Raw genomic sequence first — 116,579 nt, 5'->3', positions numbered from 1 at the left:
AAAAGAACATTTTGAGCAACTTAAAAGTTTTTAAGAGCTATTGTCTGTAAGGATCAGGCAGGTTGTGATTGTTGACATTTTTAATTTTCTTTATTTATGCAAATGTTGTTCCTTATCATGAATGTAATGTTTGTGCAAAATTTGAGCTTTGTCTGCCTTACCGTTTTTGGGAAATTAAATTTTTAAATTTAGGAGGCGTGGCACATTTTTGCGTGTTTTTCAAATTTGCAGATTTTAAAGTTCTTATTGCTTTAAGCGCCCCTATAATGACTTAGATTTTTAAATTCTATACTATTATATGGTCTTCTTACATACTATTACAGCTGTCAAATCGGTGTCACTACGAGGGTGACGGCTACAAACTCCGTTTAAAAATGACCGAAAATGTATTTTTTTACTATATTCAATGCCAATTTTCTCAAAGCGCCTTCAGGATGAAACCAACGTTTTTGCATAAATTCCTAGCTACACTTGCATACATCAAAAATATGTAATAAAATTGGTGTCCCTATAAGGGCGCCAGAAGATATTGGAACTTATATGTGTTAAATTTCACAAAAATGAAAATGTTTAAAATCCAACTTCTACTCTAGCACTCATAGCAGAGATCTGAAACTAATTAAGTTTGATAACCAACATGTTCGTCTAACATATGAACTAAAAAAATCGGTGTCACTCCTATTACTTTCGGAAATATAATCATTCATATTTAGTATCTTATGGAGTTATTTAAAAAAACACTTTTCTAATTGGAATGGCTATTTGCACGGTTTGTTTTAAACTTTAATATAAAATTACAGTAGTGACACCTAAAATAATGTTTCTAATGCTTTTTATATATAAAAAAAAAGCTTCATAAAAAGCATCAGAAACACAGTAAATCGATATAGGTACAGATGGAAGTATTGTGTACTGTGCATTATAGACTAAAATAGTCGTACTAATATTCATATTTTTTCAACCATACTAATTTTTTATCTGTTATTTATATTAAAAATGCAACTATTTATAACATAATGTCTTAAATAGTGATGAACACAATGTATTATATAGCGAGCACTCAGAGCACTCAGAATCTGAAGCATAATTTCAGGATGACGTAGACTAAAACAAAGAAAACATAAAAATCAAATCACCCATTTTCAGAAATACGGTCATCTCTTATCGATATCTATTAATTTTGTAGCACTAAAGCTTGGGAAAACATGGTATCCAGGAGAAATAGTAGAAGTTGACCATTTGCTAATCTAAATACAACTAGCCCCCTCATAGCAGAGATCTGAAACTAATTAAGTTTGATAACGAACACGTTTGTCTAACATTTGAACTAATAAAATTAGTGTCACTCCTACTACTTTTAGAAATATAATCATTCGAAGTTAGTATGTTGTGATACTTTTTTTTTTCATTTATTATTTATTATTTTTAAATTTATTTTCTTTGTTTATTTGCGTATTTTGTTAATTTAATCTTATCACACCCAGATAGTGTTTTGACCATATTTATTTTTAATTTATTACAAAGAAGCAACGTTTAACATAAACAGCTTTGGGAAGTAAGAGCGTCTTTATCTTGAATAGAAAATGCTCGTTTTGATATAGGTACAGGTGGATCTATTGTGCATAATATGTTTAGATTATCATACCAATACTCGCTTTTTTCCGGTCAAATAAATTTATTTATTCCAATCCTTCTTGTCATGCATTTGACGTTTACTTGCAAACGGTCAACTTCTACTATTTCTCCGGGATACCATGTTTTCCCAAGCTTTAGTGCTACAAAATTACCAGATATCAATAAAAAATGACCGTCTTTGTGAAACTGGATGATTTGATTTTTTATGTTTTCTTTGTTTTAGTCTACGTCATCCTGAAATTATGGTTCAGATTCTGAATGCTCGCTATATAATACATTATGTTCATGACTATTTACGACATTATGTTATAAATAGTTGCATTTTTAATATAAATAACAGATAAAAAAATAATATGGTTGAAAAAATATGAATATTAGTACGACTATTTTAGCCTATAATGCACATTACACAATACGTCCACCTGTACCTATATCGATTTACTGTGTTTCTAATGCTTTTTATAAAGCTTTTTTCATAAAAAGCATTAGAAACATATTATTTTAGGTGTCACTACTGTAATTTTATATTAAACTTTAAAACAAACCGTGCAAAAAGCCATTCGAATTAAAAAAGTCTTTTTTTAAATAACTCCATAACATACTAGTTTCGAATGATTATATTTCCGAAAGTAATAGGAGTGACACCGATTTTTTTAGTTCATATGTTAGACGAACATGTTGGTTATCAAACTTAATTAGTTTCAGATCTCTGCGATGAGGGCGAGAGTAGTAAGATTTTAAACATTTGCATTTTTGTGAAATTTATCACATAAAAGTTCCAATATCTTCTGGTGCCCTTATAGTAACACCAATTTTATTACATATTTTTGATGTATGCAAGTGTAGCTAGGAATTTGTGCAAAAACGTTGGTGTTATAATGAAGGCGCTTTCAGAAAATTGACATTGAATGTAGTAAAAAAAATCCTTTTCGGTCATTTTTAAACGGAGTTTGGGGCCGTCGCCCTCGTAGTGACATCGATTTGACAGCTGTAATAGTATCTAAAAAGACTATATAATAGTATAGAATTTAAAAATCCATGTCATTATAGGGGCACTTAAAGCAACAAGAACTTTAAAATCCGCAAATTTGAAAAACACGCGAAAATGTGCCACGCCCACTAAATTTAAAAATTTAATTTCGCTAAAACGGTAAGGCAGACAAAGCTCATATTTTTCACAAACATTACATTCATGATAAGGAACAACATATGTGAAAATAAGAAAAATTAAAAATGTCAACAATCACAAATGACGTAAACTGCCTGATTCTTACAGACAGTGGCTCTTAAGAACCCTTCACAATCATGACACTATCTAAAAATGCTTCCTTTCAGATTGAGCGTAGAATCTGACTTATTCTATTGATTTCATAATTTTTAATTCCCAGTAAGCATGTACGTTCTTCTTAAGACACTTCAGACAAATAATTCATAGAAACTTGATATTCATATCAGTTGCTTTTTAACCTGCTAATTATCTCATGAAGTGGGGTAAAATGTGTCACGAATAAAAGACCATTTCTAGTTTAAAACTAGTTTTAGTTGTAAAATACATAATGCATTTTACATAAAGTGCGTTAAATGCACCAGCAATATACCCTCTTGTCCATATATCATGTAAACTTTTGCCTTTACAAAAATCTTAAACATATCATGTAGTGATATGTAGTTGAAACGCAGAAAAGCATCGAGTATATTGTTTTCCGATCCGCTTCTCGTTTCACGTACAAAAATTCCAAAACGTTCCCTTAAAATTAAGAGCCGCTAATGTGACTAAATTCAGTCAGTAACATGCCTGGCAAGAAATGAGAAAGTTTTGCGCAAAATTTATTAAGCTGCAATCTTTCTAAAGATTTCAAAAACCTTCCCAACAAAAAACAGATTCTGTAATAATTTAGGAATTTTGAAAAAATGTACTTATGTAACTAGGCACCGCTTTGATTTACCAGGAAAGCTTTCAAAACATCTTAACAAACATAGTCAAAGCTTACACAAAATTTCAGTTTAGTAGCGAATACCTAATTCCTCTGAAATTCTTGCACAATTACACTATCCAAAGCCTGCATTTCGCTCAACCAGTGTACACTGGCGACAGTTGAGCGAAAGGTGAAACACTGTGAAAAACGCTAATTACATTTTTAAGGATGGTAATTAAAACATTTTCAACAAAAGTGAGAAGTTTATTAATGCAGGTGGTAACAATTCAGAAACACCTCTGAGGAAAATTAGTTAATTTTTTTCGGGAAACAGGTGGAAATTCGTAAAAACTTTGGTCGAAAATGATCAGTTAGAATTATCTTACACTGAATGAAACAGAATGCGTGTGTATGTATGTCCAGTTTGGACTGGATCTTCAATACATTGGCTGTGACGAAAAATTTTGAAATAGAGTGTGAAAGTTTAGATTCCAGTTTCAAAACCTAAAATATATATATATATATATATATATATATATATATATATATATATATATATATATATATATATATATATATATATATATATATATATATATATATATATATGTATATATATATATATATATATAAATGAATTGCGGTATGCTTTAGTAACTATCAACTTAGTTTTTCTTGTTAGAAACTTAAGAAATTTTTGAGATCAAACCCATAATCTACCCGTTTCTAGCGAAACGCTCTAACCAACTGCAATATTTTGCCTTATTTCTGGAATTGCACAAATTAAAACAATGCTTAATAAAAAACTGAAAACATAGTTTTTTTTATCAAAAAGCGCAACTATGTTAGCTGTCTGTTTATTTTTCGCCTAAAGCGGTGGAAAAAACATACGACGTTTGATACATAATTAAAGTTATAGAGTTTTCATAAAAGCTCATTTGATAAATTATATAAAATATAATTTGGAGGATTATGAGTAGGGGGATGTGGGGCAAAGTAAAATGATTAAGATGATTGAATTTTTTTGAAAATGAACAAAATGGATTTTTTTTTTTTTGAAAATTACAGTACAAAGAGGAAATAACAGAAGTATTTTTTTAATATATTACTTATTTTGAAACATTATTTTTTAATTTTCGGCAGTTTTTTTAGCCTTAAAAAATGGAAAATTTTCACTTTTTTTATGAGGCAAAGTGAAAAAGGAAATATTTTTCTAATGAAATATTTTCTATTTAATTATAAAAAATATTTTTGATCAAATGAGTCTGTAAATAAAATTTTGAGTGAATAATTGAATAGAAAATGGAACAATATATAAACGAATAATTTAATTAATTAATAAATTAATGTATGAAGGAAAACAAATGAGTGATTAAAAAAGGGAATGAATAAAAAAATAAGTGAATGTATGAATAAATAAGTGAATTACTAAATGAAGGAATGTAAATGAATTAATTAATAAATGAATACGTAAGAGTTTTAGTAAATGATTGAGTGAATAAACGAAAAAAGCTATGTCACTTAACCCCATCCACTTTGCCCCGTATGTACTGGACTACTTGAGCAAAATATTTAAAATTCCATAAGCTTAATATAAACTAAACAAATACTGCACCGCATATTAGAAAGTCTCAATTCAAATTTAAAGTGTTAATAACAAGAACTTTATTGTTTCATAACATGAAAATAATTTTTGACTTACAACAAATATTAGAATGGGTGTATCAATTTTTGAAAATTGCTTGTATTATTATAAATTTCAATCTTCGGCGGTGTTTTTTTCCTGACTGGAATAGACTACACGTGCAACTATGTCGTTAAAATATTTCCAGATGGGGTGGCGCTAAATACAGAGTAAATATTTCACCTTTTCACTTTGCCCTATATTCTCCAACTTGTGTTTGTAACTTGTTTTAAAGTAATTTGAATAATTTAAACCACTGCCATTCTGCTGTATGAGTTTTCCGAAACAGATTTACGTGTATGGTAAGACGCATTTTGAATTTCTACTCCTTCTCTCTGACAAAAAATTTGAATTCTGAAACTTTGAATTCAAAATATGTGTTTCGCAATCACGAGTTGCGACAGAACCCTACTCATTGGTTACTACCCCACTTGCTTGTTTCCTTAAACGGTTCTTGCCCCTCCTCTTGGGCATTTACGTGTGTATAGTTGTGTATGTGTAGACTTGTCTGCGTAGACCTGTGTGTATGCACGTTGGCATGTGTTTATTGTGTGTAAAGACGCGTGTATGTATGTGTGTGTGTATTTGCGTGCGTGTATCTAGGACATGGACGCCACCGACCAGGAGCAGCGGAGTCACGCCTGCAGAGGACGGTGGGGTTGTAAAAGGAACCGAACATCAAATACGGTCAAATGAAAATTATTAGCAATCGTGTTTGCTAAAAAAGGTTGGTAATTCCATAAACAGGATGTAAACTGAATTACATCAATCTTTCTCACCTCAACAGAAATGTCGGTTAGTGGATAGTTTTTGTGTTCTTCTAAAAACCAATAGTTCATCGGTAATTTATTTCAGTAATTTTTTTTTAAACTTTTATGTTTAAGAGAAGAACTGGAAAAGAACCCAATCCCATTTTTTGCTTAAATTGATTTTTTTTTTTTTTTTGGTTACATCACTTTTATTCGGGCAAGTCGATTTTCTGTTATAAATAGCTACAAAATGAAAATTTTCTCAATATTTCCAACACATACAACAATAAAAAGTAAGCGTTACCTTTGAACACAGTGCCCTGCAGTGATTGCCCATTTTGGATGAATAAGGGTTGCACCACAATTGAATCGCCACTGTTTTGTTTTTACATCTAAAACATATATGGCTACCTGCAATAAAAGCAAAATTGACAGTTTATTTGGTCGCTCCAGCTTGTTCAAAAAATACATAAATAAATAAATAAATAAAATTAAAATAAGGAAAACAAAACGAAACAAAAATGAAACATCCAGCACACAACATCTAGCATACAGCCTCTGGCAATAGGGTAACGGCACAAATAACAGACAATGATCCGGTAACAGACAGTCGTAAGTTTGGACTTAAATAATTAGAATTTTAGGCGATTAAAACGGATGTTGCTGCTACCCATGAATACGGTGCAACTATCTAGTGTTATTAAAGTGAATTTTATGAGTCAGTTGGTATTTACAAGGGAAGGTGATGAGCAGACACCACGAGGTCTGCCGGTGTTTCACGTTCATTACAATTTAATAAGGTTTTAGATATAAAAAATATGAACTTCTGCTCATTTTGAAGATAAAATGGGAATTATGTCCATTACCCATCCTTTGCTCATCTTATCTGCAACTTGGTATCATCAGAATTGTCGGTGTCTGATACTGGGGGTCGGTCCTTTTGTCTCAAATAAAAATAGAATTAACTAATTCACAGGATCCAGAAGCAGCCAAAAGTTAGACGAGATGTAGTTGCATCAGAGAAAAATAATTTTTAAAGTCGAAATACATTTAAAGGCTCAGCAAATTGAGTTAACCCGAGGGTAATGTCTGAAGCATGTCTGTTACTGGTGCTCTTACCCTAATTCATATTTTGACTTCTTGAACTCAAGTTATGTTTTTCGCAACCACTAACTACGATAGGGCACTGATCGTTGGATTTCTTGTTTCTACCAAATGGCTCCTATCGTAAGCATCGTTGAGAAACACATAATTTGAATTTAAGATGACAAAATTTAAATTAATGCCTCAGGCTGGATTCGAGATGTTGTGTGCTGCATATTGCTTCGTCTAAAGAAAATTGTAAAATGGTCGGATATAAATGAAGTCGATTTCGGGGACATGGACGAGGACGAGGACGAGAAGATGGAGGAGTCCAATGCCGCTGCAGCCACCTTAGAGCGTGGAGGCCAGTGGACTTCAGAAATGATAGGACTTGAACTACGGTCAAATGAAAACAACAAGTAATCGTGATTACTTAAAAAAAAAAAAAAAAGTGCAACTGGAACTTGTGCACGAAGGATTCCAAGATTGCTCATTCTGGGCGAAAAGGATTTGCTTAAGATCAAATTTGGCAGCCAAAATGAATTTTTCAACCGATGTCTTTTTATTGTTATTGGTGATATATTTTTTCGAGGTTTCAACAGAACGGATGCAATAACTTATGACAGTTTAAATTTCATAAGAAAACAAAAACAATACATTTCTCTATTAATTTAAATTATCTGTTCTTTATTTTTACCATATTTTTACTGGTGCAAGAAAGTATCTGAAAGCTGAGTATTTCAGAAGAATTACTTCTATCGAACGTACGTGGATGTGCACCGTCATTCATTTCAGCTATTAAAAACATCGATCGTTTAAAATGCGAATAAGGAAGTAGTGAGGATTCTAAAATTACAAATCAGATTTTGCTTACTGGTAAAAGACAGAAAGTGTTTCAAAAGATGGACCAGTACGTAACCAAAAAAAAAAAAAAACTTTGCTTTTTAATTTCACTAAGATAAGTCTGTTATCGAAGACAAGCATTAGATCGCGGATGCAAAAGCTGCGCATTTAAGAATCTTAAATCAGAGAGATTTCATAAATTTGAAACCCCTGAGGTACCTGGAATTATTTCTCCACAGCTAAAATGTCTGCAAGTTTAACGACAAGCATGAAGAAAAGGCCAAATTACGCAACAGTTGGAAAAGTGAAGCAGCGCACTCCAAATGGCCGGTCTAGCTGACACAAGAGAATAACATAACAACAACAACAACAACAATAATAATAATATTCTTATAGTTACTATTATTACTATTATTTTTGTATCATTATGAAAATTAATCTCATTACTATAATAATTATTATTATTATTATTCTTACCTTTATTCTTCTTACTTTTTTTTATTATTATTTTTATTACTATTACCTATTTTTTATTTTTATTATTTTATTATTATTATTATTATTATTATTATTATTGTTATTATTTTTAGTTTTAGTTTTATTAATATTTTAGTTATTATTTTTATTTTTGATAGTTTTATTATTATTATTATTATTATTATTATTATTATTATTATTATTTTGTACCAACCATCATCTTTACTTACCAGCCAAGGAAAATCTTGTACTTCTGCTTCAAAACCTCCGATAACTCGACCTCTTACTGGTTTCCCACATGCTGTATAAGGAGAAAATTGAAAAAATACGATTCCAATACACAATTTTTACCATTTTTTATGCACGTTCAAAAAACTTAAGATTGAAAAATATCAATCTCAGATCATCAACATTTGTCAGCATGAATCTTAATCTCTAAAATGTCCCCACAATTGAATAGTCTTTTCTTTGTGTCACAGTTTACTTTGAGACTTTAAAAAACATATTTGTTTACTTTATGATATTAAAATTTTTTTTTTACTTGTTCACGTGTTTCTTTTAGAGGGGCACATCTGAACCGGAACGTACAAACATGATTGAAAACTGAAGAACAAGCGTCACATTTTAAGGAAAAACTCTCTAATATGAAACATATGCGCATGCACCTATTACATTCAAGAATTTATTATCCATACTACGTCAGTTTAATATGTGCAGTAATTTGTGTCATAGAAAAAAAAATCCGAATATATTAACGTTGACTGTCAATTTTAAAGTTTCCCAGTCTGTTCTAATCACTGGATGGACACACACACACACACACAAAAAAAAAAAAAACTTATAAGACTACACTATAAAAATACTTTTTTAAAATTATGTTAAGATTATTCTAATTAGGTATTGCCTTTAAGGTTTATACAGAGAATGATAATGTATTTTAAAATGTTTTTCAACTTGAGCAATTATTCTTTGTATTTTTATTTGCTGTAAGTAGTCCGCACTTCATTGTAGACCAACTATTTAGTTACAAAATATTTTCAAAATAAAAACTAAAAAAAAATAAACATTTAAAAATAATATTAAGAAACACATTTATAATATGATTATAGAAAAAAAGAAATTATAAATATGTACACACTTTTTTTACCACTTACAATACGTTGCACTAATATTGAGATTACGGATAGGATATGAGAACCATTTACATGTGCCCCAAGACGTTGTGTTCACAAGTGTCACAACATTTTATCTTAGAAAATATTTGCAAAAAAAAAGAAAAATATTAATTTAACAAAAAAAATTAAACAAAGTCGAAAATTTATTGGCATGTTCATATAATGGTGTTCAATACATAAGTTTAGCTTAACAGTTAGTTTAAACTATGTTTTCACGAGTAAGAGGCTGATAAAATTACACATGGCGCCTGCTCAAAAAAAAAAAAAAAAAAAAAGAAATTTGGACCACAGAAACAAAAAAGGTATCTTTGCTCTAAAATTTTTGCCAAGAAGCAGGACTGGTACGGCCATTACTCGAGAATTTTTCGAGATTTTTTGCTTGAAGTTACCTAAGTAAAACATCCTCTGTTCACAAGTTTGCCGTGTACACATGTGCAGTGTGCACACCTTTCTCCTACCTAGAAATACGAATGGGTCCAGTGAGTTCCATCCTGATTTTTGAGAGAATTCTTTCTACAGTTTAGTTATTACAGAATTAGTCTACTGGCACCGCACATCTTCTTCAAAGACTGAGTCAAAACTAAATGGAGGGGGGGGGGGGGAGGCACTGCAAAAATGTAAAGTTTTAGTTTCTCTTTTGAAAAGTGATTTCTGGAACTGTGCTGGTTGAAGTTTTGCATTTGGAATTAAATTCAACTGCTTAACTAGGAAGGAAGAGGAAAAACTAAATAAATGACCCTTTTTAATGCTTCAACAAATACAAAAAAAAAAAAGGAAAAAATTCTCTGTTTTTATTATTAAGTCCATTTTTGTAGTATAAATAATATTTACCCTGCTATCAGTCTAATGACTACACGTTTAAATAAGGCCTCAAATGGGATCATTTTTGGAAAAGTAAGGACTTTTATTTCGCTTAGTAGGCTGCTATTCGATTTTTTGAATAAAAAAGCTATGAGATGGGCCACGCAAGCAACCTCTATCTTTCTAGTGTTAAGTAGCGGAAAGGTATTGCACTGCTGCTCCGTTTTTAAGAAAGTAAATTCGAATGTGAAACTTTTCGTTCTTTCTTTCTAATGGGGCTGCGTTAGGCTATTTAGCCTTTAGCAGACCTAGTGCGTTCCCCCGATACGGCATCCTGTCTTTCATGTGCCACCATTAAAGCGCGAATGGTAATTGCACGGGTAATTTTGACGCACAGTTTCCACCAGATGGAGGTACCTGGGCTCTCTTTGATACAAACCCGCACTAGGGATTTAATTTGGACTAGGGAATCACAAGGGATTTAATTTGACCTAGGGAGTTCAAAGCCAAACGAATAACCAAGGGATCTTTTACATTTTGCATAATCATACGGCATGGTCGCTGACGATTTTTTGCATCTCGAAAACACACCGACTGGCTACCTCGGGTCAGAACACGGGATCACAGCGCAGAAGGCCAATGCCTAACCACCATGCCACCCAGTCGACTTGAATGTGAAACGTATTTCCATAGTTTAGAAGCCCGGTTGCTCAGTGTCCAGCTATCAGATTGGGCAAGGTCGACTCAAATTCGGTGGTTCGATGAAAGATCACTAAGCGTGCTTGGGAACCGCGATCGGTTGATTACCCAGTCAGATCATCTGTCTTGCTTTTCAGAATCATCGACTTCGTAAACTGAGTTGGACACAGTAGGCTCCCCCCCCCTCCCCGATCTGTTGCGCCACAAAGCTTAACTAAGCTTGGTTCAATAATTTAGAAGAAAGGGGACACATCGTATCTGAAGTTTAGCTATCGTTAGCGAGTACAGAAATAATACGAATGAAAATGCCCAGTATACAGACTTTTATGGGCTTATTCTAACGCGACTTAAATAAAACTAACAGTGTCCGACAAATCCGTGGCCCCAGGCCACACGAATGACTGAGCAAGTAGAGTAGTATAGTATCTAAGCGACTAGTTTTTCTGGACTAAAGTCTCTCGGAAGTAATATTCTTTTAAATTTTCTTATGAAAATGTTACTTGTCACGGGGCCTAAAGTAATTTTCTGACTCTAAGATTTTACAATTATTTTATCAATCTCTGCTTATGAATGGCCAATAATTGTCATTGAGTATTGAATTTAAGTTAATTTTCAGAACAAATAAGACAAATTATTGAAAAATATAAGTTATTTATACGAACGTTTTTAAAGATCTCTGATACATATTTCTTGAGTAGCAACTAACAAGTACTTTATTGTGGTTGTACAGTACTGAAACATATAAATTGAATTTTACTTGAGTTTTTAAAGTAATTTTGACTGCAGGTGGGACACCTAAACCATAGTGCAAGGTTCCTTCAACAAATTGAGTTTTTTAAAACAATGATTGCAAATTTTATAGTTATTTCTCAAGTACAAAATGTCGCCAAACTTGGCAACGAAAATTATTCGCTAAAAATGATTCGAACTTGGAGAAATTTAGCCAATTTACCACCAAGCCCTGAAAATTTGTTTTAAAAACTACATTAAAAAAAGAAAGTAAAATGTGTTCTGTAATAAAACTGGCATTGAAACATTATTATTATTTGCAATGAATTTGTGCTTAAAAAAAAAAAGCAAATTTTGTTTTATTACTCGGAATTCGTGTAACGTCACATCAATTATTCCTAAAAACTTTACACAATTATTTTGCAGAATAGTGACTTTGATTTTAAGGCAAAACCCGTGTTCATCACCTTTTTTCTAAAAACTTAAATGAAATCCAAAAAAAAAATTGCACCAAGTATAACTTACTCATATTTAACTAGGAAAAAAAATTTCAGCTCTTCAGTTTATAACAAAGTCTATCAAGAAAGCAAAATTTTGCTTTAAAAAACTGGTAGTTTCTTTATGGACACCCTCTACATACATTTGAGTGTGTGTGTGTGGGTGGGTGGGTGTTTGACTGTAGCATATTTGGAAATTCATGCCTTTTTTTGATTTATTGTGCAAAGTATAAAGTATTTAATTACAATTTTTAAAATAGTGGCAAACATATGATAATAACTATATTATTTCAAAGTAGCAATGTTCTTAATATGTAGATAAAATACAATTACAAAATATACTTACTGCATCGTTTTGAATCCGTCTCACGTGCAATCTAAAAATGTATACATATGTATCTTTTTAAAAAGTAAATAATTTATTTGTAATGAAACAAAATCAAGTTACTGTTTAAATCATAAATAGAATAAGAAATATTCATATTTCACAAATAGAATAAAAGAAAAATACAATTGAATAAACGCATTGTTTCATTGTTTCAATTACTCACTCACAGCTAATTCACAACTAACTTACTAACTATAAGAATTCTGAGCAACCTGCGTACTAGATGAGAATACTGCTATATTCCGGTAAATTTTATAGTTATTTCTCCAGTAATGTCGCCAAAATTGGCAGCGAAAATAAGTCGCTAGGTATGATTCCAGCTTGGAGATATATCGTCAATTTATCGCCAAGCCCTGGAAACTTGTTTTGAAAAATACAGTACAAAAAAGAAAGAAAAATTTGTAAACTTTTTTTGGAGGGGCTAATGAATTTGTACTTAAAAAACACAAATTTTGATTATTATTATTTTTTTTTCATGGGACAAAGTAAAATCAAATGTTTTTCTAATGAAATGTCTTACATTCTGTTTTGATTAGGAGACCGAGTAAGTTAAAAAATGCATGAATACATGAAAAGAAAAAGATGCCATAAGCAAATAAATAAAATAATAATTAAATTAATTTATTTGAAAAAAATGAGTGAACGAAATAGGGAATGAATAAGGAAAAAAGTGAATAAATTTATAATTAAGGGAATTATTGAATGAATTAAAATTAATTATGCAATTAATAACTGAATACGTGAATGATTTAATGAGGGATTGAATAAGGTAAAAAAAATGAGCTACATTTTTCTTTACGCCGCGCATGCATTTCAAAAATACAAACTCTGCATTACCTTTGTTTGTAGAACATCAAAAAATAAAGACAACAAATTTAGTAAACAGCTGAAAAGGTAATAATATACAAACTAAAATACATTAATTATTTAAACATATTTTTTTCAAACAATATAAACATAAATTTATTTCAAATATTTTTTGCTTGGATCTTCGTTAAAAAAAAAAAAAAAAAAAAAAAAAATTAAAATATAGTAAATTAATTTATTAAACAACTCAGAAAGTAATACTATCTGAACTAAAATATTTGAGTTAAGGAAACATAATTATTTAAGCTGCTGCATTAGTTTTTAAAAACACTTTACCTGTAGAAGGATGAATAAAAGTGCAAAACAAAAGCATTTTTTGTGATTCATTACAATAGCAGTGGTAAAAGAAATGAAATTTTGCATATTGCAGATAATACTTGGTTAATACTCGTGATGAAATGGAAAAGTGCATCTTTTATATAGTATACATAATAGAGTGTTGAAATAATTGAATCGGTAAATTTTGATGTTTTAGTTGTTGAGATTTCTCTTTCCCTTCAAATTTAAAAACGAAGAATTTAAAAATAAAACTGTTTTCACTTTACCTTGTTTCAGAGTAATTGAATTTTTCGCAATCTAGAGAGGCAGTCAGGTGTTTTCTATGCGTTCATAGAAGTTTAACTTCCTCATAAATTTCAGGTGATTATTTTTTTTTCATTCTAAATATCACATAAAAAGAGTACTAGTGACCAAGAGCTGCACTGCATGTTTAAATCAACATTAGTGAGTATTTTTTCAAACATGACGAATGTGTTTTATGCTAAGTAGAAAAAGTGAAATCAAATGCAGAGATATGAAGTTAAAAAACAGAGGGTTTGCGTCCAAATATTCGTAAGGAAATTTGAATTTTTGATGACATTGAAAGTTGTGTTTACTTTGAAGGTAACTTCTGGAAGTAACATCATCTAGTCTAGCGGTTCTCAACCAGAGTGCAAGCCTCCCAAGTAGGAGTAGAAATTTTTCAACGGGAGTGTGAATGTATACAAGAGACAAAAAAAGCTATCATTATTTTAGTTTAATAGTTCCAAAAGTAATAATTAACACTGCCATTTTTTAAAACGTATGGATGGGAGGAACACGCTAACCTCACCTAGATCCCAGATTACCTCAATAAAATAAAAGATAAAAAAATTTATTTATTTCATTGCTCTTTAGTTTTCATGCGTTCTAATAATAATATGTGAAAAGCCAAGTTTTACGTAGCAATGCTAAATTGGGTGTAATGTATATTTGTATTAAACTCATATGATGAAGAAAAGAAAAGACGGGTGATGGATCTCACGTGAGCATTCTAGGGGGGGGGGGGAGTTAGAAACCCTAATCTATGTTGGTCGCTTGATGAATATTTTTTTTTCATGAAACTGTATAATATTGAGTAAGTTACCACGCTGTAGTCAGGGCTAAGGCAGAAATACATGAAATACATCACCAGCTCAGTCAATTCCAGCCGAGGACTGCACTTTCGTGCCTATTAGCACTCATCAGCCCGGCATCTGAGTGACTGAGCTGGAGGCGGAAAACCTCTTTCGGAAGCCAAGAGTGTCAAACAAACTGGTAGCTAATACAGAATTAGCACAGGGCGATAACGTACTGAATAAAGCTTGATATTTGTGCATAATTTTTTAAAAATTACAACATTGTTAACTTTACACTTTTGATAGTGTATCAGTTTAACCCTTGGTTGCAATATTCTCAAAAATAGAGACTTACATTTAACTCTCATTTTATCTTTAAATTCAAATTCAGTTTCTTCTATGGGGTAAATGCATTATTTAAAAGCAAACTGTTTCCTCAAATAAAACTTCCTCGGACAATTTCAGTATTTTTTTAATTTTTATATTTGGTAATAACGTCATTACTACTAGCTCTTAAAAAGGGTCTAGGAACTCCCCTCCTCTTCTTTTTCTTCACCATATGAAGTTCTGGAAAATCTTGAGAATTCTTGTATTTAGTTTTATAACTTAGAAAAAGTAAAGAAATGAAAAGTTAATCTCTACAGTACAAGTTCAAAATTTCTCACTTTGAAATCTTGTGTTATGATCTTTTGAACTATAGTTTGCTTTACTCAACATGAGCAGTTTCGTTTTCGTACATTCTGTTGTTTATAAAAGTCCTTTGACAATATTACTGTCTAAACTATTTACCAAGCAACGTTTTTTTAACTTTTCCGGTTAGTAACAGTCATGTTATTTTTTGTGACCAATTCAATATTCCTCTTTATAAGAAAATCCTTACAATTTCAACCATCAAGAAGTCACTAAAAATAATGAAAAACACTTTGCTTTTAGGTTTTCAGGTTAAATCCAAGGACACAGATCTAATACATAGATTTCAGCCTTTGTAGCTGAAATTGAAGTATCAACTTCTCTGATGCTGTCTTTCTTTTCTTTTATTTTCTTTGGCAATTATGATTACGGTTATAATTTACCAGCAGATTTGAACTTTATATATATAAAAACCCATTATATTTTGTTCATGGTACCAACATTTGCCCAAATTTCTGTATTAACTTTTTGAAAACATTTTATAAGTTTTTTTTTTTTACTGAATTTACCATTTTTTACGGAAACTATCTAACAGTTGCAATGTTTCGATGTTTGTCTTTCTTGAAGCTCTGTCCATGCTGATTGAAAAATCAGTTTGCAAAACTAATATCCACACTTGAATTTATTAGCGCAGTAAAAATATTAGGCAAGAGAGATTCCATTACGTTTGAATAAATTACAAAACGCAATGAAATTACTGAAATACATCCAGAAAATGTATTACTAATGACGTTTTTCTTTCTTCCTTTCTTTAAAGACTACGCGTTATGTGCAAGTGCAGACCCATTTATTACTGAACTGTCATTTTACGTTAAAATTTATGCAAATATAGCTGGTAAAGAAACACAACCTTTTACAAGACAAAAACTAAATGATTTCGAGACCATGTTATTGAAAAATCTTTGTAGTTACATTTTGACTAGACTCTTCAATTTGTTACTACTTTTATCACTCCTAATACATCAAATCTACAGAAATACCATATATGTGGTTTCTCAAAGAATTTTTTAATGAGAACGCTATGATTTTCTTAAAATTTTATCGAGCTTTAAAAGTAAGGAACCATTTTTATGAGGAGTTCCAGGTTTTCAGTGAAAAAATAAATAAAAAAAGTTTACGTTCAGCATATTTTTATTTTTTATTTTTTGATGATCACAAAAACGAGGATATATTTGTTTGGTGAATTTTCTAACTTTTGCCTGTATTAGTTCAAAGGGAGAACCAAATAGTTCAGTTGGTAGGACGTCCAGCTTTCATTCTAAGGTCCCGGGATCAATTTCCTGATAAGTCGGTCTGTGATCACAGCATTTTTAAGGCAAACATTTTCTCGTGTAATACCTATAGCGTATAATTTAAAGTAGCAGGAAGGCTACTCAATTATATCAGTGAATGCAAGTTGAATAATATGCGAAGTTCTTTACTGAAGAACTCAGATACGATTCTGAATTCTGACTATGCAAAGTGCGATGATTTTAATATTTCTATTTCTTCTTTTTTTTTTTTTTTTTGTTTAATCAATGGGAAAACATTTGGACATGGGGATCATACTAGTGAACCCTAAACTCTGTTTTTTTTTCGAAAAATGAGTAATTTTTTAAATCAACCTCCAAATAACAATGATAGACTTTGATGATTTTAAAAACTATTTTTTGTCTCCCAACTTGCTCCAAATAGTCATTGTGTTAACCTTTGCATCTCTCTCACTCCTAATAGAATGCTGATGGCTAACATAATACTCTCTTTCTGGGGATAGTCGAAAAGTGAAAGAAACCAAAAGGTGGGACTTGATGGGTAATTATGGTGGTTATGCTTGGACTCAGGGGGTCTTTCACGTAGGTATCAGTAAGAATCGTGTCAAAAGCATTATGGATTTCTTCTTCTTTTTTTTTTTTGCATGCTATAATCAGGTACACTTTTAAATGAATATCTGTACGGACCATTTGACTTAGGGTGAAATGCAGCTTCTCTTTAGTGAGGGTCTACAAGGGCAGAAGACTGACTTAACTTCAATGCCCATCAGTGGTAGGCTGTCAAGAGTTCTGGTTTGTAGATGTCTTGCAGTGGTCCTCGTCATCTTAAATCGGCCATAGTTTGATTCAGCAGTGAACATTTAAAGTATTTGAAGGTTTTTAACGGGGAGATGAATTTTCTCCTTGTTTATGTTCCCTTCCTGCAAATCCTGCTCATCTTCTTGCTTGTATTGGAGGCAACTGTGCGATAAGCAGGATCTCATTTTCGAGGATCTAGCACGTCGGGACCTTTTATACCTGGTTTAGGCTCTCCCACACCAGGGCTATTGGTAACAACAACACACTGTTAAATGGATTTAAAGTTGATGATTTTTTCCGAAAATCGCAAAGCATCCCACACACGACAGTAACTTTAAAAATGTTAAGTTTATTATTTGCTCTATTTTACAACTTAACACTAAAAATAAATAGTAAAAAACTCCATTCCAAAAATTGCTGCTGTGTGAAAACAATCGACTCGGGAATTTTCGCTATAGTTGAGAAGTCTAAAACTGACACTGAAACGCTTATCCAAACAAGTTACAACCCCATTTCATTCAAAAATAATTATTGAAAAAATTATTATTTTTTTGCTTATTAAAAAACATAATTAAATAACTTTATCTAGATTAACAAGTTTTTTACTTTCATCCCTACATTACTCATAACCAGGGTCTTTCAAGCGGCACGTTTTATGTTGTTTGGGTGACGGTCTGTCTAATCTACAGTTTATTATTCAATCAATGATATTAAATCACCATGACAAGTTGGCTCGATCGTGCAGCATGTGCAAAAATTAAACTTTATTGTCTAATGTACTAAATGAGTGTTCGTTTGTGTTAGAAATGCTGCCTTGCGTCCATTTTACGACAGATGTAATAGTCCTTCACAGTCGTATATGGGACAGGCTCACCGGGTGACTTTGAATCCACAAAGAGCTACTCTTAGGTGCAAATTGTGTGCTGGTGCCGTCATTGGTCATCACTTTCTTGAATAAGAAGTTGATAAGGACATTTCCATCAACAGTCAGCGCTGAAGAACGATGACAACTGATTTCTTATGCCCAAACTAAAACATATGGACGTAAACAACATGTAGTTCCAGCAAGACGGTGCTACATGCCACACAGAGGGTCTCATTGAGTCACATTATGCATGATTGATATGAGGAAATGGTTATCTCTTGCAGAGGTGACGTAAACTGGTCACAAAGTTTGTACAATTTGACCAAGATATACGTTTTCTTGTGGGTTTTCGAGAAGTCACAGGTCGGTACAAATAAGTCGTAGTCGACCACTGCCCTTAAAGGCAACATAATCGAGGTCATCGCTCATTTTTTTCCCCAGATCTATGCAGCAGAATTATTGTAAATTGCATCAGTCGGATCCGTACTACTGAAAGAATCCATGGTAGAAATTAGTGTAATATGCCATGCAAAATGTTATGCACTGGTCTTCTAAATAAAAAAGGAATTTTGTGAATACCACACACAGCTTATTTTTTCCAATTTCAATATTTACCGGTTCTTATTGAAAGACTCTTTACATGCGTAAATAGTCGGAAAAATAGTCTAATTGTCCCACGTGTAATGATTAATTCGCAAAATTTTATTTAGTCACATTCGAGGAAAAAAAGGTGGCAACCTTCTGAATGGTTTTATTCATGTTAATTTAAATGAGATCGAGCAAACGATAATTTTCCGGTATAAAATTCTGTTGTATTAGGCTTAAAAATGCTATTAAATTTTTCCTAGTGATTTTACACCCTTCGTAATGGTTTTGAAATTCAATGGAGTTAAATAAATTTCAGGGGTATTTTTCGTGGGCTTTTGAATGGCACTAAATTTGAACTGATCGGATAATTATTTCTGGCAGAAAAAGCCATTTAATGCTATTTTCGGGCCCTAAAATTAAAATTCGAACGTTTCTTTTTTTTTTCTTTTTTTTTAGACGTTTGAATCCTCCCCCCCCCCCCCCCCCTTTACGTTCCTTCTCGGGTGGCCGAGTACCTCCCTGCCAAATTTGGTCAAGATCTAACGAAAAATGTGGATTTCTATAGGGAACATACCTACAAGGTGATCAGCGAATAAGCCCTGATTTCAAAATTAAATATCTCTACAACAAAGATCCATAGAATTATGTGGTAAACTGTGCCTTTATTAGCAAAACTGTAAAAATCGTGCACAAAAGTTTGGAAAATTTAGTTACGAAAATCGTCAACAGATGGTGCTGAAATCCCAATACCTATCAAAGCCTTTAAAAAGTGCTTCGAAGTATTAAACGATCTGTACGACAGTTGGGTACTGAAAAAAGGCTAGCGTACAAAGTGCAATAATGTATTCCATTGAAGAAAAAATGTGTTTTTGGTTCTGGAATTTTGCCGATTACAACACAGTCCTACGGCAATACGTCGCAGTTTTCAAAACCATTTCAATGTTCTACTGAACGTTACGTTAAACCTTTTGAACAATTTGTCAGCAATCAACCAGCGTTGGAGGATTGACCAGGTATCGACTGGTTTTACTGACACAGGAATAGATTCACCTCCGTATTCTCCCAATATGACTCTTTATGACTTCTTTCTGTGAGGTGCATTGAAAGACAGAGTCTGTGGAAATAATCCCGCTACTCTCGATGAACTTGAATCGTTGATGTTACATGTGATTCCATTCCCGTTGAGACATTGCAAGACGTCATATCAAATTTCATTTTTCGTTTGCGCCACGTCATTGCTTCAAACGGTGAACACTTTGAAAAAAAAAAAAGAATTCTAATTGCAAAGATTGCTTCATTTTATTGTTCTTTTTTTTTCGGACTCCTTTCAGGAAAAGAATTTTCAGTGCAGAGCGCCATCTGTTGTCGATTTTTGTAATTAAATTTTCTTAACTTTTGTGTAACATTTTTTGTTTTGCTAATAATTGTGCAGTTTACCGCATAATTCTATCGATCTTTGTTATTGAGATATTTAACTTTGAAATCAGGGCTTTTTCGCTGATCACCCTGTATACGTTCATAGAGAAAAACTACCTTCTTTCACATCTCAAGGATTCGCGTCTGTCTTTGATTAGTACAATTCTCTTAAAATCTCCATGAAAGAAAAGTCAAGTTTTACATTTTTACTTACTGTGTAGGTATCGCATGTTTAAGAAACCTATTAAGTGATGATCTGGCATTGAAATTACAATATTGTGGCTGTGTTTACAGAGCAAAAATTTAAGAAATGTTTAAAAAAGACTATTCTTCAATCGGTATGGTGTTTGCATAAGTCAGTATGAAAAATAATGCTGACTTGTTATATTAAGTTATTTTATTTGCAGATCCACTACAAGAAAACTCTGCATCCACAAGACATCGAAAATCAACAGTTTTTCAATACTATAGTGCGTTACAAAAACTTTTCATTCGCTTCATTTACAATACAGCCTTTACAACCTTTTCTTATTACTAATAATAAGAAACAAAATAAATTGAATGCAATTCAAGAAAAAAACTTCAAAACTTTCTTATTGTTCCCTCAAACGTTTGATGCAGCGTATATATCCTCAAAAAAGCGCTTCTTGTTGGGGGATAAGTGTCTTCTGTTTAAATTTTCATTCATTTCTATTCTTCTTGCGTATTCTAAGCTTTCTTTGGGTCGCTTTACGAACTTCATTTAACGGTACGTATCTGTGAATCCAGCTTAGGAAATCAGAAATCTTAGTAAAAAATGCTTTACTAGTGATTCCACATTGTAGATCTCCACGCGAAAGTAATCCAGTTATGTAACAAAGTCTTCCATCGCTGTACATCAGAGGTCCTCCAGAATCACCCTGAAAAGGTAATAAATTGCATGAGACATTCAACTGTAAACACGATTCAGAAACGTTCCTGAAAAATAATAGGCCGCTGATGTGCCTAATTTCTGCCAGTAACACATCTTGCAAAAACCAGGAATGTTTTCCGTTTGAAGTCAGTAACCTTTCTGAAAGTATCCTTTAAACATTTTAAAGAATTAGGAAACCTCCACTGTTAAAGCTAGTCAAAACTAGGTAGGCTTAATGTAATTGATCAGAACCTTCCGGATTTACCAAGAAAGCTCCTGAAGCATGAAAACAACCATGGCACAAGCCAAGGGAGAATTGCAAGAAGGGACCAAACATATATCCTGTCTGCAGTTCTTGACTTGCAAAGCTGCAGCTACCCAGTCATTTATTCTCTCTCATTGGGAGCTTAGCCAATCGGGACAGGCGGTAAACAATCTGAAGCTGATGTGAAATCCCGAAACGTTCCACTGAAATAACCAGTAACTTTTCGGAGTGTTCTTAGTGTTTTATCATAAAATATATTCGCAAAAAATACAGCACCATACTATTTCAATGTTTTCGGTTGCACACTCCCATCGACTTGAGTTCAATATGCTAGGCACTGGCCTAAGGAACCAGCCCAAAAAGGCAAGGTTTCAAGCATTTGGAAACAAGATCTAAATTCACACAGTAGCTAGATATGTATGCAGGATTTAACTTGCGATTTGATATTTGGGTGGTACTTCATTGATTAACCCTCTCCAATGTATCATGTCAGTAAAGTAACTAGTGACAAAGTAACCGAAATTACGTCTGGAGTTTTTCCTTTACTTATTTATGTAAAGATCCTGAATGTAAATCATAAATATTTAGCTTGGAAATTGTAAATTGCTTTTTGGAAAAATTTTTGAATCGTTTGCGAAAGAAAAAACTTTTGTATTTTGAAAATACTTTTTTTTTTCTATTCGAAGAAAAGTCCTACAGAGAAAACTATTTTCTTAATTCTTAATTATTTCCCGTTTTCAGGAATAACTCATAACAGTAGAAAATTGAACTGTGTGTTCATTTTTTTAAAGTCTATTACTTGAGGTAACAAAAATGTACGTTGCTGTCTTGTGCCAGATAGGATGTCAATTTGGAGTGCGCTGCGTCACTTCTCCAACTATACCGTAATTTGTTGTGAAGTCCGACTTCCACACTACACACATGCCATGAAAACTTCTTAATAGGGTAGGCAACCATTCATAGCATAACAACACATTCACACACAAAAAAGGACAAGAACAAGAGAGAAAGTACAACCATGCCTGAGCAGGGATTCGAGCACGGGACCGCCCTATCGAAATCAGTTTCTCTGATCAGACAAGGCGCCCTACAGTAATAGCATATAAAAGAAAAAAAAATCAAAAATGAGAAAAGAAAAAAAAAGAAAATTGAGCATTTCCTTATTTTTTAGCCTAGTGAGGGAGAAATATGTGAGAAAAAATATTTTTTAAAAACCGTTTCTTATACCTTTTGCAAAATTTTGATCCATAAATTTGCGATAGTCTGAGTTTGTAAGCATTTTTTCTAATTGTAACCGAAATTGTACATCCAATAAACAAAAGAAATTGATTTCCGATTTTTTAAACTATCGGCAGTAATAGTTAGAAGCAGCAATCCTAACTCGTAATGCGTTATTTTTCTCTTGATTTACTAATACTAACTACTCTCTTTTTCAGGGAAAAATACATTATTAACACATACATATTTTTGAATTAAAACGAATTTTTCCAAGCTTCGTACTTACGATTACTTCCTACTAACACCTTAATCTATTTTCAGCCACAAATATTAAAAAAAAAAAAAAAAACATGTATGGATTGTTTCAAATAATTTTTTTTTATATCAATCATTTTTTTCCTTTGACGCTCATTTGAAAGACTCGAATTAACCTACTGTTTGAAGCAAAATTTGGCATTTCTACTATTTTAATATTCTTAAAATTCGTACAGCCATCACCACCATTATTAACACGTTTTTACTCGTAAGAGATCTGTGAAAAAGACATTATTTCTCATATATATACTTTAACTCCAAATATATATCATCTTCACTCATTTTGTTTCATCTAAGACGCGTTTTATACTCGATTCTAGAGTATAAGTTGAGGCAGTCAGAGGCAGAGTACAGTAGACCCTCGTTTTACGCGGGGGTTACGTTCCACGGAAATGCCGCGTAAATCGAAACCGCCTTAATTGAGACCTAAAACTAGTGTTAAAATTGGGGTTTGGTTCCGTAGATAAAAAAAATGCCTCATTCCAGTGATGACTAATTGTATAATAAGTTTAATGTGTATTTATATCGGATTTCATGCAAAACATGCATAAAGAAAACATAAATTCATTTTGGGAAGAGGAGCTGGCTATGATAATCTTTTGACAGTCATTAAGAATTTTTCTCTGCAATTCTTTGCTGAGCATTAACGCATCCATGATCACTTGCATCATTTCCATGATAGAATCTTCCTTCACTAACAAATCAGAAAGATCATTTCTATTGTCTAAGAATGGCTCAAAATTTTCAATGTGAACGTTTTTGGTTGTGCGTCACGGACGTCGGTGCTGACTCGTTCGCTTTGGCTTCCTTTATCACTCCTAAAAGCTCTTGTTCCAATGAGTTCTAAACTGTGCGAGTTTTATAACTTTACTGCTGGAAAGAGCTCTGGAACCAATCGCAAAAAATTTCTCCAGTGGCCCAAGCTTGATTTTTATCACGCCAAAATGCAGTTGATTACGCGTAATCTGCAATCTTTAGAAGTTTGGATTTTGAAAGGGGGGGGGGGATTTTATCTGTTTGCATTGCGCATTCACGTAAAACCAAAACTCATCCACGTAAAATAAAATAAAGGTGTCAAATCTTAAACCGCGTATAAGCGAAACCGCGTAAAATAAACCCGCGTAAGACGAGAGTCTATTGTAATTATATGTGCCTGCTGTTTATATGAAAAAAATATATAGGTTGCTTAAAAGCATTTTTTTAAAAGTCTTACACTCATGATCCGTCACCGTTTAAAGACTCATTTTAGCCCTTTTAGACAAAAGGCTTCGAAATTCCATTTCTGATTGCCTAAGAGGTATACGTGTGCGAATTTATTAATCCTCAATGGATGAACATAGGAAAGAGAAAAAAGAATGTATTTTTAAGTGCTTTTTGGCGTTTTCCCCCCAGTGTGCAGCAAGTGTCCACCACATAGTGCGGTTTGATTTGTCATAGCCCTGGCTTAAGGCGGTAACTTACTACTAAATACCCAAGCTTTGCCTTCAATTACGAGTCGAGTCGCGCTATGCTGCGAACAGTTGCTGATAAGAAACATTTTCTTTATATGCCAGTTTGTTGTCACTCTGAGCTTCAATAATATGACATCTTCCTCCATCTCGGTTATTCACAATTCCAGACTGAAGACTTCTATTAGGAACGAAACTGCAGTCGATGCGATAATCGAGTTATTTGGCGTAATGCGTGTAGTTCTGTCTTAGCCCAGGCTCAAGGGAGATAACTTAATGCTTTCTATAGTTATAGGTCTAAATTCATGGATAATTCACAAAATAAGTGCGAGGGACACTACAGAACTATTCAAAACGTTATTCGGGAGGTTCAACCATTGCTGATCAAATGTTAATTGTATTGAAGAATCTTCGAAGTAGACTTTTGCTCATTGCATACAAAAACTCATCAGTTGCAAGTAAATCACATTTGTTTTTGATAGTTGAATGGGTGGTGGTAAAAACGTTGTATGTAGGTTTTCAACAAAAACTTTTATCGTCGGAAAAACGATTATTATAGTCCAGAAAATGAATCACCTGCATCTTTAGTTCTTTTACACGGTCAGAAAATGTGCTAATTGGCATTGACTTTGTAAAGTGTTCATAAATAATGGCAGATCAATTTATGGGTCAAACTTGCCTTAGAAATTCCTTGAAATAGGAAGTGAGTAGGTAATTGAATGGGAAACCGTTGTATGTTGCTCTCAGTGGCCTGTTTAGTATATAGCACTAAGTAGATTCGTTTTATGGCTGTAGTGAAAAATAGTTGTTTTCAACATACAACGTTTTCCCCTCCACCCATTCCATTGTTCTGAATGATGTTTAAAATAACTTAGTGTACAGCGTACCATATAACTGGTTGAACTTGAAACTAGTTCATTAAAATGACAGTTAGCGAATCTCTATTTGATAATATATGCTTGTGAAGTAATCATCTATTGAAGATAAAGTTATATTCCTATGGTAAGGCTTCCAGGGGGAGAAGGTTCTAAAGTTTGTTCATTGATTGCAGCCATTTGTCCCACTAAAAACAATTTTTTCGCCGAATCTTCAGTATTTTTTTTTCTTGCTTTACCTCACTTGTAAATATGCCAGCTGTGCATGAGCATTCTTAGCACCTTGCTGTGTTTTGTATTATATGTTACTCAGAAGTTGTAATTATACGTGAAAAATGCTTTAATATTAAGTTTATGTTCAATATCATTCTGCTCCGTAAGAAAAACCATCTTGCCTCGTATTTGGGGAATGATAATTAGTTTTTTTTTTCCAAAAACGACTCAATTTGACCGAAAATTTTAAATTTATTTGTATTCTAATTACATTGTCTCAGTATTTTAGATTCATTTCAAGATTCTGAGATGAAACTGCATCGGGTGCCTTTTTTTACGCTTGTGAAAAGAAAAAAAGACTGGTCAGGTCATCATATTGCCCCTTATCGGCCTACTTAAATTTTCAACAAATGCAAATCTATGCAAAAAAAAAAAGAATAAATAACCAGATTTTTCAGTTGTGGATTTTATAAGTGAACTAGAAAATTGCCTGTCAAGATATGACGGGTGAAAATTGCTTCTACATTAAACTAAACAATTGCCAGTTTGCTGTTAGTTTGATAGTTGAAATTTTAACCTTAACTTCAGAAAATTAACCCTAAACTCCTGTAGATAGCATTCATTGTTGACCATTTTTTCGTTTCTTCATTCCCCTGAAATGACACAATCTTACCAGTGAAACAGTTCAGTTACCGGATCCAATTCAGCCTTGTCACAATGAAGACTTTCCCTGCAGTTTAAACATTTCCAAAACATACTATCAAAATATTATGCAGTAGATGGAGTTTCATTCTGTGCACGATAGGAGAGTTGGTGGATCATTGACTATTATTTTTATTTATTTAATAATTTATTTTTTTTAAATTACGCCCACCATCGTTCTTTCAAACATAAGGCGTCTTGCTGTCCAGTATAACAATGAAGTGGCTACAAAGGGAGTTAGGGCCCGGAAGTCATCACAATTATGAATATCATAAAGAGAGGAGCAACTATAAAGATGCTCCCCTGTGAATTTGGAGCATAAATGTATCACTATAATAATAATAATAATAATAATAATAATAATAATAATAATAATAATAATAAATAAGGTTTAAAAAATCAATTTGATGCATGATTTTAAAGTGTTAAAACATACTTACGGATATTGGGATCGGTTCTTCCCCATCCAGCCGTAATAGCAAAATTCTTGGGATAGTCCATACGTTCGCCTTCAGTGACACACACAAGATTGACAGCTTTGGTGCACTTGACTGGTTTTTTCAGCCGTAGAAGAGCCAAATCGTAGCTGGACCGTTTTGGATTATATTTGGGGTATGGGATGACTCTAGAGACACCTATCTCAGGAGACTCGCCTTGACTCCTCGAGAAAGCTAGTGATGTTTCGTTTGCTCTATAAAAGCATGGCACTGCTTTGAAATTTTTGTCATAACATTTACCTTTATTGAAAATTCCTTTATCTGGGAAGCTAAAATAAGAGATGGAAATTAAAGGATATCATTTTTTAACAACCAACTAATAAGTTGAGCACTTTGTGCTAAAAAAAAAGTCATGATGAGGGTCAATTTTAATTATATTTTTTTTTACCTTTTTATTTTTCTAAATATAGTGCAAAAATAATATAGTATTTGAAATTATATGAAACGATAAAAGAAACAGTCAACAAAAAGAAAAAAATCATTTATGCGTTGAGAAAGAAGTTCAACTGTAATATTAAAAAGTATAGCCAAAAAAAAAAAAAAAAAAAGCAAAACTTCTGCGAAACAATAAATAAATAATGTAGCATTAGAATAGTTCTGTTAAATGCTATTTTAACTTAAATAATGTTAAATATCAGATGATATATTTCATTTTCAACATAGTACTAGCCTGTTACAATAGAGGAGGGAGGCCCAATGCGGGGAGGCTTTTGTATACCCGCCCCCATGGCGATACATACGTATGTCGCGTTTACCCGAACACTCCCATGTTCAATCAGTCCCGGCGAAGCAACAGTGAAGCGGCATGCCGCAACCAGGCTTAAAATAAAAAGAAAAAAGACATTTCTTTAAAAAAAAAATGAAGTTTTGTTACTTGTGATTAGTCGAAGACCAGCTTATTTTTGATTGTCAATGATATTACGTTATTCTGACACCATCCACCTATAAACTACGATGGTCATTTTGTTTGTTTCTTTTTTAAATTTAAGGATATAATTATTGAGCTTATATAAAAATGGCTGTATGTGAGGTTGACAAACATGTGCACCAACATCATAAAAATGCCAAATAGAGACGGAGATATGTGTATTGTAACAGTGTACCCCAGGTAGTAATGTGTCTCACCTTACTCTATGCTTTTGTTCAAGATTTTTTAATTCTTAAAACAAAAATTCAATTGAGTTACGCACTACTTTACGAAAGTTTTACATGTCAATTCGATGAATGTTTTAATTTGGGTTTTAGTGCTTTTCAATGTTATTTATTAGTCCCCTGGCTTAAAGAGTTATTAACTCTTTAAGCCAGAGGTCTTCATGCTGGATAAAAATATTCTGGATCACCTTCGCATTTACAATTTTCTTGGTCTTCTTCGCCGCACCATGTTCGTCAGTGAGTAGAAATAAAAATGTTTGTCTTAATATGTTTATCAATTAAAAAAATTAACAATTATAATTATACAAATGTTTGTCTAAATTAAAACTATTGTAAAGTACTGCTGTAAATTTTTGTACTATATAAAGTTTATCATTATTTAAACAAAAGCCTTAACTGAGAAACGAATATTACTTCTTTATGCAATGTGCTGCAGTTATTGCCCATTGTGGATGGATCAAGGATGCACCACACTTAAACAGTCCTCGTTCAACTCCTATATCTTGAACAAGTAAACCTAACTGCAATAAAATTCAAAATGTCAGTTATACAGTGCAGAACCTTTTATCCGGGAACCAATAAACCGGGAAACCAGAAAACCGGCAACTTTTTCCCTACTTTCCCGTTATTTTTTTTAAATAAGCAATTTTGGCAATTTTTGAAAAATTAAGCTTTTTTTTTCTTTTTTTGAAATACCAAAAAGAATATGAACGATTTCTTAATAAACAACATATTACTCACGCATAACTCGAGAAAATGTTTGCAAACACTAACTTAAAATGGTTATCCTTTATGCGGGTCAAAATTTCCGAAATATTTTCTTGAACTAAAAAGTACATTCGTAAGTTTGAAATTTTCGTGTTTTATTCTAATTGATAGCTAAGGAAATGAATATTGTCGCATAGAAAGCGAATTTTTTTTATACACATAGTAGAAATTTGCAGATTTAGGTTCAAAAACTTATTTTTTGCCCTTCCCTTCATTTTCTTTCGTTTTAAAACATCGAAAAGTGGTGGATTTTTTTTTCTTTTCCAAACAGAATGTGAGGGTCTCATGTATTATGAATAACTTAAGTTTTTTAGTGTTTAAATTATTCTCACAATAATAGTTTTTTATATTTCGATATTCATAAGCATTTCTGAACTGTTTTCTTCTTATTTTAATATGCTTAATTATTTATTATATAGTAATTTAAATTTTACAAACAATCGGCCAATAGCGCTTTTTAGCAATCCAGAAAACCGGGAAATTCAGATATCCGGGATAGCGATGGTCCCGAACTTCCCGGATAATTGGTTCTCTACTGTATCTTACAATTGAATTTAGAAAACATGTTTAATACGATAATTTGACAATACTGAATAAATCATATCATGCTGAACTATTTAACAACACATACATAATAAATACATTTCAAAAAAAAAAAAAAAAACAATAAATAGTTTTTAAGAATTTTTTACCCCAAACCCTTACATGTCGACGCGTCACCCGTATTTGTTAGGGGTGAACCTTCGCACTTGTCCAGAAGTTAGGTGGCGCCTGGTACTGGAGCAGAATAACAATATAAGTAAAATATATGTATACAAGTATTCATATTTGAAGTATAGTTAGGTACCAAAGTTAAATCAAAAAAGAAACTTAATTAGTACAATGAAACATACTAGCAGGTTCAATATTCATCTGCCTACTTAATTTCATATTAAAACACTTAGATTTCGTTATAAAGTTTTGATTTTAATTGTTATTTCAACTGCAATGTTGCATCAATTTATTTAAAGGAGGAAAAGGTAGTATAGTGCTTACACTGTTTAATTTTGCTTATAGACCTATTAAATATTTTGAAAATTCGAAGTGATAACGTTTTTCCTTCGTCCTTTGCAACTTTAGAAACACTCATAGTAAGTTTTCAAGAATTCCAACGATATCTAAAATTTCTATGTTGCATGATTATAGTAATGTAAGCAGACAACTATATTACTGTGGCAAAACTTTGAACAGAAGTTTGTCTATTAATATAAAAGCAGTGTACCTTGGTAGAGACAAGTTTACCATATTTAGTATCTAATCACCAATCTGAAAATCTGAAAAATACATCTCTGACTAGTATCTCTATAGTTTGGAAAAATAATTATTAGTACTAGGTAAAAATATCTTTACAGAGAGTAAACTGCATTAAGGTACTTCGATAAAGGAAGGTATTTTTGACAACTTGCATTTTTTACCGCATCTTAAAACGTTATTGAATGTGTATGTCGTAGGCCCAATTTCTTTTCTCTTGATTTTAGTTCGTATTGCTTTTAATCGTCTTTATGTCCTAAATACAGATTATTTGAGCTATCCAGATAATACAGGGTACTTTTCTAATTTTTTTTGCCAAAATTTAAAGGCTGTCAAAGATTAGTCAGCATTAAAAGTTTAGGTCGTCAGCCATGGTAAAAAGTAGCCCAACTGGATTTTTCACTCACGTAATCTTACAATACAGTGTTCATTAAAGAGCACTATTAATTTAACACCTCACACAAACTGATAAGCAAAGCAATGTGTTAAAAGAAGGAAAAAAACTTTGTTTTCACATTTTTCTGCTTTTTAATGCATAAATAAAAAAAGAAACTCTCGTGAAAACTTCGATTTAAAAGATGTACATTCGAGTTACAGAGACAACTTTGGTTTGAAAACGTTAAACTATTTCGGGCCCGAATAAAAACTTTAAGTTCGAGAATTCGGAATATTCGAGTTATTAGGCTTCGAGTTATCGATAGTCGACTGTATATAAAATGAAATTAGCTGCTTGTTTGTTTGTGGAGTGATTCCAGGGAAAATATCAAAGCCAATAGCAAAGAAAAAAAATAAGCTGGCATCATTGCAATGCAGTGATTAGGATCGGCAGAGCCTTCCCAATGCTACCAGCTTAGGTTTACTCAAACTATAGTTCAAAATGAAATACAATGATGGTTATAATGAACTAAATATGCATCAATATCAATTACGAATTGATATTAACGTTTACATTCTTGAATTTAACGATTTGAATTCTAGTTATTAGCTATTCTTTATTTTTTTGCTACTACAGTTTAGTGGTATGAATCCAATAAAAACATGATGATAGAATAACATTTAAAAGAGCAATTCCAGGGGTAATTGATTGATATTTTTAGCACAAAAACATTCGATTAACTTTTCAATGTCCACGTAGAAATAATGTTAAATATTTTTTTTAACATGTTCCATGTTTTTTTTTTTTTAAAGCTAAATTTAATGTCGTAATGGTTGTTGGAAAATACGTTTTGAATTACTTTCAAATTTGTTTAAACATTGTAAGTGACTGACATGAATACAATTTTTACGTTACAGTGTTTTAAATTGTTTCTTGAATATAAAGCAAAACATTTTTTTTTCAAAATTAAACGACACCATTCAATTCAATTAAAAAAAAGCAAGAGAAAAGATTTTTCAAACTAAAGTTGAACTCTATTGATACGACCACGGTTAATACGAAATCAAGGCTAAAATGAACACTTTGTTAATTAAAATTGGCTTACTACTCAAATATATTTAAAATGTCACGGATATTACGTAGATCAAAATCAAAGTGTCGGTTAAGACGAAAAAAAAAAAAAAAACCGATTGAGTGCTCCAAATTTTTTTTTCAGGAATTTTGTGTCACTTTAGAAAACTCTCTATATATTCCTTACTCCTGTGAGTAACTTCCAACCCTTTTCTTTTAGTCATTAAGTAGTGACAGCTATTCTACTTTTTCCATTTTCCGGGTGGCAATGAATTGTTTTGAAAGAGAAACTGCTGTCAACGCAGGCATTATCCCCCAATTGCAATTTATATCACCTGCCTCTTCTTAATCCTGAACATACACCCCAAGTTCATACTTGTTAACTCTCATTTTATATGTAGTACGATCCAAAGTTCCGGGACAAGTTGTATAAAACCTTACCCTGAATAGTTCACATCACCGCAGCATATCCACCTTCATAATAGTCACCTTTAGAAACTACGCACTTCTGCCAACGTTCGTATAACTTTTGGAGGCACTTCTAGAAGCTATTTTTTGCAACCTCATGTAAGGCCTTCTGCGATGCAGCTTTAACTTAATCTGGCAAAAGAAAGCGGCGTCCCTGCAAATGTTTTTTAATCACTGGGAATAGTTGTAAAGGTTACACGAGGTTAAGTCGGACATCCTATTATTTGACATCCAATCGAAGTGGTATGCTCAACATGAAAGTCTCCTTTACCACTATGAAGTTAAAGCTGCATCGCAGGAGGCCTTAAAGGAGGTAGCAAAAATGACTTCCAGGAATGCTTCCAAAAGTTTTACGAACGTTGGCAGAAGTGCATATTCGCTCCATGTGAATATTTTAAAGGTGGATGAGAACTATGCATGGTAAGGTTTTATGCAACTTGTCCCTGAACTTTTGGATTGTGCTACGTATATGTATTCCAAGAGTTAAGCACTTAAGAATCTTAAAGCAAGGCTGCTGTGAAACTTATTTGAGCGGAAAGGAATTTTTGAATCAGTAGCTGACTACTAGTTTTGTCGAAAATTATTCTGTATCGTTTTTATTTTTGTCATAAGTTTTACTTACCAACCAAGGGTAATCAGTTACATTTGCTACACTTCCACCAATAACTAGACTTTCCGTACTAATTGGTTTACCACATTCTGCATGAAAACAAAAGCAAAAGGTTACAACTCCGATAAATATACTTTAAAAAAAAAGGGTAAAATTCAAATGTGATAAGGCACCGCATTTTACTTTAAGGAAAGTAAATACGTAGCTTAAATTTTTAGCCGTAAAAAAGTAGAATAACTAATAACATAAATTTGGTTTCAACAAATTCAGGTTTTCAAGACTTAGGTTTGCAGATAGGGTTTGGTTTTTGTTTTAAGTTATACTTCTACACTAAATTAATTTAAATATATCTACTATAAAGAACTTTCAACGCCAGATATAGCGTAAGGGTTAATCATTAATAACAAAGGTGTCTAAAGCTTAAAATTAAAAAATTATTTTAAAAGTCTACACAAAATTGAAAACATTTTTCAAATGAATTCAATTAACTATTTTAGGTATTCCTAATAAAATTCTACATAATCGTAACGACGATGGATGAAAAATATTCATTCGTAATTGTTGTTTCTATACATGCAAAAAAAAAAAAACGATATTTCAAAAATGTGCCTTAAAAATTAAATGAAAAACATGTTCCTAAAGAATCAATTTAAATATCTTAAGTTTAAGAAAATCTTAATATCATCAAAAAAAAAAAAAAAAAAGCCATTCATAGCTGCTGTATTTAAGCTATAAAACTAATTCATCAAATATAGATACAAAGGAAAAATGTCAGAATATATTCTAAATAAATTTATTGAAATATCTGTTGCATAACTTTTTAAGAAGTTATAAAAACGATTTAAAAAACAAATATTCATAAATGCACTAACAAATCGTGAAAATGCTAAGCATTTTCCAAGCTCATACAAAAGTTAATACACAAAAAACGTCCAATTTGGGAGGAATTTCTATGAAAGAATAAGCAAAAAAATTGAAGAAAGAGAAACAAAAGCAAATAACTTTTAAAGAGCATCATTTTTACACCCGAAAACGCAAAATATAACATGTATTTTTAAAGTCACAAATTGTTTAGAAAATAATTTATTTTGCACAAAGAAATAATAGAAACGCATAAAAACCCTTTGGGCCTTGAAAAAAATATATCATGCTTAAAAGTAGTCGGTTTTCAATATCTCACAATATTGAAAAAGATGACAAGTGCAAACAGCTAAACAGAAATATTAAATTTAATCCATCTACATTCTAATAGCAATTAATAAAATAAATCAAACTATATTATCTTATTTATGACCTATATTCCAGCTTTATTTGTATGTGTTACATTTTTATACACAGTGTTAACACAAAATAATCGGCTGATTTTAAAAATGTATGTGAAGGAAACTATTACACTTATAAAGCTAAATAATTGATGCACACAATTAAAGATAAAAACTCTCTTTTTTTTCAATTACAATGTTAAATGTGCGAGTCTTGTTTCAAGACTAAAATTTAAATTTTGTAAATGATAACGTTTTAAAATATTGCTACAAAATACTTGTAATTCAAAACTAAAAGCAGAGCAATTTCAAAATTTTAATTTAAAAACATAAATATGGTTACAAAACATACTTACTGCAATTACTTGAAATTGAGTATGCCACTTTTACAACCTATAAATATACATAAAAAACATGAATACAAGGTCCTTTGGAATAAGTTCATTTTTGCAGTTGACAAATATGCTAAACAAGAAAAATACTACTACACAATGCAGATTTATCTTCAACTACATAAAAAAAATCAGATTTTATTATTTTCCCCCTAAGTGTCTTTAAAATTTTCGTTTTAGAAGAGAAAGATTTGCTATGCAAACAATTCTAAACAGTTAAATTTTGTTAATATTTTACAAATTGTTTTGAGAGAGGTAAACTGCTTCAAATAATACGGGAGACCATGTCCAGTTGATGCAGGGTTTAGCTGGTACAATAGCTTTATTTCTCCAGTGCGCATGAACTCAGTACTGAGAACGTAACAAATTCTGGCTATTTTGACCAGCATATACATATCTTAATAGGATAGCCCGGGGCACGTTTACGCAGTAACCTTTTTTTTCAAAACGAATTATAACTGGAGAGCCCACAGGCATAACAGTTTGATGCTGCTCCTTAGAAAATATCCTCACAAGTTTTTGAGCATCAGTCGAGCTTCGGCTTAGCATGCAGAAAGAATAATCTGTTTTCTACCAAGTCGAGTAAATTTTGATTTGAACGTTTTGAAGCTTATGGTGAATAAATAATACTTATTTAAGAAAAAACAAACATATAAAATTAGCAGAATTTTATTCTTTTTTGGGAATGTTATTTGTATGAACTGAAATATTATTAATTTTTTTTTCACTTAAAAAATCCGAACTTGGCGACGGGACAAGTTTACGCGTTGACGTCTAGGTACTTTTACGAACATTCTTACTGAGTCTTACTTCTAAGCGTGCTCTCACACGTTTTTCGCTCCAAATTATCCTAAAACATATTAGTTTTTCAGGCTATTTAGTTTCCAAAATCATCATTAAATTTTTAATTGAGTTAAAAATTCGTATCTTATATCCTACAATCATGTAGTACAGTCTTTATGCCCGTTCAGCTTTTATTTATACACTATTTAGCATGTAATCAATTTGCTTTAATTTAACGATAGTAAGACATTATGTTCAAAACACTTACAGAACCACGTTAGGTGTCAAAATAAATATGCGTCAAGTGCCCCGTGTTCGGGGCAATTTTACGCAACCGACTTGGACTTAAAAAATAATTTTTTTAACGGTTAAAAACACAAACTGAGCAACAACTAAATATACCAATTTTGACACCATTAACTGCTTCATAAAACTGCGATGTCTAACATATCCTAATAAAAAACAAAAAAGTTAGAAAGCTCATTGAAAAAAATCCGCGTAAACGTGCACCGGTCTACCTTACATTAAACCAGCACGTGAGCACTAAAAAAAAGGCCTCATTGCAACTCATCGAATAGCAGCGCTTGCGAATTGAGCAATGATTATTTTAATCGAAATTTTCACTTCATTTAATAACTTATTTTCTTATATGACCAATTATTTTACATTTTAGAGGCCTATTTCTATTATCTCGCAAATCATTTTCATTTTAATGGAATACTTTGTTCTGTTGTATTTACAAATGCATTATCAAGACAAATTAACGTATGGTGTAGCCAAACAAGTAATGGCGGTAATGAAAGAAAAAAAAAAGATAGTCATGGGGCTGCCGAGAGAAGTGATAACTTAATAATACAAGAGAAATTTGGTATGTTTGTATGCGCGCGCGCGTGTATGTGGTGTGTGCTTAATTTTCATTTAAAACTAATTGTAGTTTCAAAAATTAAAGCTTTATAGTTTGTAGATTCAAAATATCAGCTACTGTCTAGTTTTAATGTTTATCAGCAATGCGAACATCAATTTTATACATTTTGGTTGGTCTATTTCTGTTTGTTTACAAAGTAAATATTGATGCAAATATAGGAAATATTAGAAAATAAATTCTTAGTTTGTGTTATTCAGTTTTCCATGCATAAAAATAACAAACTACACATACTGAACTTTACACGCAATCAATTTATTGCATTAACTCTCTTTAGCTGACTTGGCAGCAAAGCCGATATGCCGTGAGATTGACCAGCATGCCGGGAAATTTGAATTTTGTGGCATGCCAGATAATTTTGAGTTCTTAAAAAAAAAAGGTTTAAATTTAAAAAAAACATGATTTGAATTAAAAAAGTCCAATTTTTTAGTTTTTCAAATTTATATTTATCATTCATATTTAATATCATGATTTTTTTTTAACGCAATGATGATGATGATCATCACTATTATATTCCAAAACTGATATAACAGGTTTATGGTAGCCAAAATAGGAAATCATAAAACTTTGATTCGAATCTGATGAAATATTGTTTAAAGAACGCTAAGATTTCAGATTGCAATAATGAAACACCGTTAAATTAAATTATCCATTTAAAAATTCAATTAATGGTAAATTTTTATCATCTGCAATTTTGATGTTGAAATCTCCACTCAAAATCAGTTGCAAATCACCAAAGCTCTTAGCAATTTTATCTTGAAGCAATGCAAAAGCGTCTTTAGAATAAATAAAAAAAAATATCATCTAGAAATTCTTGTATTGCGCTTGAGGACTTATCCGGTAAAATATAAACCGCATCCATAACAATTAGTTGTATATTTTGAGAGCGGCAACGGCAAGCCCAATGTCTCACCAATATCAGAGAAACATTGTTAATTCTCATCTCCAAAAATACCCAGCGCCTGAAGAAGTTTTCACTTCAGAAATATTTTAAGAGGGTGAGGACTGAACTCACGATGGGCAGCTTACTCGATTCTTGAGACTGATGCGCTGCTGAACGTGCAGCCGAGCCTCGTAATATTAACGAAAAAATAGCACGTAAACGAGCAGAGAGAAACCGCGCATGCGCTGTATTCCGGTGTTGGTAAAGTGACTTCTTTTCGGTGTCGAGAAATAGATGATTTTTTCCCACCTCAAAAGTGCTCAATGGGCCTGAAAAAGTTTTCACTTCAATAAATTAACAACAGAGATATAATTTTATTAATTAGCTGTACCATACTTTTGTTCAGGGCCTATTGATTAATATAAGAACCATATATCCAATTTCGTAATTGCTGCGTTAAAAAGTTGATGGTCGTTGGGGTAGACTAAAAACCTTAGTGACCAGTGAGTGACCGCAGCAAGCTAATAATTGCGCATTGATCTTTATGGGATTGCGTCAGCAGTTCCAGGGATTGTTTAGCGTTAACAATTAGGGAACGGAGCCCATATATATAAACATAGTGATCCCGAAAACATGATACAAAGCAAACATCGCTGTGGAAAAAAAGGAGTACATGAACATGAAACCAGTTTTATTGCACTTATAAATGACAAAAATTTTCCACACGTGTACTGTCGCTTGTCATAGTGTTATAACGCCTGTTGCAAAAGGTTATCATAACACGCTGGAGTGTGTCGGAATCAAATGCATAAGTCTCCCTTCTGATTGCCGATTACAGATCCTACAGCGATTTAAAAGGGTTGCTATTGATTATGTCCTTGATGCAACATCATAAGAAGAAGTAACAAGGATTTAGGTTTGGACAGTATTGAGGCCACGCTCTACCGTGACCCGTGAATTTCTCTGCATCCAATGTGATCAAATGATCACCAGACGTCGTCGTTTCAAACTACTTGAACAGGACAGTATACGGGGCAAAACCCCATCTTGCATCAACCAGTACCAGCGAATCATGTTGAACGACTCACTTCAGGGCTAAAGTAATAAAGATCTTGTACGGACATACCCCCACTGCTTTCCTCAGCTTTTGTGAAGTGATGTTTTGGATCTGCTTAATTGTGGAGGCGCCATTCAAGTGGAAGTGGTAAGCTGATAATCATAGAACATGAGTACACATCGCTTGTAATCGTCGGTTACAACTATCGATTTTCGTCCCTACAGGTATCATGCTTCTTGCGCCCCAAGCATTCCCGGTTGAGTTCGAATCTAGTGCTTATCCAGTGAACAATGAAAATCAGTGCAAGATTAGGGTTAGAACATCAGCCATATGATGGGGTCAAAATGGCTGCGACTTTCGAGTGCTATAACTTATGACGTGATTAACACTTCACTTCTCACTTGGAACCCTAAACGACATGCGCGTCAAACGGCGGCATTACCTCTACTATTCTCAAAAAAAAAAAAGAAAAAAAAAAAATCTTACAAAAGAGAAGCAGACCTTCCAAGATCAGGGTTTCCATGCTACAAAATATTTTTTCCTGTAATTCAGTATTCGCTTGAAGTGACAATGTATGGGCTATAACACTAGAGGAGAACTGCACCTATATTAATAAATTTGAAATCGGGAACTTAAAATAGTCTATTTCATTTTTTTTGTAAATTACCTCCCTAAGCCGGAAATACATAAAATACACCGCCAGCTTAGTTATTCTATCCGAGAACTGCAGTTTCGTGCTTCTTAGCACTCATCAGCCTGGAATAGGAAGTTACTGAGCTGGAAGCCCTTAATAGATTTTCCGCCTTCAGGTCAGTTACTTCTTATTCCGGGCTGATGAGTGCTCCAGAATTTTGAAATTGGGGCTCTAGAAGCAGAACTTCATCATCGGTGTGTCAGGGGGAGAAAAGATTCTGGGGCTTGCAACATTTTGCAGAATTGAATTTCAGAAACGCGATTTTAAACTATCTTTGGTAACGTTAGAGGAACACATAAGGTTTAAGCACTTCCCTCTGCTATTTTTTCAAAAGTATAGTTCCAGAAATTCAATTTTTCTTGTTCGATGATGTTAGAGAGAGAGAGAGAGAGAGAGGGGGGGGGGGGGTTCGGAGATTCTCATCTGTATTTTTTCCAAAATTGAAATTCTAAAAACGCAGTTTCACTCCTCCCTTGAAGAATTCTTAAATCCACCCTTGATTATACTTCAATTTCTAAATATAACCAGCGCCTTGTTGGCATGTTTGGACAGGCACAAACGTTAGATTAATTTATTCATAAATTAGAATTAGAGAGTTATTTAGAGCGGCGTTAACTTTGATGCTTAAAATATTGTCTTTTTTTAAAACGCATTAGCAAATCAGAGGAGCTACTGAACTCAAAAAAGAACTTCGAGATAGGAAGTAAAAACGTAGATTATATTCCAAAATAAAATATTAATACATTGTTTTGTTGATGAATTAAATGTTAAACGTATTTTTTTCCATATTATATCTGTCTACAAAACCTCATTCCAGGTGCAATCTATATACAGTGGCTCCCAAAAGTGTTCGTACACTTTAACACTTTAGTAAAACCAAAATAACGCGAAACTGGATTCGAATATGAAGTCCAATATTTTTTCACATCATTCCTATGTCATTCTAAATAAAACCATGTAGTTTTTTCAAAATGTTGACGGATTTTCTTTTTGAAATAAGTCAAAATACGAAAAGACAGAGAAATAATACGCACAAAAGTCATCGTACACTCAAATATTTTCGAATAAATTCATGATTAAAATTATCATATCTCGTTTTTTTTATTATTTTTGCATTGTGTTGATAATTAAAAGTCATTTGGCTTAAATTTTTTGTTTATTTGTTCTTTAATATTGTGCTTATTACTTTAAAATGGCTTGTATTCGTAAAGAACCACAAACACAATTCAAGATTTGAATTTTTTCCTCACAGTAGCGGTAAATTGATTTGAAATGTCTATAAATTAGTTAACTCTATTCCATTCTATAGTAAAGTGATCGATAAAATGCTGAAAAGAAAAGAATCGGACCGAAAACAAGGTAAGAAAAGGTCAGCTGGCAAAGTTGACAAAGCGTGATCGGTGATTTAGAGCTCAACAATCTATGAAAAATACACATTTGAGTGCTGTAAAACTTTCTGCAGAGTAAAATGAAAGTTTGTGCATTTAATTTTTACCTAAAATTGTTCGCCAAGTTCTCTGATTAGCTGTATTAAATGGCTTGGGCTTTTCGTCACAAAATCAGTGATAAATAAGCTCAAAACGTTTTGGAATTACGTCTTACTTACATATAAAAATGAATGCTCAACATATTTGGTTAAATTGTTGTATAATTGTAACTTGAAGAAAAAATTAGGCACTAAATCTTAAGAAGTTAGTTGGACCAGTTTATCAAGAGGGTGAAGGTATTCTTGTGTGTTCAACATCAGGACTTGGTAGTTTGGAATTTTTCGATGAAGTAATGAATCATGCTGTTCATTTAAATATTTAAAAAAAAAAATAAACTCTTAGCCAACAAATTGGTTATTGGAAACAACTTTGGTTTTTATCAAAATAACGACAAAAAGCACACGGTTTTCAACGTTTGCGTCTAGTGCCTCAAAAATTTTCCTAAAGTTTAGAAAATACCCCTTCAATCTCAAATTCAAACTTAATGTAACATATTTAGAGGTATCGGGAGGCTAGATTACGAAAATACGTCTTTGAAACGAAATTAGAGCTAGAAACAGTAAGACTCGAAGTGTGGTTGAACACTTACTCAGTAATTACGAAAAAAAAAAAATAAATAAATAAAGAAATAAAAAAGGAACGAAATCTATTCCCGAACGTTTAAAAGGTGTTGTTGATACTGCATGATATTCTACTAAATAATAACTAAATTAAAAGTTGGGTTATTCAATAATATAAAGACATTTTTTAAAGTTTACAAAGGCTTTTGTGAGATAAAATTTCCGGCAATTTTTGGTTTTCGATTTTTAAAAAATCAAGTTTTGATATTAAAAAAAAATTATGTAGTTTCGTTAAAAATTGATCATAGATCTTATAATTAAATACCTATTCCGAAATATTAATTCTAACCAATGAATAGAATCCTGTTTAATCGTAAGTCGTAGGTGTATGAACACTTTTGGGAGCCACTGTAATCCTTGAACGTCACAGAATAAAAGTCGTTCAAAAGACATTTACACGACAATGCCGATCAGGCTTGGCGCTGGCCTGCCTCCAGGGGAAGCGATTCTGCCTTTATGGTTACGTTCTCACCCCTCTAAACGTTTAGGGGCTGCACGTTCAAACCCTGAGGATGTCCAATCGCTAAGAAGGATTAAAAGCATCAATTGTCACCCGTCGCCGGTGGCATTGAGCCACCGCGGGTAATGAGGGGGGGAGGGGGGTCGGTGAGCGAAACGAGCAGGGTGTTGAGTCCGAACAAGATTTTGGGCATATTTAAAGCATTTATATAATATTAACAGCAATATGCACACGCTTTCATATTGCGCATGTTTTTTTTTTCTTTTTTTAGTAAAACTAATCTGTACGTTTATTTTTTTTTACAATAATAAGTAAATTTAAGGTGGTAAAACCGTGGAATCATATAAGTATTTAAGCTTTTGTACTAGCTTTTAAAAATAATTTACCTGTATCAAGATGTGAAAAATCGCTGTGCAGATGTAGATTTTGTAATTCATTGCAACACTCGAGACAAAAGAAAAAATCCTTTACGTATCTCCGACAAAAATGCATTAGTGTATGATGAAATTCAAAACTGCATCTTTTATATACACTAGAGGAATGTGTGTTGAAATACAAATTATTCAACCTTTTTATCTTTTAGTAATCTGCTTTTTCATTCTTTTTTTCTTTTTTTAACAAAGCAAATTTTTGATTACCAGGAAGTTCTGAGAAATAGCGAAATGCAAAATGAAAAAAAAAAAAAAGTTGAATAAAAATAGAAGTCAATGATAAAATTCTCAGACACGCAGGCAAAGGTGTCTGTTAAATTTTTTATTCATTAACTTAAAAAGGACTATAGTTGGTGCAGCTAAAATATTTCATAAATTTCGAGCTGAAATGTGGAGTTTTATGTCAAATAACGTTTGACGTAAGTTGCTTTAAAAAAATATATATATATTTTTTTTTAAATTTATTTTTTTTGTTTTTTACGGCTATATCTAAACAGTTAAAAAATAACATTAACACTTACGAGGAAATTTTAAATCTAACTGCGTTAAAAATATGAATATTATAGCGAATTTTTTTTTCTAGCAAACTGGTAGCTAAAGTAAATCTAGAACACTAGCGATATTTCACAGAAATTGACCCTCGCTGGTCCACCGTCAATTGGCATGGCTTTCAATTGACGACGCTGTTAGTGTATTGCATGTAGTTCTGCCGTAACCTTGGCTCAAGAGTTTTAACTTACTGCTTAATATCAAAGCTTCATTGTAACAGTAGGGATGAAAGAAAGAAATTCTCTACGTATCTCAGATAAAACTGGAGTAGCTTATTAAAGCTTTGTCTTCAACTGTACTTTTGCTGCGAACACTCACAGTTGTGCTAAATCAAATCTAGCTGCCAGTATGTTAGTATTTTCTGCTTCAAAATAATGACATCTGCCTCCAGCTAGGTTATTGACTATTCCAGATTGATGAGTTCATCACAAGGTCGAACCTGCATCTATGGATGTTATAACCGGGCTGTCAGTATGTTGCATGTAGTACAATAAAAAATGATATTAGGATCACCAGATGGAATCTGATAACATATTTTCGGATTAATTGTGCTTTAGAAAGTGTTTCTTGTTCTCTTTGCACTTGCTAATAAAGTAAGAATTGGGTAAATGATTAGCTACGATCAGCCCACGTAGTGATTAAAATGTTTATTCTGTATCATCAATATATAGGTTGTAATGTACGTTCTAGGTGCAAAGTCAGGGAATTCTAAAATACGATTTTTTTATAAACCTTTCAAAAACTCTACACATTTTTTTCCTATCATAAGTTTTTTTCTAGTTTGATGCATTATGTTAAGACGTCTCAGTCAGTGAAATATCTTTCAATTTAAATTCCGAAAGGCTTCTTTCTTAGGAACTAAAATGCTTTTTTTTTTTAATTCAGATTTTAGTTTTTGTTGTGCGTACTTTTTCCGCAGCATTTTCTCCTATCGCATACGTACATTTTTGACATAAACTAATGCATCTAAGATTCTTTTAAGCATTTGTGCCTATAAGTAGACGACAAAAAGTAAGTTATACTTATGGTCATGCATTACCATTGTTATTTTTTTACAGCAAAGATACCTCATGAGTTCATAGAGCATCTACCATACAATGATGACTAAAAGTAATCTTTTGCATGCCGCTCCTGTTTTCAGTATGCAGAAACTGATGCTGATAATAATGATGGTGACAACTTTAACGAGTGTGACAGTTCTTTTAATTAATTTAACCAAGCAGCAATGGAAAAATATGTACTGGAAATTTTATATTCAAAAAAGATCAATGTTTTAATGCTGTCAAGTATTATTTTGTGCATTTCCTGCCAATAATTGAATGCAACCAACATGATCATTGCTGGTTTTTAAAATTGCCACAGCTAAATGTGTGGAATTATAACTGCTTTCAACCAGGGCTGCGGAGTCGGAAGGAAAATAGCCGACTCCGACCCCGACTCCGACTCCGGGGTTTCGAAACACCCGACTCCGACTCCAACTCCGACTCCGACTCCGGCTTTTTTATTTATTTATTTTTCAATTCAACCCCTATCCCCCTCATGAGAAGGGAGGAAAACCTCTATACAGAGATTGAAATATTAATTTGTTTCTTATGAAATTTAAGCGCTGTATTTTTTTTTGTAAAATTAAGAAGCATACAACGTCAGAAATTGAATTTGAAAATCAAATTGTTCCAATAATTACGATTTTAAAATTGAAATCACATAATCATCCTATTGTTAAAAAAAATTGAAAAGGTTTAACTTGCTCCCCATTAATGTTTAACGAATAGATGTTGATCAAATCGTGTGATTTTCAAAAACGCTTTTTTTGCTAAGTCAAAAAACCTTTCTAGATCGAGGGCGGTCCGCTCCGGCCGAGATCCATCTGGTGGGTGACACCTCAAGTATATTTCAGAGTTTATAAAAACAATACACATACTTTAATTCTGAAAAAAAAAGCCCCAATAAATTATATTTCATCTATAAAATTTCAACGAAAATAAGGCACTATACTTGTATTGAGGGAAAATATGGGGTACATGTACGCTTGGAGAAAATTTTACAGAAAATGCGGCAATATACAGCTTTGTACAAATAGCTTTTCTTTTTCCTATAATTATTCCATCAATTTTTAATTTTAATTTTACTGGCTGCTTTAGAATTAATCTTGAAATGAAGATTTTAAGATTAACTGCAATTATTTGAGTGTTGTAACCAAGATATTTGTTCTATTTCATACTTTTGTTGAGAATCAAGCTTATAGATGTTGTCCTTAAATTGAAAAGACAGATATATTTTATCATGTCTTTTAGATTTGCGCCTTTGCACGCCAACACTAAGTTGAATTACAGAACACCGTAAGATACCTCTCGAACTACGGGCTCCAACTTGCTCAAGGGGTACATTCCTTTTACAATTTTATAACTGAGGTCGAAGTAAAAAAAATGTTATTATTGTTGTTTTAAAGTGATTTTAAAAAATTTTATTATTGTTGTTTTAAAGTGATTAAAAAAATATAAAATGTTAGGTAAGAAAACCGATCTCACAGTTGCTATTATTTCAAGAATGTTGAAAAACAAGCAAACTAGGGAACAGCGTAGGTGGCTATTACAGAAAATTCGATGAACAATCAAGCCAGCTGGTTATTAATGACAGTTGTTTTCTTATTAGTAGGCTTTTATACATGTAATCGAATCAACTGGTAGTCAGTTTTTCAAAAAATGCCAGGAGAGTCAGCGAAAATTAAAGAAAAAAAAGTGGACCGGAGTCGGAGTCGGAGTCGGCATATTTTCTACCGACTCCGACTCCAACTCCTTTACGCCAAAATCAGTCCGACTCCGACTCTTCGACTCCGACTCCGACTCCGACTCCACAGCCCTGCTTTCAACCAAGGTATTGCAATTTAATTCAAAAAAAAGAAAAAAAAATGAAACTCATAAAAATTTTCAAATAAAGCTTTTGATGACATCACAGCCATAAAAGAACAATTTTTAATTTCTAACACCATTTGAATTAGTTTTCCCATAAACTAGATGTGTAACAATTGTATCCAAAAAAAAAAGCTAAGCCATGCCCATAGCTAGCTATTTAGCCATTCCCATGTTAAAAAAAAAAAAAAAAAAAAAACTAGCAAAGAAAGAAATTTAAATGCTTTGAAGCTAAGAACAGCTTTTAAAATAGCTTTAAATGTTATGCTAATGTTATCTCCCAGCTTTTTTAGATAAAATGTATTTATGACTTTTAGATTTCGGATAAAATAAAGTCACTTCTATGGCTATATACGTTTAAAGTGAGAAGTGTAGTTAAAAGTGTGATCTTTATCTATCTTTTAAAATGTATGTTCGCTGTTTGTTTTTATTATGTGCAATTTCATCATTCTGGGCTTAGTTATAAAAATAAATCATGGTCTGGAAAGATGTTTTGATATGGTAGTTTGGACATTTGAAATTGGTTTCTACTTTTTCTTTATTAGAGATTTCTTACAAAAAATCTGAAGAAAAGAAATACAGTAAATGATAAAGTTTTACATCCTTAGAAACAAAACATTTACAAAAAAATATAATGAACAACTTTATTTGAAAATTCGTCCGAAATGTAAGGTCAATAAGATTTTACCCAGTATTCAACTTCAGTATATTCTTATCAGAAACTATAATGTTCAATGAGCATGAAAACTTTTACGCTTTTTTGATAATGATGATAAAAAAAATTCTTTCGAGCTAATCTTCAAAATAATACTTAAAACAGTTTCTTGAAACAGAGCTATTCATGACTTGGCATTTATTTCAAGTAGCGGTATATATATGTAGAAGAGAATGAACTGAGGGTTAATGTATCGAAAGAAAGGTAAAAGGACTTCAAACGAATAGATACCAGTGGTATAATACTAATATAATTCACAATTATAAAGGAATTCTTAACTATTCAAGTATTTTGAGCAGTAGACAGATGATTAATCTCTTAACGTATAGCTTTGTTGTTGTTGTCGTGTGTCAGGTAGGCTGAAAATTTGGGGTTCGCTATTTTACTTTTCCAACTACACTATATAACCAAAAGTATAGGTACACTTTCAAAAATTCATATTTTTACGGGTTTCTTGAGAAACAAAAGACCAATTGCACTGTAGGTTTTTTCACATAAAAGGTATACTTCAGCTGTCATTTTCCAATAAAAATTACGTCTCTTATTCATTTGAGGGACCAGCAATAAATTGAGGGGAAAAAATTATTTTGATCATTTTTCATTGTAAAAAGATGGGAATAAGCTATAAATTTCACAAATAAGTTAAAAACCTATCTAGAATTTATTTTTATATTTTCGTGAAAGTTCTCTTATACCCACGGAGATATAAGCATTTCTTTCAAAAATGCAAAACTTTTTGAAGGTTTTTAGCTCATATGACGCAGGGTTTTCCGTCAAACGTTACCAAACTTTCAGAATATTTGACACTTATTAGAAAAACATAATAAATAAATTTGAAGTTAAAATATTGAAAATTTAATGAAATATGAACGTTTAAAGCAATTAATTTTTCACTGCGCATGCGAGAAAGATAGCAATTAATAACCTTCACAATCGGTAGCCAAGATACATCTGATAAAAAAAATCCACCTTGATATCTTTAAAATCTAAAAAGTTATCAGCGATCTAATGAGCCGAATTTTAGTAATTCTTGGCTAGATTACGAATCGCGAGGGATCGTTCACAAATAATCCATTTTTATCATGAATCACTCTGCAACAATTGCAGGAATGTGTTGCCAGTTTGCGAACGACCCCTTACCATTCGCCGCCTATCCTTGAATTATAGAAATTTAGCTCGTTAGATCTCTGATAACGTTTTGATTTTTTGAGATAATGAGGCGAAATTTTTTAATGATTTGTAGGATGCATCTAAGCTTTGAATTATGAAAGTTATAAAGTGCTACCTTTCGCGCATGCGCAGTGAAAAAGTAATCGCTTTAAACGTTCATATTTCAATAATTTCCAATATTTTAACTTCAAATTAAATTATTATGTTTCTCTAATATGCCGTCAAGTATTCAGAAAATTTAGTTTCGTTTGATGGAAAACTCTGCGCCATATGAGCCGAAAACCTTAAAAAAAAATGCATTTTTGAAAAAAATGCTTATATCTCCGTTGGTATAAGAGATACTTTCACGAAAATATAAAAATAAATGTTTGCTAGTTTTCTTTACTTATTTCTGAATTTATAGTATTTGGTATTATTTTTTACTCAGAATACCATCTATTATTTACAATGAAAAATAAACAAAAACCTTTTTTTGTTCCCTCGATTTGTTGATGGTCCCCTAAATGAATAGTGGACTTAATTTTTGTTGAAAAATGACAGCTGGAGTATACCTTTTATGTGAAAAAAAATTTAAAACAATTGGTCTTTTATTTCTCGAGCAATCCGTAAAAATGTGAATTTTTGAAAGTGTCCCGATACATTTGGTCGTATAGTGTATATATTCACTGCGGTGGTATACCGCAATTTTGCTTGAAATTTGACTTTCACACTACACACATGCTATAAGTACCCGTTTATATGATAAATAACCATTAACAACACATTCACACAAAGAAAGGACAAGAGAGAGAAAATGCATCGATGTCCGAGCTGGGATTCGATCCTGGGACTTCCCCCTCGCAGTCAAACTTCTCTGACCACTTGACAAGACCTCCGAAAATGTCGAGCGTTAAGCATTATTATTTCACTTTTAATATAATTTTTACACAGACATATTTTCAACGCCCCTAAAACTTTTTCATAGAATGAGAACTAGTAAAAAGCATTTTAAAGCTTCATACTAAAAGTAACAAAGTTGCATCATGGAAAATGTGCGGGAAAGCTTATGGATTTGTAAAACTATTATAATTCACTGTTTTTTTTTTATTTTTTCATTTCAAACTGCTAAACATTCCAAATAATAAAACGACAATTTTACACATATTTTTTTTCTTTTACCCGCCATCTTCCACTTCATCCTAAGAAAGTGCTTTTTACGAAACCGTAATGATATCATGAAAATAGTTCTGCACAGACAGTGATCAACGCAGGGGCCAGCTAGATTCAGGCACAAGTGCTCCCGATGTTAGAGGCTCCTCAAATGAATTTCACTTTCTCTGAAAACATAAATCAGATGTTTTTAAACTCTTATTTTCTATTTTGGATCATGTTTAAACAATGTTTCAGATGTATGTTGTTGTGCCCTGGTTCTGAAGACTAACTTTATATTTAAGAAAGTCATAGGATAACACAGTGTTTACTTGTGTGATGGGGGCGGAAGAAGAAAACTAAATTCTTATTTTTGAGTCGTTATAGAACAGACAATTTGTGACTAGTGATTACTGAATTAGCAAATAATCAGATATTTTCAGATCGAGCAATTCACTTGAAAATTAAAAGAAAAAAGGTCTTTTGTTTTGAGAGGGGAGGGGGGTATAAACGAGTAACCGACAATCAAGAATTTTTTTGTTTAAGTGGGTTCTTTTTTTTTTCTCGACAACATCAAGCGTTGCAAAAAACACTGGTGGTTTAATTAGACAAAAATATTAAAAGGATATCCTACAATCACGCAATTTTTTATTAAGTACAAACAAGAAATTCTTGCAGAAAATTTTCTTTAATTTTCAGAAATCAGTTTTAGTTTTTTAATGCATCATGGTTTTTTTAGCTAAAATGTTTGTTAACCGTTTAACCGCCGAACTATTGACGGATGATCAAATTTGAGCAATTTTTTGAAATTATGTCTATTTATGTCTAGTAAATATAGAAATAAAATAAAATTTCCAGAAAAATAAATTTTTACTATGATTTTCAGTATGTTCCATTTTTGGAACATTGGCGTTTTGCATGAAGTTTTTTTTTTTTTCAGAGAATTTTTTTAAACTAAGAGGTTTTGAATGCGGTTTTTATCTTAGCATACTTTATTGCGGAAAAAATAATATTTTAAATTGCATTTGTGTACATATCAGAATTCAGAAAATCCAATACTAAATTATCTAATGCCCATCATATGAAAGGAAGCGTTGCTGGTGAAGTCGTTTGTCGCAATGGAAACATTTCTTAGTCGTATTTTTTTGCACACCGCGCAACGTCCTTGGGATGCAGATACAATATAATGTCCGTCAGACATTCTTGACCGTTTATGTAAATGACAACGAGGCCCTGGAGGACTTTCCACTCGTACTTTTCTTCTTAGGAGGTGAGTTGTTATTTCTCTTCGGAACTCTAAATGCTTCATCTTGACTTCGTGTAAATCACAATGAAGTAACCAACTAGCTACAACTGAAATATTCAGCGCATTACTAAAAAGATTCCACCACCATTTTTTACGCCTCAAATGAGGTCTGTAGCTCCCTAAAAGTTTATCCAAGACGTCCACACCCCCCATTCCTTCATTGTATCTCTTGATAAGATGAGGTTGCGGCACATTTATCTTGCATTTCTGCGCATTTGAGTAACATTTTACAGATGCAAGTGGCTCATGTGTATAACAATTAGATGCTACTGTAATCACTGCATTATCTTTCCAGCTGCACATGTACACTGATCCATCAGATCGATAGTCAAAATTTCCGCGATCTTCTTTAGAAAGGGCTTTTTTGGATTTCCGTGGACAATGGCCAGTTCGGTTTTCACGAATTGTTCCTGTTGCTGGTACACTTTTTTTTTTGATAGCTGAGAAATTAAGTCATATGATGTAAAAAAGTTATCAAAGTATACTTCATGCTTAGACGTGTCAGTCAAAACTGATAATAGATCATTTACAACTCTGGATCCTAATTGCACATCAGGGGATCCTTCTTTTTTGCCTGAATAAATCTCCATGGAATATGGGTATCCACTTGAAGAGCACAGCATCCAAATTTTGAAGCCGAATCTTATTGGTTTTCATCTAATAAACATTTTACATGAAGGCCGACCGTAGTAGGGAACCATAGATTCATCTATGGTTAATTTTTCATGAAATACACCAAATTGTTGAGGGTTTTTACACAATTCTTCGTAAATAAGGAAAACTTTTCTTAGTTTGTCATTTTGTTTTAATTCATGGTTGTGCATCAAATGAAAGTTGTTTTTTATTTTTCGAAAACGATTTTGAGGCATAACTGTTAGTTCAATTGGCACAGATGTATCTTCTGCACTGCTCCAATACATATCTTCAGAAGGAACAGAATGGTACCCACTCAATAGCAACAAACCAAAAAATTGTAGGATTTCATCTCTGTCAACATCTATTCTTCCTCATTGATACTGCCTAGTTCATCAGGGGGTAATTGGCATATATCTACATCTGACAAATCCGAATCTGACAATGTCTCTAAATAAGCTACAGCTTGTTCTACAGTAAGAAATCTTGTAGACATTTTTTAACATTTATGAACAGTTGGTATACGTCAACCAGAATTTCGTTTCGCCCGAAAACAAAGCTAGCGAATTATTGAACTGCATTTAAAATATGAAGAATAAAACTCTCACTAATATTGTTTTTTATTATTACGTGACAATGCAGCTGTCCAAGCAGGTGTGGATTCGGAGCCATATAGTCCGTCAAACAGAAGACTGTTATTATTTTCTTTGCTAAAGAAACGTCATATCCTTTCAAAATATAAACTTACTTGGTTTTGCCAACATCTACATCAGAGTACATTCAAAATGAGAAAAAAAAAGAAACATATATTACGAAAAATGAAATTTCCCCTTGGAAGTCGAACGATTTACTTCTTGGAAATTTGACTCCCTAAAAGCGCCAATGTTCCAAAATTGGAACATGCTATTTTGAAGGGGTACACCTTTCGGAAATATCATTGTACATTTCTACAAGCATTTTAAAATCATACATTGAAGTATTTTTCACAACTATAATAAATATCATCACATTTTCTGAAAAAACCAATTTTTGGTAAATTTTATAAGAAAAAGTTGCAAAAAGCTAAAAAAACACTCATCTTTGAAAAATCGCAATAAATAATTGAAAACATATAAACAATCAAGCAGGAAATCAAAAAATACTTTGAAATAAGACTAAACTGTGTTAAAAAAAACTTGTTTATTTTAACGTTATTTCTTGGGAAAATTTTCACTTAAATATGATGTTCCATTTTTGGAACATTGGCGGGTAAACGGTTTTAAACACCTTGTAAGAAATCATTTTTTTTTCTCGAACAAACTCTTCTCCAGAATAATAATCAGATTAAGGGCAACCAGATAACCCATCCCCCCTTTTTTGCATTGTTTCGTATTCTACAAACCCATTAAAAAGAACTACAACTGTAAAAACAAATTGGTCTTTTTTACGTTATTAAGAAACACATAACAATGGAATGTATCAAAAACAGCAGAGTTTAAGTTATGGAAACATATCAGTCTCTAGTTGCGTATTCTAAACAATTTAGCTTTAGCACTGGATTAGATCGAAATCAGTTTATATTTTCATTCAGAATACCATTTCAACAAAAATTGTTTTCATTAGATAAGCAGTTTCAAGTTCTAAGTAAACCAATTCTGAATGCGTTGGAAATGTATTACTAAAACAAGTTAGACACTTCTCGCAATTCCAGGTACATCTCATACTTCCTTGAGAATGTGAAATAAACCTTTGAAACAAGCTACATATAATTCTAGCACATTACGTACTTTGCGAGTGAGAATATTCAGTTACGATTGCAAATTGTAGTAGCTGGGAAAACTCATGGAATGCAAGCGTAACTGGCACGAACATCACGCAATTAAACTGGGTTCGTGTCACGAATTGCAAACAATTCTAATATCCTCTAAGAACATTTGACTGAAAATGTTACTTTGTTGCTGAAGTAGATAGTGTTCTCAGTTGAAAATGAGATCTTTATTAATTTTTAATAAGCTTTGAAAATATCTACTTTGAAAAGTAAAATCAAAACTCCTTTAAAATATTGTTTTAAGTACAAGCATCCCTCGTATAACACGGTTTCAATATTACAAGGTACCAAATTTGCGATTATTATAACACGGTTTCGATATTACACGGTACGAAACTTAAATTTAATACTTCATGGTGCTGATATAACAAGAAAGTTATGCTTAAAAAAGATGGAAGTTTTCATTTTTGTTTAATTCATTTAGTTAATGTTTGCTAACTCCAATATGTTTTTACTTTGTTTTTATGAAACTTGGTTTCGATATAACACGGTTCCCATCCCTTGACTTACATTATTTCTGAGTCTCGTATAACACGTTTTCGATGCAACACGGTACGTATTGACATGATTTTTACTATATACATGACTTTTTGTGTAAAAAATAAGTTGAATAGTTATTTCTAAAAAAGTATCGTATAACACAGTTTCGATACTACACGGAACGAATTAACTGTTCCATGTGGTATCGAAAAAAATTAGACGTATATAAACCTAGAAATTAAAAGTAATTCTCTTCGAACAAGCATTATAGGGGAAAAGCTTGACATGGAACATGTACGAAAAATGTTTTTATCATCTAGTATACGCAAAGGCGACTTTCAAGCAGTTCAAATAAGTTTAACTACCTTGGGAAAATTCGGTGCACATATAAATCGTTTAGTAAAAGGTGGATTTTATTTGAAATAATTATATGTATAATAGAAAAGATTTATATTATGTGCAAAAATGTTTTAATTTTATTTTTAACGGTAGGCAGTGACAAGATTTAAAATAAACTAGTATGTTGTGGCCATCACGAAACTTTCTTCTATATTTTTCTTTTTTTTTTTCTGATCCCTCTCCATGCTTGACGGGGAAGCAATATTCCCAAAAAACACAAAATGACACATGCAAAAACTTGACGACCATCCCAATGTCTGAATTATTGCAAAAGCAAAGCAAAGAGCGAAAACTGAAAGTTATTTTAAAAGCCTTGCTTGAATTAATTACAAATATTTTATTTGTTAGCAAACATAAGGTGGCAACAGTTAAAAATTTTAAATCATTGAGATAATATTTCCGATCATTTCCATACAATTAAAATCACGAGAAATAAGCAGACGATAATCTATTACGATTTATCTTTCTTATTGTTGCATTAATAAAGCTATTTTTATTCGCTAAAGAATAATGATAATAAAAATAAATCAGCACCTCTTGGCGCGAATGGCACCAAAATTGAACCAAAGCCTGTTTACATATGGATTCACATACACTCCAAATTTCAACCAGAACGTAGCGTTACTTCTTGAGATAGGACACTCACAATGGAAAAAAAGAACGGGCGATTGCGCTACCCCCTTTTTAGCTGTTGACACCAAAATAAAATTAGCTCTTATACCCACTAAGGGCTACTTGTCAAAAAATTTTTGTTTGATTCCGTTCGTTATTTCTTGAGATACAGCAGTCACAATTGGCGACAAAAAAGGTTCTATAACTCAACCCCCGTTTGAGCTATTGACACCAAAATTGAATCAGCATCTGCTCCTGTTAGGGATAACATATGGACCAAATTTTCTTTGAATCCGCCAGTTACGTCCTGATGAATGGCAAGCACGCGTAACTCAAAAAACGTCCCATTGCTCCACCCCCCTTGGAGGAATTCGCGCCAAAAACCAATGGGCACAAGTTCACTTAGGGGCACATATGTGTACCAAGTTTCGTTCGATTTCATGCGGTAGTTTTTGCTGTAGAGCGGCCACAAAAAACTGGTCACACACAGACGTGACACACATACACACACACATACACACACACACAGACAAACAGACATTTTCCAAAAATAGTCGAAATGGACTCAGCACACCTCAAAACGTTCGAATCCGTCAAAATTCGAAATTCGAAAATTTGCACGAATCCAATACTTTCTTCTATATATATTAGATATAGAAGAAAGTAAAAACATTATCACGTATTTGAAGCACTGCAATAAGCCATGAAGTAAAAGGCGGATTTGATTGAATCGAAACTTAGCGAAAACAACTTTTGACGTTGAATATGCCATCGGAAATGTCAAAAAAGATTTAGTTTTTGGTTTCATGAAAATTTCGCTTACTATTTCCAATAGCTCTTTCCTTGTGTTTAAATTAGAATCGTAATTTAGCGCGAAATTGGTCATTGTATCATCAAAATCGGTACCATAACTAGTACTTATGAGATCATTTTTGACTATTAAGACCATTAAGCACGTTCTGCTCCCTTCGAACCCGTTTCTTATTGTCTTCCATTTTTAACCAACTTTAAGAAGAAGACAATTATAAGTTTATACCGTATGTTTTTTTTCTTTTTGCTAGCTCATTCTTTCTCCCTTAGTGAACCACAGTTGAGGCAGTGAGAAGCAATGAGATGCAAGTGGACATTTTCAAGTTTTGAGTAAAACGCTTTTAAAAATAACATCCTAGGTAGGCTTTAATTGTTTTTTTTCTAAATCATGCTGTATAGCAGCAACTACCAGGGCTATTAGTACCATCTCTTGCTCCACTACAGAGGAGAGGTTCACCTACCATGTGTAATGATCATCTCCAAATTTTTAGTTTTGCCACTTACATCCCTTTGCTTCTCACTGCCTCATTTGATATTTTTTTTAAAAGATGAAAAGGGGTTTAGCAAATTACCGCCCAATAGTCAGGACTAAAGCAGAAATACATGAAATACACCGCCAGCTCAGTCATTTCCAACCGAGGACTGCAGTTTTGTGCTTATTAGCACTCATCAGCCCGGCTTAGGAAAGCGATTTACATCCCTCTCTTGGCTTCCCTTGGAAGCAACACTCTTGGCTTCCTTAAGAGGTTTTCCATCTCCAGTTCAGTCGCTTTCCTATGCCGGGCTGATGAGTGCTAATAAGCACGAAACTGCAGTCCTCGGCTGGAAATGACTGAGCTGGCGGTGTATTTCATGAATAGGGGTTGTCTAACTTGGGTTTTCTATCTTTGATTGACCATATTTGCTATTACAAATTTCGTGTAATTTCCCTATTAAAGAATTAAATATAAAGACCACCATAAAAAAATACTATTAATAGGAATAATTTTGAATAGAGGCTTCTCTGAAGTAAACATGAAATTCATTAACGATCACATCTCTATTTTTTTCTTCATGTATGCCAAAAATTGTACTGGTCAATTTAGGCAAGACAGTGGACTCCTAGGCGTGGTATTGAGTTAGAAGGCTTAGTGTTTCTGTCATGAGTAACGTGACACGCATTGTATAAAATATAAACTGCTTAAGGAAAACGTTTAGGTATGAATGGTTCTAATTAAACTAGCACGCAAATAAAACCCAGAGGATATCAGGAATTAGTTTTTAGTTCTGATCGTTTAACATTTTAGAAGCTTTTCAATTATAATTTTTATCGCGCTCTTCTCATTGCTCTCCTCATTAAAACACTTCATAAATAATGATGAACATAAAGCATTTCTTAATGTTATACTGGGAAAATCTCGAGTTTCACGGAGTTGCCGACAGGTAGCGCTAACTCTCAATCTTCGCCCGCTATTTCAATGTTTGTGAAAATGTTGACTGCACGACAAAAATGACATTGTGATCTACGCTTTGCGAAGTGCGAAACCGTAACAGCTGTTCAGGGCATGATTTTGGTCGAGAATACCCTGATATTTCACCTCTTACCCCGAAGAGCGTTTGAAGATGGTGTAAGCAATTCAAAAACACGAGTTGTTTGTGTAAGCAGTCGAGGCAGACATGCTTGCAAAAGCTTTGGACGAATTTGACTACTGTGTAGACATATGCCGTATATCCAAAGGTGAACATATTGAGCAATGTTAATTTTGCATGTAAAAAAACTTTTTTTTTACCCATGTAATATAAAATAAATCTGAAGTATCTTTATTTTTAATAGTTCCTATAATATGCATTTCAAATCGGGTCATTCTTTTTGAACCACCATGTATAATACCGCTGCATTTATTAAATGGACTATTCCACGAAAAAGCAGACATGTTGTCCGTGAGAGATCTATATTTAATTTAAAACCGTGTCATATTCCCATAATTTTTTTTCCTCACAAATCAAACGTGTATGTGTGGTTCTTTAGGCAAAAAAATCTTTATTTATTACATTTTTTAAATATAAAAAATATAACTTTTGACGTGAAATATAGAGCTGTAACTGAAAGGGAAAATAAGATTTTCTGTGGAATAAACCATTATTAGTTTCCTTTTAAAACGAACATTAAAAAATAATCAGTGTAAAAGTAAAGTATATATTTCACAAAATAGTAACAATAATTTCAAAGGATGTGTTGGTAGAATCAAGAACTTCGAGGCTAATTTCCAAAAGTTTCTCACAAGTGTCAGGTTAACTTTCTTTTTAAAAAAATCCAATCAAAAACAGTATTTGAAGACAACAAATGCTTAACAAATCATGCTTAACAAATTGCTTATAACTTTCAACCCTAATTAACTCGTATTCTATGACATTTAAAGGGAATTTAGCCCAAGTTGTCCTACACGTGTCCGTGGAATCACCCAGAATAATGTTTATTTTAATATTTATTCAATCAATTATTGTGCTAAATAATTGAACACGCACCCATCCGTAAAATTTTAAGGGGAGTCAGTACCCTAAATACTTTCAAAAATTTGATTTCTTGATTTTTATATGTTTCGAAACTCCATTTCAAAACCTTTTTAATGATACAAATTTCTTGATCGTGCTCATATTAGAAGTAAGTTAAAATAAGCTTTAAAAAAATTTAAACGCATGTTGATAAAGTATGATTTTCCCCTCTAAATTGTAATATCTCGAAATGGTATTTTTGAAACTAAATGTTCCTTTTTCTCAGAAACTAAATTGTCTTAGACTTTGAAATTTTTACCACATATTCCATGCATCTAATTGCATATACTGAAGTAAATTCTTTCTCATATTCCAAAAATATTTTTTTCATAGAGCTGATTTCGTGTTACAAGATGGCATTTTTTGAAAGAAAAATACAGTGACTTACGCATTAGAATTTTTAAAAAAAATCTAAGCTTCCTTTCTGTAAAATGTTACTTCAGTATAGAGAAAACAGTCTACTTAAGGTACAGAAAAAATTTCATAAATGTATCTCAAACAGATTTTCAGAAAAAGGTACATGAATCTGTGCAAGTTAACAATAACGGTATAGAGGGTACTGACTCCCCTTAATTATTACAAATTTTTCTCATAAAAAAGTAAAATTTTGATGTTTTATGGCTAAAATTTTACGTTACAAAAAAAGGGGGTATTTATCTTAGCTTGCATTCTTCTTTCATGTAAGTAACAATTTGAATTTCATTCAACAAGCATAGATATCTACTTCGTGAAACTAACGATGCTGTTGCATAAAAGATTCACAAAAAACAATTACTAAGGTAAAGATATAGCATTGATTGGTTGCATGAGTTAATAATTTAAGCAAGACATACACGGATAAAGCCACCATTTTACATAAGTATGTTATATTAACGTCAATTTATGTTTTACATTTTACTTTTTCAGAATACATTTGGTTTTGTTTTTCTTTTCATAAGTTATTTTTTTTTAGCATCATATCATTCATTATACTCGCATAAAATGTTTATGCATATCTTGATTTTCTAAGAGGTCTGCTTCAAAGGTTGAGATTCTCTGGCGTAAACAAAAATTATTATTTCAAAAAAAGGAAGCTAAAAAAATCTTTATTTTTTGAATATTTTTTTAATTATATGTTTTTTAATGTTCAGTTCTTGTCAGGAAATATTCTGGCCCTCCAAACAGTAGTTGCTCTTCACCTCCTTCAGCTTTTCGAACTTCTTGTAACGGTACGTATAACATAATCCACTGTAGATAATCAAAGAGCTTAGTAAACATGACGTTGCCATCGATTACACACGTGTTCCGTCCGTACGAAACAATTCCAGTCAAGTAAGTAAGTTTCCCATCGTTGTACATCAGTGGTCCTCCAGAATCACCCTGAAAAAGCAAAGCACTATTTTAGGCATTTAACTAAGAGGTTGAATGTAATTAAACTGCGCGATTCTAAAGTTGACTATCACTGAACTTCAGCTTTGGGAATAAACAAACATGGAAGAATTTTGCAATGAGAGGTACTGTCTACGGTTAAAATTTGATAAAACTTAAGCTGGAGTTATGGGACTTTTCGGTGTGAAGATAGGCAGAGTTAGAGCAGCTATATAAATAGGCCGTCGCATCAGCTTAAGTTTAGCCATTTTGCACAGGATTTTTTATTATTGCGGAACCAGGGTTAAAAGAGCAAAGTTTCTTGTTTTGACAAATTGGTCAAAAATTATATTTTGTTAAATAAACTGTTCACGTGCCGCTAATAACTGCTTGCAGGGAAAATTCACCAAAGACGATAACTTCCCAAAAAAGACAACCCCTCAAACACGCGCTCCGATCCAAAATGGTTGATATTAAGCTGATGCGTCGACTCGTACATAAAGGGGCCTTAAGCGGATATATGCTAACGTAATCGCTTCGTAAGAATGGTTATCACCAAGCTCGCAAAGGGACTAAATAATGTAGCTGGCGGACTGGTTTACATTTTAATTCATGTTGTAATGCAATTTCAAAAACCTGCTTCATAAACTTACAACAGTATCTAAGTTTAACTTAACTACCAACTGAAATTCAGTAATGGAATGTTTTGAATCAAAATACATCTCAAGACATTTAGCGATAAGCCTGGGATTTTGGAATCCATCGGTGCAACTCCCGACTTCAATTTCTTAGTAGAGTGGGGCCTGTCTATGTAATTTCATTACTCTACTCTATGGAAATCAAAAAGTTTTGTGTAAAACGAAAAACGTTGCGTAACAATTAGTTGTCTGACACCAAAATGAGAAGCACAGACCAGACACAGAGTAACATTGCAAACCTTCTTTCGACACTTGTAACGACTTTGTAGATGGACTTAGAGTACAGCAACCTGTTTGTTAAAACCCGTCCCAAAGATCGTTATCATCCATCAGAATCAAGTCGTTACCAATAACACCATTTTATTGACGGATGTACGTATATCCTGCCGATATAACACTCCAGTCAGTGTTCCTCTATAGATTGCAGGTGTGTGGTACTTTTTAAAAAGAAATCCACCACCCTATAACTGTCTTTCAAAACCGTTTTAATTGATGGAACCTAGGTCGCCACAGATCAGCTGACACCTTGAATCGTACCCCATTGCGACTCTAGACTCATCTGTAAAGAGCATAGAAGTCCACTCCTGTGTGGTTCATTTAACGTCTACTCTTATCCAAAATCATTGTTATTTCTGCTAAATGAATGCTGGCTACCAGTTTGACGGTAATTTCAGCTTAAATAGAGTTCATCTGGCTCCAGCTTGGTTCTGACTATTCGAGAATCATAAGTTTAAAACCAGGATGAAACATCAGTCTCGGATGTTGTGTAAGCGTAAGATTCTAGTTCTTCCTTAGCTACGGTTAGGGGTGGTATCTTACAGTTTAAAGCTATTGTGTCCTAGAGAATTTTTGGTTATTTTTTTATACTTCTGTAACACATGAAAATGCTGTCAATGGATAGTGAAAAAAATTTCTTGAACATAAATAAAATTATCAAAATATTTTTAATTTTCAAAAACTTTCAAACTTTTTACTTCGTTTTAAAAATGTCTTACTAAAATGTGTTTCTGCCTCTAAAATGTTTACCACTGATAAGTCCTATTAAAGTAAAGCACATTATGCTCAGTATACTCTCTTGCTGTAAGTTTGAAGTCTAAACCTTTTTACCCTCTGGTATGATTTCTTTTTCGAATTAGATTTTTAAGTTAACGGTTTTTTCGTTTCTGACTTTGCTAAGGAGGAGTAGTCTTTTTGCATATTATTATCCATGATTGTGAAGCCAAAACAAAAAACATCCTGTCCTATCTGTGATTTCATTTATGCTGTGAGTAATTTATAGACATCCTGAATCTACAAAAATTTATAAATTCCACATTTGATATTATTTGAAGTAGTGTTATCCATCATTGAGCTTACCTGGCATGGGGGTACTGCCAAATGGATATCCAGTTGCACACAAGACGCTCTCAAGTTTTGTGTTTTCATAGCATTCTTCATGTAGCTTAACTACTAGTGGCGTTTGTTTTAATACAGGAGTTTTACCATCTGAAATAATCAAATTGAAGATGTTACTACTGAGTGTTTCACAGCCGATACCAAAATTATATTTTTTCCCCGTTTTGTATACCATTGACGATGTAGGATATTTCTAGTTCAGACAGAAACATTCTGTATTGAGCAGATGTTCCCGATCCTTATTTTTTAGTCCGTGAAAACCTTGCCGATTTTTTTTTCTTTTTGTTTCTCTAGGACTCCTTACCTATAGCTAGTTCCTAGATCAGTAAGACAGTGTAAAAATTGTATTTCAAGAGTTCAAAACGAAGTGAATCAGGTGATTAAGGTTCAGCCTGATCGTTCTAAAATTTTCAAATACAGGATGCGATTGAAAAGTAACCAAACTTTTGCTGGAACAACAATTTTATTGAACTTTTTGACAAATGCACTTAATATTCTTCGAAATACATCTTTTGGCCTTCGATACACTGGCAGTAGCGGTCCTTCCACTGTTCAAAGCATTTTTTTAACGCATCTTCCAGGATAGCATCTAGATTAATGGTTAAAAATTTTTGAATATCCGCTATCGACTGAAAACGCCTTCCCTTCAGGGTTTCTTTTGATGAGTGGGAACAAAAAGAAGTTCGGGAGACACATGTCTGGGATATCAGCACTTCACGACTCATTCGCACACAAGTTTCCTTTTGTTTGGCGGTCAAAACCTTAGGAAGCAGTTTCGTGCACACCTTTGCATGCTCAATTCTCCGGTCACAAGTTTTTTAACGCTCTAATAAGTTAGATTTAACTCTTCAGTCAACTCCCGAATGCTTGCCAGAAGGTTAAAGTTTAAGAACTCACAAACCTTGTCTACTTTTTCGTCAGTTTTTGAAGTTGAAGGCCTCCCTGCTCGTTGATCGTCTTCGGTGTCCTACCGGCCGTCTTTGAACGCCTTGTGCCATTCATAAATTTGTGTCCGGATCAGAACATCATTTTCAAAGGCTTCCTTAAAGAGTTCCTTGGTCTCGGTATAGTTTTTTAAAGTTTTACGCAAAACTTGATTGCGTAACGTTGTTCAATCTCTTTCGTTGCATTTTCACCACTTGGGAAACGTGACCGACTGCAAAAAGAACCTTCGCGCGTAGGGTGATCAGCCGCTACTCGCAGCGGACTGACTCTTGTTGGGTCTGAAAGAACAAGATCCAGACGCAAATTTCCGTCCAAAACTAATTCTTTTTTTGACGTCCAGAAACCGCGCGGCGGCTAAAATTCGGTTACTTTTCAATTGCACCCTGTAAAAGCTGATTAAACGGAAATGATACCGAATAAATTCTTTACCCTTTAGTGTGAAAGTTTACATTGCGGGTCATGAAATGCTTTAAATATATGATTTTAACAAGCAATTTCAAATGCATTTTTGGTATCTTTCTAAGAGACAGTTTGATAGGGTTTACAGCAGAGAGAAAGTATAAAAGATAAAAGAAACGAAACTTTGTTAAAATTGTTCTCTAAATACAACAAAAAGTGCGAGTATGGTAATAGGCTAACTGAAAATAAGTGTACAAAAAAAAAAAAAAAAAAAAAGTCTTCTGGCGGCAAGAGTGAATCGAAGATTTTGACAGTGCACTTTTTTTATTTTTTATGTTTTGCTTCGAATTTGGCGGGCTTGCATTGACGTCGTAAGCATTTAAAATTTAAAAATAATAAATTAAATGTTGAAACTTTTATTCGCACACTTATTTAGTAATCAATAGTTTTTGATAAATATTGAGAATATTGCCCCCTTTTTTTTTAAATTCCCACCTCCCTCCAAATAGTCAAGGACAAATATTTTTTGAGATCCTAAATATTTTTCATTTTGCACCTTTTTTTATTCAAAATGGTTTTGGCTAAATGATCAAAATACTCAAAAGAATTAATGTGTGCATTCACTTGGTTATGTTTTGATTGATATTCTGAAGTCAAATAATCAAGAAAATTATTTCTTACATTTTGTTTACAACGCTTCATGAAAAAAAAAAAAGGTTTATGAGCGCAATTTCATATTACATTTGTGTGTTATTATACACTGACTATAAAACGTAGAAGTTTAAATAAGTACACATATACCTGTTTTTATGCGGTGGATAAGGTCCGCATAAAAAATCGCATTAAGAAAATGTTCGAAACTTCATGAGTAGTTCTAAAAAGTTGTTTTCGCAACACAGTTTATTTATTTATTTTAAGGCGGTAGATAGGGTGGATAGAAAAAATCACACATAGAAAATAATATAAAAACATTCAAAATTTTAATATTTATAAGAAATCAAAATAAACCAAGTAATGATAATTTTTTCCGAGTAGTCGGACAAAATTTCCCAAATAAGGAAAGTTTTGGGAGGTCACACCCATCGGGGTATCTATTTCGTCTCTTGAAGATAATACCTCTCACTCGTTTCAAAAATAATTTCGTCAATTGAGTTCTAATCTGATTGAAATTTTAATACAACGCACACAATAAATTCGTACAAAAATTTATAAAAAAAAAAATCCCGTAACAAAAGACCGCGTAAAAACAGGTTTGGGCGTACCATTACTAGACAAAATCCTTAGGGCTTTAAAGATGTTGTAAAAGCGCACAAAACAAAAGCATTCTAAAGAAGGAAAACATAACTCTTTCAAGTTTTATCTTTCTTTATGTTATTTGAGGCAGTGAGCAGCAAAGGGATGCAAGTGGCAAAATTAAAAATCTGTAGATAACCAGTATACATGGTAGGTGAACCTCTCCTCTGTCTTGGGGCTAGAAATGGTACTAGTAGCCTTGGTAGTTGCTGCTATACAACATGATTTGGAAAAACTTTTAATGAAAACCTACCAATATTACATTTAATTGAATCAAATCCACTAGTTAATTCAACAGAAAATTTGAATATTCTTTTACTGTAACCTTAAATGTGATGAGTGCGTTGTTTTAAATCATTGAAATCTTCCGTGCATGCTTTCAAACAAACATGATGGGCAGTGATAATCAAAGGGAGATAAGTGGCAAAATTAAAAATTTGGAGATAAGCAGCACAAATGGTAGGTGAACTCCTCTTCTGTCTAGGGGCAAGAGATAGTACTATTTGGTAGGTGTTGTTATACTGCCGTGTGCAGGTAAAGGGCAGTAACTGCATTTTTTTCGTCTATTGTACGTTAGCTTTATTGTAGAAGCTTGCTTATTTGATTTCCGCTGAAACAAAGGCGTGAAAAAAACGTCTAATTCCCAGATTTCGCTACGGTTGGTATTGAAATCGACACACATTTCTTCAAATATCTCGAAAACTCGTTTCTGCAGATGCTGCCATTTACCTGCACACTGCAATATACAGCATCATTTAGAAAAACTTTTCAATGAAAGCCTACCTAGGACTTTATTTTCAAACGCGTTTTACTCAAAACTTTAAATATTTCACTTACATCCCTTTGCTTCTCACTATCTCATGTGTAAAATTCTTGCTCGATTTGTTCCATGCATTTGCCGTTAGGGCTTTATGCATGCGGGAAGTTTCATTTGTATCAATCGATATTTTTTAAAGATATCAAAATGTACTTACTTTGACTATTATCAGTTTTTCCCCATCCAGCCAAGAAAACGGGTCTGTTTGGATAATCCATGTATTGACCTTCACTAACACACACAGGGCTGACGAATTTGTTGCATGATAGTGTTTTTCTTAACTGTAAAAGAGCTATATCATGGTGATATGGGCTGGCATTTGGCTCAAACTGAGGGTTTGGAATGACTTTGGCGACGGGAATTTCAAGAATTTCGCCTTGAGTTCTTGAGAGAGCTAATTTTATTTGGTCTCCCAAATAAAAACAGGGAGCAACTTCGTGTGACTCAGTGTAGCATTGTCCGTCTTTTGCGTATCCATTTTTTGGAACGCTGAAATAATAGAGAAAAAGTGGACACAGTGAGACACAAAAATGTAATTGTTTTTTACTATGAAAAAACACTGAAATCAATCTTTTTGAAATAGTACAATATTTGCTCCGTATTATAAAAGTTGAGCTAGATAAAACTAGGGATTCATACAAACGAAAAAAATTTAAAATAAAACCAAAATGCGATTTTGTGTCACTGTTACCTCAGTAAGAGGAAACAGTGAGACACATATATATTTTTAATTAGCTAACTTTGGGAGAATCTAAATTTCCCTGAAAAAAATTTTGTTGCATTTGGCTTTGGTATGAGCTATTGTCTTTAGCACGTTAAATAGCATATATTGTTGACACACAGTAGTGACTTCTACCGCATATTTTTGTGACTGAAAAAGAATGATTTAGATAATTCTGGATTGGTAGTTAACAGCTTCCGTATTGGAAAATTTCCAAAATATTTGAATCTGACTTCTTTTTTCTAGGCTTGCTAAAAATATGAAATATATATATATATATATATATATATATATATATATATATATATATATATATATATATATATATATATATATATATATATATATATATATATATATATATATATAGAAGCAGTAAAAAAAGCAGTATACAAATTTTGTCGGAAATCGCAAGCAATGAGTGGCCCTCAGTTGGGCTGCATCTCGGGCTAGGAATATTTTTTGGAAAACCAAAAGTTTCCTTTAGCGTATTTGATTTCTATATTTTAACCTATCTGTACTAATAATATAAAGCTGAAGATTTTGTTTGTTTGTTTGTTTGTTTGAACTCGCTAATCTCAAGAGCTACTGGTTTGAATTAAACAGTTATTTTTGTAATAAATAGTTCATTTATTGAGGAAGGCTATAGGCTATTTTTTAAGATCAGAATGACAGAAATATTTGTTATTTGAAATTAAATGTTTAATTAATTGTTTAGCTCTTTCGCTATTTAAATATATAATTTGATTTTGTAGGATTTTTCTACTGGGTTTTGTTTTCCGTATTTCTTTTTGTTTTTGTTCTTATAGCTGAAGATAGTAACTTATCTAAGTAAATAATTTGATTTGTCGATTTATTCAATTGTGATTGTTCTATAAAAATTTTTATTCTAGTATTGCTTACTCTGTGGTGTGCTGCTAAAGGGCAGTAACTGTAATTTTTTTTTCATTTTTGCCATCTATGTTACGTTATCTTTATTGTACAAGCTCACTTATTTGGTTTCAGCTGAAAAAAAGGCTCGAAAAAGACGTCTAATTTCAACATTTCCCTATTGTTAGTATTAAATTCAAAATGCATTTTTTCAAACATTTCAAAAACTCATTTTTTCAGGTACTGCCGTTTACCTGCACACTGAAGTATTTAGCGAAACATTTAAAATTGCCAAAAAAAAAAAAAAAAAAACCCTTCACTCGCTAAAGGGCAGGGTTACGGTAGCATGGTTGTATGGCACGTTAAGCGAAGAAATATACAGTAAAAAGATTATTTTGAGTTTAAAAGCTACTGGTAGCTTTTTTATGTGTTTTAACGAACAATTTTAAATTCCAAAAAGACTTTGATTGGTTTTTTGAAAAGGTGTGTACATATTTTAGTTTAAGAAAAATTTCATATCAGAAGGGGGGGGGGGGGAGGGAGAATTTTTTTTAACTGAACGAACTTTCTTCAAATTCTTAGCACAGGCATCGTCGTGCTAGTTCTACTAGTGTCAAATAAAAAACCAAACCAGTTCGCGGAGGGAAAGATAAATGCGTGAATCGACAGAATCATTTTTTTACGAATCGCAGCAATTAATCGCCTTCATTTTTTGCTTAAATTCCGAAAGCGATGTTGAATGTTGGAGTTCAGATAATTGGAATTCCATTGTACAACTTTTTCTTGCTATGGAGTAGTCCTTGGTAAATATTTTTTAAACACACCTGTCAGCTCATTTTCCGCAGTTAGTTCCAACACGGAAGCTGCTCTATTATTTATAGATTTGTAAACAACAGCAAGTTTTTTTTAAATATTTATCTGGAATACAGAGCAACGTTTAAAATGTTAACATGGCTGCCACCAATTTTAGCTAACTTCCAGAATCGTGAGATAACATGTTCATCAGCTATCCGTAGTGCGCTGAGGGAAATACAACAATGATTTCGTTAAATCCCGCTTTTGAGATTAGGTAAAAATAATGGGTAAACACGATTTGCGTGATATTTCAAATAACCAGTTACGTCATACAACATGAGAGTGGCGACTGATGACATGTTCTTCTCTAAAGTGAGTTTCAAGGGCGTCCTTAACGCAAAGGTTATTGTGTGGAGGAGCTCCATCTGGTGAACATGATGAAAACGATGGTGTCATCTAAATGATGCCAGTCAAAAATGTGTATTTCATCAGGCATGCACTCTGGCAGTAAACTTTTGAACTATTTTTTTTCGCTTAAAAAATCCTTTGTTTATGCTCTGCACAAAAAATTGGTACTTTCTGAGTAAAAATTTGTCACTAGAGAACTTTAACGGAGGCTCTTTCCGTTAAGGCCAACAATTACTTGAACGAGATGTAACTATTTTTCATTAACATCATTCTCATTCTAGCTAGTCGATATATGCATATTTCAATCCTCACATATATAACAGCAAATAATAAATGATCGAGTAACGTTTCTGTTGTCATCAACAATGAAATTCGCGCCACGGTATGTTTATTTGAGTATATGTTTCGGTGATGTTCGACGAGCAGGGAAAGGTTTTATTGTGACAAGCCTGGATCCGGGAACTTAACTGTTTTATTGGTAAGACTGTCATTTCAGAGGAATGAAGAAACGAAAAAGGGGTCAACAATGCTCGCTATCTACTGGAGTTTAAGGTTCATCCACTGGAGTTAAAATTTCAACTATCAAAATATAACCAAACAGGCAATTGCTTCGTTCAAGTGTAGAAGCAATTTTCATCCATCATACCTTGACGGGCGATTTTCTAGTTCATGAATAAATGTTGAGTATAAAATTCCTCTTTATTTTCAAGCAAGACAAAAATGAAAAATGAACTTTACTTTTGGACACAGTGACCTGCAGTTACAACCCATTTGGGATGAATAAGGGATGCTCCACAACTAAAACGGAACCCTTTTTCTGCATCTCCAACATGCATGGCTAGCTGAAAAAACAAGATGAAAAATAAAATTATAGCTGACTGATGTTAATATGAGTATCGCGCTAAACTCGAAAAAGGATTTAAAATTTAATAAAATGTTCGATTTTCTTTAAATATGTAACAAACCGATAATAAACTTAATGGGTATCACTCTCAAATAAGAATTACAAAAATGTCGCTAAGAGTTATAAGTATCACAAGTCACCAAATGACATATTTGCAACAACTTACACTGTTAAAAATTTCACTGAAAAAATGGTTAAATAACAGTTTATTTTATTGTCATTTTACCGTATTCAGCCTCAACAGTCAAATAACCATAAAAAAGATGGTTTTCAAACCATTAATCGAAAGAAAAACAGTATTTTCACCGTATTTTGAGAAAGCGGTTATTTCACCGTAAAGTTGAACCAATCGGATCGACTGACAGCCAATAGGAATTCAGCGTGCGCAACGCCATCTTCCGGAAATGGAAAAGCGAGGGTGATGATAGCAAGCATGGCGGCCTCTATTGGAAAGGTAAATACATTTTTCATTTATTAGATTTTTAGTTATTTGTTGTGTACTTAATGTTATCTCTACTAACACTTATTTTAAGAGCTGAAACGCACTTATAACATATCAATGAGTGCCACTGCACCTATTCTTTTCTTACTTTAGATTATACATATACGTAAGCAATGTTGAATGTTGAATGCATTTACAGTAGTAAATTTGAAACTTTGACTCTTCCCTCTCTATTTCCCTGAGTTTATTATCCCTTCCAGGGAAAATACTGTTCAAGTTGCAAAAAACAATTATCTTTTAGGAATTGTACCATATTTTGCGAAATACTGAGTATTTGGCCGAGAATTACAATCGTATACGGTTGAAAATTGTCTTCCATATTGCATGTAGTATGATATGTGTCGAATTTGGTTAGTTCATCTGCAATTCTGCACAAATTTAAATTCCTTTATTTATTTGAAAATCTACTGCTTCAGATGTATGATTTTACAGCGTACAATCATGGTAATGTTATGTAAATAAATCTTGCAGGAAACCAAATGTTTCTGCAACATGACTATTATTAAACTTGGATCACTGTGATTAATTAAATTAGATTGCTTTTTAGCAGTATTTATTATATTGTAAATCAACTTTTAGATATTTGAAGTATGAAAAATCAGTAATAAGCTGACTTTTCATATTTATGACCACTTAATATCATGATGTCTTATTTTTTTACTTTTTCTGTTTTATGTATAAATGAGTAAGTAAGAGTAAGGTTAATGTAATGTGTCGTAAGATTTAAGAAATAAGTTATTAGGTAACGGATAAACTAAAACCCCCACTTATACGAATTTAAAAAATCCTCCCGGAACCAAATACTTCTACTTAGACGCAAGTGTTCAAGTTCCCAGCCTAATTGAATAATATTGTTTAGCTTTCCCAATATTTTTGCAGAGAAAATTTTCGAATAAATTAAGTCAGAACTAGAGTTTAAGCCGAGTTCAAAACTTTTTAGCAAAAAAGCTAAAATGTGAAAAAAAAGCTTTAGCGAAATGCTAAAACATCCAAAATTAATGAATATCTTTCCATAAGGCAAATTATGGGGAAGGTGTTTCTTTCTAAATGCCTCAATGCGTTTCACCTGCAATTGCAAATTAAATTCCAAATTTAATTTGAAATGAAAAAATTTAGAATTAATGCAACTGCAAGCAGAAACACTGGTAAGTACAATTATTGACGTAAGATATAAATTCATATTTTTTTTGGCCAACAATGGGGGGGGGGGGGGCATGTATATTTTGTCAAAGCATTTCCACTAACTCTAATTTCTTTTGTCGTTCCCATTGCAAAAACCAACGCAGTTATAAGTTAATAACACTGAAAAATATTTACCCTTTTAAGATGAGTATAAATTGATAAATACATCCTAACCTCTTTTTGTGGTGGATAGGGACCACATTAAAAAACTCGAATAAAAGAGTTCGTTCGTTTCATAAATAACTTCGTCCATTTTATAAATACTTCCCAATCTCAAGCTTCAAAAATTTTCATATTATGACATATTATTTATGTAACGCTTACTCATTTTGTGTGTAATGGATTACTGGGAGTATACCCTCAGAAAAATTGGTAGGAACATCACTGATCCAAATAACAATCAACAGCAAACAGAAGAGCAATTACGTCAAATGTATTTCATTTTAGCAGTAATTGCTTTTAAGCGTCTTCAAATTACGAGGCTCTGTTGTTTTTAAGTAATTGGCCGAACAGAATATTCGGCTTGTCTGCAGGCAGGGCCGCCAAGAGTTAAAGGGGGGCCCCTTGTCAGTTTGGTTGATGGGCCCCCATTCCCCCATACTTTATGAGAAAGTAAGTGTAAAAAACTAAATACTTATAATTAATGTCCTATAATTTTCAAAATCTCATGACTCCGAGCAATGCCATGAGAGCTGTGCATGCACAGTTAAAAAGGTAATTAAAAAAAAAAGAATTATTAAAAATCAGTTTTGCTATCTAATTTTTCTTTTGTATTTGTATTACAAACAGATGAAGCATTTTAAAATTATGAAAAATATGCTTATGATATAAATAATTAAAGTATGTTTTTAATCCTTATGTGACTTACTAGTGTTTTTCTTTTCACCTAATAGACATCCGTTGTAAGATCCTAAGAATTTGTGGACAGTTGATGGCATTGGGAAAAACTCATCAATGATGCATTTGCAAACTTTAAGAGGTACTAAGTATTTTCATTTATTTTTTGTTTCCAATTAGTCTCTTTCTGGATATCTGTTTGACAATCTTGTAGAATGCCTAAAAATTTGGTATTATTAATCTTTGAATTAAAATATTGAAAAGTTAATATCCAAGTGTTTCGTTGTTATATATTATTAATCACCTATTTGATTAATTTTTGAAATTATATATTTTTAAACACTTAATATTATGAGGTTTTTTTTTTCTGGTTACTGTTTCATAATTAAATGAGTTTGATAGTAGGGTTGATGTAATGTGCCGTAAAATTTAAGCAAAATTAAAAAGCAAAAATAAAATTTTAATTTAACATTTGAGGCTTTTCTATTACAGAAAAATTACTTTGAATTTGATAATAGTAGTTTGGCTATGGTTTTCAACTGCTGTAACTTTTCTTCATTCCATAGAGAAAGATGTGTTTGTTTACCAATTGTCAGATATTTACATTTGTTTGCTATTTGATGGTAGAATACTGAAATAATTAGCCGAATCAAATATCTGGTTTATCTGCCGAATAGGCAGTATACTGAGTATCAACTGAATATAGTTAAAATGTTATTTTAACATTTTTATAAAAACTTAATATTCTGCGTTATTTTTCTGGTTATTGTTTTGTTTTTAAATTATTTAGTAATTTTCAGTAAATTACTGCCCTAGAGCCAGAGCTAAGGCAGAAATACATAAAATACACCACCAGCACAGTCATTCCATTCGAGGGTTGTAGTTTCGTGCTTATTAGCACTCATGAGCCCAGATTAGGAAGTGACTGCCCTGGAGGTGGAAAACAACTTAAGAGAGCCAAGAGTGCCAAACAAACTGGTAGCTCATATAAAAGAAGTGTTTGGCACTCTCGGCTTCCTTAAGGGGGTTTTCCATCTCCAGCTCAGTCCCTTCCTATTCTGGGCTGATGAGTGCTAATCAGCACGAAACTGCAGTCCGCAAATGGAATGACTGAGCTGGCGGTGTATTTTATGGATTTAGTAATAGAGTAAGGTTCAGGGGCATGCACAGGGGGAGGAGAGAGAGAAACACCTGTTAGCCTGAGCATGAAGGGTGCCTGAGATTTTTAAAATGAGAGATGAAATATGTGTAGGGGACATAAGAGTAAACAATATGGAGGAGGGCCAGAAAAAATCATTTGTGACGGGCCCCAAAATTTCTGGGCACGTCCTTGGTAAGGTTAATGAGGTGTGTGATAAGATTTAAGAAAAATTGAAAAAGCAATACAACTTGAGCTTAGTATTTTCTCTTGCATTAAATTTACTTTCAGTGTGATAATACTACTATTAATAAGAATTTGCATACTATAATTTTCATTCATTGTTTCAAAAAATATGTTTTTGGTCTCCATTTGTCAAATATTAAATTTTTTCAGTATTCCGTTGCTGAATATTAAAGTACAATCGACCAAACTGAATCTTCGGTGCATCCGTAATTTGAATTATATCTGTGACAAAGCCAATTTAACTCTAACCAGGAGTTTGCATTTTTTTTTTTTTTTGCATTAAAAAGTTTAACAGTTATTTTTACATTTGAAAAAAATTATTCAAGGTAAAACTAAAAATAATTCTTCAATTGAATAGGCTAACTCTTTAGGATATTATATAAATCTAATAACATAAATCTAATAACATTCTATCCAAGTAGCAATGTTGTTTCTATAGTGATTAATGTTACTTTTATATATTGTTGCAAATAATGCCAAAAATTTGAATATGTAAAATCAGTTTTAAAAATTCAAAATCCAAGTTTTAAAACCATTGGGAAAAAGTTGGATCACTGTTTAAATGTTGTTTTCAAAAATGTCGGGGTTGGGGGGAGGGGGGAGTGAGAGAGAGCTTTTTTCAATGGCTTAAAAAGTCTTGGTAACAAAGTTAAGGATCTGAAATGAAATTACTTCATAAATTATTCGAGATTTTTCTTGCTTTGTCATTTGAAGTTATTGGGCATTTTATAGAATATCCTTGTGGACTTAAAAGAGGAATTAATGGTGTCAGTTACAGTTGTATACTCTTCAAACAAAGGACAAAAAAGTTTGTCATAAGGTTAGTATTTAAATTTTACAAAGTGAGGGCTTTGTTTTTTTAGCAGAATAAAAGATCTGTTATAGGAGTTTTTTTTTTGATGAATAGTTAAGAGGAAATTTTATTAATTTTTATTTGTTCTATTTAGTATATTTTCCAATTTTTAAAATTATTTTTTGCAAGCAAGGTGAAAAATAAAGTCTGAGGCTTTATTATTTTTCTCAGAAAAAAATTGCATAGCAAACTTTTTTTTTGTATATACAGTTGAACTCGGTTAATATGAAGTATCAAAAAGCTATGAATTTGTTTGTATTAGCAGTTATTCGTAACTACTGTGAATGAGTGATTCTGTGGGGGGAAAAAAACATGAAGAAATGCTGCTCTACATTTAAAAAATATTGCTGCACGAATTGTACATTTAGCACATTCATTTATAAGAAACAAGATATTTATTTCTGAATATATTTGGAAAATATTGAAAAAGGAAGATGGTATCGAAAATCACGGAATAGGTTGTAATCCGCAATGGAAGACGAACAATTTTATCTCCGTATAAATTGCAATTTCTGCGGGTCAACAAATGTACGGACTGTATTTTCTATGCAAAATAATCTATATTTTCTTGATACACGATAGGACTTCTACTACCAAACAAAGTTCAGGGCTCGAAATTTACAGTGGTCTGCTGGTCCAGGACCAGTGAAATATGACTCGGAACACCAAGAAATAATTATCACTGGTCCATCGGACCACCGGCCCTTGCCATCGCAATCGGGATGATTCAATCCTCATGATGAAGAAAATTTGTTTCTTCCCCTTTCTGCGCATGCGTCAGGCAAGGAGTTATCTAGCAAAGGAGAATGATAAGGGGAGGTGAAACAAACACACACAATGGGAAAGAGAAACTGAGTCACACTGACCAGTGTGCTTTCTGTGGTGTAACAGCAGGTGTGGGGCGTAGCTCTTTGTCTACAGACTCTCAATGATTTAATGCAGATAAATTTGGATACTGTAGACATCGAGTTATTTAATCCAATACCAGCAGTGACATTATGGCTGGAAAGTGGACAAAGAAGAAAAATGTGTGCTTCTGCTGTCCAATAGCTTGCTTCCTTGCATTTTGTTTAAATTTTGTGTTTAATACCTCATTCAATTTGATTTTCATAATTTTTTTTAATGTGATTCTCTATTTATGATGATGTAAAAATGTTTTAACTCATCTCGGAATAAATTTTTGAATTAAATGATGCTTAGATTATATTTTTCAATTAGAATATGCAAAAATATAGGTATTAAATTTTTTGTAATTTTAAATTTTAAAGTATTTTCAGTTTTTAATTGGGACGTGTAAACGAACCAGTGAAAGTTTGCTCGGACCTGTCAAATATTTTAGTTACTGGTCCCATGAACCAGTGACTACACTTTTCTTATTTCTGCCCCTGCAAAGTAATGAATAATTTCTAGAAAAGGATACTACAGTATTCAACCATAAACGTTTTTAGTAAGAGGTCAGGAATTTTTGTTCGTCTTAGCCGAGACTTGCAATTACGCATTATGCGTGAAATTTTCATTGTAATTAGATAGCGAACCAAACTTAACGAATAAAACGTTCATTTTTGCCGTGATTTCATATTAAGAGAGTTAAACTGTACATATAATGAATGTACTTTATTTGATTAGCTTTAATGTGCTTTAAATGCAACTGAATTTTTTAATAATGCTGCAGATGTATTTTAACTTGCAAGTTATGCCTTAAGAAAGCATATTTAATTTGCTACGTTCTTCCTAACGAACCAGTATGTTCTATTGTGTATTGAGGTAAATATTGGAAAAGATGAAAAGTGATTTTGCTGTTGCATTTAATTTAATGTTAACAGAAACTGATTTTGTAGTTTCAGAATACCATAATATTAGGCTTGTGTTTTACATGGCTAATTTTAATCTATGTTTCAGGTGCTTTGTGGAAATAAATCCAATGCCTGGGTCCAAGACATAAAAGAGGATTTTTATTATTTGTAAATGTTGCGATTTGTAATACATTTGTTATGTTGTATATATGTATTTGTGAATTATTTTGTATTGCTCAAATTCTAAAATAAACAAGATCTCCACGTAAGGTTTCTTATTTTTTCTGTGTTTAAAATATTTTCAATAATAGAGAGCTTGGATTAATTTGTCATTTGGGAGGTAAACAAATTTTGCATTATTGTCATCTACTGTACTTAAGTTTTTTTTTTTTTTTTTTTTGTACAAGCTTGTTTATTTGGTTGGAACTCGAAAAATAGAGCTCGAGTAAAATGTAAAATTTCAGCATTTCCCTAATGCTGGTATGGAATTCAAAACTTTTTTTTTCACATAGCTCAAAAAATCATTTCTGCAGGTATACCTTCCCATAGTAGTACATTCAAATGCATATGCAATTGCAGATTCTTGCTTCTTTTTTTTTTTTTTCATGTTAGTGCACTTGAATGCATAAATGTTTATTGCTGGGTTTTTTACTTGATTTTAGGTCCTTTTTTATCTTTGAAAAAAAATTTAAGAAGTAATTTTTGTTTCGCCATGTCTCATAGAAAAATTTAAGAAGTAATTTTTGTTTCGCCATGTCTCATAGAAGCCGACCTTGAAGAACCATTGCTTACCATTTTTTGTGTGAATGATTGGAAAGATCCAATCGTTTTAGTTCAGAAGTAACAAGTTTTCTGAGCATTTTTTAAAATATTGCTTGTTTTTTTCATTTTTGCTGCATATTTTCATAGTTTTAGTGCATATTTCAATCACTTTTTATTGAATATAACCACAGCTCTAATTATACATTAAAAAATACTGATAATCAATCTTGCACATTGTGTAACAACATGTAAGTACTGTGTAGTGTATCTATTGGGTTTTTACTTATTGATTTTTAAAAAATTGAAGTCAATTAAAATATTCTCTTAATTAATGCCTTTATTTTTAATATTCCGTAACTGTTACAGTTGAAATGGTAAGCCTTAATTCTAAAAGGAAACTCTCTCTCTCTCTCTTGAATTAATTTCTTACCTGTATTTATAATTTAATAGACTAAAGAGATCCATTCATTTAATTAACATACTATAAAACCTGACCAAATGGGTTAAATTACTGTGAATACTAGTAATTAGGTGCCTGTGCACATTTTAAATGGTTACAAAAAGTGTTTCATTAACAGTTTTTCACATGCTAATCGTATGTGGTCACAATACCGTAAAGTGGTATAGTTACGGTACATCAACATACTAGTCCTATATGGTAACAAAACCGTAAACTGTTATGTTGTGGTATCTTTACGGTTTTTTTGACGTACTAGTGGAATATGGTTACAAACCCGTAAAATGTTGTATTTACGGTTTTTCTCCGTATTTTTTGAATATGGTTACAAAACCGTAAATTGTGGTTTTTACGGTTTTTCACCGTGCTAGCTGTATACGGTTAGAAACCGTAAAATTACATGTTTACGGTTTTTTAACCACTTTAGTTGAAAATGGTTTTGAACCCGTAAATGTGAAGTATCAACCCTAACCGTAAACTTTACGGTTAATCAGACGGACACACTGCTGCCGGTTATTTCACCGTAATTTTAAGATGAAATTTCTAACAGTGTACAGGAGTAGCGATGTAACGTATTTGGGACATATTACATGTGACTAAATTGCAACGACGCTTCAACAATTAATTTGTGATCAGTTAGTTACCTTGTGACATTTTGAATCAGTCAGTGCAACGCCGCTTTGTGACGTCGCCTCGAACTGACATTTGTGACTACAAGCTGTTGATGAATTTACGTTGCCGATCTGTGACCGTCATGCGACGGTGATCCTTATGTGAAGAGAATAGCTGTTACAGACTGATCACATTTTAATCCCTGTGCAATACTGTGTTATTCTTAATAATACAGCTAGGTATTTTTATTAATATTTTGGCGTGAACCGATTAGAGTAGAAGTTGGGTTCGTTCAACGTGGAAGAACAGCTAGACATTTCATACGCCTAGCATTTAACAAATTTGCGAAAGTTAAAAATGATAATTATTTCCCATACAATCAAAGTGTCATACCATCTTGAAGTTTAGTACAGGTTATGTCTATCACTACACATATTTATCAGAGTATTCACTGTAGATAAAATATAATATAACAAGTTAAAATGCACAAACTTGCAGAAACGTGTTTCGAGGATTTCAGGAAACTCTTTTGCCTTTGCAAAAAAGTAAGATTATTGATTAAAAAATAAACATTCGACAAAAGCCAATGCAAGAAATATAAAAGCAAATTTGCAGGGAACTGGGATCCTCCACGTTTAGGATTCGGACTTTTAACTGGTGGGCTGTGAATTCGATGCAGCCGTGCCATATTCGTTACTGGGCATGTAAATTATGTTCATGATCATTCGTTGTTATACCATATTTTACCTTCTTACTCAATAGTATTTCTCTATTTCTTGCCTGTAGGTGTTCAGATGTTAGTAGTTAAATATTTTAAATTGTTTTATAATTATCCGATTTTTTGCTACGGTAATCATAATGTATCTTAATTTAAAGGTATTTCAAATCAACGAAAAATCCTATACCAAGGTAAACTTTCAATATTATAAAAATTTAATCTATCATTAATAGAAAATATCAAAACGTTGTAAATTTTTTTCAACAAATAAGGTCTGGTGGGGTAAAGTGGTCATAAAATCGTAGGTTTTCAACTTAGGTGGATGATAAATACAACAAATTCTTTAAACACTTTAACTTTTTTTGTTGTTATTTTACATTGCATTATTAAAGAACACGGTACATTGCATTTTAGAAAGAAAAACATTGAGTTAAGTAGTTTTATAGCACTTTCTTTTCCCTATGTTTTTATGACCACTTTACCCTATGGGGTATGGGAAAGTGGTCATAGCATGGGGTAAAGTGGTTATAGTTAAAAATAGATGCAAAACCATTATAAATAACCCTAAAACTTGTATATTTCGGTTGTTTTTATAGTTACAAGTATATTTACGAGTGTATGAGTGTATACATGAATATATTCGTGTCGTGTTATACACGAGTAAACACGATCCTATATGAGTAGATACATGTATATATCAGATACATGCATGCACGTGCCTACTCAAGTATATACGTGTATATATGAGTATATAAGCATGTATATGTGATTACCTACAGGCGTGTATACGTGTCTACATGAGTACATACGTGACACGTGTATAAACGTGTGACGTTTATGCGCGTGTCACGTATATACGAGTGTATACGCGTATAAACGAACATCATATGCGCGAATGCAGTTGTATCTCGAGAAAATATGTGCATACTTGAGTATATATATGTACAGTAGACGTATATATGCATATATAAGTGTACATACATACATACATTTACGAGTATACACGAGTTAATTCCAGTGCGTCTTTGTATGTGTCTACCCACATATATATAATATGGAAGCACGAGTATATACGCATGTATACGTGTAAATATATGATTATATACCTGTATAGACGTATATAAGTACATTTACGTGCATATACCAGTATATGTATGTATACACGAGAATATACGCTTATATACATGTCAGCCTACTGAGTGAATCTAAGCTCTTGGGCAAAAATCAAAGGGGTGTAAGAGGGGAGGATAAGAAGCAAAGAATCATAAGGAAGTTAAAGTCAGACCAAACAACGTAAGTAGAAGCACAAATTTGTAAATTACAGCAACTTCTACTTACTTCTACTTACGTTGTTTGGTCTGACTTTACTATTCTGCACAAAGGTATTTATTTATCTCATAAGGAAGTTATAATCACTGACGCGCTACATGCACACAAAGCCAGAAACTGATGGATGCAAAGCAGGGCACACATTTGTTGCACAAAGAAGATTTTACGTAACATTTTAGTTTTTAAGAAATATATAGAGCAGTTGTTAAAAGTTACGGCCTGTAGTAGCTCTATACACGTATCGCAACAAAAGCGCAGCGGTTGATGAAAGTTTTTCAAAAGTCTCGTTATTGCAACAGAGAGTGATCTGTGAATGCGACGCATTATTACAGCTGCAATCCGCAAATTTCATCAATCGCTTTAAAACATTCTTAAGACCTAAAATGTTGTGTAAAATTATCTTTGTGTATTATAAATTTGTGACTTTTTTTGCATCCATCAGTTTCTGGCTTTGCGTTCATGTAGTGCGTCAGCATTGTGTTTGTGACCATATGTTCCTTATGATTCTTGCTTCTTATCCTCCTTTCTAACACCTTTTAATAATGTGCTCAAGTGTTTAAACTCACCCTGTATACTTGTATTTCTTATGCTTGTATGTAAGTGTCTACTCGAGTAGGTACGCGTATATTACGTGTATACCTGATTATATAAGTGTTCTTGTATATGCGAATATAAGCGAGCATATACATTTATAGTAGGATATATAGCTGTATGGATAAAAGATGCTTGCAGATACCCATATACGTATTTATTGACGCATTTATTTGAATACGCCTATGTACGTGCCTACACGAGTATTTATGCTTATAAATACTCATATAGTCGTATATTTAACCCCGTTTACTGTAAAAACAATGCATATTAAGTAAAACTAATATTTAATTTGTATCTGCCTTATACTTAAACATTCAGTGACATTAGAAGAACAATATTCGTTAAGCCTAATATTATGACCACTTTACCCCATCTCACTTAAATTGTTCTAAAAAATTATCTAAAATAGATTCAGCTAACTGCTAATGAGTAAGAGTTCTTGGGACATGTAGGAAGCTTCCTGTGAAGTCAATCAATTCCTAATTCTAACAAACAAAATTTCCCAAGAAAGTTAAAATAGGTGTATAGATTTTAAAATTTTTCATATTTACGCAAAATATTTTTTTTTACCAAATAAAATTTTGCCAGTTGTAAAATTTTGTATTCAAAATGTAGTTTCTAACTGCCTTACTCTAAAATAAAATTTTCACATTCATTCGAACATTTATTTCCAAGCTATAGCCATTTATTTGACGTATGACCACTTTACCCCCATTGACCACTTTCCCCCACCAGACCCTATATGGCGCAAATTATAAACGCAACAAAAACACAATGGCACCTTTGCCTCGTTAGTCTTCCTTTGATGAAAAAAAAACAGAAAAACAACAGTATTTAAAAATAAATACCTTGAAGGCAATAACGTGTTTATATCAGATGGGTTTGTATAAACCAGCTGTATATTAAAGTATTTTTTAAGGGTCATCACACCTTTGTAATATTTTTCGCACTCAAGCTATAACTAAAAACTGGTATGAATGCCAAAAATTTATTGCAATATATTACATATTATAATTTTGACACATTTTCAAAGCAAACGAAGTATAAATTAGGAAATATAACAAATTTTGCTGCGGATTTTTATTTTTTTTTTTTGCAAAACTGACATTTTTCAGTAGTTGGTAACATCTTTTTTTAAGTAGTTTTCCACTTTTTGGGGGGTATTTTAAAAATATAATCTCAAAAATAATTTATTCAACGTATGGACAGGTTATTATGACAGCGGTATAAGTAACAAACAATTCCAAATTAAGTTAAGCATGGATTGGGTTCCTTCTTTACTTCATCTATTAAATACATCGATTGCATAACAAATTTCTAAAATATGGTGCCCTCTAGGAGCACACATAAAACTGCACTAATCAAAGTTGCTTTTCAAGTAAGAATGATAGTGATATAATTGGGGGGGTCCGTTGCCACTGATATTCAAATGTTCCATTGGAGAGGTTAGGGTTCACTCGCAACACACCTTGCATGTAATTCACTTTCTTTGAATAAACCCATGATAAATTTTAGATCGGCCGTTTCGAAAGTCATTTTAAGGTATTTTAAAACAAGTTTCAAGTTAATTTTATGAGAGTTATTGCATAATAAAAAAAAGTACATGCGTTTCAAAAAAAGTACCTGATGATAATCCCATCCCAGAGATCATCATTCTCCTGAAATGAATCTAGAGATTTATCTCAACAGATAGAACTTCAAGATTTAATCTTTTGAGATATAAGAGATTGAATATCTTAAATCTCAAGGGATTGAACAAAGAAAAGAAATAATGAATCTTTCGCTCTTGAATCTTGAGATTCAAGGGATTTTGTTCGTTTCTTGAAATTTAAACTCATATTATTGTGAACTTATGCCACCCTCATTCTAACTGTGACATTTTACATCTAGTAAGTAGTTGCAAGTTTCATAAAGAACAAAGGTCGTGCAACCTTCTGTTTCTTTGATTTCAAGACCATCTTTACTTACCAGCCAAGGATAATCATTTATGTTTGCTAGCTCTCCACCAATAATTCGTCCTTGAGTTGATTTTCCACATTCTGCATAAAGAAAAATTTTTAAATTTACATTTAATTTCAATCAGTTTTGTTTATATCTATAGAGATATTCAACAAAAGTACATTTAACATACGACTTTTGTAAGTTAAATAGTGGCAACTTGACATAGATACTTGCAGCAGAGCGGGCATGAGCAAATATGGTATGCAAGCGATGAGGTAGGGATATTTTGGATGTGTATAATACAAAAAGCAGTCGATCTAGCTGCTCTTTGGCATTAAATTAAAGACTTTAATTTTCATGGCTCTAATGCATTTTTTCAAACCTAATCAGTGGTCTCGGCTGAAAGTCGAAGTCAACCGTGACAAAAAAGACAATATAATAATACCAAAGAGTTTTAGAAGTCTACTGAAACTGCATCACCGTATAATACTGTTTGCGATGGGTTAAGTAGTAGAGTGGATCGATTTTGACTTTTTTTTTGAAATCGAAAACGCCTGTGGAGGGAAAGGTTGTGTATTGGCATGAAATGCTCGCATAAAAATTTTTTTGGAAATCAAAATATATTTAGATCCCCAGCCAACCCCTTAAAATTTTGCCAAATATGTAAAAATTGACATTTTTTAATTAAAAAAAAATCTTATGTATAATATTTTTTATCGCTTGTGGTGGGAAAAATTGTGTATTGAAATCTAATGCTCACTCACACACACGCACACAAATATATATATATATATATATATATATATATATATATATATATATATATATATATATATATATATATATATGGTATTCAAAATATATTTAGATCCCTCACCGATCCCTTGAAATTTCGCCAAATATGGAAAAGGAAAAATTGACATTTATTTGTTATTTTTTAAATTTCTCATGCTTGATTTTTTTTAATCACCCGTTGTGAAAATGATTGCCTAGTAAGATTCTTTACTCATAAGTAATAATAATAATAATATTCAAGCTCCGCTCAACCGGTGAAATTTGGAATATTTTCATAATTTTTAAAATTTTGACGTTTTAAAGCAAAAATTTTATCCAACATTTTTTTTTTTAATTTAAGCATTTTTTATACTTTATTTTTCTATACTAACTCTTTAGGATTAAAACATAGGTATAACAAATTAAAGTACCAGAAGTCCTCGTCGCAGTTTTACAGCAGCTCTTCGCTCATTTACCCGAAGTATTAGGGGAAAATGACTAAGAATTCACCTCGGAGTTTTTTGTAATAAAGAAGTTTTACTCCTTATACATTGCTTTGTTCTCAAATTTTGACATTAATTTTCGGGAAGCCAATGTTGTACGTATAAAGTCATCATGGCGTGTTGCGCCACAAACAGATAAAGATGCTTCTGTCACCAACCTAACTGCTCTTTCTACCGCTTGTGTATGACATGGTAAATTTCACAACTCACTTTCAATAACATCACCCGTTTCAGCTACTTTCTCAAGTTCCGCATTGGGTATATGTTTGGTGAGTGGAGGGTCTGTAAGGACATAATTTTGCCAATTTATCAATTCTGTATAGTCTTTTGCTTGAAAATTTAGAGGTGGAAAGACATAATCACGAACAGTTTCATTGGTAAGATTTCAGGCCTTCAGGATTGTTCAGTAGTCTAATTTCCTTACTGAGGATCGTGTGTCGTTGATCATGGCTATCAACAGGTTTTCTGGATTACCAAAAAAAACATTTCTTTGTATAGCAGGGTCAACTACTGATTTCACATCATTGCTAAGATATCTTGAGCAGTGGATAACTTCTCAAAGACGCTGTGCACCGGCTGTGCATGAAGACTCAGTTTTAATCAAAAACCAAACTTTTGCATACTTTTATAATGTATTATACAATAGTCCCTATTTCCAGCGATGGCTCTTTTGTACCAACATACAAACGAAGTACTCTGTTTGCTGTTGTAAGCCACCTAGCATTAGATAGCTTTCCTGGTGATTTGGTGGACAGTGATGTTGAACAATTTCCTGAACATATTGCTTGACATATTTGATACAAGTATTTTTGGTTAGTGCTTAGTCCGTCTGTATCAACTGTTGGCAAATCAAAAGCGATTTTTTTAAAGTTGACAATTGGAAGCTGCTCATATGTGCCAAGAAGCTTCCCTATAGGACCATTATATGTAAAAGTACCTGTAGTACTTCCATCAAGATGCCGTAACAGATAGCGTAAAGGTAGCTCATTGGCGTGCAATTGACATATGAGCCACTGCAACGGCCTTTTTAAATGCAGCACAAGCAGTCTTATTACACCACCTTTCACTCCAGTAATGACTGCTGTTCTGTCTGATCCTACTGCAATTAAATCCACAGTAGATACTTGAGTTGTTTTTAAATAGTCTAATATGCTTGATAACACTTCATTCGCTGTACCAATTCTTCTGCTCTGAGTTTTTCGTTACGATTTCTATTTAGTTCATATATGCTTGACTACGTGCCAAGAACAGGCCGATTTGTCAGACTGGGGTGGGTGATTCAAATAGTTTCATTATATCATAGAGAAGAAGAAAAATAAACATTCGGAGGAATCACACCATCTGTCTCTTTGACAGTTAAAACTAAGCAAAAGGAGCAAGGAAAAAAGGCAAAACGCGCAAATTCAGATTCCCGGCAGGGGTGGTATATGTAATATGATATGATAATTATTTTGTTCACAAACAAAGGGTCTTACTATTTACTATTTACATCACAGGTGATTAAAAAAATACATAAGAAATGAAAAAAAAAATTAAAAAAATGTAAATTTTTACATATTTAGCGAAACTTCATGGACCTGGCAGAAGGTATAAATATATTTTAATTACCAAAAATTTTTTTTTAATGAATATTAGATGTTAATACACAACTTTCCCACCACAGGCGATTAAAAATATTATACATAAGATTTTTTAAAATTTTTTTTAAAAATGTCGATTTTTACATATTTGGCCAAGCTTTAAGCGGCTGGCGGGGGATCTAAATATATTTTGATTTCCAAAAATTTTTTATGCGAGCATTTGATGCCAATACACAACTTTTCCCACCACAGGCGTTTTTGATTACAAAAAAAAAAGTCAAAATCGACCCACCCTGTTAAATAATTCGTTGGAATTTTGGGTGATAGGAATATAGCGGATTTGCAACCACTGATTGGCCCGCTATTCTTCAAGATTGACATCCTGAGTGGTCCCTTTTCCATAGACGCTTTAGGACGTTCTACGCTGATATCAACGACTAATACCTTGCCAGTGGTTTTTAACAGCTTCCCGACATTTGACAAAAGATGTATAAGCCTTGCTAGAATACACGTAGAAGAAATGTAATGCAATTTTACTTGTAATTTTTTTGAAAATCGATTTATATCTATGTTGTCAATACTTAAATTAAAACTCTCGTTGAATAGAAAATAAAATAAAATAATAAATCGCAGACATATCTATATAATTTGCACTATCTTTAAAAACTATCATATTAAGTAAATGTCAGTAAAGACTATAATTATGCACTTGCTTTTCCTTTTAGATAAATGAAGTTTAAATGTTTATCATAGAATTACTATTAAGTTTAAAAGCAAAGAAGCAAGACATTGAAGGTATTCGTATGCGGTTTGAAGATACTCATCTTTACTAATAATAAAGCTGAATGTCTGTCCGGATCTCTGTCTGTCAGGATCTCTTTGACGCGCATATCGCCTAGACCGTTCGGTCGATTTTCATGAAATTTAGCACAAAGTTAGTTTGTAGCATGGGGATGTGCACCTCAAAGCGAGTTTTCGAAAATTCGATGTGGTTCTTTTTCTATTCCAATTTTAAGAACAAAATTCTCATTAGATGGACGAGAAAAAAACGAAATTATCATTACGTGAAACCGTAACCAAGCCAATTGGCGAGAAAATTCACCATACATTATATGTAAATATACAGGCGAACCAAAAAACCTTTTTAATTTTCTATTACGGGCAAAGCCGTGCGGGTACCACTAGTTGTTTATAAAATCGCTGGATAGTGTGAAGATTTTAATCAATTTAGCGCTCATGGTTACGGTTACAGTGACAAAAGTTGAAGGTTTTCGAACACCACTTTTTCTTCGCCAAAATTGATACGTGTGTTAACAATATACATGGCGTTGGAGTGATTGACATTAGACGAATAAAATTCGTTGGCACGTTCAAGCTCCTGAATGGAGAAACGATCTTTTACACAGCTATTTAAGGATTTTATCCCATTTAATTCTTTATACGCGGTGTTCTGTGATCAGTGTTGTTACTACTGTCTACGTAGGTTGTTTAATAAGTAATAAGACTAATTTTACTGCCGCAAAACCACGCATCGGAATGTTTATTTCTTTGGCATGAGAAATGTCTGTTGTTTGTATTAAAAAAAGATACCGATAGATGGCCCGTACAGACTCATGTTCCTGAGTATAACGTGATTGAATTGAAGCATCTTGGCCTGCGCCTACAAGAAATAAGACTAGCTTTACTGCCGCGAAACCACTCATTGTAATCTTAATTTCTGTGGCACGAAAAATGTCTGTTGTATGTGTTAGCAAAAGCTACCGATAACTGGCACGTACAGACTTGGTAGGTGCTTACAAGACGCAGCCAGTTGTCAAAACGGAAGCGTCGTCGGAACAAAGTTATGCGAATAAAGTTTGTTTTCGTTTGCAAAAATCAACATCGGACACCTTTGATATGATACGTGAAGTTTTCAACAATGAAGCAATGTTTAGAGTCAGTATTTTTTGCTGCATAAAGCTTTTAAGGAAGGCAGGCAAAATGTGGAAGATATTAAACGTGAGGGACAACCTTCAACGTCCGTCACAGAAACAATGATTAACACTGCTGCTATTATCATCAAGGGAAATCACAGAATTATTTTACATCAGTGATTTTAGGCTGTTTCCTCTCACTTAAGAAACCATTACGAGAAAAACATTTTGAAAGCAACAATGCATGTCTAAACTCTGCAGAGGTGGTTTAGAATAATCTGTCACAAACTTAACCTTAAAATTTTTTTAAGAAGTGTATGCAACGTTGGAATAAATGCATTTAGTCCAGCAGAAGTTAATCTTAAAAAAAAACCATGTAACTTATGAAGATTTAAGTTGGTCTGTATTTTTTATAAATTTAGTCGTATTACTTATTGAACATCCCTAGTAACTCTGCGAAATTGCGCTGGTGTGCTTACGAAACTTTAAACGTGTCCTAAATATTTTAAAATGGATTTCAAAACATTAACTACCATTTTTAAGTTTATGGAAAAAAGTGAGAAGCTTAGATACGCAAAGATAATCCTCTCTCATCCAGTCAGTCGTTTAAAATAGTCTTTTTTCAAAATACTTTACATATGCAATTTCAGTCACACGGCAATCGTTTTAAAGTCATTCGAGTTTTTTAATACTCTGATCAGTTTGAGCAACGACAGAGTGGGTATTGCTATTCGAAAACTTCGAAATTCACCCCCGGAAATCGTAACTGTTAGTTCTGTACGGTATAAAATTATCACGACCAACAGCACATATATTCAAATAGTGTGATATTGTAGTTTGATTGGTTCAGCAAATAGTCCGCTACGTCTTATGATGTAAAGGAAGATTCACTTGCATCAGCTATCATTAAACGTAACTCAGGATTGCTTTTCCTTTCACAAATAACAGCAATTATAAACATAATCAGAAAGTCATCTGTCGTGGGAAATTAATGCTTAGTATCTGAAAAAATAAATTTCTGAGATACTTAAAGAAAGGCTTTTTAAATACCATGCCAATGACAAAAAAGAATTCAAATTTGACGCTTTTTCGTGCTTTATTTTCAGTGGAAACTAAATAAACAGGCTTTTACAAAAAAAACTTACGTTCAACGAATGACAAAAATGTAATGAAAAAAATGAAAAATGAAGAATTAGCACACACTGCGCTTTAGTTTCCCATAGCAGTCTAGTGCTACTAATAACTACAGGTTGCTTCAGAAAGGTCTTCCCCACTTTGAAACGATCAAACAGAAATATAATGAGAGATAAAGAAGTTAAACAAATGCTATAGTAGATAGACAGGTCTGGAATTTTTTACACCAGTTTTCAAAAATAGTTCAAATATTTGACATTATAGGGCGCTGTAGTCGCACGTTTTTTTTTTTTTTTTTTTAAATAGTATATGAAACTGTGCTTAATGAACAGAGCTCAAATATCATTAGTATGTTTTCGATATGGTGACCTTTCACAGCAGTAACCAAACGCAGCCGAATGGAGAAATTCAAATCTACTCTTTTTTACTTCCTTTTACAAAAAATGAAGTATTGTATTCGCGAAAAAATTTTCATTCAAAAATCGACCTAAATTTCCATTTTGCTCACCCCCGAATTAATGTTGAGTGTTTTTTTCGACTCGACAAAACGTGGATAAGTGCCTAAAAACGTATAGACACGCGAACTATCCATTTTGACGATTTCTGAGTTAATTGCAACGAGTTTTCTCGTAACATCTGTATGTACGTATATATGTGCGTGTGTGCGTATGTGCGCATGTATGTCGCATAATTCAAGAACGGTATGTCCTAGACAGTTGAAATTTGGTACGCAGACTCCTAGTGGGGTCTAGTTGTACACCTCCCCTTTTGGCAGCATTCGGGTGTTTCTAAAAGGGTCTTTTGCCCCTTTTTGGGGGGAAATCATTGTTAATTTCGATAAAAACTCAAGTGGTGTTATAATTTGCCGGACACTTGGCGATATATCGCCAATATTTTGGTCGCCAACTTGGCGACAAATTTGGCGATTTTTTTTTTAAAATTTGGTTCCAAATTGGCCACTGTTGGTGATATTTAGAGAGTAGATTATTGAATCACATTAAAATTGCCAATAATGGGGAAATGACATGGAGTAAAAGGAAGTCATGTGAAGCAGACATCAGCTCGTTTTCTTAGACCGATGCTAATGCCCCAATTATTTCAGTGAGTGACTTCACATTGACTCGTCTTTTCTGATACTGATGCTTATGCCTGAATTCTTGCAGCGAGTAACTTTGAGAATTACCATTCTTTTGCGTCCTGTTACTTTTTCAAAAAATAGCTTTATCGAACTCAAAGCAATATGTTTTGACCTCTGTTCAGTAAATGTACTTTAATACACTATTTAAAGCACATTGTTGATTACCACGCCCTTTAATGTCCATTGTCTAATCTTTGACCAATATTTTCAAAATTCGGCGAATAAAAAATTCTATTTCTTTTTGTCAAACATACCACTTCTTTCACTTTTATATACTTAACTTTATCTGTTAGGTCATTTTGAACTAAGGGGACCCTTTCTGAAAGACACTGTTACTCTCTCATCCTGTAAACAATAATTCAGAGCAATGTTTTTCATAAGCTTGCGTCCGTTGTGGTAAGATAAACAGAACTATAATGTTTCGACTTTCGATCCTTCCTCCCTTTCTTCACTTTCTTTTTTCATGGTTGGAAGAATTGAGAGATTGAATTTTATGAATTGTTTCCAAGATCACACTTTGTGAGAGTAACTGGGTTTGAAACATTTGACATTATGACATTGTTGGCGAGGGAAATCATGTTTCCCTTTACCACAGTTTGCTTCCTTTTATCCTAGAGTCTAGAAGGTAAAAATAACCATTATTTCAATGTTTGAACTTACGATCTATCCCTTTCTTTTGGAAGAATTGATGATTAAACTGTGTGCATTGTGTCCAAGACCATACTTTTAGACAGTAACTGGGTATGAAACATTTGATGTTATGAATCCTTGTTGGCGAATGAAATCCCGCTTCCCTTTACCCCAGCGTGTTTCCGTTTATCTCAGATACTAGGGAGTGTAATGAAACGGAATAGCATTGTTTGAACTACGATCTATCCCTTTCTTTTGAAATAATTGATGATTAAACTTTGCTTGTTGTGTCCAAGACCACAGTTTCTGAGAGTAAATGGGTATAAAACATTTGATGTAATAACCCTTTGTTGGCGAATGAAATCATATTTCACGTTACCGCAGAGTGTTTCCTTTAATCAAAGAAACTAGGGGGTAAAAATAAATAGAATTTTAGTGTTTCATCTTATGATCAATCCCTTTCTTTAGGAAAAATTTAAGATTGAATTTTGTGCATTGCATCCAAGACTGAGAGTACGAAGCATTTGATGTTATGACTGTTTGTTGGTGAACGTAATCCTGTTTCCCTTTATCCCAGCATGTTTTCTTTTATCCAAAAGACTAGGGGCTAAAGAAAACATAATTAATTTTTTTAACTTTAAGACTTTTCATTTTAGATGAATTGAGATACAAAAATTTTCATCCGGGGACAAGGGAGTAAATTTAAACACCCCGTAAGAAGCTCTATTAAAGCCCCAGAAATAAAAGCTGTTATCTGTACAAATGCACTAAACCAAAAAAAAAAAAAAATAAATAAATAAATAAAAAAAATTGAATTTTTACTTCTTGAATTCAAATTATGTTTTCCGCAATCACGAGTGTGTGTGTGTATTTAGGTGTGTGTGTTTGTGTCCAGGCATCAGTGTGTGTGTGTATGTATGCGTGCGTGTGTGTGTAGGGTATGGACGCAACCTGGAGACGCTGCTCGCTAGAGCAGCAGCATCGGTAGGGGTCGGTCGACGGCGGTGCTGCAGAGGGAAGCGGAGGAAAATAAAATCATAGGATATCGAAACAGTCAAATGAGAACAATAAGCAACGTGATTGCTCAAAAAATAAAACATAGTTAAAATATACTTACGGCACGTGGTACCTTCTGAACATGCCTCTTGCGCAATCTGAGAAAAATATATTTAGGTAACGTCTGAGTAAAATTAAAATAAAATCAATTAATGCAATATTTATATAACGTAATTGATGAATGACGTAAGTGTGAAAAATTTGATAAATGACAAACCTGCAAAATATATTATTCAGAAATAACTTCAACGTCATCAAGATAAAAAAATTGTGACTTTTAGTTTGAAGATACTTTGATATTTTCCTTTTAGAAGATAAACATGAAATATAAACATTTCTGTAAACGCTTAACTATATGACGACTTTAAAAATAATGTTAAGGGCCATTCCACGAAAAACCAATTTTGTCCCACACGTGACGCTTCATATATTTCATAAAAAGTAATAATTTAAAAGAGTGATGAACAAGATTTTGTTGCTTAAGAAATCACAAACGCATGTAGGACTTCTTAAGCAAAAACTTTCTTCAAAAATTATTTTTCTTAATGAAATAGAGGGACCGTCACAAGCAGGACAAAATGACCATCTTCTATGGAATGGGCATACACATACTTTGTTTCAATGTTTTAAATAATTATTTCTGAACTAATGAGATATATTTCCTTTACGTTGGAACCATAGCTATCAAAATCTACAATTTTTTTCGTTATTGCTGTACTAATAGAGCAAAAATATTAACTTATTCATCAGCAAATTACCAGAGGTTGACTTTGGATGTCACACACGTAACGAATGTAAATCAATTTTATTTTAAATAGCAAAAATGTTTAATAAAATTATAATTGTGCCAGGAGTATCTTTGTATCAAATGTAAAGATTAAAAAAATTTCTTATCGCTGTTTCAATAAAATATTAAGAGAAATGACGAAACATTAATGAAATTTAAGCGTATTTTTGTCCCGCACGTTACGGTGGAATGGCCCTTAAGTTGGACACAACTGTTTCAAATAATGTGCTGAAAAAATAAAAAGCATATTGCTATTTTTTTTTGGTTTTTAATATTACATTTTAAAAAAGAAAAAAAAACTAAAAACACTTTTGCATTGTATGTATTATTAGCGGTATACACAATATTTCATGTTGTAATCGCTTTAAATGAATATTTAAATACTAAGAAATTTAGATCATTTTTATATATTGCATGTCAATTTTGTCTATGTTTAAAGAACAATGAAAAAATATATGATTGTGGTAGACTAATAGTTGCTTTGGTAAACAATTAAAGCAACTATCGACTTTATGAATCGTGCAAAGATTAAATTTGGGTTACCCTTTAGCTCCTCACGTAAGTGTAAAAATTGAGCAAAAATCAAACTAAATTATATTGCACTCTAGGAGAACACGAACATTATCCTGTGTTAGAAAATGTGAACAATAATAAATTATTGAATAAAATATGACAACGTATATAAAGTACAAATTCAGAATGAAAAAAGGTTAAAAAACCAGCAAACAGCTGTTTCGGCACTCTAGAACTTTATCCGGAATTTGAGGGAATGTCGAGTCTGCCCATATAAAATCTCGGATATTATATGGGCTTATCTTTCCGGATAAAAGAACACGAAAATTACGTCAAAAAACAGGATCTCAAACGCTCCTCTATTGCTCAACATTGTTGGTCTTACGGTCATAATTTTATTTTTTCTTCCGCCAAAGTTATTCACGAGTGTTCGTCCATTCATGATTTAGATTTTTGGGAGTCATATTACATATGGAAAAATGCTAATTTAATCGTCAATGATTTGTCTAGCACTCCCCCTTTTCCTAATGTTTGGAAGTCTGTTATTTGATATATTTTTTGTCCGTGACGTTTTCTCCTGAGTGCAAGTGTCCTCTGTAGTTCTGACGTAACCTTGACGTCATCGTTTCCGGTACTGCTCTCATATCTTTTACAACTCGTCTCTCATTCCATTGTTCGCCTCGACTGTGTTTTAGTCGGGTTGAACCTGTCTTCGTTTTTTAATTGCACTGATGATGGCACTTGTATTCTAGAGTGCCGAAACAGCTGTTTGCTGGTTTTTTAACCTTTTTTCATTCTGAATTTGTACTTTATATACGTTGTCATATTTTATTCACTATGCAGTACAAAGTTTTCGACTACTTTTTATGTAGTAATAAATTATATTATGTGATTTTCCTTATTATTTATCAATCAATAATCCGTAATTGGAACAAAAAACATATTCTTCAAGAGATTTTAGATACTTTAGGAAACAATTAAGCTGTAAAAAATTTTGAATCATTTTTTTTTCACTTTTACTATCTGTCATTGGTTATATAATAGACAAAACGAGATATTTTTGAGAAAAACTTGATGCTAAAATACTAAAGCACGAGTTCTATGATCGATTATATACTTAAACTGACTTGTCTAGCTATTAAACGAAATACCTGGTTATTCTGTGGAATAACTCCATTATTAGCTTTATCAGAAACATGAAGAAAATTTAATCTTTTAAGTAAAGTTCTCGCAAAGAATAATACATTAAGGTTTCTAAATAATAGAGACAATGTCACCGTCAAGCTCACGCAATGTTGAAAAAAAAAAAAAAAACTTTACCTGCAGCAGGACAGATAAAATTGCAGTGCATACGCTGATTTTGAAACTCATTACAATAGTCGTGGGGCAAAAACAAACCTTCACGTACCTCAGATAAACTTGATTACTGTATGTGATGCAATCAAAATCAGCATGTTTTATATGCTAGAGAAACACATGTGTTGTCATTGTTTAAGCTTTAATTTCTTAACATTAACAGTACACTTTTTTTTAAACACGTCAGATATTTGTTTATTAGAAATTGCTCAGAAAAAGAAAAGCCAAAATGAAAAAAAGAAATGAAGGTTAAACAGAACAATACGTAAAAAAGCAAACAACTGCGTTGAAATTTGCTTTCATTAATTAGGAAAAATAATTGTCAGTGGTTTAGAAATTGAAATAAATAAATAAATAAATTGCTTCATTTTAAATAAAAAAAAATTTTTTGGTCACGGCTGATGAAGAGAAAAAGCAATTAAAAAAAAAACACCCTGATGAAAACGCTGTAAGCAAAACAAGAACAAAAAGTAAGCTGAAAACTTAAATGCATATTGAAAAATAAAAAAGTAAGTTCGGTTTTAAGATCAGTACATGTCTCTCCTCATAATTTTGAAGGAACAAACAGTTTCTAACTAACCACTTTGTATTAGAAAGATTCGTTCTTACCCAAGACATCTTATTTCAACATTTCATGTATAAATGCGATAAAATTTGGGATTGAATTCTACCAGTTCAAAAAATTTCGACGTGGGCGGGGAAATCCCGAACAAACAAACGACTTTACGAGACAGAACGCTGTCAATTTTCTCTTAGGATCTGCATGGCCTTTGTAACGCTTCCAGGTTAGGTTTTCCATAGCCATAGTGTATCATTTCGAACTACTCGTGTAACGTCTTTTTCGGACCGCATAATCTGATACAGCAAACGTCTTGGGACGATGCTTACTGCGCCATGCCATTGATGCTACTACAAATAGCATCTATACTGCTATGTGTCGATGTCATTTCCTGTACCGACCACAACACATGAACTTCTCCAAATGCGAGAAGTTTTCTACGCTGGACCCTGTATTTATGCATTTCTGAACTGTAATTTTGTCTCATCTACTGCAGAAAATTGAATTGCTTGTATTTTCTTGCTTCTACAAATAAATGGATTACTTTTAAAGTGTAGACACCGCCCGAATAATGCGTTTCATGCTGCATAATCTGTTCAATTTTCTTTGCAACTAGCAGACTCCTCTATTTGCTCACTGACATTCGCTAATCATTGGAACTGCTGCCGCAGCCCCATAAAGATTCTTTTTTTATCTTAGTGGTTGCGTTTCTTGTTTCTACAAATGGCTCTTATCGTAATCACAACTGCGAAAGTCATAATATGAATGTAAGATGTAAAAGTTCAAATTAATGACAGGGTCTGGACGCTGGATTTTTGGTGCTGGATGCAGGATGTTGCGCGCTGGATGCTAGAAATTATGTGCTAAATCTTGGTTTTTGTGCGTTGGATAATTGATGTTATGTACTGGATGCTTGATATTGTGTGTTGTATGATGGATTTTGCATGCTTGATACTAGATGTTGTGTGCCGGTTGCTAGATATTGTGTGCTGGATATTGTGTACTGGATGCTAGATATTGTGTGCTGGATGCTGGAAATTATGTGCTGAATGTTGGTATTTGTGCGTTGGATACATGATGTTATGTACTGCATGCTAGATATTGAGAGCTGTATGATGGATTTTGTAAGCTTGATGCCAGATGTTGTATGCTGGATGCTAGATATTGTATGCTGGATGCTAAAGATTGCGGGCTGGATGCTAGTTATTGCATAATGGATGATAGATATTGTTTGCTGGATTTTGGGAGCAGGATGCTAATTTCGTCTAAACACGATTGCATAAAGTCGAAAGGGTCGGGTGTAAATAATATCAATTCTGGTGGAAATAAATGTGAACGAGGAGCTGGAGGAGTGCCCGCGCGCGGAAACCGGTTGGCGTCAAAAAAAGATCCCCCTAACTCCCACCCTACATCATGGAGTGAATATTATAAGTTCATATTCTAAAAAACTTAGACCTAGTAGTGACTTCCTCTTGAACCATAAATCTGAAGCCCAATTTTTCTCCCTGTATTTGAAAAACTTTTGAAATAATTAAGGGGCTTTCGATTGCACTCTTTTCATTACTCAACTCACTCACTCAACTTTACATACATTTTAGACCTTGCAACGGCTCTGCACATATGCGTCTATGGCAAGTTTTATAAAAAGCGTTCATAGTTTTTATTTATATTTTGTATGTTAACTTATTTAAAATTTTGTTTTTACAAAAATTTAGTTGTTTCTGAAAATTGTATGAATTTCATGTTTTCACAAAACATTAAAACTTTTATTTTGCGTTTGTGGGTGAGCGGGAATGGGGGCGACACCACAAATTTTGGCCCCAGGTGTCACCTATACTAGGTACGGCACAGGCTATATGTTTGGTGAAATGATTAAACACCTCGCTTAACGTTTGTTTTTCTTACTGTAACGATACAGCCGTCAATGTAAATTACTCATGATTTTTTTTAACGATGCCGAAAAATGTCTTACATTTATGCAGTATTATGGCTAAAACCGCATATGTATACGACAATTTGTTGCTTTTTTATGAATTTTTAAAATATGTCAGAGATATTTCGGACACCTTGCATTTTTTCGTCATTGTTTTCACTCAAAAGTAGCAATCTTAAAACTTAAAACAGTTAGTAGCAATTTTAAAACTTAAAGAAGTTATTTATTATATCAACTCTTTACAATGTATTTGAAATAATTCTAACTGCAACAAGCATAATAAACCTTTATTAACTATCACGCGAAAACTTGCTATTCAAAACAAGTTGTACAGTTCTTGGAAAATACTTTCAATCTGAATTTCCAGGACCTTATTGCTCTTGCGTGAATTTTCATTAGCAGTGGAAAATAAGTTTGAGTAGCACGAATGTCACGGTATCACGTATAATCTGTTTCTCGGTTTTTAAAGTGTTACGAAAATATCTTTATTTATTAAGATTAGCAGATGGAATCTGATGAAACATTCTCAGATTCCTTATGTTTCAGAAAACGTTCCTTGCTCTGATTATACTTGAAAGTTAAGTAATAACAATTCAGGTAACTCTCTAATAAGGTAAGGAATGTTTAAAACTTGTAAATTTTGTAAAATTCTTTTAACTAGTGGCGTACCTAGCATGGGTGACACCCGGGGCGCTAATTTATGATGTCACCCCCGCGTTACACACACAAAAAAAGTTTTTTGATGTTCTATGCAAACAATGAAATTCACACAATTTTCAGTAACAACTACATTTGAGTGAGCTAATGTACAAAAAAATAAATAAATAAATAAGTAAATAAATAAATAAAATAAAAATTAATAAAAAAAAGAGCTGTGAACGATTTTAAAAAATTTGCCCTAGACGCATATGTGCAGGTCCGTCGCGATGTCAAAAAAGTAAGGGAATATATGAAATTATAGACCTTTATAAGTTAATTTATGTTTTATCATTGTTAACCTCTTTTAAACTAATCATGATTTTGTTTTTCATTTTTTAAAAAAACTTAAAACAAAACAAAACAAAACAAAAAAAACTTTTACTTGAAACTAGACTAAAATAGCTGGTTTTTGAATAGAGTCTTTACTTAAAATCAGACTGATTTTTCTTCTGATATTGACAAATAAAATCCCTTTAAAACGCATTTCAATTATGTTTGGTGTTTTTTAAATAATTTGTAGTGCTCCAATTTTACGAAATTACAGCAATATTTCTCAAAGCAACATAAATGTATCTTTACATTGCATGAAGTCACTTCCATTTCCCTCGGTTTCAAAATTTGATTGATTTAGTGAATATAAAACTGCTTCAAAGATGTGTTTTTAAAGAAAACCACTTTCATATATTTTATTTTTTCAGACCATGGAAAGAGCAATACCATTCCATTACTGCAATTTATAGCTATCCCAAAATTTAAGCTCATTTAAAGAAATTACTCTTCCGAAAATGATTTTGCTTCGGGGAGTTAAATATTTCCTTCATTTTCATGGCAGGAAATGGTTGAATGCAATAGCTTCAATTTCCAAGTCTATGAATTGAAAGAAAATTTACTATAATGCACTTACAGAATGTATTGAAAACCATCGGGTTTCTGATTTCCCCGGGGGGTAACGTTCCTACCAGGAACTCTGCTTTACCACATTTTATCCTCAAAAGATATCGTCTCAGAAAATATCGATGTTTTTGTATCAGCGCCGCTTGAAAGGATGGTATTTCGAGGAAAAATGCTTGCCTCGACTTTTCTTTTGAGTGCTACGATTGTTGACGGTCATGTGATTTGCATAAAATAGGTTAACTTCCGAATATAATGTAAAAAATATGAATTTATTTTTTTTCTCCTGCAGCATCATTTTTCGATTTTTTACTATCCATAAACCAGACGCTAAGAGCGTTTTTACGTTGATCAAGATTTTCTTTTGTCATTCTTTTTTTTCATTTTGCAAAGATTGTGTTGCTGTTATAAGTCATTTTACGAAAATAGTATGTATTCATTAATGTTTACAAAACTGATTTTTAACTAAATAAAGTCCCAAAAAGAATCCTGTTTTAGCTGCATTTCAAATTCTATGAAGGTTTTACAACAAGTACAGGCATCGTTGTTTAGCAACCGTTCATGTTCAGGTCTTTTTAACAAGCTTTTTTTAGCTTTACCTGTATGTATGTATGTATCTTGTAACGGAATCTTGCAGCTCAAATTTTGCCCATTTCCTGCGATCGGATTCTTTTGAAATTTGGCACGCCACTTCAGACCCGATGACAATGCAATATTCTATAATCAAATTAATTAATTCAGTTTTTAAATTGCTAGTTTCCTCCAATTTTAATCACTATTTTGGCATAAACCCAACAATGTGAAAAAGGAAAATTAAAAAAAAATACATTAAAAAATGCTCGCAAAAATTATTAAAAAATATCTACAAAAACCATTAATTTTTCTGCATCAGACAAATTTTGTTCCAATGTTTCTAAGGTAATTAGAACATGAAATATAATTGTTTTTAACTAATTTCATGCCAAAATTTAGGTGAGCCTTCAATTGGAAATTCATTGCTGATCAGACTATTGTTGAACAAAACTTTTCTTCAAATGCATCTCAAATTTTCGAAGTAATGTAGATATGATTTCCGCACACATACATCGATGACTGAGATGGAATAGCTGGATTAGACAATTACTCCACAGGCAATTTATCAGCGAAGTTGAATGTTTTTACAGCTCGGCTATTACACTTTAAGGGGTACAGTTGCTCTTTTTGGAGTTCGAGAGACCACGTTTCAAATGCCACCCGAGACCTATAGTCGCTTTTTTTTTTTGAGCAATTTCATGAATATAAAAGATTTTGAACAATGTTAGAATGAATATTTTTTCGTAAAACAATTTATACCAAAAAAAAAGTTTAAAAAACTTAAAAAAAAAAGAGAAAAATAATCTTTGGATGATAGTAGTTGAGCAATCATTTAATTTTTAATGTAATACAAAAAAACGTGGGGTGCTTCTTATCAGTTGACTTGAATTTCTTCCATTTGTTGTTCGTGCAAAAATGTAAATACACAGCAACCCACGGTTTTTTGTATTACATTAAAATTAAGTGAATTGGTCAACTACTATCATTTTTCACTTGTTAGTTAATTTTGCTACGAAAGCGTGTTTTTTTCAGTTTTTTAAATTATTATTTTATTAATTCATATCTCCTCAAAATAATATGGACTTAGAGTGAAATTTGGGATTAAGGATCAAGGAAAAAAATGACCCCTTCTTGATTTTGCTATTGTATTTTTATTGTATTTTACTAGTGAAATGCGTAATTGAAATTGTTTTTATTTAGTTTTTGTTTTCTGAGAGCTGGCAACAAAATATCTTTAGAATGTGCGTGCGATAAGAGTTTTGGTGATTAGAGTTGAAAAATGTTAGTTTGGATGACGTATTTTGAGTATTGAGAAGCGAGAAACACTTAAGAGATTTTATAAAATGAAATAGTGAGTTATTGAGTTTTATTTTCGAGTTTTGAGCATTAGTTAGGCAAAGTTGTCATGAAATTATGTCTTGTGTAAATATTTTTTTGGGTATAACTTTGATATACACCCCCAAAAATTACGCGCCAAATCTGGCATTCCTACGGACTTTTTAGGGTTGCTGTTCCTTATTTTGGTTTGCCAATTTAGGTTTTTTCAGCTTTTAGGTTTTTAATGTTGCCAAATTTAGTATTTTCATGTATTTTGTACCATTTTTTGAGTTTTTTTTAAAATTTTGTGTCAACAATTTTTGTGGCAACAAAGTTTTGTGTCAACAAAAACAAAAAAAGTCGCCAAATTTCCGATTTGGGAGGGGGGGTATATCAAAGTAGTTCCTTTTCTTGTTATGTGCTGTGTCCTGTGAATAAATGTATTTGTGCGATATGTGTTACGAGTGTACTGATTCGAAGTCCGAGTAGAGTTTTTCGGACATCTGGCTTCCGCGACAGGACACTTTCGTCTGTTTGAATAAAATAGATTTAATTTTCGTGCTGCTAGAAAAAAAAAATGGATGAACTTAAGAAAAACAGGACACAGTACAGGAGATTATTTACGAAAGCTTGCAATGAATTTGATGCAAAAGAAGCTTGGTTAAGTGATGGAGATAAATTACTTAAACTTAAAGTAATTGAAGAAAAGGCACTTTTAATGATTGAGACTGAATACAAGGTTAGAAATCATCTTTGCGATGAAAATATTTCAGAAACAGAATGTGATGCTGAGTTCGATCAATCTGAGATTTATATTGATAGTTGGCGCGTTTTAGGACAAAAACTCAAAAAACTTTCATCATGTGAAAAAGAAGATTCTGCTTCGGTTTCAAGTGCAAATACTTCACAGAAAAACACTCTGTTACGGTATCCTAAGATACGGCTCCCGTCATTCAATGGAGATATAAGAAACTGGCTCGGATTTTGGGGACAGTTTCAAAAGATCGATAAAGACCCCAACTTGGACCTACATGACAAGTTTTCTTATTTGTCACAAAGTATGGTTAAAGGTAGCATGGCTGAGGATTTAATCAAAAGTTTCCCGCCTGGAGGAGATAGCTATGAAAAAGCATTAAATCAGTTAAAGAGTAGATTTGGAAAATAAGAATTGCTGATACAGACCTATGTAAGAGATATATTAGCATTAATTCTTCAGAGAGAAAGTGCTCAAACCAAATCTCTTCCAGTGTTATACGACTTATTAGAGACTAAATTGAGGGCATTAGAGTCTCTAGGAGTAACTAGAGACAAATATGCTTGTATGTTATTTCCTCTGATTGAATCATCACTTCCACAAGAAACTTTGAGAGCTTGGGAACGATGCCAAGCAACAAACCGGAGAACGCGAGATGTAGCCACAGAAAATGAATTGAGTTCACAGTTTGAAGAAAAGAACGACTTGAGATCAATCTTGGATTTCCTACAAGATGAGGTAGAGGCTGAAGAAAGAATAATTTTGGCTTTTCAGTCATTCGATTGTCCTAAAGTGAAATCTACTTCTCGAGAGGACAATAAGTTACATATTGAAAACAAAAATGGTAACAAATTAAAGTTTGGGAATAGAGCTCAAGTAGCAACAGCAGCTGATCTTTTTACTGCATCGCGGGAACAGAAACTGTGTCTTTTTTGCGGCAATCACCATGATTCGAATGACTGCATAAAAGCAAGGAAAATACCGCCTTAAGAGAGAGAATTACTAGTTGTAAAATCACACTGCTGTTTTCTATGTCTCAGAACCGGACATCAAGTACGTCAATGCAATGTGAAAGCTGGATGTGCTAATTGTGGAAGAAGACATCATATTTTGCTGTGCAGAAGTGGCCAACCACATTTACCTTCGTCTTCTGAAAGAGTTGTTGCATTAGAAGAAACACCAAAGCAAGATTCAGCTCTCGCAAACATTTCAATGTCACCAAAAGTGTGTTGCAAACCCTAATAGTAATCATAAGAGGAAACGGAAAGAGCCGTAAAGCGAGAGCAATTTTTGATTCTGCATCCCAGAGGTCATACATTCTAAAGGATACGGCAAAGGAGATGAAGTACGAAGCCCTGGGTTCAGAGTGTCTCAAATATGCACTTTTCGGGTGAAAAAATTCTGATGTGTGTAAACATGAAATTTTTAAATTGTATTTAACTAGTGCTAACGGTAATTATAACTGCAATTTTGACGTTTGGAGTCAATCACTCATATGTGAAACAAAGCCACCTACAAATGAACTCTGTATAAAAGAACTCTCTGACTTAAATATTCATATTGAGGATGATAGTAAAGCCCCTATTGAAATTTTGATAGGAGCAGATGTTGCGGGAAAACTGATGACAAGTGGTTATAAATTACTTTCTAGTGGCCTTGCCGCAATTGAAACTAAATTAGGGTGGACACTAATGGGGAAGAAATCTAGTTTAGAATCACGAGAAAGCACTGCATTACTTGTAACGAGTATGATTTGTAATGATACTTGTATATCAAACTTGTGGTCACTGGAAACGATTGGTATACTGGATCCATCTGAGAAGAAAACGCAAGATGAATTGCATGCAGCAGCTAAAGAACATTTTTTGAGAACTGTTAGAATAGACGATGAAGGAAGGTTTGTCGTTGATTTGCCTTGGTTGAGTGAACATCCCCCTCTGCCTGAAAATTTTGAATTGGCTTTGAAGAGACTGAACAACACAGTAAAGAACTTAAAAGCGAAAAATCTGTAAAAGGATTATGACCTGGTTTTCAAAAAATGGGAAAAGGAGGGAATAATTGAAGAGGTTCCTAATAATGAAATTCAAGAACCATCGCATTATTTACCACATCGGCCTGTTGTCAAAGAAAATAGTACGACTCGCATTAGGCCAGTATTCGATGCTTCCGCTAAGTCGAGATCTTCACCAAGTCTAAATGACTGCCTTGAAAAGGGTATGAACCTTATTGAATTCATTCCATCAATATTAACACGCTTTCGTATGTTTAAAATAGGGGTTACTGCAGATATATGTAAAGCGTTTCTGCAAATCCGTGTATCTAAAAGGGACAAAAATTATCTGAGATTCCTCTGGTACAACGATAAGTCTGAGCTAAAGTATTTCAGGCACTGTCGTGTAGTATTCGGTGCTTCGTGTAGCTCTTTTTTACTCGGATCTGTGGTTCAGTATCATTTAGAATCAGCACTAGAAGAGGCACGAGCTGAGTCCTCGAAATATCCCGTTGAAACTGTAGAAGAACTTGCTAACAGTTTTTATGTGGACAATTGTCTTGTTAGCGTAAAGGATGAAGCTCAGTTGCATAAATTTATGCAAGCCGCTACAGAAATATTAACGGAGAGAAAATTTGAATTACGAGGGTGGGAGTACTCGGATTCCCCCTGTCAAGTTTCAGAACCCACGAATGTGCTAGGAATAGTGTGGGACCGTGGTAATGATACCCTCAGTTTAAAGTTATCACATGATACTGATAACCCTTCGATGAAAATTTCCAAGAGGTTAATTTTGTCTGCTGCACATAAAACATTTGATCCTTTAGGCATAGCCTGTCCGGTTACTTTACTGCCAAAACTTTTGCTGCAGAGGTTATGGGAATGCAAATTAACATGGGATCAAGAAGTAGATACAAATACTAAAGAAGAATTCTTAAAATTGTTGAAAAATTTGAAGACTTTGAAAGAATTGAAGATAACTAGATGGTTGCAATGCGAATACATAATTGATAGTTTACATTTTTTCTGTGACGCTAGTAAGTCTGCCTATTCAGCTGTTGTTTTTATAAAAATTTGTTTGAATTATTTAGTAGCTGTTTATCTGCTAAGAGCCAAATCTCGGATTGCACCTTGTGGAAAGAAAGAAACGACTATAGCAAAATTAGAGCTTCTTGGAGCCACAATTTTAGCACGTCTTTCTGTAGAAGTTCTGAAAGAATTCAAAAAAGAGAAAATTGTGTTTTGGACTGATTCTACTACAGTTCTTTCATGGTTGAGAAGAGAAGGGCCGTGGGGAATGTTTGTACAAAACCGAGTGCAGGAAATTAGATCCTTGACTCCTTTGAATGCATGGCGGTTCGTCCCAGGATCACTAAATCCAGCAGATCTTCCGAGTAGATGTTGCTCTGCTCGTCAACTTCTTTCGTCAAAATGATGGGAAGGTCCGCAATGGTTCTATTTCCCATCGGAAGAATGGCCAAAAGACGAATTTTGTGTTGATGAAGAAGAAATTCTGCGTGAAAGACAGAGAGGCGTGGTATCATCTATGGTCAACGTGCAATACACAGATAACATTGTAAGTGACCGATTTTCAAGTTATATGAAGACAATCAGAACAATTGGATGGAACTATAGATTTTATCAAAATATTTCCAGTCAGAATAAGATAATAGGAGAGTTGAGAACTGATGAGTACAACAGAGCTGAAATTTCACTTATGAGGCAAATACAGTCAGAGTAATTTCATGAAGATAATCGTTTGAAGAAGCTGCAAACATTCAAAGATAAGGATGGATTACTGCGATTACAAACAAGATTGTTTGATTGTGAGGAAACAGAAGAGTTTAAGAGTCCTATTCTGTTACCTTCAAAACATAAAGCGGTATTGAAAATGGTGACTGAAGAACATAAAAAATCTTTCCACGCAGGACTGTCTACTTTATTAGTGAGATTAAGAGAAAAATATTGGATATTAGGCGTCAGGAAGTTAGCTACGCAAGTGATTTCTAACTGTGTTATATGTAAACGTCATACAGTTAAACCTCTGGAAGTGCCATTCGCCCCATTATCAAGAGACAGAGTCACCCATGCAGGTGTTTTTGAAGTTTCCGGGACTGATTATGCCGGGCCTTTGTATTTGCGATCAGGAGAAAAGGCCTGGGTCATTTTATTTACATGTGCGGTCTACCGAGCTGTACATTTTGAGCTAGTTAAGTCAATGTCAACAGAGTCATTCATCTTAGCATTAAGACGATTCGTAGCTCGAAGAGGAAGAATTGTTGTTCTCTACACCGACAACGGCCTGAGTTTTGTTGGAACGAACAATGTGCTATGGACGCTCGACTGGAATAAAATAAGCTCTTATTCCACCACAAGACAGATTTCTTGGAAGTTCGTTCCACCAACCGCTGCCTGGTGGGGTGGTTGGTGGGAGCGCATGGTTGGGATGCTGAAAGACCTTTTAAGAAGAATGCTAGGTAAATCTTCTGTTAACTACGAGGAGCTTTCAACAATATTATGCGATTGTGAAGCAGTCATCAACTCGAGACCGTTGACATACATATTAAGTTCACCAGATCAACTGATGCCATTACCTCCGGCTATGTTTCTGGTAAGTGACAAAGTGAGTTATTGAGTTTTATTTTCGAGTTTTGAGCATTAATTAGGCAAAGTTGTCATGAAATTATGTCTTGTGTAAAAATTTTCTTGTTATGTGCTGTGTCCTGTGAATAAATGTATTTGTGCGATATGTGTTACGAGTGTACTGATTCGAAGTCCGAATAGTGTTTTTCGGACAACTTCCACGGTATAGGTTAGTTTCAACCACGCCCTGCAAAAGCGAAACACTACCTAGCATTAGTTCAGGGGATCGAGGTCAAACCATACGAAAATCCGACTTATTACCCTATCATTAGTGAAACGTATCCATTGCAATTCTTGTACTACTCTTCCAGTATGGGGCGGGGCTGTATCTCACATAAAGTGAGTCTCAAATTAATGCTATCTTTGCTGCATTTGATAAACTGCAAAAGTTAGCAACAGGTGCAGGGATTATTGTGTAGCAACCGTTCATGTTCAGGTCATGTCCAAGTTAATTCATATTTTCTCAAAATAAAATGGATTGCAGATACCAGCTTCAAACGGAGCTACTTATTTAATAACCACCTTGTATATGTACCTGTATACCAGTTTTTATATACCTTCTATTTTGAAACTAAGTAACAAGGTGCAAGAAAAAAATTTGTTTGTTCCTTACATTTTATATGACATTTGCGTTAACTATTTTGGTTACTAAGATACTTCGCATGGTAAATTATATAGTGAAAAAATATATATAGTCATTTTTGCCTGCATTGCTTGTTACGAAGCATATTAAAATGTGATACTAAAATATGTGGCTTGTGTTTTTGCTTTAAAGTCATGATCAAAATATTTTAGATTTTGAACCAAAACTTTTCGAAACAGTCCTTCGTGTCTGGAATAAAAAACTTTTCTTTTGTAAAATAATTTCACATTGTGAAGGTGATGAAGCACTTTTCTACGTTTGACATGAAACTGCAAAATCTGTCGCATAAGTTTTCTCTTACTTATGTAAAAAGTTCTCTTATTTTTCTTTGCCATTTTTATTTCTTTCTGTTTTTTGAAGTAAAAAAAAAAAAAAAATTAGTTATGTCTTTGTTAGAAATAAAGTTGTTTAAGCTATTATTTTTAAAATTATAATTTCAAAACCACCGGATACACACATCAATATGCATTAAAAAAAACTTTATTGAAAAATCTTAAAGAAATATTAACACACAACAGTAATTTTCACTATTAATGGTAAGATTTCTATGAAAGATGGTATTAAACTTTAAAGTTTGGGAAACTTATGTTACTACATTATGTTTTTTTTTTTTTAAATAAGTATAGTAGGGTTGAGATTCTTCCAGAATATATATAATTTTCTTCCAGGATAGTTGGAAAACCGGAAGAAACAGGAAGAAAACTAACTAAACACTAATGGACACAAAGCGATTCGGAAATCTTGTAGAAGTTCTTATAAAAATTTCGGAATACGTCAATTTAAAACATGAACTTCCAAGTCAGCAGTTTTAATCTTGGTTATATACATCGAACTGGTAAGTCAAGATTATTTAAATTTATTTCATTGTTAGAAAAATAATTTGTTTTAATGTAGTTGAATCATTTTTTGTGTGTTTGTGTGTTTTTTTCTAAATATAGCTGAATTCAGTTTGCATGAATGTGACAAGTTTTTAGCATGGCCATAACTAAGCGTTAGGGACCACAACTGGTAAAAAACAAGTGTATTTCCATTTATTTAAAAAACTATACATAAATCATGATTGTAAATTTATGAAAATATTGCAGCTGAAAAAGTGTATTTTTGAAGTTCTAAGACGGTTAGAAAAAGTTTTTTAACTAATACTAGTTAACTAGTCCTGCAAATTAAAGATCGAACAAAACTCTTCAGAATGCCCACTAACTAGTCATTTACCATAAACCAGTACTACTATATCTGGTTTTAGAAGAGTAAAGATAGTTCTTAAAAATAAATGAAAGACAAATATAAGAGAAAATTCAAGGAGGGAAATGCATATGCATTTCAAGACAATGAATGACTGTAATTCAGATAAGTTTCAATATTATAAGGATACTGTCTTAATGAGTCTGAACATGACTCCTGTAGTAAATCATTGCACACAACTAATCCTCCTCTCATGAGAAGAGTATGAAATGAATTACTATCCTCTACGTTTGAGGGAATTATATTAATAGAGTAAGCAAACCTAGAAGCTTTGATGTAGTGTCTAACAGCAGTTTATAATTACATGTCAGAACTGATCTTGTTTGAATTGTGAGCCATGAAACCTCGCGATGAATATATAGTTTCATCATTAATTTAGGCACACATCTCCAGTCGATTCACTGTGACGTGATCATAGTGATTCATAGAGTCATGGCGATTACTTAATGGTTACTTAATTGGGTAGCCGAGTTTGCGATTATTTATCGCATATTCATTATTTTGCTGCTAAACTATATCTATTTTAAATAAGTGCACGATTAAAATTGCATGCTATGATTTTAAATCGTTGTTTATTAAGTAGGTCTAATTTATTAATTAATTTATATTTAGGATACATTTTTGAAAGTTTTTAATTTATTTAGGGAAATGTGGGTCAAAGTGAAATAGTCAAGTCACGTTTTCCAGAATGAATTAATCAGACATTTATTTCGAAAATTACAGTACGTAAAGAGTAAGCAGTTTTATGATGTAACTTTTATTGAAATGTTACTTATTATTGTTTAAATATACTTGAACTTTAAAAGAAAAGTAAACAAATATCGCTTCGTCGCTAGCACGGAAAAAACGAATAGTTGAAAATGAAATGGTTTCTGCTGGATAATGAAAAATATTTCATCTCAAAGAAATAATTGAATAAATAAATACAAATATAAATGAAGGAAAAAATAATTTAACTAATTAATGAGTGATTTAATAAATTAGTGAATAAATAAGAAATTTAGCGAATGAAAAACTGAATAAGTTTAAGCCAACTATTTAGTGAATAAATTCCCGCCAATGATTCAATAAATCTATGAGTAAATAAATGAAATAATCTATTTAACTTTAGCCTATTCACTTTTCTTTGCATGTATTTAACAAATTATAAAAACAATTAAAATCAAAAATACCTGACACTAACTACATAACTACTGCACCGAACATCAATAGGTCTCAATTAATATTTAAAATGCTAATAGCAAGAACTTTATTATTTCATTGGAGCAATTGTTTTACTTTACATTCCACAAAATATAACAGTGTGAGTAAAATGACTTGCATCATTACACTCCTTGATCTTTAGAGGTAACTATTTGAATACTAGAATAAACTACATGGAAATAACATAGTCAACACATTACTAGATTAGTGGTGCTTGAAACTAAAAACAATATATACTATTTCACATTTCATAGCTCTTTAACTTCACCCGATGTCCCGTACAAACTGAACTATTATTTTTAATGCTTCATATAAAATGACAGCTTTTGTTTATCAATTAGATTCTGTAATGTCCGAAGCATAACTGCTCAGTTATATTTCCCATAATATAATTTTTTAATAAGCTTTTTAAACATTTAAACATATTCATATCATTATAATTAATTGTATAAAATCATAATGTGTGCTAAAATCAACAAAAAATGAAGAAACTTGCGATTTTTGTGGCAGGAAAGGGAAAAAAGCAACAGTATGGAGAAATGGTGTACGTTTGACTTCCTAATATCGTATTAGATAATTTTTTGCTCGGAAAATTTTACAACTCAACGTGGCAAGGACTCAATTTCCTTACAGAAATATTGAGACATGCTGCCTGCTATAAACACCTATAAAGGCGAATGTTTTACCTGTTCATGATTTTTGCCCGAACTGATCTCTAAGTTATGTTCTAAAAATAATTAATCAGCCTCATGTCGGGTAATCAAAAAAGCCAAATCATTTTCTGCAATCGTCCAGATTGTTTTTCTGGATAATTGGGATTGTTTGGGGAAGGGGGACAGCTCACATTTCCCACCATAAAAATATCATCATTGCTTGGCAAGTTGAAGTTAAGTAGTGTTAAATTAAATGAGGTAACGACTTTTAGTTAGAGGCTATGTTTGACCAAAATATCTAGTCCATGTCATGTAAAAACAGGTCACCCCTGTAAGAAGTCAACACTTGGTTGCACAAACCACAGTGCCTCAATGACAACTTCTGCGTATTGCTGCATGGGCTCTGAGTCACAGTCAAATCCCTCTCTCTCTCATCATTTGAGATGAAAATCATCGTCTCTTATCAACTGAAATACTGATTCCACTGACCAAATTATGGCTTTCCAGCCTAGACTCCAACCGATACGGTCATGAATCCAGGAGAAGCGTTACAAGAGATGTCGTGCTGCTTTTGAAGGAACTCGAGTCAGTCCTTCGCTGTCATAGCCCAATTAAGCCACATTTTACTACTACGGTCGAACAAACAAGCTGTCGTATCTCCCATATTGATCCTGGTCATTATTTAACGTAGTGCGGCATTAAAATTAACCCTGAAAATTCTTCTCACACGTCGCTAATTTCAGCTTTAAATGCCGGTGGTCGGCCACTGAGTATTCCATGTTAGGTGGTTATACCTTAAGTTAGGTATTTCCGGCACTCTGTTGATCTATCTGGTAAATCTCAGAATGTTGATTTTTTCAGCAATTCTCAAAAGAGAATATCTCATGATTTCAAAATAATTTACCAATCTAGGTTCCAAATCTGCTAGTTTCCTATTTTCAGTAATTACGATTATCGAAACCTTTTTACCGTGAAACACTATAGGGGACAAATGAAAACCATACCAATAAACTTCCTACATATACATTTTATACGTGACGCTATTACAATCTCTATATTTTCATATTGTTATCCCATGACTTTGGTCATCTCAAGGTACAGAGTTACTATAAAAACCAACATGCTGTCTGTTCGTAAATTACTATTTTAATTTTTAGAGCGGGGTGGGATTTAGTTCCGTTATTAAAGCTTACTTTAAGTGCCATGTTTAATATTATGACAAACACGGGACTTCATTAAGAAACATTATTTTTTTTATCAACTTTTTCAAAATCACAATGAAAACTAGAAAAGACAAACAAGCTAATTGTTTCTTCTAATTAACCAAACTAGACAGCGCTTAAGTCAAGAGGTTAATGGCAATTTTTAAAAATAACTTCTAAACACAGTAAAAAATTTTGCCACTAAACGCTGGCATGCGAATAACACATATGCAAACAGAATCATATTAGCTTTTTCATATTCTTATATAACTGTGATATTTTCCACACTTAAGAGTCGAAAAAACAAAGGCCCGCTTAATGGAATAGGCAATTTTAAATACAAAATTATTCTAATAAGCGGGATATTCCATTGACGGGATCCAAATGACAAATTACAACGTTTTAGTGCAATGAAAATTTATTACATTATGCGGGATATTCTTTTACCGATATTCCCCTAAACAAGTTAAACTGCAGGAGTTCAAAAAAAGCCAATGTGTGCGGGATTTGAAAATTTAAAACCCAGTCGAAGGTACATTACTTTCGGGGCTATGTACATACACAACTATTCTCATTTACCTGTAATTCTTTATTTTTTTATTTTTTCGAATTTTTATTTTTTTCCCAAAAAAAACCCCTTCAATTAAAATTAAAAAAAAAGCTGTACGAAAAAAGCTAATATTGGTAGATAGTTACGTTATTACTTTATTTCCGGAAAATATAAATTTAAAGTGCAAAAAAATAGAAATAGGTTCAGGGTACCCTACTTTCCTCTACACATTTAAATAGGAAAATGTAACCCAAAAAAGGAGTTAGGCACATTTTTTACAATACAAATGAGTTCATTTAAAAATTGATTTTCCTCCTCGCTAAGCGGACTGATTCCATCCGAAAAGAATCGAATCTAATTGCATTCCAGACATTTCCACAAACTTTTAAAAGTTTTAGTTATATAGATCGGTTAAAATAAAAGTCTGCTCATATGTTAGTGAGAGTGTGTTCATGTCCCTTGGTGAGAAAAATGATCATTTGCTTTTATTCCTTTTTGTTTCTCAGACGAAGAGACGTGGATTTTTAAATTGCGTAGTTGGAAGATAATGAAATTCTAGCTTCTGTACAGAATGAATTTAGCTCGTGACAATTAGTTTCTCTGTCGGAGAAAGAAGATCCCCTTTAGAAGACAAAACGTGTCTCCGACATTTTGGGTCTTAGAGATCGTATGATCTACGCTTGTTTCAATACGTTACTAAACACTACAAATCACCCGTTAATTTTTGAACACTGATACTTGTCCCTTTTTTTAGAACCCTTTTGAAGCACACTTTTTGGAATTGTTTTCAAAACACTTCTAAGAACACATTTCAGAATACTTATTTGACTCAGAACACTTTTAGCACTTCTGAGAACTTGTTTTTAGAACGTGTTTAGAGCATTGACCCGCATACTCACTTTCAGAATACTTTGTAGCGCACTTTTTGGGAGTTTTCCTTTTATTATGCGAGTAGCTTTTGCTGTTGACTTCAGGGAAATATGGCGGGGCAGCTGTCACTCCCATGAAGGAATGGACGGTCTTCGACAAGGGAAGGTCATCCTTTTTACAGCATCCGCGACACCTGCCAACAGTGCATCATTGCAACAAACTTTCTTATGGTATCACATTGAGAGATTTTATTGACTGATCTAAAAAAATCATAATAAATCATAATCTGCTGAAACATGCTTCTGCTAAAAAATCATAATCTGCTGAAATCATAGCCAAAAAAATCTGCAAGAAACCCCAGTTTTTACTTTTTTTGCCGAAATTAGTTTCCAATCTGTTCTCGAATGTGTCCTCACTGTGGCCCCATTAACAAGTGACATTCCGCGTTGAGAAAACCTAGCAAGTTAACTGCTTCCTTAAATCAGATAATAGTTTATCAGGAACCCTTTTATTGTGAACAACACGCATTTCTTGCATTTCTTATTAAAAGTCTCAATAAAAAAAAAGTTCTTTTATAAAACATGTTCATCAAATAAGGCCAATTCATTATTTATTTTATCGCTCATTTATGATTCAATTAACTGCAAAAGTAGAGGTATTCACGTGACTCATTAAAAAAAAAGAAAAATTTAATTTCGTGAGAAAATTTAAGTCTTTTAATGCGATTTTAAAGAAGTTTTGACAGTAAAAGGCGATTGGGTTTTATTTGGAACATGGGTTCATAACAAGACCAAATCTGAAGAATGCCAAAAAGCACTATCAAACGCAAAAATATTGAAAAAAATCCGTATATTTACTATAAAAACATATTCAACCAAATTTACTAAACTCAAATATTCCCAAAAATTCCACATTTGCTTCAAAAAAAAAAAAAAAAAAAAAAAAAAGCAGAAAAATCAATTAACAGATTTGCGACACGGATAAGTTGTTATTTTATTTATTTATTTATTTATTATCTCTAATTAGCACAATTGTGCTCAGGAGAAACCAAACGGTGCAGGTAGCACAGTGCTGTATCATATCCTCCTCTCGATCTTTTAATGTCTTAATAAGGACACCAGAGTTCCAGTATGGGGACTCATGGCCTTATTGAAATACAAACTATTTTTAAAGGTTATCAGATCAAGGTTCTCAATTCACAGGGAACGAGCTGATGTGTGTGCATCACATGACTTAATTTTACACCAATTTAATGTTATTTCCTCATTATTGAAATTTTAATGTGATTTAATAGTTAACTCTCTAAATATCATCAACAATGGCCAAATTGAATCCAGATTTTAAAAAAAAATCGCCAAATTTGTCGCCAAGTTGGTGAAAAACTATGGCGCCCAAAAGACTGACGATATATCGCCAATTGTCCGCCTAATTATAAAACCAATTCAGTTTTCATTGAAATTAACAATGATTTCCCCCCAAAAATTGCAAAAGACTCTTTTAGAAACACCTGAACGTAACCAAAAGATGAGGTGCACAATTAGACCCCACTAGGAGTCTACGTACCAAATTTCAACTTTATAGGACTTACCGTTCTTGAGTTTTGCGACATACAACGCACATCCGCCCATACGCGCATACGTACATACATATGTACATAAAGACGTCACGAGAAAACTCGTTTTAGTTAACTCGGGAAACGTCAAAATGAATATTTTGGGCGTCTATACGTTCTAAGGTACATATGCACGTGTGGTCGGGTCGAAAAAAAAAAAAAAAACTCATTATCATTCGGAGGTGAGCAAAATAGAAATGAAGGTCGGTTTTTGAGCGAATTTTTTTTCGCGAATACAATACTTCCTTTTTTGTAAATGGAAACAAAAATGCTGGTACATAATGACATTTTTCTTATTGGACTCATCATGTGCTTAAATTAGGTTTCAAGAACAGTAAACTACCTCCTTTATACTACTAAATTACATTGAACCAGGAAAAAAAAGAAAAACTTATCTGAAGTACGATCATGAGGTTTTGAAGGGCTGTACGTGCACTAGGGTGGGTCGATTTTGACTTTTTTTTGAAATCGAAAACGCCTGTGGTGGGAAACGTTGTGCATTGGCATCAAATGCTCGCATCAAAAATTTTTTGGAAGTCAAAATATATTTATATCCCCCGCCAGCCCCTTAAAATTTGGCCGCCAAATATGAAAAAATTGACATTTTTTATTTTTTTTTTTTAAAAATCTTATGTATAATATTTTTAATCGCCTGTAGTGGGAAAAGTTGTGTATTGACATCTAATGCTCATATATATATATATATATATATATATATATATATATATATATATATTTTTTTTTTTGGTAATCAAAATATATTTAGATCCCTTAACAGTCCCTTGAAATTTCACCAAATATAATATAATCTATCGCCTTATTTTTTAAAATTTCTCATGTTTGATTTTTTTTAATCACCCGTAGTGAAAATGATTGCCTAGTAAGATTTTTCACTCATAAGTAATAATAATAATAATATTCAAGCTCCGCTCAACCGGTGAAATTTGGAATATTTTCATAATTTTTAAAATCTTGACGTTTTAAAGCAAACATTTTATCCAACACTTAAAAAAAAAAAAAGCATTTTTTACACTTTATTTTTCTATAATAACACTATAGAATTCTTAAGGATTAAAACATTGGTATAAAAGATTAAAGTACCAGAAGTCCGTCGTCGCAGTTTTACAGCAGCTCTTCGCTCATTTTCCCGAAGTATTAGGTGAAAATAACTCAGAATTCACCTCGGAGTTTTTTGTAATAAAGAAGTTTTACACCTTACACATTGCTTTGGTCTCAAATTTTGGCATTAATTTTCGGGAAGCCAATGTTGTACGTATAAAGCCATCATGTCGTGTTGCTCCACAATCAGATAAAGATGCTTCTGTCACCAACCTAACTGCTCTTTCTACCGCGTGTGTATGACATGGTAAATTCCACAACTCACTTTCAATAACGTCACCCGTTTCAGCTACATTCTCAAGTTCCACATTGGGTATATATTTGGTGAGTGGAGGGTCTGTAAGGACACAATTTTGCCCATTTATCAATTCTGGATAGTCTTTTGCTCGAAAATTTAGAGGTGTAATGACAAAATCATGAACAGTTTCATTGGTAAGAGTTCGGGTCTTCAGGATTGTTCAGTAGTCTAATTTCCTTACTGAGGATCGCGTGCCGTTGATCATGGCTATCAGCAGGTTTTCTGGATGACTAAAAAAAGCCATTTCTTTATATAACAGGGTCAACTACTGGTTTCAGATCATCGCTAAGATATCTTGAGTAGTGGATAACTTCCCAAAGATGCTGTGCACCGGCTGGTCATGAAGGCTCAGTTTTAATCAAAAACCAAACTTTTGCATTCACTTTTACAATGTATTTTACAATAGTCCCTATTTCCAGCGATGACGCTTTTGTACCAACATACAAAAGAAGTACTCTGTTTGCTGTTGTAAGCCACCTAGCATTAGATAGCTTTCCTGGTGATTTGGTGGACAGTGATGTTGAAAAATTTCCTGAACATATTGCTTGACATATTTGATACAAGTATTTTTGGTCAGTGCCAAGTCCGTCTGTATCAACTGTTGACAAATCAAAAGCGATTTTTTTAAAGTTGACAATTGGTAGCTGTTTACAGGTGCCAAGAAACTTCCCTATAGGACCATTATATGTAAATGGACTTGTAGTGCTTCCATCAAGATGCCGTAACAGATAGCGTAAAGGTAGCTCATTGGCGTGCAATTGACATAGTATGAGCCACTGCAACGGCCTTTTTAAATGCATCTCAGTCTTATTACACCACCTTTCACACCAGTATTGACTGCTGTTCCATCTGATCCTACTGCACTTAAATCCACAGTAGATACTTGGGTTGTTTTTAAATAGTCTAATACGCTTGATAACACATTATTCGCTGTACCAATTCTTCTGCTCTGAGTTTTTCGTTACGATTTTTATTTGGTTCATATATGCTTGGCTAAGTGCCAAGAACAGGCCGATTTGTCAGACTGGGGGGTGGGTGATTAAAATAGTTTTATTATATCACAGAGAAGAAGAAAAATAAACATTCAGAGGAATCACCTCACCATCTGTCTCTTTGACAGTTAAAAATAAGCAGAAGGAGCAAAGAAAAAAGACAAAACGCGAAATTTCAGATTCCCGGCAGGGGTGATATATGTAATATGATATGATAATTATTTTGTTCACAAACAAAGGCTCTTACTATTTACTATTTACACCACAGGTTATTTTTAAAAAAATACGGAAGAAATGAAAAAAAAAAGGTTTTAAAAAAAGTCAATTTTTACATATTTAGCGAAACTTCAGGGACCTGGCACAAGGTATAAATATATTTTAATTACCAAAAAAAAATTTTCATGAACATTAGATGCCAATACAAAACTTTTCCCACCACAGGCGATTAAAAATATTATACATAAGATTTAAAAAAAAAAAAATAAATGTCAATTTTTACATATTTGGCCAAACTTTAAGGGGCTGGCGGGGGATCTAAATATATTTAGATTTCCAAAAAAATTTAATGCGAGCATTTGATGCCAATACAAAACTTTTCCCACAACAGGCGTTTTCGATTTTAAAAAAAAAGTCAAAATCGACCCACCCTGATGTGCACTCTTCTGTATACGCATTTTTGCCGTGATAAGATATTGCTTCTTGTGTGTGTGTGTTTCTTTTCTAATACGTAGATTGAAAGAAGCGAAGTGAAATAGAGAAAGTGCTTCGGTGTTACAGATATCGGACGGCGCTGTCAGCAGGGGTAAGCTTTTCTAGACTACTCATTTGCCACATAAATATATAATACTTTTGGATATTCAATTAAATATTTCTAAAAAAATATTACTTATCTTTCTATCAGTAGTCTGAATTTGATTAAGGTTCCAATCTGCCGTAGGGTTGGATCAGTTGAAAACGGTTTCTCATCAGTTAGACTTTCTCATGACAATAGTCACGATCTTGGGAATTTTTGTATATATTAAGGGCAGTTGACACCCTAAAACATTTTTAGAAATGTTTTTTCTTCAGTTGTTGTATATTTAAAATATCAAGAGTTTTCAAATAACGCCAAATTAATGATGCTCTGCAGATGAAAAGGAAATCAATTTTAACATCAGGCAGGAATATTAAAATTTACGCACAATTTAACTTTCAAATGTGATTTTCTCCAACTTTGAACAAATCATGTTTTTTTTTTTTTTTTTTTTTTTTTTTCCAGAAAACTATTTCGCACTTAGATTTTAAATTTTTACCACATTTTATTTATACGTTCATAATCATACTTAAGTGAAACTTTTGCTTTCGGACTCACACGTTTTATTAAACAGCTGTGTTTAGAGCCAAGAACGGTATTTTTTAATTTAAAAAGTGTATATTGGCTAAAACTTAGTAAATTATGAAATGAGCAAAATTTCCTTAAAATTTTGTTTCAATTGGCTCTTTGATAACTCTTGAATACAATATAAATTGCAAGTTTCTATTATCTCTTTATATTAAATAAAAGTAAGGTTTCAAAGAAATTCTGGAAAAAAGGCTGATATACTTGCATATATTAATATTATATATCGTTGGAAAGGGTAGAATTGTAAAAAGTAGTGCGTCCTACGCCGTTTGTTTCAATGCTCTAACTTAAATACGGTGGGAGTTGTCTTTTTAAACTCGAACTTCTTTAGGCTTAGCTAAAATTCAGGCACTACTTTCGTTATTTAATCTATCAGTAAAAGTGAAGGAGTTCACAAATTTTAAGGGTTTCGATTTTAACCCGGGAGAACTCGCAGTACTTTTCGTCACAAGAAAGCTCGCGGGGGGCTCCGTAAGCCCGGAGTAGTTATTTCAGTAAATTAAGTTTGCAAAATAGAAAAAAAAATGTGTTTTCAACACTGAATTATAAATCGATAAACAGCCTCTAAAATATGTTTTAAAAAGTAAGGTTTAAGAAAGTTTTATGATACATGAATCTAAATATTCTTCTAAGCATTACTGATGATCGCTTTACTGTTCTGTGTCAACTTCTTCTTCATCATGTTCATTAAGGGAGTTCTCATCAGTTGAAACATCAACCAACAAGGTCTGCAAGCTCTTCATTTCATCTTTGTAGCTTAAATAGCAATGCATTTCACAACCTCTTCCTTTACATTCACAATCTGAAATTAAAAGCGTGAGCGCTCGCTCCAGGCCTCTGAGGCTCGAACGGAATTTTCTGGGGAAAAGGGGGAATGTACAGTCCTGAAAAGCATGTGGTCAGTATGTAGGTCTCCACGAACGCAGTTACTGTGAACCTCATTCATTTCTGTTGAAGGGGTGATTTTTGGCAGCGTAGTTTTGTTATGACCGGGCCTGAGAGGCCCGATGCGAGTTCTCCCGGGTTAACGGAAAATCTTAGGCTCAACTCAATTCAAGCCCTGAGCTGAAGAGCAAAATATGTAACTAGAGACCACGAATATGATAGCGACTTTTCAAACGTATACAAAAGTAGTTTTGCAATGCTCCGAAGCCTCTTAGCCCTTATCGCTCTGCAAGATGGTACGCATTATTTTGAACCCGGGGAAGGGGTGCTTTTTGTTCCAAAAGGGAGCTCATAATGCGTTTTTAATCTGTTTCATTTTTATTAACAATTTAAATCTTTGCGAATCAAATAAAATTGCGAAGCAATTTTCGGGGGTTGGTGAGTGCAGAGCCCCCTTGTTAACTTTTAAAAAAGGTACATTAAGTTTAGCTATTTGACATTACCCTTATACAGGGTACAGACTCCCTTTAAAAAAAGGGGAATGGGCGTTCTTTATCTACATTGCCTTTATTGTGCAGCCACCTATAACTAATAATAGCAACATCAATCAAACAATGCATATGCAGCGTAGCTACCAATTTAAATCAGAGCAGTTTTCGTACCGCGTATACCGTTTAAAGAACCACGCGGAAGCTTTTGGAACCAAAATGTCGGACGTTTCAGCTCCAGCAAAATAATGACTTTAGAGAAAAGGACTCTGAATGATAAATTTTATGGCTTTTTGTAAGAAAGTATAATAATAAAAGAAAAAATTCATAATTTCAAAACGAAAATAATGATGTGCTTTTTTTATACTTGTAGTAAGATCTGATGCCACGTCAATTATACTTTATCACAAATTATCCAGTGAAATATTCCGTTGAG

General features: G+C 32.8%; 2 protein-coding genes across 2 annotated transcripts; one reads left to right on the top strand and one right to left on the bottom strand.

The window, feature by feature from the left end:
* Positions 1–21,185: 21,185 nt before the first annotated feature.
* On the bottom strand, positions 21,186–85,993 carry LOC129224900 (uncharacterized). Its single transcript, XM_054859446.1, has 12 exons — positions 85,924–85,993; positions 82,477–82,638; positions 81,750–81,821; positions 80,290–80,360; positions 67,133–67,236; positions 63,758–64,089; positions 60,108–60,236; positions 32,678–32,754; positions 28,497–28,603; positions 26,874–27,199; positions 26,600–26,763; positions 21,186–21,404 (listed from the first exon to the last, which is right to left on the bottom strand). Exons 1-12 carry the CDS (start codon positions 85,991–85,993, stop codon positions 21,186–21,188), a joined length of 1,833 nt encoding a protein of 610 aa, XP_054715421.1.
* A 16,260-nt stretch (positions 85,994–102,253) lies between these two features.
* LOC129224899 (uncharacterized) lies at positions 102,254–102,997 on the top strand. Its single transcript, XM_054859444.1, has one exon. It carries the CDS (start codon positions 102,254–102,256, stop codon positions 102,995–102,997), a length of 744 nt encoding a protein of 247 aa, XP_054715419.1.
* The last annotated feature ends 13,582 nt before the right edge of the window (positions 102,998–116,579 follow it).

This window comes from Uloborus diversus, chromosome 6, assembly GCF_026930045.1.
Source record: "Uloborus diversus isolate 005 chromosome 6, Udiv.v.3.1, whole genome shotgun sequence".
In the NCBI taxonomy this organism is placed as follows: Eukaryota; Metazoa; Arthropoda; class Arachnida; order Araneae; family Uloboridae; genus Uloborus; species Uloborus diversus.
Note: the sequence above shows the minus strand (reverse complement) of the source record. Positions and strands in the feature narration are given on the sequence as shown.

Coding starts and splice junctions, on each gene's coding strand:
- LOC129224900 (XM_054859446.1), bottom strand. CDS start 85,993: ATGTTTATAATTGCTGTTATTTGTGAAAGGAAAAGCAATCCTGAGTTA. Junction 82,639..85,923: donor TTTAATGATAGCTGATGCAA/GTGAATCTTCCT, acceptor ATTTAATTGCAG/TAGGATCAGACAGAACAGCA. Junction 60,237..63,757: donor AAAAACTGATAATAGTCAAA/GTAAGTACATTT, acceptor TGATTATTTCAG/ATGGTAAAACTCCTGTATTA.
- LOC129224899 (XM_054859444.1), top strand. CDS start 102,254: ATGGTGACTGAAGAACATAAAAAATCTTTCCACGCAGGACTGTCTACT.